The 144,179-nt window shown below is 39.2% G+C and overlaps 7 protein-coding genes and 2 long non-coding RNA genes across 11 annotated transcripts in view; 3 read left to right on the top strand and 6 right to left on the bottom strand.

Annotated features, from left to right (window-relative positions):
• Window positions 1-7,139, bottom strand: part of LOC121991128 (ADP-ribosylation factor GTPase-activating protein AGD2-like) — an 8,506-nt gene extending 1,367 nt beyond the window's left edge. Inside the window, exons 1-4 of the mRNA XM_042545150.1 lie at window positions 6,864-7,139; window positions 4,546-4,622; window positions 4,338-4,438; window positions 2,340-2,410 (exon numbers count right to left, since the gene is read on the bottom strand). Coding sequence (XP_042401084.1) covers window positions 2,340-2,410; window positions 4,338-4,438; window positions 4,546-4,622; window positions 6,864-6,914 — 300 coding nt within the window. The 5' untranslated portion in view covers window positions 6,915-7,139. The remainder of the gene's footprint in view (window positions 1-2,339; window positions 2,411-4,337; window positions 4,439-4,545; window positions 4,623-6,863) is intronic.
• Window positions 7,140-64,218: 57,079 nt separating this feature from the next.
• On the bottom strand, window positions 64,219-65,160 carry LOC121991127 (protein BPS1, chloroplastic-like). The gene has a single exon (XM_042545149.1). The coding sequence runs from the start codon at window positions 65,158-65,160 to the stop codon at window positions 64,219-64,221; it is 942 nt and encodes a 313-aa protein (XP_042401083.1).
• Window positions 65,161-66,785: 1,625 nt separating this feature from the next.
• Window positions 66,786-70,441, top strand: LOC121992750. The gene is made up of 3 exons (XR_006114992.1): window positions 66,786-67,537; window positions 69,748-70,234; window positions 70,317-70,441. It is a non-coding gene; the product is annotated as an uncharacterized LOC121992750 (long non-coding RNA).
• LOC121992749 lies at window positions 70,358-71,999 on the bottom strand. The gene is made up of 2 exons (XM_042547303.1): window positions 71,455-71,999; window positions 70,358-71,078 (listed from the first exon to the last, which is right to left on the bottom strand). Exons 1-2 carry the CDS (start codon window positions 71,683-71,685, stop codon window positions 70,518-70,520), a joined length of 792 nt encoding a protein of 263 aa, XP_042403237.1. The 5' UTR covers window positions 71,686-71,999; the 3' UTR covers window positions 70,358-70,517.
• Window positions 72,000-72,376: 377 nt separating this feature from the next.
• Window positions 72,377-73,999, bottom strand: LOC121990299 (serine carboxypeptidase-like 34). Its single transcript, XM_042544460.1, has 6 exons — window positions 73,864-73,999; window positions 73,673-73,768; window positions 73,409-73,590; window positions 73,018-73,320; window positions 72,804-72,943; window positions 72,377-72,728 (listed from the first exon to the last, which is right to left on the bottom strand). The coding sequence occupies exons 1-6, from the start codon at window positions 73,997-73,999 to the stop codon at window positions 72,377-72,379; spliced, it is 1,209 nt and encodes a 402-aa protein (XP_042400394.1).
• A 3,005-nt stretch (window positions 74,000-77,004) lies between these two features.
• Window positions 77,005-110,652, top strand: LOC121992748 (probable sphingolipid transporter spinster homolog 2). Of its 2 annotated transcripts, XR_006114991.1 has the most exons (17): window positions 77,005-77,252; window positions 80,009-80,137; window positions 80,842-80,943; window positions 81,390-81,494; window positions 81,587-81,662; window positions 91,682-91,756; window positions 92,322-92,424; window positions 92,516-92,587; window positions 92,725-92,800; window positions 93,527-93,624; window positions 94,787-94,863; window positions 95,123-95,236; window positions 95,845-95,964; window positions 106,994-107,122; window positions 107,873-107,951; window positions 108,259-108,476; window positions 110,387-110,652. XR_006114991.1 is itself a non-coding variant. In XM_042547302.1 (16 exons), the coding sequence occupies exons 1-16, from the start codon at window positions 77,059-77,061 to the stop codon at window positions 108,375-108,377; spliced, it is 1,668 nt and encodes a 555-aa protein (XP_042403236.1). In that variant the 5' UTR covers window positions 77,005-77,058; the 3' UTR covers window positions 108,378-108,602. The 2 variants fall into 2 exon arrangements, 1 of the variants encoding a protein (XP_042403236.1); XM_042547302.1 differs by lacking the exon at window positions 110,387-110,652 and having other exon boundaries at window positions 108,259-108,602.
• A 3,718-nt stretch (window positions 110,653-114,370) lies between these two features.
• On the top strand, window positions 114,371-125,152 carry LOC121992747 (myosin-1-like). 2 transcript variants are annotated; one of them, XM_042547301.1, is made up of 24 exons: window positions 114,372-114,534; window positions 114,822-115,406; window positions 116,351-116,449; window positions 116,553-116,696; window positions 116,802-116,952; window positions 117,036-117,063; window positions 117,203-117,368; window positions 117,583-117,646; window positions 117,745-117,758; window positions 117,844-117,928; window positions 119,593-119,696; window positions 119,781-119,919; window positions 120,603-120,721; window positions 120,804-120,956; window positions 121,050-121,139; window positions 121,919-121,996; window positions 122,450-122,608; window positions 122,691-122,894; window positions 123,092-123,297; window positions 123,365-123,500; window positions 123,655-123,784; window positions 123,858-124,004; window positions 124,091-124,170; window positions 124,249-125,152. In XM_042547301.1, exons 2-24 carry the CDS (start codon window positions 114,912-114,914, stop codon window positions 124,921-124,923), a joined length of 3,666 nt encoding a protein of 1,221 aa, XP_042403235.1. In that variant the 5' UTR covers window positions 114,372-114,534; window positions 114,822-114,911; the 3' UTR covers window positions 124,924-125,152. The 2 variants fall into 2 exon arrangements, with proteins under 2 accessions (XP_042403234.1, XP_042403235.1); XM_042547300.1 differs by having other exon boundaries at window positions 114,371-115,406.
• Window positions 125,153-127,290: 2,138 nt separating this feature from the next.
• Window positions 127,291-129,843, bottom strand: LOC121991126. Its single transcript, XM_042545148.1, has one exon. The coding sequence runs from the start codon at window positions 129,841-129,843 to the stop codon at window positions 127,291-127,293; it is 2,553 nt and encodes an 850-aa protein (XP_042401082.1).
• A 1,596-nt stretch (window positions 129,844-131,439) lies between these two features.
• LOC121990298 lies at window positions 131,440-132,553 on the bottom strand. The gene is made up of 4 exons (XR_006114540.1): window positions 132,189-132,553; window positions 132,022-132,084; window positions 131,821-131,925; window positions 131,440-131,500 (listed from the first exon to the last, which is right to left on the bottom strand). It is a non-coding gene; the product is annotated as an uncharacterized LOC121990298 (long non-coding RNA).
• Between the last annotated feature and the right edge of the window lie 11,626 nt (window positions 132,554-144,179).

The following is a 144,179-nucleotide window of genomic DNA, read 5'->3' as shown; positions in this document are numbered from 1 at the left end:
AAAAGGAGTATTCCGGCAGTCAACATTAAAGATATTGATGCTCTTGTTGTTTAAGAAAAATGCACATCATACAACTTGGCATTAAATTAGTTTATATGATTCATAACTTTGCACTTGGAGGGAGTAACTTAAGATAATCAATATGTGAAAGAAAGGTCTAAGTCTAATAGAGAGTTGATAATGGAAATCAAGGCATCGAATCACTTGATGTAATTCACTTACAACACATATTGAGACAAGTTACCTTTGTGTGGATAATGAGAGAATAATTTGATTTCAATGGGTTGATTAAATTGAAATGTGGCAGCTAATGGAGTTCTAAGAGAGAGATGTATCTACACGACAAGAAAGTTACTTGAAGATTTGTATCATTTGGTTACATCCTGGAGCTCATGAGGTGATCATCATGTGTTGCAAAACCAAGCGACAATGCACCTTACGCATCAAAGAAGTATGATGCACGAACTCCCACTAATGCAGGTCCCAAGAAGGGTCTATTGTACATAACCTTATCCTGCTTTGCAAAAGGTTATTTCCAAGACTCGAACTTGTGACCTCTAGGTCATATAGCAGCAATTTGTTACAATTATAGGTGAGTTTGGTGATCTAAATCGAGTAAGATTATCTATCAAATCCATAGTTATTAAAAGCGCTCACCTCGTTGCGCTTAGGCACAAGGCGTAGCCAGGCGAGCCTCTTGCGCCTCGTCGCCCTAAGTGTACGTCTTGTGAGAGGCACAAGGCGCGCTTAAGGCGCTTGGTTTTACAAAACCGATGAAGATTTAGCTACACAAATCTGAAATATCGGATGATGATGATAATGATATGATTGAGAAAGATGATGAAGATTTTGATGATTTAGATATTTGAAGGTTTTTTTAATTTGAATTATGTGTATAACGTATTTTTTTACTAGTGACTTTATATTTCCATTATTGTTCATTATTTTATCCACTATAGTTTTGTTAGTGAAATATTTTCGTAGAAATTCCCTATATATGTTTGAATTGTAAAAATTTCTATTTGAAGTGCATTACTTTGGTAAGGCGTACGCCTCATCTTGTGCATTGTGCCTCAAGCCCCACCGGACTTATGCGCTTTTAGGTGTCTCATGTCTTAAATAACTATGATCATATCAATTACATAAAAAAATAACCAAAATAGAGTTAGAGACATTAAATTAGATGACTTCTCATGTGTCATGATGATGGGAGTTGAGAAGAGCAAAAGTGTTATGGAGCCTCACTTTAAAATTTTCTAATGAGGGGTGAAGCTATATTCAACGTTGAGGATATTTACTGTGTCTACATAGGCAAGCACAAAAGACAAAAAATATCTAAGTGTCTTGCATAGCATACATATGTGAGTGGGCACTCAAATGACCAGGATATGAGGGTCTAGCACCTAGACATTGTAACCTAGTGTTAGGCAGCATAAACTTATCTACGACCTAAAGAAGGGCATATGAGGGGGCATGTCCCAAACATTTCCAATCATTATCATTGCATTTTTAAGGAGGGATCTCTATATAATTTTACAAAACTAAAGTTCTTCCCTTTAGACTTGTAAAAGTTGCAATGAGACCTCAAGATGTGTGTATAAGCAATAGAGACTCGCTGAATTATAGTAGGGAGATTTACATCTGTAGGAGAGATTATGGTGTCCAAGGAGCGTGTGATGTGAGGTTTGGTTTATATTTCTCTGTCAGTGTTAAACTAGAAGTCCAGAGAGGATAGATAATTTTCTTTTGTAATATATTGGCAATGTTTGTTTTTATGCATTTTGAATTCTATGTCATATTCAAGCTTGAATTCTCATTTGAGGCTTAAGCTAAACCACCTCATATCTCTTCTATGTCGCTTAATTTGTGTTATTTATGTTAGTCATTTTATGGTGTTAGAGTTGATTCTTGATTGAACAAATGATGTTAGTCGCGTTATTTAATTCTTTCCACAAGAGATGAAGGTTGCATCTCATGGGTCGTGGCTTCATCAGTAGGGATGATTTCAGCATTCTAGGTACACCACTGTTGGCCTACGGAAGGTGACTCAAGAAGGTGAATTCTGGTATATGTGTCATTAGAACTGATCCTACCAATATTTTCTAGTGTGAATATGAAAAGAAAATGGTGTCAAAATGGCATCAATGTCAGAATGACATCAACCCTAAAAAGTGGTGTTAGAGCGGTCTTATCTACATGGATACTAAAAGTACAAAACAACGCAAATGGAGACAATAAAGCTAAGAATAGCATGATTATAGTATTGAGCTGAATGGAAAAGACTAGAAAATTATTTTGATGATCAAATGAAAGAAGGCAAGAAATAGATGAATATATACCTGAGTACGAAGAAGTTCTTTGTAACTCCCAAGTTCCCTAAATGCAGTTATGAATTTTGACATCACAGGTCCTACCATAAACACATTGTAGCTTGACAAAAATGGTATATATAACAAGGCAAGAAAACTACATTGAAGAACAAAAAGTCCACAAAAGGGTAGCAAGTATAGAACCATTACTTAACAAGCTTTGCTAAAGGTGCACTCAAATTCGTTTCTTAACCAGAAACCTATCCCATATTACTGCTCAAGTTCAATCATCTCATTTACTTTGAATGGGCTCTATGGGCCTTTAGTCAGCAAGACCAGCTCAGCACATTCAATGCAGAGTTCATATATGGGTCAAAGTAAATACTCCAGAAACCTTATCTCAACATACATTACTTCTCTATGGATAAGTTCAATCATCTCATTAACTCTGAATGGGATCTCTGGGCCTTCATACAGTGTCAGCTAGACCAGCTCAGCACATCCAATGCAGTGTTCATATCTGGATTGAATTGAATACTCAGGAGGAGGTTCCTTGCAAAGAAGAGGTGGCTAGACAGATCATTATTGTTTAATTTTTGTTACTATTTGATGTTTGCCTTCAAAGTTTGGAGGATTGCTCTAGGTGAGATTGGGATTCTCATGTTCTCTTTTCCATCATTGCCAAAATTTTGGTGTCCTAGATGCGAAGGAATCAAGACTTCCAATATAACGCATTTTATATGGTTATTGTTGGTTGCTAGGTCTAGATATTTAACACCTCATTCGCTGAAGTTTTGTACACGTAGTCAATGGTTTCGGTGAAAGTTTCAGATGTCCAATAAAGGTATGGCGGAGGTAGATGAAGTATCCTAAATAACTTGGGTTTTCTGTGATTCTTATTAAATCACAACATGCTCCATGAATACAGAGGCTCAAAGGAAGCTTCTTGACTAACGGTGGCAACATTCTTCAGAGAAAGCTCCTAAACATCTGTGTTTGCTTCCTATAGGCCATTATGATCGGCCCATGTTTGTCCTAACTATTTGGCATTGGTTACATGGATCCTATGACTCCATTAAGTTCTTTGGAGGGTTACATACCAGTTATATTCCCTATTTTATGAGTCTTGCTCTAAGAAAAGTTGCTAGGACAAATCTGTAGCAACATTCATCCTTTTATTAATTTGTCTTCCTTCCCTTCTGCAATTATGTTACTCCACTCATCCATTAGGAGTAAACAAGCTAGCCCTAACCAAGAAATTCTCCTAGAAGATAGAACAACGGAGACAAAATAATAACCGCAAGAAATATTATGTAATTTGAATGATCTAGAAGAGAAGAAAAGAAAATTGTTCTTAGGATGGGCTTCATTCAAGCATAGGTTCTTATTTAGGAAAATACCATGTCACTGGTAGAGGATAGGTGCACTGATCCTAAACTCATGCAATTTAGAAGCAATCTCCTATGTAAATTTTGTTGCTACTTCACAGTCATCCCTTTAGGCATAAGAAACATAGAAATGGTCAACAAATACACACAAATGGTAAGAGGCAAAGAAATAGATTATTAACTTAAAATTTTTAAAACCATTATTAACTTCGAATTGATTTGTCACAGCAAAAAGTCAAGACTATTGTTAGCCTAATTCTTTCTTTAAAACTGATGGTGACTTGCGAGTCTAACAGAGAGGAGGCTCTTGTCGTTGCAAATATATTTTAAAAAAAACTTTCAAACTCTGTCTGTTACTAATTGTTGCTATTTTCAATCAAAAGTTGAGCCAGTTGCTAACTAACAAATAAACTTGCTTAGCATCCTAATAGTCCCTAATAGCCCATCCATAAGGTAGTCAAATGATTGTCAAATATCATTTCCAATTTCAGCTGTGCATAATGACAAAAATAACAAAAAAATTAACCAAATTGTAACAGGTTAGGTGGAATGTCTTTATGATCTCTGTGAATTGATGACTACTTATGCACATATAACTCCAGAACAGAAATGTTAAAACGAGAAAGCACAGTCAAACAACCTCCTATAGCGATGCTGGAAGGATCATCATGTCCAGCACCAAATGCTTCCAATGAATCTGCAAATGAAAGATCGCCATGATATGCTTCACCAATTGATGCCCTATCAGATGGAAATTCTTAGTAAAAAATCTTTAAAAGCATAGAGGCTGGATCCAAAAAGACTACACAATAATTCATAGATCACTATATCACTACAAAAATACTCACATAAATTTCTTACATCCTTTGTGAAGTTTTTGACAACGATCTTTCAATTCATCAGTTGTGTGCTCCAATGAATGAATCTGAATTGGGAACAAACTTAAACCTTCAGTCTGTTTAAATAAAACACTTAATTTTATTGCGGAATTCAAATAGAATAGAATGCACTAATCTCTGTATATTATATGCTAATTCAGTTCAACTTCAGTTGAATACCCCAAATTAGGTTTCCGTGGATGTGTATCCAGTCCCATCTTCTCTGAAGAAAACCAGAAATTAACTAAGAGCCAACGTAATGACTTGAAAAATCTTAGGAAGACTATATCATTGGAGGCCTAGGACCTAATATGGACCACAACTTAAAAGATAACTTCCAAGTTTCCATAAGTATTCGTCTTAAATGATCTCAATGCATTAGGGAACAGGCCAAAGTTGATTCAGAAATGTCCTAGTGACAAGGTTCATAACCTTAGGCTGTATTTTTTTTATCTACTTTAACAATTTCAACTTGAGGTTTGACTATATACTTATAGATTCTTACTAAATGCTTAAATCCTCAAAAACATAATTATATTGGTAAAATCAAACAAGTCATGCTTTCACTGCAGAACTGCTATATAACGCAAGCCACTTTATTATAAATTGAGCATTTATCCATCAAAATGGTAGAAAAATCAAAAGTACCAGTGGCAGAGGCAGAGTTTTTTGTATGGTGTGTTTGTTTTAAAGTTTCATGACATGGGATGTGTTTCATAGAATACTTAATCTTGTGATTAATGATTGGTAACACGAGGAATGAGTATTTTAAATAAAAAAGCGCAAATCTTGTCCCTTCTATGTAGATTGCCATAAATACAAAATGGCATTTACATGTGAGCTTTTTGTGGTGGTTGTTTCTTAGAAAAACAAGAGAAAAGAACTCAAACCAATTAGTTAACACTGTAAGACCAAGTGCAAAAGTGATTAGAGCGTGAGTAGAAGAGATTAGATTAGTATAGGTATTCAAGACAAAAGATGGAAAAGGTGAGAACCAAAAGAAATTCACTGTCAGCAACATAATTGGGACACACAATCAACTATAGTTTGGATCTTATGTCAGAACACCTATACTTCTATTTCTCACCAAGCTTTGAAAAAAATGAAGAAAAGGAAAAAAAAATAAGAAGCTTATTCTACATTATCACCTACATCTGCACTTTCTTAGCTAACCTTCAATGAAACAACACATTCATAACTTCTCTTATCATTCCATTCAATAATAAGGCAATTTACTCCTTTGTACATCCCATTCTATTATATTCTACTATATTACCTATTCCATCCATGACATTCATGTTCTGCAGTTTTTTCCTGTAATCTGTCTTTCTCCTCCCATCTCCTTGCAAATATTCCATTACTCATTAATTCCATGTTCCTTATTGGCTATTAAATAGGGATCTTTATAAATTCTCCTTGAGTTGATTCTAAATCAAAAAGGAGAAACTAAAATCATCAAAAAAGAAACAAACAAAAGGAACCATGAAAGAATTGATTCATATAGACCTACACATGTGAATGCCAATAAAACTGGTGAATTCTTTACGATTGTTTGTAAATGGCATAACAAAGACCAACCATATATGGAAGGAAAGCAAAGGAACCAAATTATGATTATGTGTGCATCTCATAATTTACCAATTTGGACACTATGCAACATGCACGAGGCCACTGACAGCAAAAGGAACTTAACAGTAAGGGTTGCTCATTAGCTCACACTCTGTCACATAAGAGCTTGTTGGAAGCATAATACGTATCAAATTTGTATCCATTCATGAAGGGGAAAAAAACTGAAATGCGTTGAGGTAATTGGATCAATATGTTAAACTCTATCGACCATAACTTTTTATTCGACATAACAAAAGTTGTTTTTTTAAACAAAATCTACAAAACACTGCAGATCTAGAGATGCACGAGCACGTGAGGAGAGCAATGGGCCACAAGATATCCATGCATAACATAATGCTCCCTCTTATGATATTAATGCACGCAAGCACCTACGTCTGGACACTAAAATTCATCCCAAAGCTAACTGACCTTTGTCAACAACAGCCAGCAAACAGTGCACAAACGAGCATAAACATTCTCATAAAAATCAAATCAGTAACGTTAAAACCCTAGTTATTGATCATCTATGATATCCACGCGATTCCATGATATTCATACAAGACCAATCCTGTGGTCCCTGGGTCGGATCTTCATGACTCATATTGGCCACGGACCTCGTGCGAAAATAAAAAACAAAAAATGAGGGGGGAAAGGAGGGGAGACAATTGATACATTCCAACCTGTTTTTTGAACATCGGTGAGTCTTCCAACGTCAAGAAGGCCATCGCCATCCCTCCCGCAATTTCGATTTGGAATGCTCGAATCTGTCCTGAGATCGCAGAGATCGCCGGGGGCTGGAATCGGTGACGGTGACACGTTTGCGTGGATCTGCTGCCTTGGTCAGGGTGGTGCCGTGGTGGGATTGATCACTCCGCTGTTCGCTTTATTTTATTTTGCTTCGCCTGGGGAATGACTGGGGCACATTTTCTATATTATTCAATGGCTTTTCGATTTTGCGATCTCGAATCATGGTCGATTTCGATTTAAGTGTCTGCGATGTATCGAATAAATTATTACTTATTTGATTAAACATTAAACGAGTGATACATCCCCTCCAGCTCAGCCAGTGCAGCTCACGTGGTTCCGCCCCAAGGCAACGGACCCAAGCAAGCATCATCCCTTTTATCAGGCTCGTACTAGAGAATAGTTTGTTAGTTTATTTATTTATTTGTTTCTTAATCATTTACGTTTTTCTTATTTTACATTTGAATTGATATTTATATATTGCATAAATTATTAATAAAGATGGTAATATTCGACTTTTAACATGATATCACAGTAAGTTTAATGGTAATTTTTTTCCCTTCTCTCCACAAACCTTAGTCGCGCATCGCACGTCGTCGTAGTCGCGGCCCATAATGGCCACCGACGACGTAATTACCCACCAATCACCTCCCGCGAATGCTTCTGTGACTCTCAACGTCAATGCTCATGTACCATTGAAAATCATTACCTTCAATTATTCTATCTAGTACTTGCAGTTCACGTCTTTTCTATTTGGGTATCACTTATTGAGATTTGTTGATGGATCACATCCCTACTTCCTACACGGATAACGTCTACATATGTCACGCTCCCTCAGGCAAATCCTGATTATATTCTCTGATTTCGCCAGGATCAACTTCTCCTCAATGTTATTGTTGGATCGATGTCTATTGCTCTTGTACAGTTTATTTCTACATCCATTTTATCTAGAAACACGTGTCAAATGCGGGAGAGAATCTATGTTGTTCCCTTATGTGGTAGGTTATGACTCATTATCAAAATATTGTCAGCCCTCACCAGGGTAACAGATCTATCACTGATTATATGCAAAGACATCAAAAGAAACATTGACACTCTTGCACTTGTGAATGTCAAAGTTGACTTTAATGAGTTCTCTATTCGTGTCATGAATTGTCTTAGCCAAGACTACTGTAATATCTCACATGCCCTGCAAGTTCGTGATATCTCTGTCACCCTTGATGAGCTCTTCTAGCAGCTCCTCAGCGATGAAACCCAGTTAAAAATCTTGACATCATTTTCATCTTCGGCGTAGTGACTACTCTTGTGGCTCCAATAGGGAATTCGCGTACTTGGTATTTAAACTCGTGGTGGTCACTAACAGACTTGTAATTCAAACTTTGCGCAGCCACATGGCACAAATTTTGGCGATGTCTTATCAACCGCACCCTCCTACCCCAGTGTTGCTTGCGCAGCTGGCCGTGTCTAATTCCAATCGCTATCTTGGGTGTTGTAAGATCTGTGGTGTCACAGGTCACTCTGCTCGCCAATGCAGTCATATGATTGTCTCGATGCTAGCCTTGCTTTCGCTGGCTCCCTCACATACTCTGTGTCCCACGTACAGTGCACTATTTGCTCACACCGTCGTTCGTTTTGCTCCTCCGTCTGATCTTCGGGAATGGGTGGTTGATTCTTGCGCCTCTCATCATATCACCGCTCATTCGTTGCATGAGCCTTACTCTAGGAATGATAACGTTATTATTGGTGATAATTCTAGACTACCTATTACCCACACTGATTCTTTCTCTTTCTCCCCTCTATATTTACCTTTAGTATTATCCAATATTTTATATGTGTCAATCATGTCAAAAAACTTGATTTTTGTCGTTGCACTTTGTGTTATTAATTTTATTACTTTTCTTGTCTTTAATCCCTATTTTTAGATATTGGATCATCGTATGAGGGCAACACTGGTCAATGAGGCTTGTAAAGATGATGTCTATTACTAGTTGAAATTTGCATCTAAGCTATCCTTTACCTCCGCCCTTTCTATGTTTGTCTTGTCGTTTATGTTCTTATGGCATAGTCATTTAGGTCATCCGTCATTAGGTATTTTGCGACAGTTTTTATTTTCCTTCGGTCTTTTATTTCCTGCGAATATTTTATCTAATTTTTCTTGCAATTTGTGCAGTATAATAAAATTCAAAACTTGTCTTTTCATAAATCTAATATTTTGTCCCGTGCTCCTTTAGATATTATCCTTTTTAATGTATGGAAGTCTTCTATTTTATCATTTGATGAGCTAAAATATTATGTTATCTTCGTTGATCATTTTACAAAGTATATATGGATTTATCATTTACATAAAAAATCATATATATACTCTACTTTTATTGCGTTCAAAACTTTTGTTGATAATCAGTTATCAATAACTATCAAAACAATGAAGGTGAATTCATAACTCTTCACTCCTTTCTTATTGCTCATGGTATCAACACCTTACCACCCCCGTACACTCCTGAATATAATGGTTACTCTGAATGTTATCATTGTCATATAGTCAAAACTGATTTCACTCTGTTGCATAGAGCATCTATTCCACTCCCTTTCTGGCCTTATGTCTTTGTTGCAACAGTCTATTTTATTAACTGTATGTCTAAGGTCAGTCTTTCCCACGTGCCCTCCTTTGAAAAATTGTTCACCACCATCCATGATCTTTTGAAGCATTGTGTCTTCGGGTGTTTGTGCTTTTCATGGTGCGCCCCCTACTCCTACCATAAGCTTGATCCCAAGTCAACCTCCTGTATCTTTCTTAGCTATTCTCTCACTCAAAGTGTCTTCTTGTGCTATAATATCTCTCAAAAAAGTCTTTATATCTCATCATGTTAAGTTTACAAAGCGTGTTTTTCCATTTTTTTTGTCACCTCCTCTCAGTGTTCCACGGCAATAAACATGGACTTTAAGCTCTCTACCACACCAGTCCTCTCGTGGGACCCTCTTACATCGATGTCGCAACCTGCCACTAGTCGTAGCCAACCATAGTTGACTCCTTCACCACCACCTGTTGTCGGGTCGTCCATGTTGTCTGGTGGCGATCGACCTTCTAGTCCATCGTGTCTCTCTTCCCCCTCTCACTTTCCTAAAACAGCAGCTCATGCAAACTAGCTCCAAAGTATCATTTACAAACGCAACCCAAAGTATATTCTTCATACTAGCCTTTCACTACCCTATAAACCATCCTCTGTCACTCAGGCACTCAAAGATTCGAACTAGGTTAAGGTCATGCATGACAAGTATAATGCTCTTCCCATAATTAGACCTGGACTCTTGTCCCGCCTTTGCTAGACCAGAATCTTGTGAGTGACCAGTGAATGTTTCACATAAGCGCAAACATGATGACTCTATTGATCGGTATAAGGCTCGTCTTATTGCCAAAGGTTTTCATTAATATCCTAGTGTTAACTTTCATAATATATTCAACCATGTTATTAACTCGATAACAATTAGCATTGTTCTTAGTCTAGCTATGAATAGGGATGGTGTCTTCACCAACTTAATGTCAACAATATGTTTCAGAATAGTCATCTTACAGAGGAGTTTATATAACATAATCTTCGGGTATGTGTAATGCTGAATTTTCGGATTATGTGTGTTGTCTACATAAGGCACTTTATGGTTTGAAGCAGACTTCGCGCGCCTAGTATTTAAAGCTTCACACCTTCTTGATCTCTCTTGGCTTTATCGCCTCTCAGACTGACATCTCCTTATTTGTTTATCATTAGGATAGTACTATTATCTATTTATTATATATGTTGATGATCTAATCATTACAAGTAGTGATACTGCTTTTGTTGACATCATAGTATTTCAACTTCACATAAAATTTATGACTAAGGGTCTTGGGGTTCTTTCATTCTTCAACGAGGTTGAGGTTTGTGTTGGTTAATCCTAGGAAAACGTACCGGTTCCACTGTACAAAAATTTTTGTACAAGTGTCGAACATTTCCTTAAATAACCTATTGTGTTCTTTAGAAGTTAAATTAGGAATCGCAGAAGGAACTTAACATCATTGATTCCAAATTTAACTTATCTGTTCTTAATGATTTAGATTTGAATCGCAAGTGGAACTTAACACTATTGATTCAAATCTACCTAAGTTATTAATTTCATTAAATATTAATTTTCAAAATTGGCTTTCAGGACTGCATGGCGAGGCACATAGGACCGAAAAGTAGCTAGAGGGGGTGAATAGCTCGGCGCGTGCTCGGTGCTTGACGTTGCTTATTTCTTCGAAGATGTGCAGCGGTAATACAAGAAACAAAAACATACAACGCTAACACTTGGGATTTTACTTGGTATCCACCTCACAAGAGGTGACTAGTCCAAGGATCCACGCACACACACACACACCTCCACTAATAAACACTCCTTTTCGGTAACTACCGAAGGCAGATAAGCCCTACAAGTTCACACTGCAAGAAGAAAGGGAAAGGATACACAAATACAAGCAAAAGCTTACAATGAGTATAGAAACCCTAAACCTAGCTTTCTTCTTCAGCTGTAGATCCGCTTCTTGACTTGGAAAACCTCCAAGAACCCTCAAGAACTGGCGATCTAATCTTTGTGGAGAAGCTGTGGAAGCGCTGAAGTGATCTGAGATGAATCGGTGAAGTTCTACTGAAGGAAACGCTCGCCTGCAGCTAAATACGACGCCAACGGTCGGATCCCGATCGATCCAGAGTGCCTCTGTGCTCTCTAGAATAGCCTGGATCGATCGGCTGATCGATCCAGGGCTTATCGCGCACAAACAGCAGCTCCCAATCGATCCACTGATCGATTGGGACCTCTGGATCGATCCACGGATCGATCCAAAGGGGTTCTGTTCGTGGGGACTCACCCGATCGATCAGCTGATCGATCCAGATCTGCTGGATCGATCGGCTGATCGATCCAGATCTGCTGGATCAATCGGCTGATCGATCCAGATCTTGATTTTTGCTCAAAAGCAAGTCCAAAGCCCCCTAAACCAACATCCAGTCAACCATGACTTGTTGGTACATAAAACCTAGCATCCGGTCACCCTTGACCAGCTAAGACTCTCTCACCAAGTGTTTGGTCAATCCCTTTGACCCACTTGGACTTTTCTCCTCTTGCCAAGTATCCGGTCAATCCCATTAACCTACTTGGACTTTCACCAGATGTCTGGTCAACCTTGACCCATCTGGATTTCCTCGTGCCTGGCTTCACTCACCAGGACTTCCCTTCTGCCTAGCTTCACTCATCAGGATTTCCCTTCTGCCTAGCTTCATTCACTAGGTCTTCTCATCTGCCTGACTTCACTCATCAGGACTTTCACCTAGCTTCACTCACTATGGTTTCCTTCTGCCTGGCTTCACTCACCAGGACTTTCACCTAGCTTCACTCACTAGGATTTTCAGTCAAGTATCCAGTCAACCTTGACCTACTTGACTCTCCTTCACAATCTCCCCACATGAACAATTGCACCTACAATGTTCATGTGTTGTCTACAAGTATTGTCAAACATCGAAACCAAATCATCAAGACTCGAGCTTGACTCACTTCAAGCCCAGTCAAACAAGTCAACCTTGACCTAGGGAATATTGCACCAACAATCTTCCCCTGTTTGATGTTTGACAATACCACATGTTAAGTTAAGAAATTAGGCTAATCTCATAGCCTCAACTCCCTTCATGACAATATTTGAATGATGGTTCCCTCCATTCTTCTCCTTTTCTAGAGGGCCAACTCCCCCTTTAGGTACTGAAGGCTTAACTTAACCATGCATTCTCCCCCTATTGGCACACATCATAAACATGCCCCCATCTTTGGGCACACATTAACCACAACCTCTCCCCCTAAAGAGTTGTTTATCGTTGTTCACAACTTCACTCGTTGTGATCAACACGATAATAAAGATCTCATACCCTTCATTATCATCAATGCTCACCCTTGAGCATTAACCACTTGAATAACCCAAATGAAGGTCTCATACCCTTCATTTTTTATCAAATGCTCATCCATGAGCAAACTCCACTTAAACAATGAGGATATCCACTCCCCATTAATTTCAATGCCCAACCTTGAGCATTTTCTCTAAAAGAAGGTTAACTACCTCCCAAGGTATATGAAAAATAATTTTCATGTCCTTAAAGAGTAACTCCCCCTAAAGACATGGTCGTACCTTTTGTCATTGCACCAACAATGACTTGGAATCCCTAAACCTTTAGGAAACCTAAATTTAGAAGTTTTGAGGTTCAAACATTCAATATTGAAACCAAACCTCAACCTTAACTCCAATTTAGTCTTCCCCAACCAATCCATCCTTGTTTTCATCATGAAAACACCCTTTTTATGTATACAAATGTATTTTGAGGGGTTAGGAATGGTTACCTAGATTAAACTAGGTTCAAAATGCTGAAAATAAGCTTTCCCGGCTGAATTCAGCATCTTCGATCGATTGGAGTTGGGTTCCAATCGATTGAACCATCTTGAATCGATCCACTGATCGATTCAAGTAGTGTGGATCGATCGGCTGATCGATCCAACGAGCTTCTGCACGCGGGATTTGCCTTCCCAATCGATCGCCCAATCGATTGGGCACTCCAATCGATCGGGTGATCGATTGGAGTTCTGATAGTTGCTGAAATTGCATTTCAGTCAACTTCAGAAACCCCTAGAAAATTCTACAAAAATCCAAAAATTATGAAAATTTGTGTAGACATTATTTAGGGTATGCTTTATCATGGAAAAATAGTTTTCTATGAAAATACATCATATTTTCAAAGATTGACATAAACTTGAGAACTTGCAAAAACTTTAGTGTTTTCTTCAAGTTTGTGTCTAACTATTCAATGGTGATTACTATCAAAAGATAGCCTTCACAAAGGTTTTTAAAAGCATTTTAAAATGATTTTCAAAACCAATATCTCACATTATTCCTTGGGCTTAATGCACATGACTTGTACATTAGTTTTTCCAATGATGGGAAAAACACATAACTATATGATTTGACGAACTTAAAACTCAAAAGAATGCACTAAATCAACATCTTGAGTTTTGTTCATCATCCTAACATCTCACTTGTATCTAATGTGCACTAAAACACATACAAGTCACCTTATGGGTTTTTGTGAGATGTAAAGTTTGGTTTTGCCCTAATCTAGGGATCATGCATATCTATCTAGGCATTTTTGAATTATAGACATTCACCAAGGATGTTACTTGTTAATTAATGTCATTAAAAAAATAAGGAATTAAACTGATGCATGATGATTCTATGACATACATCAAAAAGAAATCATTTTCAAAAGAAAATTTCCTATAACTATATGATGTATGTATGACATGACATGGTATTTTTGTATTTTTCATAATAAGTCATGAATGCAAAATATAAAACTAAATATGATGTCATGACATATAATGAGCAAACAATCATGGCAAGGTTTAGCATAAATAAAATACCTAGATTACCTATCTAAGTGTCCTTAAACCTTAGTTAAGTTAAAAATTAACCCTAGATTGCCCTCTAAACGCTCCAAGAAACTGCCAAATCTAAATTGGCATTTCTAGTTCACTTGATTAACTTATGCCATTTGAAATTAAGTTTATTCCTCAAATGTTGGCATATTTCATTTTTTCACAAGAGTAACACTAAGAAATTACCAAAATCCCAACTTGGTATTTCTTTATGTTTTCCCAATATGTGCCATTTTAAAATAAAATCAATAGTTCTCAAATTTGGCACATTTTACTCTTTCAAAGAGTAATCAATTGAGTTAAGGCTTAACTTTGCACTTAACTTCCTAAGAACATATCAAAATCCCAACTTGGTAGTTCTTATGATTTTTCCAATTTGTGTCACTTAGAAATTTCATCCAATTTCTCAAAATATGACACATTTTACTCTTTTTAAGAGTAAATGATAAATCTATTTCATTTTCAAAAGTTAATAATCACCTTGAAAATGCTCCTTGAGTGTCAATTTCTTCAAAGTTGGGTTAACTACCCTTCTTCATAGAGTTGACACTCTCTAACCCATCTATGGGGTAGAGAAAATGCTCCTAGGAACCCAAAACCTATTGGTGCTCCTTGGATGCTCTAGATATTCACTAGGGATAACTTCCCTAGATACCTTCCTAGTGACCTTGTTTGGCTTCTTAGAAGCCTTGATCACTTTTTCTAGGTTAATTTTAGGGATTTCTTCTCTTGTGACCTTCTTAGTGACTTTCTTAGACTTCTTAGAAGTCTTAGTCACATTTGTTGCAAAAATACTCTTAGGGATGACCTCCCTAGTATTTTTAGCTTGCCCACTAGGCCTAGAGTTGATTCCATAGCTATATGGAACCCTATGGTAAGAAATTACATCCTTCTTGGTTTTAGGTTTGTATCCCAAACCCTTATGACCATTGGATGACTTTGATACTTCTAGACCTAGGTTTTGACTCTTGGACCCTTGTGTCACATTTGTGAATTTTCTAAGAGTCCTCTCTAATTTGTCAAGTCTTGACCTCAAGACTTGATTTTCCTTCCATAATTCTTCAACCTTAGGTTTTTCACTAAAACCTTGATTTTTCTTTTTCTTAGGCAAATACCTAGAACCCTTAGGGTTTTTGCTTAAATTCCTATCTACCTTTCTAAACCTAGGCTGAGAGGTTTTAGCATGATAAGCTACATGATTTTCCTTAACGCTATCATGCTTTCTATTTTCATGGTAAATAGCATTAAAATGATACAAATTTGAACTAGCATGCTTTTTACCATAATGTAAAGGGGTAGGCTCAATAAAAGTTACATTTCTTTTTACCTTGGAGGCTCCCCCTTGAATTGAGCTTCCTCCTTGAGCCTTGACCACCTTCTTCCCCTTAGGACATTGACTTCGGTAATGCCCCTTTTGATTGCAAGAGAAACACACAATGTACTCCTTGCTCTTCTTTGTTCTGGGAGTGGTCTCCTTAGGCTTCTCCTTGCCCTTTTGTGCCACTTGGCCCTTCTTCTTGACCAGTTTAGGGCATTTGCTCTTGTAATGTCCATGTTCCCTACATTCAAAGCATATGATATGATTTTTATTATTAAATGAACTATTTTTACCTTCACATATAGGGATGACACTTGGTCCTCCATGTGGTGTGGATGTAGAGACTTCCTCTTGATCCGATAGTGATTTTCCTCCCATTGATTTAGCTTGACTTGTGGAGGTGGAAGCTTCTTCCTCCACTTCTTCTCTTGACCCGGATGTAGAAGCTTCTCCTTCTTCTTGATCCGACGTCACCAAAGATTGCTCCCCCTCAATCCTAGAGGTGGAGACTTCTTCATCTTCATCTTGTATATGGAACAAGGAGTATGCTCCCTCCTTGTCCTTTTCATTGCATTTCTCTGAAGATGAAGCTTCTTGGACTTCCTCTTTGGAAGTTGAGCATCTCTCAACTTCGGAGTCCTCCTCTTGGTCTTGCTCCAATGAGTCACCCTCTTTGGATTCTTCTTGAATTGGTGCATGGAGGGGATCTCATGAATTGATGCCAATTTGCTCCATAGCTCCTTGGCATCCTTGAACTCTCCAATTTGAGCCAAAATGTGGCTAGGCAATAAGTTGACCAAAAGCTTGGTCACTTTATCATTTGTCTCGCTCCTTTGAATATGCTCTTTGCTCCATTTGCTTTTCTTGAGGACTTTTCCCTTGGAGTTCTTTGGAGCTTCGAAACCTTCCATGAGAGCAAACTATTGCTCTATCTCCACCATTAAGAAGTTTTCGATCTTTGATTTCCAAAGATCGAAACTAGTAGATGTGTACGGTGGAGCCACCCTTGTGTCAGATCCAAGTCCATCTTGGAATTGCATCTTGAAGTTGAGCTTCTTGAATTCTTTGATTTTGATGAATTTGCTCCAACTTCTTCACCCTCTAGCTTTGCTTGTTTTGTTTGCCCCTTCCGGCGATGATTCCGGTGAAGAGCGGCCTCGCTCTGATGCCACTTTTTGGGACCGAAAAGTAGCTAGAGGGGGGGGGGTGAATAGCTCGGCGCGTGCTCGGTGCTTGACGTTGCTTGTTTCTTCGAAGATGTGCAGTGGTAATATAAGAAACAAAAACATACAACGCTAACACTTGGGATTTTACTTGGTATCCACCTCACAAGAGGTGACTAGTCCAAGGATCCACGCACACACACACACACCTCCACTAATAAACACTCCTTTTCGGTAACTACCGAAGGCGGAGAAGCCCTACAAGTTCACACTGCAAGAAGATAGGGAAAGGATACACAAATACAAGCAAAAGCTTACAATGAGTATAGAAACCCTAAACCTAGCTTTCTTCTTCAGTTGTAGATCCGCCTCTTGACTTGGAAAACCTCCAAGAACCCTCAAGAACTGGCGATCTGATCTTTGTGGAGAAGCTGTGGAAGCGCTGAAGTGATCTGAGATGAATCGGTGAAGTTCTACTGAAGGAAACGCTCGCCTGCAGCTAAATACGACGCCAACGGTCGGATCCCGATCGATTGGATTGCTCCCAATCTATCGGGGAGACTTTGGATCGATCAACCGATCGATCCAGAGTGCCTCTGTGCTCTCTAGAATAGCCTGGATCGATCGGCTGATCGATCCAGGGCTTATCGCGCACAAACAGCAGCTCCCAATCGATCCACTGATCGATTGGGACCTCTGGATCGATCCACGGATCGATCCAAAGGGGTTCTGTTCGTGGGGACTCACCCGATCGATCAGCTGATCGATCAAGATCTGCTGGATCAATCGGCTGATCAATCCAGATCTGCTGAATCAATCGGCTGATCAATCCAAATCTTGGTTTTTGCCCAAAAGCAAGTCCAAAGCCCCCTAAACCAACATCTAGTCAACCATGACTTGTTGGTACATAAAACCTAGCATCCGGTCACCCTTGACCAGCTAAGACTCTCTCACCAAGTGTTTGGTCAATCCCTTTGACCCACTTGGACTTTTCTCCTCTTGCCAAGTATCCGGTCAATCCCATTAACCTACTTAGACTTTCACCAGATGTCTGGTCAACCTTGACCCATCTGGATTTCCCCGTGTCTGGCTTCACTCACCAGGACTTCTCTTCTGCCTAGTTTCACTCATCAGGATTTTCCTTCTGCCTAGCTTCATTCACTAGGTCTTCTCATCTGCCTGGCTTCACTCACCAGGACTTTCACCTAGCTTCACTCACTATGGTTTCCTTCTGCCTGGCTTCACTCACCAAGACTTTCACCTAGTTTCACTCACTATGATTTTCAGTCAAGTATCCAGTCAACCTTGACCTACTTAACTCTCCTTCACAATCTCCCCACATGAACAATTGCACCTGCAATGTTCATGTGCTGTCTACAAGTATTGTTAAACATCGAAACCAAATCATCAAGACTCGAGCTTGACTCACTTCAAGCCCAGTCAAACAGGTCAACCTTGACCTAGGGAATATTGCACCAACACTTAACACTATTGATTCAAATATACCTAAGTTATTAATTTCATTAAATATTAATTTTCAAAATTGGCTTCCAGGACTGCATGGCGAGGCACATGACCTTCTTGGATATGGGAGCAACCACCACCGCTTAGACAAAGCCTTTTAAGGAAAGTTAATATTTAATTTCCTTAAATAACTCTAGGTTAACCAAAAAGAACAATCGAATCACAAATTCGAAAAAGAAAAAAACACAAACTCAAAAAATAAATTCGATAAACTAGATCTAATTGCCTCTTGTATTTAGAATTCTTACAAAGAAAATAATTAGTATGATGCGGAAGAAAATTACTAATTATATCTTCTCTTTGTAAGCTAATGACCTCGAGATCTTCTGTCGTATTCCTTGCCTCGCCTTGGACGTCATGTGGGCGACGATCCTCCAAGATGAACACCACCCAAAAGAGCTTCTCCTCCTTGTAATATTCGGCCACCACCACCACAATAGAAAAGAGAGCAAAGGGAGAAGAGAGGGAGAGAGGGGTCGACCACCAAGAGAGTCTCCAAGCCAAAGAATAAGAGTTGTGTCTCATGAAGCTCCCTCACCCCTTCTTTTATATTACTTGCCCAAGGCAAATAAGGAAAAACTTTTTACAAAAAATAAAATCATCCAAGAGTTTTTCCTTTTCCCTTTTTATTTTCCTTTTCTTTCCTCTTGATTGAATCAATCACCAATTTTTAATTTTGTGATGATTTTAATTAATTTTAATATGGCCGGCCACTTGCTTAGGCACCAACATAGTTTGTAGAATCGCGATCCTACGCAGGATCGATTTAGGGTCAGGATCGGATCGTAGAATCGTACGATCCTACCAAAAACCCTTAAAATTTTATCATACATGATTAATAATTAGAAAAAATACCTAAAAAACTCATTTACATATAAATAAATAACTAATTTTGTATATATATGCAATTATTTACACTCAACACATCAAATTACATTACTACATGTACAAATTTAAATTAACTTATAATTCAACTATCATTCTCGCATAGTAATAATATTTATATTTTCATATCATAAAATGAAAGAATATAAAATATCTATTAACACAATAATAATAACACATACAATGTCAAAAATATTTCCTTGATTTATAAGATAATTCAATTTAAATGCTAACAAAGCATCTAACGTATATAACAGAAGCTATTGAATCCTTTGATTCAAATATGAATGTCGGAAATAATCTTCTAAAGACTGGTTGATGCCACACAATACTAGACAATAGACATCCAAAAACTTATTATTTTGAGAAAAATAAATGACAGAATATTATTGATAAAAAACTAACTCAAAAATAATTAAACATATATTTAAATAATTTAAAACTCTAATAAGATGAAAAAAAGATAATGGTTAAGGATAAACTTTGAAATTTATTAAAGATCTCTGAACGAGCTTTAATTTGATATATTATAGGCCCCGTGGTTCAATCCGAGTCAAAAGTTATGACCTCTCAAAGTTTCCACCGATCCTACTCCGATTCTGCTCCGATCCTGCTCCGATTCTACCGATTCTGCTCCGATCCTACCAATCCTGATGCGATCCTACTGCAAAAATGATTCTACACGATCCTGGATCGATTTTGGGTTTCCGGATCGTAGGATCGTACGATCCTACGATCCGGATCGCGATTTTGCAAACTATGGGCACCAAGCAAGGTGGCCGGCCACCTCATCAAGGGGAAAAAGGAAATATATTTTTTTATAAAATTTTACAAGAAAACTCTTATAAAATTTTACAAACTCTCTTTCCTAAAGTAGGAGTTAAAAAAGGAAAATTCTAAAAATTAAAACTATGTTTTAAAATTTAAAACTTCTCTTACAAAATTTCCTTTTTTAACATGATGATAGAAAATTTTAATTTAAAAAATTTTCTCCCTTTTTTTCTTAAACCATGAGGATGGTTAAAAAAGGAAAGTTTTAAAACTTTTAAAACTCTTTATTAAAACATGTGGCCAAATTCAAATAAGGAAAGTTTTTAAAATTAAAATCACTCTTTTAAAACTTATAGTTTTCTACAAAGAGAAGATTTTAAAAATTCAAAAACAACCCTCCTTGTTTGAATATTGTGGTCGGCCCCTTCATGCTTGGTCACCAAGCAAAGGGTCGACCCCTATAAAGAGGATGTGGCCGGCCCTCGCTTGGTCACCAAACATTGGACCGGCCCACTTCTTGGACATCAAGAAGAGCCTTACATTTGGATGGACTTGAGGCTATAATGAGGCTACGACAGAGACCTAGAGGAGAAATTGGTTTTGGCCTTCCGATAAGCTTGAGTATCCCGTGCTCGCCCCGAACACACAACTCAAGTTCATCGATAATAACTCATTCCACTAGAGAGTTATTACCGCACTACCGCACCAATCCCAAATTACATTATGGGCTCCTTCTTATTATGAGTGTGTTAGTCTCCCTGTGTTTAAGATTTCGAATGTCCACTAATTAAGTAAGTTACTGACAACTCACTTAATTAATATCTTAGTCCAAAAGTAGTACCACTCAACTTTATTGTCATGTCGGACTAGGTCCACCTACAGGGTTTAACATGACAATCCTTATGAGCTCCTCTTGGGGGCATTCTCAACCTAGATAACTAGGACATAGATTCCTTCTATAATCAATAACACACACTATAAGTAATATCATTTCCCAACTTATCGGGCATATTGATTTATCGAGCTAAACCTCACCCTTTGATAAGTCAAAGAAATAAATATTAAATATATGTGCTTGTTATTATATTAGGATTAAGAGCACACACTTCGATAATAACTAAGGTCTAGTTCTTTTACTAAGTCAGTACAAAAAGAACTTACCTAAATGGTCCTACTCAATACACTTAAAGTGTATCAGTGTAATTTATTAGTCAAGATAAACTAATACTTAATTACAATACGACTATTCTGATGGTTTGTTCCTTTCCATCTTAGTCGTGAGCAACTGTTTATAATTTATAGAGAACCGACAACATGATCTTCTGAGTGTGACACCACACTCCATGTTATCTACTATATAAATTAATTGAACAATTTCATTTAACAAATAAATGCACATATTGACCAATGTGATTCTTTTATTTCAAAAATAAATGTTTACAAAAGCTAGGATTTTAGTTATACACTCCAATAGTTTGCTCAATCTCAAATGGTCTTTTTTTTGTCCTAGTAGAGGTATGCCATTAATCTTCTCTCCATTTACAACATGCTTAACTCCAAGTCAATCTCCACTCCTATTGTTATTGCTCTCATCTTACTCTACACGATGGGTCTCCGTCCTTTAATGTGACTAAGTTCCGACATGTGGTTAGGGGTTTACAACATCTCCGTGTGACCGATCCTGATATTTTCTTTACAGTCAACAAGTTCTCACAATTATGCCCCTTCAAAGATGCATTAGGGCATTGTGGAGCGTCTGCTTCGATATTTCAATGGTACTAGGGATCTTGACATTCATCTTCTTGTAAATACACCTCTCACCATTCATGGCTTCTCTGATGCGGACTGGGCGGGAGATCCAAACAGTCGGTGTTTAACAAGTACATTTGTTATTTTTATGGGTGTTAATCTAATTTTTTAGAAGTCTACCAAACAACACACAATTGCACACTTTTCAACTGAGGTCGAATGTTGCTCCATTACCACTGTGGCATCAGAGTTTCAATGGATTAAGTCACTTCTGACATAATTGCTTTTTCCATTATCACGCATGTTATACTCTTCACCTATAATTTGGGTTTCACTTATCTTTCGGCTAACCTTATTTTTTTACTTTAGATGAAGCATTTGATTATTGATTATTACTTTGTTCATGATCTGGTCTAGTCCTCCGAACTACGAGTTACTCATATTCTTGATACTAATCAGTTGCTCGATACACTCACCAAGTCGCTTTCTTAACTTTGTCTGTTAGTTATTTGCAACAAGTTTGGTATCATCTTTAAGACATCATCTTGAAGGGGTGTATTAGAGAATATTTCCTTAGTTTATTTATTTATTTATTTATTTTATAGTATTTTAAGTGTTTTTCTTATTTTACACTTGTAATTTATATACTACATACATCATTAATAAAGATAGTGTATTCGACTTTTAGTAGCTCGGACCCTTGAGCTAGCCTCCATAATGCTCGGTAGCTTCTATTTTACTTTCACGGGTGATACGATGATAAGGGTGGACCCCCCCCCTCCAAAAAAAGGCAGGTCAGGGACGAGAAGATTGATTGATGAGGCAGTTAAAGTCAATAAGCTGTCAACCTTCAGAGTCACCAACTAGGGCAGAGACACATCTAAATATGCCATTTAGACAATCGACACTCGAACGACCAATTGGACCTTCGATGACTGGTAAGGTGATGTGTGTATATTATATATGTTATTTTGTATTATTTAACGCACATCTTGCTGTATTCATTGCTTATGATCTATGTTTTCGCACCCTTGATCATGTTAATTTCAGCATAATTACTATTTTACATCCAAAGATCTACTCGGTACTTGTTTTCATTTTTAGGAGTAGTTTAGAGCAGCAAAGGATTCAAAAAGACGCAAAAGAAGACTTCCAGAGTCAAATTGGGCCTGGTCATACCTTGAGGCATGACCAGGAGAAGCTACAGAAGGTGGTCGTGCTAAATGGCATGACCAAGGAACCAGCAAAGTCACTGGCCGTGTCAAATGACACAGCTAGGAAGAAGAATCAGTACCAGACAAGACATGGTCGTGTCTCAAAGCACGGACAGGAACCAACCCGTGCAGTTTTCCAAAGCTGAAATGGATTTGGTCGTGCCCAAAGGCACGACCATGTCTCCACAAGATCAGAAAAATACAGTTTTAAAGATTAGGTCGTGCCAAATAGTTCGGCCCAAAAGGTGAAACAGAGTAGACTCTGCTCTGGCCATGCCATTAAGCATGACTAAGAAGCCAGAGGTTGTTATGGTCGTGTTTTATGGCACGACCAAGCTATCTAGCCAGAGCTAATTTGGCTCTCACCTTGCCAAATGGCATGGGCAGATGCCAGAGACAAGTCTAGGCTATGCCAAAAGGTACGACCAACCTGTGCCCTCACCTCTATATAAAAGGCACTTGATCCCCTTTGATGAGGAGGAAGATCCAAGATAGGAGAAGATCCTCTAGGTTAAATCCTTGCATCCGGAGGCATCATTTGGGCGATCTGAGGCCATTATGCTGCTCCATCCACGTCAGCATTCCAAGATCTTCGCCCAAGGGCTTCACTTGACATCAAAGGATAAGTTTCTTCTCCCCTTTCTTAGGGTTATGGAAGTTGCTATGGTTTTGAGCTTTTGGATTGTAGTTCTTCTAATTATAGAGTAGATTTATACTGTTCTATAATGTAGGAAGTAATTGTAATGTGTAGATATCGTAAACTCTATTGAATTGTTAATTTTCTTGTTTGATGAAGCTTGCATGATACTTATTATGTTTGATGAAATGCTTGTAAGTAGACTTTCTCTATGAACATGAATTTATCTATTTATATTGCATTTCTGTATGCATAGATCTAATCTTCGAACTAGATACAGTGTCGTATGTCTATATCTGAGCATGAACCTGAATTTTCATTGGATAGATGTATAGATTGCTACCCTTTTTGAGTGTATGCTCTAATATAACTTGGCATGACTTTAGGATGCATGTTTAAAGTTGAGTATCTAAGATAACTATCCTTCTATATGGAACGTAATCTCCTAAGGGAAAATAATTTTATGTATGGATGAGTATATCACTTGACCTAATGGACTTTTCCTAATCATATGGTACACAAGTGACTTACGTAATCTAGAGACGTACACCCGGGGGAGGCCTTGTGACATGAAGTACTTTACTGAAAACACGGACTCTCTAAGTTACTTCTTTACTTGATGGCATACTTGGTTACTGATAGGGGAAGTACGTCGATACACCATTACGGGGTGATATTCGATAGTAATTTAGATTGTTATGTAACCATATAAGTGGAGAACTCGGAATGGGCGAATTCATAGATAACATTCACCATTACAATGAAACCAACGACCTAAAACATCTTCTAAATTAAGGATTTCCTTAGTTATCTTTCTATTATTTTCACATCTTAGTTGATAACTTCAAATCAAACAATTATCGATTCTGCCTAGTTAAATTCGAAGTGTAAAACTAATTAGAATTTAATCCTCACTCCTCGTGAGATCAACTTATATAAATTTTATTACTTGGCGACACCCGTACGCTTGTGGGATTCGCATCAGAGGGCTTCAGGGTACAATATGTTGGTGCAGGGAGCACCAGTCAATCGAACCTAAGTTTTGATTATGGCAAAGGATCCAAAGTTAAGTTGTCTTGTAATCTAACAAGGTTGATTGAGTTTGCAGGAAAGTCTTAAGTTATCTTAAGCAAAAGTCCTAGTGGATTCTAGGCAGGTGGAAAATCCTAGGGGGAGGTAACCCTAGGTGATGGAAAGTTTTAGTCACGATTAGGTAGGTGGAAAACCCTAGGGGGGATAACCCTAAGTCCTAGGGGGTGGTAACCCCAGCCAGAAAGTCTTGGCGGGTTGAGCGCTTTAGGCAAAATCCTAAAGTCAGGGACTTTAGATGAAAACCCTGATGGTCGCGGACCAAGTGGAAATCTCGATGGGTCGTGGAGCGGGCGTCCAACATGAAGATCTAAAGTCTCGGGCGTTGAACAAATGTCTAGTTGGTCTGGAGGACCGGTCTAGTAACAGGTAACTTCTCCTGAAAGAAGTAGGTCAGGGCATGTTCCCGGTGAGGGAATAGTAGGCGTCGGTTCGACATAGGATTTCTAGAGGAAATCCGAAGTCAGAATCGGACAGTCCGAAGGTTGTCAAGTAATTTATTTACATATTAATTGCTATTTATCTAACTCTGTTTTGCAGCAAAATAACATGTTTTACAGCAAACTAACAAGTTTTGCAGGGTCGGACTTAGCCTTGATCGGTCGACCGAACCCCAGTACAACAGGATCAAATTTTCAGAGATGAGACCGGGTTCGATCGAGGGGTCGACCGTACCTCAGGATCGGTCGACCGTACCTCAGGATCGGTCGACCGAACCAAGGACATACAGAGACTTAGTCGAGCCGGGTTGATCGAATCGGATGACGCGAAGATCATCAGCTAATCGGTCAACCAAATGGAGGGATCGGTCGACCGAACAAAGGGTCATCCAAACAAACTGCATCTGGATGGAAGGCGGAGTGGATTTAACAGGTTCGGTCGATCGAACCTGGAGATCGGTCGACCAATCTGGGTCGAGTTAAAACTTGATCCGAAGATCAAAGGAGCTGGATTAGATTTGAAGAGACTATAAAAAGGGGTCTCGGCCAGCATTTCAAGGACACCGAAAATCAAACTACTTGTGCTCCTGTGTGTTGCTTTGAAATGCTTCAACAACGCTCAACTGCTGCTCTGATAATCGACAACTCTTTTACTCATCCTTATATTGTCGGTATACTTTGTTTAGTTTTGTACTTATATATTTGTAAAGAATTTTGGATCTATAGTGATTGCCCAATGTAGGCGATCAACTATCGCGGGCCTTGGAGTAAGAGTCGTCACAGGCACCAAACCAAGTAAAAGAAACCTGTTAGTGATTGTGTTTGTTTCTTTCTTTATTCTGCTGCACTATTCTGAGTTTTCCGAAATGAACAAATTAGTCACGCGTACCATTCACCCCTCTCTAGCATGTCATCGATCCTACACAATAAGCAGTGATAACCCAGTCGATTGGCCTTCCGATCGATCAATCGGACCTACAAACCGATCGGACATATCGTGTCCTTAATGCGAACAAAAAGGTTGAGTGAAGATCGAATCACTCATTACGTTCTGCAAGGTCGAACGGGCGGTCCTCCTGAGTGATGGTTGGTCAGCTCATTATGGGCCCCATGGCCCAATGGTATCGTACTCTCTTTTAGAAGTTTGTGTCATGAAGGACAAAAGATATATCCCCCTAAACAAATCGTGTTTTTGAAGCTTCCAGACTGTCAAATCATAGAGATTTATGAACTCATTTTAGGAAAGGTGTCAGAATCACTTTATGGTATGCCATTTCATAGGAGTGCTTTGGAATGCATGCATAAATATAACAATGACACTATAAAAGAAAATCTCCATCTATAGACGGAGGTATGCGATACTTTATAATCTTATATGCTCTTTGCTACCGTTTTCTTCCACCATTTTTCTTCTCACAACTCGATCACTAACTTGAGCGTTGGAGGGCCAACGCCGATGATTCTTTTCCTAGCCTAGCACTAATGCTCTCTATGTTACGCAGGATACCATGGAGTATTCTTTTGGTCAACAACAGAGTCACATTCCCAGCCAACCACCTTCACCACTTTCGGATAGGATTATATTTGGCGTCGTCTGTGGGAGTTTCACCTGCCTCCGAGATGTGAAGATGGACGAGACTGGGCGACTCACCACAATATCCTTGATGCAAGAAGAGCTGAAGACGTTGATTAAAGCGCAGATTGCTCGGATGGTGCTGTAGCGATAAGCCGTAGTCGAGTGCCATCTGCCAAATGACCTCGCAGTATTCGCGGTCGGCCAACACGCTGAACATGGAATCTGAGTGGAGGGTCCAACCAATTCCAGCTGACATAGCCTCCTCCGGCTGCCTATCTGCGAGTCACCATTTCGTTGATCAGCTTGCCACCGGTGCCGCCTTCGCTAGTCGCATATCATAGGGCGTTGTGGAGATGGGTGATAAAAATCATATTGTCATGATACGATATTAAAAGAATTAAGTACTGAATCTATCTATACTAGTATAACATAGGGTCAACCTGAGTTGTCTCCCAATGAATGCAACGATAGGATGATAACCATAGGATTCTATGTTATTTATGTTTTTGAATTTTTGATATGAACATAAGGATTTTGGATTTTGATTCTAACCTAACAATTAAAATAGCAAAACAACTATGAAATTTATCCTAATGAAATAAACAACATCATATCTAGTCATTAATAATGATCTCACAATGCATTGTCACTCTACGTTATAATTTCACCATCAATAGAATTAAGCTAAGGAATGAAATAGCAAAGCTTTAAATGAAACATAATTTAGTAAACGAAAGACAATACAAGTAAAGGAAAACTAACCTAACCTAAATTATAATTGCACTAGAATTAAAACAAACATAAAGTGAGCCAATGGAATTAAGCTAAGGAATGAAATAACAAAGATTTAAATGAAACCTAATCTAGTAAATGAAAAACAATGCAAGTAAAGGAAAACTAACCTAACCTAAATTATAATTGCACTAGAATTAAGGAAAACATAAAGTGAGCTAAGCATTAAAGAAATCTAATCTAACAAAGTATTAAACTAACAACTTATGAGCATAAATCAAACTAACCAAAATCCGTGCAATTCAAACATGGAAGATTAACAACTACACTTTATCACAAATCAACAATCAACATGAAAGAAACTATGTAACCAAACCAACATCCACAACCAACTCATGAAAACTTTAAAGGAAAGAAACAACACAACAAATAGAATGAATTGATGAAGAACTGCTATCCAGAATGAAGTGGAATGGGTGTAGACTTCTCCTCTTCTAACCCTCCCTGTTGTCACAGGAAGGCTGAAGAAAGAACCCCCAGCTTTAGTGGTTGTCTATGAAGAACCGGTGAGAACTGGAGTTGACGCTTGATGATGCAAATCCTCCACCCAATAACCCCTCGGATGGAGTCTTTGTTGGAAGAATTAGAGCACTCTCAACAGCAAATGATTTGGAATTCTTCCACATAAACCAAGTCGGTAGGTAGTGGATAATACCGGAGAAGCCTCTCTAGTGAGATGAAGATGAGTCCCACTGCCTTCTTCACCGTTTCTAGCAGGGGTGGAGTTGTGGAGGTTCGGGAGCGGAAGAAAAAAACACACCGAAGAACTCCTTCAGTGAGATTTCCAGATGGTCGGTGGTTCAACGCCAGTTGCTATCAAGATCTTCGCCACCAACTTCGTCGTCTGAGAAGAAGTCCGGGTAGGGAACGGGGATGGCCGACTAGTGCCAGTGAAAGAAAGGAGAATGGCCATTGGTCGATTGTAAAGAGTGGCGACTGTGAAGGAAGTAGGGTGCGCTCCGTGTGATGTGGGTGTTCTCTGTTCATTCACATGAGAGAAGAGATTAGGTTTCTTAGTGGGACGGGTTGAGGAGTTGAGGTTTTTAGGTTAAGGGAAAAAATTTAGATCCAATAAGATTTCAAATTGGTTTGAAATTAAGTTTTAAATTGGGTTGATGAATTGGGCTTTTAAGATTAGGCTTAAGGATTAGGTTTAAGGTTGAAACCATTAGAAGGTGATATCCTTCTTGATTAAGCTAGATGAACCCAACTCTCCATTTGACTTGAACAAAATATTCTCAAATTAAACTGGGTTTAGATATATAGCTTTGAACCAGTCAGTTTAACTTGACTCATGTCCATGGCTCTTCTTGAATTCCCTACAAAATCATGAAATAATGCCAAAATTAGGGAGAGAGTATAAAAGCTTACAATTATATTCTAACTCGTGAATCATAATATTAAGCAAAATTTAAGCGAATGAGAGGATAAAAATGCTAAGTATGAGAGCTAAAATATCACATCAAAATATTAGTTATCAATGGGCTGAGCAGAGAATACGTAGGGATCATCTTCCGAGAACACCCCCTCTCGGAATATCCATAAGGGAAAGGCTCTCATGACGAGTGACTCCCCCGAGCGGATTTTCACTCTGTTCTCTAAAGATATATCAGAGGATAAACTTACAAAGCATTATCAATCCTTATCGATTAGAGAGTACTCAGGAGCTACCAATCCTGAAGACTATTTACTGAAATTTAAAAATGTGGTCATACTCCACCAATACATGGATGGGGTCAACTGCCGCGTGTTCCTTACTACTCTTGCGGGTTTAGCGCAAAGATGGTTCAAGCAACTTCTTGTCAAGTCCATCGGTAGTTTCAAGAATTTTTGAATGACCTTCCTTTACCACTTTGTCAACAGTCTTTGTTACCATAAGACGATGATGAATTTATTCTCACTGAAGCGGGAGCCCATGGATCCACTGAGGGTCTACATTAAGCGATTCAATCAAGTTGACAAGGATGTCCACTCAGCCACCCCATAAATTCTAGTAAGTGTTTTTTCCCAAGGACTTACAGACAATGACTTTTTCAGATCCCGCATCAGGAAGCTTCCGAAGGATTTCAACCAGTTGCTCGGCTGAACAACCAAATACATCAATGTTGAAGATGCTTAATCTACTTAGAAGAAAGAAGTAGTTCCTGAGCAGGGCGCCGCTCTTAAGCGCTGATTGGCCAACAACAATGTGACTCATAAAGGACCCTGATCGGGCCCTTCACCACAGCAACACAAGTCAAGGTCGTATACAGTTCAGTATGTGGAAGTCGACCGACCACGAGTCCCTAAGTCTCGACCGTGGACCCCTATGCTTTGCACCTACCATTGCTCAGGGGCTTATGACACAAAGGACTGCTACCATTTTAACTTGGGCCCATGCCGACTTGCACATCAAGAATTTCGTAAGCAATCTCCTTCTCCCAACCACAAAGGTTATCGCCAATCGAACGGACCCCCAGGTTGAAACAATGTGTCGGCTAATCTGACCCAACATTTGCCCCATCAAAGGAACAACCAAAGACCTGCACGGGCATCCGCCGAATGGCCTCAGTACCAGTCAATTCGGGTGGAAGAAAATTGTGGCAATGCCGCTCAAGGGGACATTGGTATGATAACAGGGAACTCGACCGATGGTGATCCTAATCAGGCCAGAATATCACATGCACAACGACTAAAAATTCATGCAGTCGGGTGTAGTAAAGAGAAAGTACAAGAACCCAAGATTAGTTTCGATCCTAAAGATTTGGAGGGGGTGGAGATACTCAATGATGATGCCCTCATTATTAAAGTTATAATCACTAACTATGATATTCGTTGCATTTTTGTTGACATAGGTAGTTCGGTGAATATCATTTTTAAAAAGACACTAGATGAGCTTCAGATGGATAAGAATGAGCCCCGACCGATGAGAACACCACTATATGGCTTTATGGGAAATGAATTACAGCCGACCGGACAAGTCTGATTGGCTATATCGCTGGTGAAGAGTCGTTCATGAGGACTCACCAGATGAATTTTATTATGGTGATTACACCCTCGACGTATAACATGATACTTGGCTGTCCGACTTTAAATGAATTCCGAACGGTCGTCTCCATATTCTACCAGAAGAACAAGTTTTCAATGGACGACTCACTCAGTGAAGTCAGAGGAGACCAGCTCGTATCGTGCAAGTGCTATGTAGAGACCGTGAAGATTAAGTCTTGAGTCGCTCAGAAAGTTTAGCAGCTCGAAGTTAATGCAATCCAAGAGGTTCCTCCAACTTTAGTCTAGCTACAAAGAAAAAGAGGAAGTATAAATTCATCCTGACCGGTTGGAAGCTACCACCTTTGTTGCAGCTAATTTGAGTCCCAAGAGAAAGGCACAGTTAATTGCCTGTATGAGAAATAATGACATTTTTACATTGGCTACCCATGAACTCTGGGGTATTTCGCCTATGATAATGTAACACGAGTTACATGTCCGACCGGATGCTCAACCGGTGAAGCAAAGGAAAAGAGATTTTGAAGGGAACAGAATCTAATAATCCAAGTGGAAGTAGATAAGCTACTACAAGCAGGACATATTTGGGAAGTACAATTCTCGAGTTGGCTTGCAAATGTATTATTGGTGTCCAAGCCGGGAAATAAGTGGCGGGTCTACTTGGATTTTAGGGGTCTAACTAAGGCGTGCTCAAAAGATTACTATCCTTTATCGTATATTTATCAAATGATGGACTCTACTCCTAATTGTGAATTGATATACATGTTTGATGCATACAAGCAATACCACCAAGTCCCGCTCACTCCGAAAGATAAAAAAAAAGTCAGCTTCATCACTGCAGAGGGAACCTACTACTACAACCAGATTTGACGAGGCTCACATATTTGACTTGGTTACAAACGGGGAGGTTGTTAATCTAAGGAATGGATCGCACTAAGTATCTCCTTCAAGCGAAGAAGCCTCTTACAGCAGTGAAAGCACAGAAATGAGAAGCTTAAACTAAAAGAAGAGCTCATAAGTGTTGTAATGCTAATTGTTTGTTGATTGAAAAGCTTCTAGACCAAGGCAGTATTTATAGCCTTGGTCGGGATGCCTAGAGGGTTCCAGGTGCCTAGAAGGGGATAGAACTTTATCCCCTTCGTAACAGATCACGGTCAAACGTGATCTAGTTAAAATCGGGTTTCGGCCACCCAGAATCGCTCCGGGCGCCCGGACTACTAAAGTCAACATTGTTGACTTTTTTCCAATCCGGGTCTTCTACTCCGGTTCAGCTCACCTCGGTCCGGGTCTTTTGCTCCAGCTCCACTCAGTTCGGTGATTTCAGCCAACTGAAATAAGGCTCACCCAAACCCAATTTCGGCCTTCTCGAGCAACCTTCCGCTCCGGCCAGGGGCGGAACTAGAAATTTTTTTACAGGAGGGTTGAATCCACCTTGTACAGGCCATCCGTCACTGCCACCACCGATCGCATGTGCAGACGTGCTTCAACGTGTCCTTTTGGGTGGGAAGGACGGGGAGGAGACGGAAGGTGGAAGGCATGGAGCTCAGGTTGACTCCATTTCTCCACCAACACCACCTGCTTCATCACCTCCTGCATAAAAGTCCGTCGGAGAAAAAGATTAGGAGGCTGCAAAAGCAGCCCCCACAGTCAGGAACCGCCATACTAGGCGGTTCCGACGAACTCGGGGAGGAGGAGGGGGGGGGGGGGGGGGGCTAAAGCCCCCCTTAGCCCTCTCTTTCGGTTACCCTTGGCTTCGGCTTTTCGTCCCTTGGAAACGTCGCGCGCTTCCTTCTCGTCCTCCCGCGTACTCTTCCGTAGCACCTCGTCCCTAGGACGCACCGAGCCCGTCGGCTCTCTCCCATAACGTTCTTTTTGCTAACTGCGTCTTTTGCTCAACTTCTTATGTTCCTAAGCTCCTGCATACTTAGACACAAGATTAAAATATCACAAGACCTAGATTAACTTGGTTAATCACATCAAAATAACCTTGGGGTTCCAACAATCTTCTCCTTTTTGATGTGAGCAACCCAAGTTAAGTTAGGGTAAAGAGACATAAAGTTAAAATAATAAATTCAGCAATAAAGTGCAAAAAATTTAAAAAAAAATTAAATCTACTCCCTTAGACTTAATCTTTTCCTTCTCCCCCTTTGATCATAAAAAAAAATTGGGTACCAAGAAAAGTCTAAGGGTAGAAATTTTTTGAAATAACTTTATCAAATTTTGAAAACTTTGAAAATTTTTGATAATACTAAAAAAATTGTAAAAAATCTAAGTAAAAAAATTTAAGCAGAAGAATATTTTTGACTAACTATTAAAAACTTTTTTTGAGAAATTTTGCTAAGTTTCTTCATGCAAAAAATATTTTTTAGAATTTTCTAAGAAAAAATTCAAGTCAAAAAATTTTCTAAAAAAAAAAAAACTAAGTTAGACATTTTTGCAAAATATTTTTGAGACATTTTCAAGTAAGAAAAATATTTGAATTTTTTTTTAAGCATTAACTAATCCCAATTTAATTCTTTATCAGTTAGTCAATTAAACATTTTATTTCAATATTTTGGCTTCCAGGCTATGGCGAGGCACTAGGCTTTCTTGGTTATTGAATCATAAACCACTTCTAGACAAAACCTCATACAGAAATTAAACATTTAATTTTTTCGCTGAAAGCGTTAAATCTAAATTAAGGTTCAAGTTAAACAAGACTTCGGAACCCAATATAAGTTCCAACTAACTGGATTAATTAGGTATTTCTTAGGGACATATTTCTTTGAAATATTTCTAATTTGTCATTTGTAATATCTAAAGTACCAATTTAGACTGTTAAATTTTCTATTACTTGTATTAGATAAGCATGCATGATTTTTTAAGTTATTTATTTCTTTTTGCAAAATCTCATTTTCTACTTTTATTTTGTCAAATTCTTCTAATGGACAAGATTTTGCTAGAATTACTTTCTAATTTCTTTTTCCAATTTGTAGCAATCTTTAGTTAATAGTTTAACAAATTTAAATAATTTATTGGGAGGAAGAGATCGTACCTGACTTACCTTATCGATCTCGTTATCTATAGCTCCCCCTTAACTGTTGTCTTCTTCCGACGTAGCTCCCCCTTCATCGATGCTCTCGATGCTCATTTTGGACGAGCTTGAATCGTAGTCCTCGTCTTGATGACTTGTCATTAATGCAAGTCTGGAGAAGACTTCGACTTCTGATTCGGACAATGTATCGTCCCATGTCGCTTTTAGTGCCTTGAACATGTTTGTTTAGATAAGCTTCTTTCCATTGTCCTTGTCCTTATTCCTTAGCTTGGGACAGTTATCTTTGGCATGCCATTCTTCGTTGCAATGGTAGCATCTGATCATCCTTTTCTTTCTACCCTGCGGATGGTTAGTTTTACTTGAATTAAACAACTTTTTAAAGCGTCTTATCATCATTACCATTTCCTCATCGTCGAGAGAAAATTCGGACTCATGCTCGTCTCTCATTGCCTTGAGGGCAATGTTGTGCTTCGGCTCCTTCGTACCTGCACATCTCGATTCATGCACTTCAAACATAGAAAATAATTCTTCTAAGGTAATAGTTTCTGAGTCCTTAGAGATATAAAAAGCATTTACTAGTGAAGTCCATTTCGTATTCCTAGAAAATGCATTTAACGAGCACCTTAGCGAATCTCGATTACTTACCTTTTTTCTAAGATTCCATAGTCCGGTGATGAGCTCCTTAATTCTCGAGTGAAGATGCGCAATTGTTTCATTTTCTTCAAGCCATAAGTTGGTCAGCTGGTTGCGAAGTAAGTCCTATCTCGTGAGCTTGGCTTCGGACGTCCCGTTGTATAGCTCAAGGAACTTCTCCCAAAGCTCCTTCGCTGAGTCATAGTTGCTAATTCGGTTGACTTCTTGTGGCAGAAGGACACTTAGCAGATGAAACTCTGCTTTGCCATTTACCACGTAGTCGGCCTGCTCCTTTTTCATCCACTAGTATTTTTCTTTACCTTCTGGTGCTATAAAACTGAATTCCATTATTAAAAGTAAATCAAAATCAGTTTTAAAAAATACCTGCATTCGCTTTTTCCAGCTAGCGAACTCCCCCTCGAACTTCGACGGGTATATACTGTTGGAGTGTATACTGAAAGCCTAAGCTTTGTAAACATTCATTATGAATAAAGAATCACATTTGGTCTAATTATCTACATTTGTATGTAGTTGTTCATTTAATTTATATTGTAGATAACATAGTATGTGGTGCCACATACAGAAGATGATGTTATCAGTACCTTATAAATTATAAACAGTAACTCACGACTAGAATGGAAAGGAACAAACCATTAGAAGGTCGTAGTGTAATTAGGTATTAGTTTATCTTGACTATATAATTACACTAGTACACTCAGAGTGTATTGAGTAGGACCATTTGAGGTCGTTTCTTTTATACTGACTTTATAAAGGAACAAAGACCTCGGTTATTATGGAAGTGTGTGCTCTTAATCCTAATATAATAACAAGCACATATATTTGATATTTATTTCTTTAATTTATCAATGGGTGAGATTTAGTTCGATGAATCAATATGCCCGATAAATTGGGAAATGATATCACTTATAGTGTGTGTTGTTGATTATAGAAGGAAACTGTGTCCTAGAGATACTAGGTTGATAATGTCCCCAAGAGGAGCTAATAAGGATTGTCATGTTAAACCCTGCAGGTGGACTTAGTCCTACATGACGATAAGGTTGAGTGGTACTACTCTTGGACTTAGACATTAATTAAATGAGTTGTCAGTAACTCACTTAATTAGTGGATATTCGATATCTTAAACACAGGGAGACTAACACACTCATAATAAGAAGGAGCCCAAAAATGTAATTTGGGATTGGTGCGGTAGTTCAATGATAGTTCTCTAGTGGAATGAATTATCATTGATAAAATTAAGTTGTGTGTTCGGGGCGAACACGGGATGCTTAATTTTATCGGGAGACCAAAACCAATTTCTCCTCTCGGTCCCTATCGTAGCCTCTTATTTATAGAGTTCTATACCCACCTATACCCACCTTCTATACCCACCCATAGGGGGCCGCCAAGCTAGCTTGGGATCAAGCTAGGGCCGGCCTAGGTGGTTGGCCCTAGCTTGAACCCAAGCTAGTAGGGCCGGCCAAAATAAATAAAAAAAGAAATTTAATTTTAATTTTTATTATTATGTGGAAGATATAATTTAAAGAGAATTAAAATTAAAATATCTCTCTTGTAATAGATCTACAAAAGATTAAAGAAAAAGATTAGATCTCTTTCCTTATTTGTAGATTGGAGAGATGTTTTATTTTCTCTTTAAATATTATCCACATGTTGATAAAATTAAAATTATAGAAATTTCCTTTTTATCAACCATGAAGGGATTTTGAAGAGAAATTAAATTTACAAGAACAAATAAGGAAATTTTTGTTGATTGAAAATTTTTTCTTCTCTTTAAATTGTGGCCGGCCATATGAATTTAATGGGGAGTTTTTATTTTATTAATTCCTCATTAATTCATATTAAGGAAAGCTATTGATATTATTTTTAATAAGTTTCCTTAATTGTCAAGGCCAAGGATTATAAAAGAGGGGGTTAAGGTGCCTTGAAGAGAGACAATATTTTATTTTTCTCTCCCTCTTTTCTTCTTCTTGTGGCCGGCCCTAGCCTTTCTCCTTTCTTCTCTTTTGGTGGCCGAACCATACATCTCTTGGAGCTCTTGTTGGTGGCCGGACCTAGGAAGGAGAAGAAGAAGAGGAGGAAGCCTCATCTTGAAGATCCTTTGGAGCATTGGTGGTGATCAAGTTCTTCTTCCTTGGAGGTGGTTCTTCTTGTGGCCGAACCTTGCTTGGAGAAGAAGAAGGTGCGTGGTGGTTCTCATCTCGGAAGATCGTCGCCCACACGACGTCCGGGATAAGAAGAGGAATACGGTAGAAGATCAAGAGGTTTTTCTACAAGGTATAACTAGTAATTTCTATTTCCGCATCATGCTAGTTATTTATGGAAATAATACCAAATACAAGAGGCTTACGTTCTAGTGTTTCGAATATGGTTTTTCGAAGTTGTGTTCTTTTGTTTCTTTCTTTTCCTTGTGATTTGATTGTTCTCTTTGGTTAACCTAAAGTTATTTTAGGAAATTAAATATTAGCTTTCTTTTAAAGGTTTTGTCTAGTCGGCGGTGGTTGCTCCCATATCCAAGAAGGTCATGTGCCTCGCCACGTCAGTACTGGGAACCTTTTATGGAAATTAATATTTAATGGAATTAATAACTTAAGGAGACTTGGGTCGAACGTGTTAAGTTTCGCAGGAGATCCAAGTCAAAACCTAAAAGAACAAATAGATTAAGTTTTGGATCAAACGTGTAAAGTTCCGCAGGCGATCCAAAATTTAATTTAAAAGAACACATGGTAGCTAGGAAAAGGTTCAGACCTTTGTACAAAATTTTTGTACAGTGGAACCTATAGGTTTTCCGAGTAGCAACCAACATATACTTGGTCCGGTCATCGTCTTTGCTTCGATCGACAGTTAGTCCTCCTGAAGCAAACTTGACTCTAATACCACTTGTTGGGACCGTTGGTTGCCTACTATCAAAGGGTTGAATGGCCCTACACACTATAAAAAAAATACCCTTCTCAGACTTTTAAAAGAACACTTGTGTAAATTAAATAAGAAATAAACTAAAAAGACGAGGCTCACGGATTTGACCTGGTTACAACCAGGGAGGTTGTTAATCTAAGGAATGGATCGCACTAAGTATTTCCTTCAAGCGGAGAAGCCTCTTACAGCAGTGAAAGCATAGAAATGAGAAGCTTAAACTAAAATAAGAGCTCACTAGTGTTGTAATGCTAATTGCTTGTTGATTGAAAATCTTCTAGACCAAGGTTGTATTTATAGCCTTGGTTGGGGCGCCTGGAGGGTTCCAGGTGCCTGGAAGAGGATAAAATTGTAATACCCCGGTTCTGAGATTCTAGTTAAGTATGACTTAAAAGGTTAGACGGTACTATCTATATCACCAAGGTGCAACTTCATTTTCGGAAGCCCAAACTTAAGAACTCCAAAGTTAAGCGTGCTTGGCTTGGAGAAATCTTAGGATGGGTGACCTCCTGGGAAGTTTTCCAGGGTGTGTGCGAGTGAGGACAAAGCACGCTGAAAGGACCTCCGGTGGTTTGTGGAGCTAGTTGTCAACCCTGATGGGCAATTCTAGCGGCGTTCTCGGTTCTATCAAGGTGGGGCCCACCGGGTCGGGGCGTTACAAATGGTATCAGAGTGACCTTGCGATCGTGAGTGCGCCTATGGCAGGAGCACCTAGGGCACCATCTAGCCAGGGAGATTCTAAGATTTGTCTGTGGTGTGATTCGTGATTACACAATAAGGACGTTGTTGTTGGGACCAAATATGTAGCTAGAGGGGGTGAATAGCTCGGCGCGATCCTCGTGCTCTTCGTTGCTTGTTTCTTCAAAGATATGCAGCGGAAATGCAAGAAATAATACATACAACGCTAACACTAAGGATTTACTTGGTATCCACCTCAAGAAGAGGTGACTAATCCAAGGATCCACACACTCACATACCTTCCACTAATAAAAACATTTCTTTATGGTAACTACCAAAGGCGAAGAAGCCCTACAAGTTCACACTACAAGAAGAAAGGGAAAGGGAACACAATACAAGCAAAATCTTATAAGTTTGCACAAGAAAAACCCTAACCCTAACTTTCTTTTTCGCCTCTTGACTTGGACGTGCCTCCAAGATCCTTCAAGAACTGGCGGTGAGAACTTTGTGGAGATGTTATGGAAGCGCTGAGATAATCTGAGATGAACAGCGCAAGCTATATCGAAGGAATCGCACGCCAACGACTTTATCCAGCACCAACGGTCGGATCCCGATCGATTGGATTGCTCCCAATCGATCGGGGAGGCTTTGGATCGATCGGTCGATCGATCCAGAGTGCCTCTGTGCTCTCTGGAATAGCCTAGATCGATCGGTCGATCGATCCAGGGCTTATCGTGCAGAATCGCACCTCCCAATCGATCGCCCGATCGATTGGGAGCTCTGGATCGATCGGCTGATCGATCCAACGCTGTCTGTGTGATTGCGAGCCTCTCCCAATCGATCCACCGATCTATTGGGAGGAAGTTTGTCACGGGGACTCACCCAATCGATCGACCGATCGATTTGGCATGAGCCAATCGATCGACTAATCGATCCAGCTCCTTGATTTTGCCTAAAATCAAGTCCAAAGTCCCCTAAACCAACATCCGGTCAACCATGACCTGTTGGTACATCATGCCTAGCATCCGGTCACCCTTGACCTGCTAGAACTTGCTCACCAAGTGTCCGGTCAATCCCTTGACCCACTTGGACTTTCCTCCTCGTGCCAAGTATCCGGTCAATCCCTTTGACTTACTTGGACTTTCCAACACCAGATGTCCGATCAACCTTGATCCATCTGGATTTCCACGTGCCTGGCTTCACTCATCAGGACTTCCCATACTGCCTAGCTTCACTCACTAGGACTTTCCCTTTGCCTGGCTTCACTCACCAGGACTTTCCATACTGCCTAGCTTCACTCACTAGGTCTTTCACCTGGCTTCACTCACCAGGATTTTTCATACTGCCTAGCTTCACTCACTAGGTCTTTCACCTAGCTTCACTCACTAGGATTTCCTATCTGCCTAGCTTCACTCACCAAGACTTCCCTTCTGCCTAGCTTCACTCACTAGGTCTTTCCAGTCAAGTATCCAGTCAACCTTGACCTACTTGACTCTCCTTCACAATCTTCCCACATGAACAATCGCACCTGCAATCTCCATGTGTTGTCTACATGTATTGTCAAACATCGAAACCCAAACATCAAGACTCGAGCTTGAATCAACTTAAGCTCAGTCAACTAGGTCAACCTTGACCTAGGGAATATTGCACTAACAATCTCCCCCTTTTTGATGTTTGGCAACACCATTAGTAAGTTAGGCTAATCCCATAGCATCAACTCCCTTCATGTCAATATGAGAATGATGGTTTCCTTCATTCTCCTCCTTTTCTAGAGGGTAAACTCCCTCTTAGGTAATGAAGACCTAACTTAACCACACATTCTCCCCTTATTGGCACACATCAAAAACTCTCCCCCTGAAGAGTTATCCAACGTTGTTGACAACTTCACTCGTTGTTCACAACACAATAACGAAGGTCTCATACCCTTCATTGTTCTAAACGCTCATCCTTGAGCATATACCACTTGGTATATTCACACACGATTCAACTGAAGATCCATACCCTTCGTTGTCATCAATTTGCTCATCCGTGAGCAAACACCACATGAATAATGAAGATATTCATTCTCCATTATAGTCAAATGCCCAACCTTGAGTATTTTCGCTAAAGAAGGTTAACCACCTTCCAAGGTGTATGAAAAATAAATTTTCATGTCCTTAAATAGTAACTCCCCTTAAAGACATGCACATAACTTCTGTCATTGCACCAACAATGACTTGGAATCCCTAAACCTTTAGAAAACCCAAAATTAGAAGTTTTGAGGTTAAAAAATTCAATATTGAAACCAAACCTCAACCTAAACTTCTACTTAGTCTTCCTTAACCAATCTGTCCTTGTTTTCATCATGAAAACTCCCCCTAAATGTATACAAATGTGTTTTGAGGGGTTAGGAGTGACTACCTAGACTAAAGGGGGGGTTTAAATGCTGAAATCAGGCTTTCCCAGCCAAAATCAGCATCCCCAATCGATTGGAGTTGGGTCTCAATCGATTGAACCCTGCTGAATCGATCCACTGATCGATTCAGACTGGGTGGATCGATTGACTGATCGATCCAGCGAGCTTCTACTCGCGAGAAATGCCTTCTCAATCGATCGCCTGATCGATTGAAGCTCTGAAAAAGCTGAAATTCAATTTCAGTCAATTTCAGAAACTCCCAAAAAATTCTAAAAAATTCAAAAAATTATGAAAATTCATGTAGACATTCCTTAGGGCATATACTATCAAGAAAAAATAGTTTTCTAAGAAAATATGTCATATTTTCCAAGATTGACACAAACTAGAAAACTTGTAAAAACTTTAATGTTTTCTTCTAGTTTGTGCTCAACTATTCAATGATGATTACTATCAAAAAATAGTTTTCACCAAGGTTTTCCAAAACATTTTTGAAATCATTTTCAAAACCAATTTCCAACCATATTTTTTGGGCTCAATGCACATGACTTGTACATTAGCTTTCCCAATGATTGGAAAACACATAACTATGTGTTCGATGAACTTAAAACTCACAAAAATGCACTAAATCAACATCTTAAGTTTTGTTCATCATCCTAACATCTCACTTGTTTCTAATGTGTACAAAAACACATACAAGCCACCTTATAGTTCTTTATGAGATGTAAGTCTGGTTTTGCCCTAATCTAGGGATCATGAATATCTATCTGGGCATTTTGAGGTTAGGAACAACCACCAAGGATGTTATTTGTTAATAAATGTCATTTGTCCTTAATTGCGAGGAATTAAACATAATGCATGATATGTTATGGCATATATCAAAAATAAATAATTCTCAAAATAAAATTTCCTATGACTACATGATGTATGTATGACATGACATGGTATTTTTGTGTTTTTCATAATAAGGCATGAGTGCAAGAATAAATATGATGTCATGACATATGATGGGCAAACAAAGCATGACAAATTTTAGCATAAATAAAATATACCTAGGTTACCTTTATAAGTATCCTAAATCCTTAGCTAACTTAAAGTTTAAACCTAGATTGCCCAATATTTCCCAAGAAAATGTCAACACCCAATTTTGACATTTCCTTTGCTTTTCCTATATTGTGCCAATATAAATTAAGCATATTCCTCAAATTTTGGCACAAATTACTCTTTTAAAGAGTAACAAATTAAAATAAGGCTTAGATTTACCTTTAACTTCCCAATAAAATGTCAAAATCCCAACTTGACATTTCTTTATGATTCTCTCACTTATGCCAATTTAATTTAACATCAATTTTCTCAAATCATGGCACATTTTACTCATTCCAAGAGTAAATCAAACTCCACTTCATTTTCAAAGGTTGATAATAACCTTGAAAATGCTCTCCGAGTGTCAACTTCATCAAAGTTGGGTTAACTACCCTCCCAATTTGAGTTGACACTCTCTAACCCATCTAAGAGGTAGAGAAAATGCTCCTAGGAACCCAACATCTATTGGTGCTCCTTGGATGCTCTAGGTCTTAACTAGGAATAGCCTCCCTAGATACCTTTCTAGTGACCTTGTTAGGCTTCTTAGGGGCCTTGGTCACATTTTCTAGGTCAACCCTAGGGATTGCTTCCCTTGTGACCTTCCTAGTGACTTTCTTAGATTTCTTAGAAGTCTTAATCACGTTTGTTGTTGCAAAAATACTTCTAGGGATAACTTCCCTTGTATTTTTGACTTGACCACTAGGCCTAGGGTTAGTTTCATAGCTATATGGAACCCTATGGTAAGAAATTGCATCCTTCTTAGCCTTAGGTTTGTAACCCAAACCTTTACGACCATAGGATGACCCTTGTTTATCTAAACCTAGGTTTTGCCTCTTGAACCCTTGTATATCATTTGTGATCTTTCTAAGGGTCCTTTCCATTTTGTCAAGTCTTGACCTCAAGACTTGATTTTCCTTCCATAATTCCTCAACCTTAGATTTTTCACTAAAATCTTGATTATCCTTTTTCTTAGGCAAATACCTAGAGTCCTTAGAGTTCTTGCCTAAATTTTTACCTACCTTCCTAATCCTAGGTGTGGTAGTTTTAGCATGAAGAGCTACATGTTTTTCCTTAATGCTATCATGCTTCCTATTTTTATGGTAAATAGCATTAAAATGATATAAATTAGAACTAGCATGCTTTTTACTATTATTTAAAGGGGTAGACTCAATAAATGATACCTTTCATTTTACCTTCGAGGCTCCCCCTTGACACATGCTTCCTCCTTGAGCCTTGACCACTTTCTTCCCCTTGGGACATTGACTCCGATAGTGTCCCCTTTGATTGCAAGAGAATCACACAATGTGCTCCTTGCTCTTCTTTGTTCCGAGAGCGGTCTCTTTGGGCTTCTCCTTACCCTTTGGTGCCACTTGGCCCTTCTTCTTGGCCAATTTAGGGCACTTGCTCTTGTAGTACCCATGTTCCCTACACTCAAAATATATAATATGGTTTTCATTTTTAATTGAAATATTTATACCTTCCTGTGTAGGGATGACATCTTCTCCTTTTGATCTAGAGGTAGAAACTTCCTCTTGTTCCGATAATGGTGCTCCTCCAATAGATTTGACTTGACTTGTGGAGGTGGAAGCTTCTTCATCCTCTTCTTCTCTTGACCCGGATGTGGAAGCTTCTCCTTCTTCTTGATCCGGTGTCAAAGAAGATCGCTCCCCCTCAATCCTAGAGGTGGAGGCTTCATCATCTTCATCTTGTACATGGAACAAAGAGTATGCTCCCTCTTTGCCTTTTTCATTGTACTCCTTTGACGATGAGGCTTCTTGGACTTCTTCTTCTTTGGAAGTTGAGCATCTCTCAACTTCGGAGTTCTCTTCCTCTTGGTCTTCTACCAATGAGTTGCCCTCTTTCGATTTATCTTGATTTGGTACAGTGAAGGGTTCTTCATGAAGTTTGGCCAACTTGCTCCATAGCTCTTTGGAATCCTCAAATTCTCCAATTTGAGCCAATATATTGCTTGACAACAAATTGACCAAAACCTTGATCACTTTATCATTTGCCTCGATCCTTTGAATTTGCTCTTGACTCCATTTGCTCTTCTTGAGGATCTTGCCCTTTGAACTTGTTGGAGCTTTGAAGCCTTCCATTAGAGCAAACCATTGCTCTATCTCCATCATAAGAAAATTTTCAATTCTTGATTTCCAAGAATCGAAACTCGTAGATACATATGGTGGAGGCACCCTTGTATCGAATCCGAGTCCATCTCGGAATTCCATCTTGAAGTTGAGCCTTGATGACGAAGTCTTAGACTTGATAGAATTTGCTCCAACTTCTACACCCTCTAGTTCTTTTCCCTTTCCGGCGATGATTCCAGTGAAGAGCAACCTTGCTCTGATACCACTTGTTGGGACCAAATATGTAGCTAGAGGGGGGGTGAATAGCTCGACGCGATCCTCGTGCTCTTCGTTGCTTGTTTCTTCAAAGATATGCAGCGGAAATACAAGAAACAATACATACAACACTAACACTAAGGATTTACTTGGTATCCACCTCAAGAAGAGGTGACTAATCCAAGGATCCACACACTCACACACCCTCCACTAATAAAAACACTCCTTTATGGTAACTATCAAAGGTGGAGAAGCCCTACAAGTTCACACTACAAGAAGAAAGGGAAAGGGAACACAATACAAGCAAAATCTTATAAGTTTGCACAAGAAAAACCCTAACCCTAGCTTTCTTCTTCGCCTCTTGACTTGGACATGCCTCCAAGATCCTTCAAGAACTGGCAGTGAGAACTTTGTGGATATGCTATGGAAGCGCTGAGATAATCTAAGATGAATAGTGCAAGCTATATCGAAGGAATTGCACGCCAACGACTTCATCCAACACCAACGGTCGGATCCCGATCGATTGGATTGCTCCTAATCGATCGGGGAGGCTTTGGATCGATCGGTCGATCGATCCAGAGCGCCTCTGTGCTCTCTGGAATAGCCTAGATCGATCGGTCGATCGATCCAGGGCTTATCGTGCAGAATCGCACCTCCCAATCGATCGCCCGATCGATTGGGAGCTCTGGATCGATCGGCTGATCGATCCAACGCTATTCTGTGCGATTGCGAGCCTCTCCCAATCGATCCACCGATCTATTGGGAGGGAGTTTGTCGTGGGGACTCACCCAATCGATCGATTGATCGATCCAGCTCCTTGATTTTGCCTAAAATCAAGTCCAAAGTCCCCTAAACCAACATCTGGTCAACCATGACCTGTTGGTACATCATGCCTAGCATCCGGTCACCCTTGACCTGCTAGAACTTGCTCACCAAGTGTCCGGTCAATCCCTTGACCCACTTGGACTTTCCTCCTCGTGCCAAGTATCCGGTCAATCCCTTTGACTTACTTGGACTTTCCAACACCAGATGTCCGATCAACCTTGATCCATCTGGATTTCCACGTGCCTGGCTTCACTCACCATGACTTTCCCAATTGCCTAGCTTCACTCACCAGGACTTCCCATACTGCCTAGCTTCACTCACTAGGACTTTCCCTTTGCCTGGCTTCACTCACTAGGACTTTCCATACTGCCTAGCTTCACTCACTAGGTCTTTCACCTGGCTTCACTCACCAGGATTTTTCATACTGCCTAGCTTCACTCACTAGGTCTTTCACCTAGCTTCACTCACTAGAATTTCCCATCTGCCTGGCTTCACTCACCAGGACTTCCCTTCTGCCTAACTTCACTCACTAGGTCTTTCCAGTCAAGTATCCAGTCAACCTTGACCTACTTGACTCTCATTCACAATCTTCCCACATGAACAATCGTACCTGCAATCTCCATGTGTTGTCTACATGTATTGTCAAACATCGAAACCCAAACATCAAGACTCGAGCTTGAATCAACTCAAGCTCAGTCAACTAGGTCAACCTTGACCTAGGGAATATTGCACCAACAGTTGTGTCTTTAAGTGGGGGTGATTGTAATACCCCGGTTCTGAGATTCTAGTTAAATATGACTTAAAAGGTTAAATGGTACTGTCTATATCACCAAGGTGCACCTTCCTTTTCGGAAGCCCAAACTTAAGAACTCCAAAGTTAAGCGTGCTTTGCTTGGAGAAATCTGAGGATGGGTGACCTCCTGAGAAGTTTTCCAGGGTGCGTGCGAGTGAGGACAAAGCACGCTGAAAAGACCTCCGGTGGTTTGTGGAGCTAGTCGTCAACCCGATGGGCAATTCTGGTAGCGTTCCCGGTTCTATCAGGGTGGGGCCCGCCGGGTAGGGGTGTTACAAAAACTTTATCCCTTTTACAACGAATCACAGTCAAACGTGATCTGGTCAAAATCGGATTCTGGGCAACCAGAATCGCTCCGGGCGCCCAGAATCGCTCCGGGCGCCCGGACCACTAAAGCTAACACGATTAACTTTTTTAGATCCGGACCTTCTGCTCTGGTTCAGCTCACCTCGGTCTGGGTCTTCCGCTCCGACTCCGCTCGGTTGGGTGATTTCGGCCAACCGAAATAAGGCTCACCCGAACCCAATTTTTACCTTCTTGAGCAACCTTTCGCTCCAGCTATTCGTCCCTCAGAAATGTCGCGTGCTTCCTTCTCGTCCGCCCGCGTACTCTTCCGCAGCACTTCGTCTCTCGGACGCACCGAGCCCGTCGACTATCTCCCGTGCCATCCTTCTTGCTAGCTGCATCTTTTGTTCGACTTCTTGTGTTCCTAAACTCCTACACACTTAGACACAAGATTAAAATACCACGGGACCTAACCTAACTTGGTTGATCACATCAAAATAATCTTGGGGTTCCAACATGTAGATGAAGATCTTCGACATCTTTTCGGAGCAGTAGCTTGTTTGAAGATGTGTTGAAGAACAGTAGCACGAACAGAACTTTTGCACTAATGTGGACAAAAAACTTGTTGACTTGATTCGTGTTTACTACCTCAGACCTCGAGCTCCTTTTTATAAGAATAGTCAACGATTGGTCGATTGTCCTAAGGTTCGGTTGACCAAACTCATTCTCTTCCTTCTTCGCTGAGATTCGATCTTCGTCATTGATGACATTTAATGGTTTGGTTGACCGATCACCTTGTTCGGTCTATTAAACAGGGAATTTCCCTATTCACCAAGATCCACACTTAATGCTTCATTGATGTAGTGATAGTTTGGTCGACCGATCGCCTCGTTCGGTCAACCAATCAACCTAGCTTCCGTCTTTACTTTGGGTCGAGTCTACCCTCTGCCATGTCATCATGGTTCGATCGATCAATCTGTTGGTTTAGTCGACCAATCAGGTTTTGAACGGATTTTCCTTTGTTCTGCTCTAGTCTGATTTTTTGTCTGAGTCAGCCTGGTTCGGTCGACCGTTCCCTACATTCGATCAATCGATCAGACCGAACCTACAACACAGAGCTAAACAGAATATTCATGCAGAACAAAGGTTAGCATAGTAACATATATGATGCATGAGTAATATAAGACAGTAGAACTGTCTTGATCTCAACTTAGAAACCTTCCCGGTTTCTTCAGTTGAATCAGCGACGTAGAGTTTGTTCCTTTCCGGAACACGACCTCACTGTCACTTCTCGAGTTGCTTACCTCAACCTACCTGCCAAACATTTGTCCTCCAGACTTGTTTGGACTTTCCACTTAGCCTCAAATTGGCTCGCCAGAACTTTCTCTCGATCTTTGGTCCTCCAGACCTCTCGATCTCTTTACCATGTGTTGGGTCCTCTCTACCCACTTAGACTTTCTGCTTGGGTTCCACGATCTGTTAAGTCTTTCATGCCTAATCACACTAGGGTTTTCCTGGTTGAGTAAACAACCTGCACACTTAGTCAACTTGTTAGATCACAACAAGACTTAACTTGAATCTTTGACAACATCAAACTCAGGTTTGATTCTGGTTCACCCTGCACCAACAATCTCCTTCTTTTTGATGTTTAACAATCAAGGTTCATAGTTAAAGTTAATAACATATGTAAACATATAAGTAAACAAGTATTTTTATTTTTTACTATATTCCCCCTAAATTCACTATCTCTCCCCCTTTGATACATATCAAAAATAGGAGAAACACAACTCAAGAGTCTCGAAAATGGGTTTGAAGATAAGGTTTTGATAAAAAAAAATCTAAACATCTAAGAAAAATAGACCTTTAAAAACTTAAAAAGATACATTTTGAATGAGAGATTGAAATTTACCAAAGTAAAAAAAAAAGAATATTAGGTAAAGTTAAACATTAAGGTAAAAATTTATAAAAATTTTAAAATTTTCAATAAGTTAAAATTTCTTAGGGTAGTAGTTTTAAAATTAATTTTGAAAATTTTATAAGTTAAAGTTTAACTTGAAAATAACGAGAAAAAAATCTTGAAAGTGAAAACAATTTAAGTTAAAGATTAAATTGAAAATTAAATGTGAGTTTAGAAAGATTTGAAAATGAATTTTTAAAAGATTTTAAAAAATAAGGTTTGAAAATATGTAAAGGTACTTTTGAAAATAATTTCAAAAATAATTGAGAAAATGTTATTAATACTCCCCCTAAAATTTATAAGTACCTAAAAGTCTAAGTATGGTTTTAAAAATTAAACAAAAATTCTTATAATGAAATATCCAACCTTCATACTTAGCTAACTATCATAAGATAGCAGCTTTTGATTCATGTTGGTCAATTTGAGAGTGTGACTCTAGCTAGGTTATTACTAGCTAGAGTTTTCAAATTAATTAATATGTTTTGTTTAAAACTCAGATTTATAGTAATGCACTGATATAAACATCTAAAATCTTAGGCTAAATCTTAAGCATCCCACACCGTTCTATGTTTTCAAAATACACAAGCAAGGTATCCAACTGTGCTTGTGAGATGTTGTCTGCTAAAATTATAGGAACATGCATTTCTACGGGAAGACCTAGGCTACTCCAAAAAGATAAAATATTTTAAAATCCATTTTGGAAACAAATTTTGAAAGGGGAATTTTGATAAATTAATTTTGAAAAGCTACTAAGTAATAATTTTAAAAAATATATAATAAAGAAAAATACCTATTCTATAAAACACATACCTAATTATCTTCTTAAGTTACTAAATTTAGTTTCAGGTAAAGATTTAGTAAATATATCAACTAGGTTAGATTTAGAGTCAATATAATTAAGTTCAATATTTCCTTTAGTGACATGATCCCTAACGAAGTGATGTTTTACTTCTATATGTTTAGTTCTAGAGTGATGTACTGAATTTTTTGTTAGATTTATAGAATTTATATTATCAATAAATATTTTTACATTTTTATAATCCAAACTAAAATCCTTTAAAAGTGCGGGACACCCATAGCTATTGAGCTACACATTCGCCCATTGTTATGTATTCAGTTTCGGTAGTGGATAAGGCAACACGATGTTGCTTTCTACTAAACCAGCTAACAAAAGACGAACCTAGTAGTTGACATCCTCCACTAGTACTCTTTCTATCTAACTTGCAGCTGGCATAATCTGAATCAGAATAGCCAACTAATTTAAAATTTAATGTTCTTGGGTACCACATTCATACATTAATTGCTCCTTTTATATATTTAATTATTTTTTTAACATAAGATGGGTGGGATTCTTTAACGCACATTTGATAACGAGCACACATACTTACGGCAAAGAATATGTCATGTCTACTTGCAGTTATGTATAGTAAACTACCTATCATACTTCTATAGTATTTTAAGTCAACTGTTTTACCATTTGGGTCACTATCTAGACTAATGTTACTTGCCATAGGTGTTTTTAGTTCTTTAGAGCTTTCCATACCAAATTTTCTAATTAGTTCTTTTGTGTATTTAGTTTGATGGACGTAGTTTCCTTCTTTAGTTTGTTTAATTTACAGTCTTAGAAAGTAGTTTAATTCTCCAACTAGAGTCATTTCAAATTCATTTTCCATTAAAGTTATAAGTTCTTTTAAAAATTTTGAGTTGGTTGATCCAAACACTATGACATCTATATAGACCTGGGCTATGAAAATGTTAGAGTTAAGGGTTTTTATGAAAAGTGTAGGGTCAATTTGACCTTCTTTAAATCCTTTTGAATTTAGAAAGCTAGACAGTCTCTCATACTAAGCTCTAAGTGCTTATTTTAATCTGTAAAGTGCCTTTTTAGCTTAAAGACATGGTTTGGGTATTCTAGATCTTCAAAATCTCGTGGTTGACTTACATAGACTTCTTCTTTAATTTGCCCGTTTAGGAATGCAGATTTAACATCTATTTGATATAATTTGAATTCTTTGTATGCAGCATAGGTTAACAACATCCTAATTGATTCAAGTCTAGCTACTGGAGCATAAGTCTCGTCGTAATCGAGTCTTTGACTTGACTAAATCCTTTGGTAACTAGTCAAGCTTTATTCCTTATGATTTCTCCTTGATCATATAACTTATTCCTAAATACCCACCTGGTGTTAATAACTAACTTACCTTTTGGTAGTGGTACTAGACCCCAAACTTGATTTCTTTCAAATTGACCTAACTCTTTTTGCATTGCAATTACCCCGTCAGGCTCAAATAATGCATCATATATGGTTTTACGTTCAATTTTTGATATTAGTGCTATTTGACTTAAGTTCCTAAAGGTTGATTTGGTTTGAACCCTTAATTCAGGATTACCTATTATTTGTTTAATTGGATGATTAGGGTTTGGTCTTATTATTCGTGGGTTAGTTTTTTCAGTTTGTTTGTTTTGTGTTAATTGTTCTTCTTCTTCTTGATTTATGGTACTATGTTGTTATTAGTTTTTTTAAGATTAATTATGATATTATTAATATTTTCGTCAAAAGTTACATTAGTGGTGTCTTTAATTTTTAAAGTAGATTTATTATAAACTCTATAGACTCTACTTGTAGATGAATATCTAAGAAAAATTTCTTGTTGAGTTTTTGAGATGAATTTTCCTAAGTAATCTTTAAGGTTTAAAATATACACATTACATCCAAATACTTTAAAGTAATTTATGTTTGGAATTTTATTAAAATAAATTTCATAAGATGTTTTATTTAGCAGTCTGTTGATTATAATTTTACTTTAGACATAACAAGCTGTATTAATAGTTTCAACCCAAAAATATTTAGATAAATTATATTCATTTAATATTATTCTTGCAACTTCTTGTAAGGTTATATTTTTACATTCTACTAGACCATTTTGTTGTGCAGTCTTGGGGCATGAAAACTCATGATGATAATCATTTTCTAAACAAAAGTTTCTAAAATTTTGATTCTTAAATTCACTTCTATTATCGCTTCTAATTTTCTTAATTTTTATTTCTTTTTCATTTTCCATTTGTTTGCAGAAATTACTAAATATTTCAAAGGTTTCATATTTATGAGTTAAGAATTTAACCGAAGTGTATTTGGAGTAGTTATCTATTATAACTAAACAATAAAGACTTCTATTTAGTGATTTTACTTCACGAGAGTCGAATAAGTCTAAATGTAATAATTCAAATATTTTATTGGTTCAATTTTGATTAATTAATTAATGAGTTGAGTTAATTTGTTTTCCTTGTTGACAAGGGTTACATATTTTATTCTCGGAGGTTTCTAATTTAGGCAAATCTCTAACTAAAGCAATTTTGTTTAATTTAAGTAAATTTCTAACGTGACTGTGAGCTAATATCCTATGTCACAACCATATTTCTTCATGTTGTGTCAAAAGACAATTGTGTGGAGTTTTTAGTAGATTTATTGAATAAATATTTTTATCTCTAAATCCTTTCAATAATTTACCGATTGAATTTATATTACTTATTTGACATTTACAAGATAAAAATTTTACTTTAAATCCAGAGTCGCCTAATTGACTTATAGTAAGTAAATTATAATGAAAATGTTCAATAAGCAACACCTTTTTAATTGATATACATGATTGTAATTTAATTTCTCATGTATCAATTACCTTTAATTTGTTATTGTTTCTAAAAGCAACTAAACCTAAATTTTTAAACTTGATACTAGTGAACTTATACTGATCCCCAGTCATGTGTGTAGAGCCGCCATTATTCAAAATCTATTTGTCCAGATCTTTGGATTCCTACGAAATGTAGGAATTAGAGCCAAGTTTGGTTTGATGGAAATTTTAAATTATTAGTTAATCTTTAATTTTACTATTTGATTAATAATTGATTATGTTTTAAAATAAAGTTTAATTATTAATTAAATTTTAATTTAAGTTTAATTAAGCTTTTTGAAAATTTAGTTTAATAATTATTAATTAGGTTTTACAATTAATTAATAATTAATTAAGTTTTTTAATTTAAGATTTAATCTTAATTTGTTTATTTGAATAATGTTGATTAATTTTTAATTTAAGTTTGAATTGATAATTTTAACTTTAAATTAAGTTTATTTTAAAAGTTTATTAGTTTAATAGTTAAGTTCATTAAGTAAAGTTTTGACGTTAAATTTCGAGTTTAATTTTATTTTAAATTTAAATTTTAGTTTTAAAATAAATTTTAATTAAGTTTTTAAATAGTTTTGAATTAAATATTAAAATATTTTTAATTGAGTTTTAAAATAATTTAATTAAGTTTTAAAATATTTTTAATTAAGTTTTAAAATAATGTTTAATTAAATTTTTAAAATATTTTTAATTAAATTTTAAAATAAATTTTAATTAAGTTTTTTAAATATTTTTAATTAAGTTTAAGATATTTTTAATTAATTTTTAAAATAATTTTTATTTAAAATATTTTTAATTAAGTTTTAAAATAATTTTTTAATTAAGTTTTAAAAAAATTTTTAGTTAAGTTTTTAAAATAATTTCAATTAAGTTTTAAAATATTTTTAATTAAGTCTAAAAGTAATTTTAATTAAGTTTTAAAATATTTTTAATTAATTTTAAAATAATTTGAATTAAGTTTTCAAATATTTTTAATTAAGTTTTAAAATATTTTTAATTAAGTTTTAAAATAATTTCAATTAAGTTTTAAAATATTTTTAATTAAGTTTTAAAATAATTTTAATTAAGTTTTAAAAATTTTTTAATAATTTTTTAGTTAAATTTTAAAATATTGATTTTAAGGTTAAGTTAGAGATGATTCGATTAGGTTAAATAAGGAGCTTATACAAAAAAAAAAAAAAGAGATTGTTTAACCCATATTATATTCAAACTTAGCTTTAGGTTAATCAAGCAAGCTTCCTAATAATAAGTTTTCAGTTCAGTAGCGAGACATATGACCTTCTTATGTATCAAAGGTGGATCACTTGCTGAATACTTTCCAAAATATTCCTGCTAAATAAAACTTAATATTAAGTTATGGTCTAAATAGCTTATGTTTGACTGGAGTAGCTTCGGTCAGATCGACTAAATCTAGTGTACCAAGTATAATACATAAGATTCAGCCTAGACATATCTTTGGCAAAGCTTCCTTGACGTACTATCATCCCAATCCATTCTGATGCTATATTATTAGAGTTTGGTAAACCTTTTTAACTAACAATTCTAAGCTAAGTAGAAAAGTAAACATAATCCTAAGCATGCATAGTAGATCAAGTTGGTTGAACCAATTTCCGATTTGTTGGTTTTGTTAGGGTTATAACCAAGTCCCAATTTGTTGTGCACGGCTCGTTGCGACCCAAGTACCATATTTAAACACTTGGATCCCAGCTCAAACTTTTCCAATGTTTTCTTGAGTCGCTCGCCTTGACCTTTTAAGTTGGAATTTTCTTCCTCAAGTTTTGCAACTCGAGTTGAAGTTCAACTTAAACTTGGTTAGTCGAGTTACTCAAGTTAACTTACTCCTTAAGGTGGTCAATTTCTTTAAGTAGTAAGTTATTTTATTTTTTGATTTTTATTGATTTTTTAAACAGACATTTAACTACTTTAAGTAAATTTGACTTGGAATAAAAAGTTACAATATCAAGACTTTTGGAAACGAATACGGATCCGTGGCTTCTCTCAGACTCGATGTTAGTCTCGAGCTCGTACTCTTCCTCAGACTCAGAATCTTCGCTTCTTGCCATAATAAGGGCAAGATTACTAGAGTGCTTCGGTTCTTCCGCATAGGACTCCTCGGAGGATGGCTCGTCCCACGTCACTTTGAGGGTCTTCTTTCTTCTTGTTGATTTTGGATTTTCCTCCTTCCAGTTAGGGCATTCCTTTTTGAGATGTCCCTTCTTGTTGCATCCATAACAAATTATTTCTGATTTATTTTGTATCTGGTTGACTAGTGTCTTCTTGCTGCTCCTTTTGAATTTCTTCCTTGTTAGTAGTTTTCGAACCATGTTGACCGGCTCCTCTTCATTGGTTGAGTCTGAGTCAAACTCACTTTCTAGTTCCTTCTTGGCTCTGGTCTTGGTTTCTTTGGTTGACCCTACATACAAAGCAATACCTTTCTCGACATGACTCAGTTAGACTGTTCATGTAATTCTAATTTATAAAAAATTTCATCTAACTTCAGAATGGAAAAATCCCTTGAAACTTTGTATGCATCTACTATTGATGCTCACAAGGAGTTTTTCGGGAAGGCGTTTAGTGTGTACCTTATCGTGTCGCGATTCTCTAAGTTGTGTCCGATTAGATGTAGGTCGTTGAGAATGTCTTTCAGTCGAGCGTGTAGTTACGTGGTCGTCTCTTTAAGAAACATTTTTATATTAAACAAATTATTTAATAACAAATCTCTTTTGTTTACCTTAAATTCTTCAGTTCCTACGTGCAACTTTACTAGATGGTCCCAGAGTTCTTTTACATTTTCGTAGGGCCCAACTTGATTCAATTCTTCCATTGTTAGGTCGCACTAAATGGTGTTGATTGATTTGTAGTTTAGTTGCACCTTCTTGATCGAAGGGGTCCAGTCTTTTGGTTCTGCCGGCTTTACATCAACCATCGGGGGAGTGTATCTTTTGAGTATAGTGAACCAGAGCTTGATGTCAAATTTGAGGTAGCACTCCATTCTATTTTTTCCAATAGCTGAAGTTCTCTCATTTGAACAATGGAGGGCAGACGTTGTTGTACCCTTCTTGGTAGGAGTTTAACATCTTTGCTATCAAAGAAAAAAGGAAAAGAAGATTTCCAAGACTCTCGTCTTGGTATTAGCAATGCGGGATAAAAAAAAATAAGAATGAAAAAAGAAGTCTTTTTAAGAAGAGAAGAAAAAGTTTTTGAAAATTGATTAAGTATTTTCAGAGTTACCAAACTCTGATATCAATTGAAGGATCGATAGAAAGTGATAGAAAGAGGGGGGGTGAATATCACTCTTTAAAAAACTCTTTCTTTTGAAACGTTTAAAACATGAGTAGTGCAGCGGAAAGTAAAAAAACACATTTCGATCGGTTACTTGGTTCGGAGCCTAAGTCGACTCCTACTCCAAGGCCCGCGATCCTTGACTGCACTATTGGGCAATCCATTAAAACTCTTCTTTTCGAACATTCAGAAAGAAGTAATTCGTACAAATGAAAATATAAGATAGTAACAACCTACTATCTTATATGAAATTAAATACAATGCAAGCTAAAATAAAATATATCAAAAAAGTACGCAGATGAAGATCGTCAGCATCTTTTCGGAGCAGTAGTTTGCTTAAAGATGTATTGCAGAACAGTAGCACGAACAAAACTTTTGCACTAATGTGGACAGAAAACTTGTTGACTTGATTCGTGGTTACTATCTCGGATCTCGAGCTCTTTTTTATAAGAATCGTCAAGATCGATCGACCGAACTCGCTCCCTTCCTTCTTCGCTGAGATCCGATCTTCGGGCATTGATGATATTTAATGGTTTGGTCGGCCGGTCACCTTGCTCGGCCTACTGAATAGTGAATTTCCCTATTCGCCGATATTCACACTTAATGCTTCATTGATGTAGCGATCGTTCGGTCGACCGATCAGCCTAGCTTCCTTCTTTGCATTGGGTCGAGTCTTCTCTCTGCCATGTCATCATGGTTCGGTCGATTGATCTATTGGTTCGGTCGACTGATCAAATTTTGATCAGACTTTCCTTTGTTATGTTCTGTTCTGATTTTGGTTTTAGTCAGCCTGGTTCGGTCGACCATTTCCTACATTTGATCGACCGATCAAGCCGAACCTGTAACACAGAGTTAAATAGAATATTCATGCAGAATAAAAGTTAGCACAGTAATATATATAATGCATGAGTAGTATATGACAGTAGAACTATCTTGATCTCAACTTGGAAACCTTCCCGGTTTCTTCAGTTGGATCAGCGACCTAGAGAATTTGTTCCTTTCCGGAACACGACCTCACTGTCGCTCCTCGAGTTGCTTACCTCAATCTACCTGCCAAACATTTTTTTCCAGACTTATTTGGACTTTCCGCTTAGCCTCGGATTGGCTCGCTAGGACTTTCTCTCGATCTTTGATCCTCCAGACCTCTCGATCTCTCTGTCAAGTGTCGGGTCCTCTCTACCCACTTGGACTTTCTGCCTGGGTTCCACAACCTGCTAAGTCTTTCTTGCCTAATCATGACTAGGGCTATCCTGGTTGAATAAACGGTATGCATACTCAGTCAACTTGTTAGATCACAACAAGACTTAACTTGAACCTTTGACAACATCAAAACTCAGGTTTGATTCTGGTGCACTCTGCACCAACAACCTCATAATCTAAAAGAAGCATAGTGTTTGACTGGACATATTACTGCTCTCTCCTGGTTCATCTCAAAATCGTCCGATCGGAGCTTATCATTCTTCAAGATACTTTGCCAAGATACGAAGTTTAATTGGGATGTAAAGTGCAACAAGACATTGGAGGAGCTAAAAAATTATTTATTTTCTTTACCTATACTTACAAAACCCATCGCTGATGAGTTACTCTGGATATACTTGTCTTCCACTGAGCGGGATGTCGGGTTAGCATTAGTGCACCTGGACGACAACGAACAGTAGTCGATGTATTTTCTGTGTCATTTATTGAAAGATGTTGAATGCCGCTACACTGTTCTCGAGAATTTGGTGTACAGGATGGTTTTAGTCGCTCGAAGGTTACGCTCTTATTTTCTTTCTCATACCATAATTGTTCTAACTAACAATATGTTAGGTCAAGTACTTATCAATTTAGAGGCGTCCAGAAGATTGATCAAGTAGACCATGGAATTAAGTGAGCATGACATACAATATTAACCTTCGATCAGATATTAAAGTACAGACCTTAGTCGATTTTGTGATGGAAATAAAAAACCTAAGCCAGATAAAATTTGGAAAATCTATGTGGGTGGATCGTCTACTAGGCAGGATAGTGGATAAAATTATCAGATGGGTCAACCCATGGCTGGGTGGGTCAGCACGTGGCGGACCAACCATTTGGCGGGGCGGGGTGGGTCAACCCGTCAACTTAGCGGGCTGGGAAATTTCTAACCCAACCCAATCCAAGACGGGTTATGGGTTTGATGGGCCAACCCATGGGCCCATCAAAAATTTTTAAAAAAATTTAAAAAATATTTCATATCTTCAATGTTTTACTTCAGAAAGGTTTCATCGATCAAATGTATCTATAAACACGTATTTCAAATATAAATGAACACAAACGAGTACTTATGTTGAATGAAAAGTATTATTTTTATTTCAAAATTATAACAAAGAAAGATAATAAATTGACATAAAACTTAGATTACATGTGTTTTTCAACCTGCGGGCCAACCCAAGCCTGTCACGGGCTGACTTACGCGGGTCACGGGCCTAGGCGGGTCGGTCCGCGACGGGCTTGGGTTGATAAAATTCTAATCCAATCCGCTTAAATTGTTTGGCTGGGCGGGTCAACCCAACGGGTCCAACCCAAATTGACGGTTCTAGTAGTGGAGTGTGAATCCTCATGATATCACCATGTGAGGATAGAATACAGTTGCTCGTTTGGCTATATTACTGAGCTATCAACAATGAAGCAAAGTATGAAGCGTTGATAGTCGGTCTATAGGCAACTAAACACGTGGGATCTACACGGGTTTTCATTTATTTGGATTCCCAACAAGCGGGTCAACAACTCTCTGTTAATTTTGAAATAAATAATTAACTGTTAAAATTGTATGTAGAAGTATTTGGAAAGTTGAAGTCAGGATTTCAAGAAGTAATATTATAAAAGATTCCCCAAACAAATAATCAATATGCGGATGAGTTAGCCAAGTTAGCTAATTCACTGAGCCCTTTATCGTTGAGAAAGACAATCCAGAAAACACTGCTGATGGATCATATTGAATGACCAGTTGAAGTAGAAATGTAGTGTGATTAGTGGAGCCCATTGATAGAGTTCTTCCGAGCAAGAAATTTGCTGGTCGATCGAGAGAAAGCCCGTATGATAAAAAAGAGGGTCGGTTGGTTCACATTGATAGGAGATTATCTATACAAGAGAGCCTTTTTAAGACCACTGCTCAAATGTATCAAATCGGAGAATATTCTATATATTTTACAAGAAATACATCAAGGTTCATGTGGAAGTCATCTGGATGGATGCTTGCTTGCTCGCAAAATCCTATTAGCCAAATATTTTTGGCCCATCTTGCAAGCGAATGCAGCTCGAATGGTCCCCACTTGTCTTCATATCAAAGGCATCAGAATATACCACATTGACCCATAGAAACTTTGAAGACATCAATTGTTTTCTGCCCATTTGACTAATGGGGTATGAATATCATAGGGTCCTATTAGCCAGATAATTTTGGTCCACCGTACAAGCGAATGTAGCTCGGATGGTCGTCACTTATCTATCATGTCAAAGTCATCATAATATACCACACCGAGCTACAGAGACTTTGAAGATATCAATTGTTTCATGCTCATTCGACCAGTGGAGCATGGATATCGTAGGGTCCTATTAGCCAGATGTTTTTGGCCTAACTTGCAAGCGGATGTAGCTTGGATGGTCGTCACTTGTCTATCATGTCAAAGGCATCATAATATACCACACCGACCCACAAAAACTTTGAAGACATCAATTGTTTCTTATTCGTTCGATTAGTGGGGCATGGATATCTTAGGGTATTTCCCAATGGCGTCCAGTCAGAGGAAATTTTTACTTATGACGATGGATTATTTCTCCAAATGGGTAAAGCAGAATCGCTAACTAAGATAACGGAGCAGATGATCATCAAATTTTTATGGCAGAATATAGTGCGTCAGTTCGACATTCCTCACAAGTTAGTTTCTGATAACATAAAGTGATTCCAAGTGCAGGGAATCAGAGAATGGTGTGCGAGTTATGACATACTATAGGTTTTCACGTTTGCGGCTTATCCCCAAACCAATAGCCAGGTAAAAATCTCTAACAGAGGAATTATTAGAGGACTCAGAACCGCCTTGACCATCTTAGAGGAAGTAGGTGGATGAGCTCCGTAGTGTGCTATGGGCTCATCGCACCACACCTCGGGAGTCTACGGACATAACCCTATTCCATCTAGTATATGGAGAAGCGGTTGTACCTGTCAAAGTCAGTGTTGAATCTGATCAGATAAAATTATATGACGAGGAAAATGTCAATTAGTGCCTTATGGAGCTGGACTTAGTGAAGGAAATCAGAGACAAGGCCGCTGCTCAACTAACGACATACCGACAAAGAATGAAGCAGAGTTATAATCGGAGGATTATTCTGAGATCTTTTCAAGTCGGTGACTTAATATGGAAAACAATTAAGCCGGTCAGAGACATTAGCAAGTGGAGCCACCCTAGAATAGGGCCATACAAGGTGATGCATAAGCTTGTAGGATTCAGACGGAAGAAACTTGGATCGACCGTGAAGTGCAAATCATTTACAACCTTACCGGGCTTGATATTTTGTTTAAATTGAATATATGTAATTTACAAAATTTTATATTCAATGAATGAAGGCAGATTCAAGTGGAAAATGAATAAGTCCCAAACTCTCACGTTGTTCGGACGAGTTATAAGTAAGTTTGCTCTCACGCCTAAGTCTCAGACTCTCGCGCCATTCGGGCGAGTTATAAGTGAACTTGCTCTCACGCTAAAGTCCCAAACTCTGACCAGTCGAGCGAGTTATAAGTGAGCTTGCTCTCACGACCAAGTCCAAGACTCTTACACCGAGCGGTCAAGCTATAAGTGAGATTCCTCTCACGCCCAAGTCCCAGACTCTCACGCTGGTCGGGCAAGTTATAAGTGAGCTTACTCTCACGACCAAGTCCCAGACTCTCATGCTGAGCGGCCGAGTTATAAATGAGTATGCTCTCATGCTCAAGTCCCAGACTCTCACGTCGAGTGACCGAGTTATAAGCGAGCTTGCTCTCATGCTCAAGTCCCAAACTCTCGCACCGAGCGGCCGAATTATAAGTGAGCTTGCTTTCACGCCCAAGTCCTAGACTCTCGCGCCAAGTGACCTAGTTATAAGTGAGTTTGCTCTCATGCTAAAGTACCAGACTCTCGTGTCGTTCAAGCGAGTTATAATTGAACATGTCTCAGACTCTCGCGTCATTCGGGCGAGTTAAAAGTAAGCATGTTCTCACGCCCAAGTCCTAGACTCTCGTGTCATTTGGGCGAGTTATAAGTGAGTATGCTCTCATGCCTGATGTACTACTATGTGTCATTCAAGATCGTTCTATAATTAAATAGTTAATTATGGACAACCAAGATAAACTGAGAACCTATTGTGTCACACACATTAACGAGTCTCTAAAAGATGTAAAATAAGTTTAAAATAAGATTCTTAGATCTGGAGATAAATATTTGGTTGGATCATACATAAGATAAATATAAAAATATTTGTCATGATGAAAGCGCGGATGAGCTACATCTCTTATGGTAGAGTTAAATCATATTTGGTTTAATCATAAATTAGTCATGAACCAACTTGGTTTAGTTGTGAACCAAACCAAGAGATTAATAGGCTAATTTTTTGTTAAGGGATAATGGGTTGAATTTAGGTTTTCTAATTCAACTCATTAAAGAGGATTATATATAGATGTAATTGGGACAGAATTAGATATAAGTTTCATTATTTGGTTGATTGACTTTTGAAAATCCAATCTTTCTCTCCCTCCCCTCTCTCTCTCGGCGCCAACAAGAGGGTGATCTCCCTCTTGTTGCCGTGACCACCACAAGGGAGAAAAAACTCTCTCTTGTGCGCTTTTCTTCTTCTTCCTCTTGATCCATTTTATTCACTCATGGCTAGTAACTTTCGAAGGAGATGCTTGTACTCAAGGAGTTGTCTTAAGGAGCTCGGCGTGGATAAAAATAGAGGTGAGGTTCAACAATGCCACTATAGTTGATGCTCTTCTCGTTACAGGTCATCCGTAAGGTATACCTAGCGTAAATCTATTTTTCATAAAATTTTAATTATGCGATCATATTTGACATGTTGTATCCTAGTATACGTGTGGTGTATGTGATGTAATAATTAAGAATTATTATTGTTTTATTTTTCATTGTGCATGTTTATAAAACGTGTTCTAGTACGCACCCATATCGGGTATATCCCAATAATGCCTAAGTTCCAGACTCTCACATCATTCAGGTGAGTTATAAGTGAGCATGCTCTCATGGCCAAGTCTAGACTCTTGCGTCGAGTAGCCAAATTATAAGTGAGCACGCTCTCACACCCAAGTCCCAAACTCTTGCATTGAGCGAATGAGTTATAAGTGGACTTGCTTCCACACCTAAAATCCTACACTCTCATCATATATTTGGGGTAAGTTGCGTAAAGCTAGGACTATCATAAAAAGGTATAAAAGTGTCAAAAGCTTAGAAGCATTATATACACACAGACAAGTCAAAATATTTAGTTTTGTTCTTCTCTACAGTATGCGCCTGCTTGGACCCCAAAAGATGCTCGAATTGGTTCTCCAAGTCCTTTTTTAGCTGAGCCACCTCAGTAGATAGCCACTTGACTGAAGCTCGAATTGCGTAAAGCTAGCACTATCATAAAAAGGTATAAAAGTGTCGAAAGCTTAGAAGCATTATATACACACAGACAAGTCAAAATATTTAGTTTTGTTCTTCTCTACAGTATGCGCCTGCTTGGACCCCAAAAGATGCTCGAATTGGTTCTCCAAGTCCTTTTTCAGCTGAGCCACCTCAGTAGACAGCCACTTGACTGAAGCTCGGGAGGTACCCGTTCCCCAGCCAAATCTTGTGATTGTTTGCACTCGTGGCTTGGCTCAGCTAGCCCATGGCATATGGCCAAACCATCCACCCAGAACTATTAAAATAAAAGGGCAAACAGCTAAAACACAGAGGGAAACATAAATGTTTAAATACTAAGTAGGTTTACCCGGTGTAATTTTGACAAAAGCAGTCGACCAGTTCCTCTGCTGGAATCGTCATCGCTCAGGCTCTGGCGTCCGCCCAGGTTTGGGCTAAGGGGTCTTGAATTCTAATTTTGTGCCGGGGGAGCATGGCTCGTTAGGGTCTAGATGACACTATTCATCTGTAGGCAGTCCGAGGATGATCATGATTCGCCTATGCGTGCTCGAGCCAATGAGTTCTGAGCTAGACTTGCTTTTTGATTTGGACAAAGGGGTTGAATGTATCATGGAGAGAGGGGGTGTTGGTTCTCCCAGTGGGAACATTAGATAAGATATAGGTTGAGCGATGATAGCGCCAATAGGAAATTCAGTCCATGATACTCATTGGAGCAAGACCAAGAGGAGGAGAATTCCGAAGGTGAGAGATGCTCATCTTCCGAAGAAGAAGACCAAGAAGCTTCATCTTCAAAGGAATGCAATGAAGAGGGCAAGGAGAGGGTATACTCCTTGTTCCATATACAAGATGAAGATGAAGAAACCTCCACCTCTAGGATTGAGGGGGAGTGTAGATCATTAACACCGGAGCAAGAAGAAGCCTCTACATCCGGGTCAAGAGAAGAAGATGATGAAGAAGCTTCCACCTCTACAAGTCAAACTAAATCAAATGGAGGATCAAGTGTCATCCCTACACATGAAGGTATAAATGTTCCAATTAATAATAAAAATCATATTATATGTTTTGAGTGTAGGGAATATGGGCATTACAAGAGCAAGTGCCCCAAATTGGCCAAGAAGAAGGAGTATGTCCTCTCCTTGCCCAGTGGGAACACTTGGCACGAGGAGAAAAGACCAAGTGGGTCAAAGGGATTGACCGGACACTTGGTGAGGGAGACCTAGCAAGTCAAGGATGACCAGATGCTAGGCGTGATGTATCAACAGGTCATGGTTGACCGGATGTTGATTTTAGGGACTCTTGGACTTGATTGGGCAAGTCCACATGGGCTGGATCGATCAACCGATTGATTGGCTCATGCCCAATCGATCGGTTGATCGATTGGCTCATGCCCAATCGATCGGTTGATCGATTGGGAGAGTGGCGATCACACAGAACAGCTCTGGATCGATTGGCCGATCGATTCAGAGTCTCCAATCGATCAGTCGATCGATTGGGAGTCGCGATTCTGTGCGATAAGCCCTGGATCGATCAGTCGGTCGATCCAGGCATTTCCCGAGAGCACAGAGGCACTTTGGATCGATCGATCGATCGATCCAAAGCCTCCCCAATCGATTGGGAGCAATCCGATCGATTGAGATTTGACCGTTGGTGCTGATAAAGCCGTTGGCGAGCATTTTTCTGAGTACAGCTTCCTCTCTTCTCCACAGGCGATCACATAAAACCTTCACAGCGATCTTTTCTTCCTCACCGCCAGTTCTTGAAGGTTCTAGGAGGCTCCTCTAAGTCAAGAGACGAGTTGCAACAAGAAGAAGAAGCTAGAGTTTTCATTGTAATCTTGTAAGATTCATTTGTATTTTGCTTCTTTCTTTCTCATTGTTGTATTGTGAGGTTGTAAGGCTTCTCCGCCTTCGGTAGTTACTGAGAAGGAGTGTTTTCATAGTGGAGGGTGCGTGAGTATGTGGATCCTTGGATTAGTCACCTCTTGTTGAGATGGATACCAAGTAAATCCTAGAGTTAGCGTTGTATGTTTGGTTCTTTGTATTTTCCGCTGCATATCTTTGAAGAAACAAGCAACGACGAGTACGAAATTATGCCGAGCTATTCAACTACCCCTCTAGCTCCATTTTCGATCCTAACAAAAGATATGACATTAGTAATTATGAAAAAAAAAATATTTCTCATTCTCTATAATGTTATCTCTCACTAGGTTGTGTTCTTTATCAAACTTCATCTTAAATATCGAAAAAGCTTTGCCATGCATTTTTGACATCCTAAGCATCGAAATCATTAACGATTCTTAAATTTTGACTTTTTGAATTATTAGTCTATTTTATAGACTTTTTGAATTTTCTAGAGAGTGACGTGAAATACTTACGGTAAAAATGGGAGTTTAGATTGGATTAAATTAGTTATTTAAAATTTTTTTAACTCAATTGAAAGATTCTAAATCCAAACTCGAATAATCTAAATAATCCATCCAACTGAAAAAAACCTTTTTCTTATTTCTCTAATTGTTTTTTTATTTTAATATTTCATATTGCTATACTACATTTTTATTATTTATATACATAAAATATTTTAATTCCTAAAATAAAATTAATTTAATAAAAAAATCCTAAATCTCTAAATCAACCTGGAATCCCCAATCTAAATTTGATTTTTTTCAAATGAATCAGAGTTCATTTTTTATGCCCCTAATTTATAATGAATCCATCACTATTATTTTGTTAGACGGTCAATGTCAATAGTTAGTGAATAAAATGAGGAGTTTAAAATTTTTAAGAATATTTGATAGACACAAAATTACTCGAGCAAAAATCATAAAAAAATATCATTACAAGAATACCCGAGGATGCCAAATTTCATTATTCTGAATTTACGACATTTACATTCACCTGTAAATTCACTTATATATTAGTTCTGGATTAAAAATATTATCATGAGTAATAACTTTTAAAAAACTATTTTATTTTATCTGATTATGTTTTTCAATTTGTTATTCATATATTTGTAAAAAAATATGATAAAAAAATATCAATTTAGTATATAGTATATATTCAAGAAAGTATCCATTAACTGTCCAAACCAATACACCCATAAACACAGTTTAATGCATAATCACGATTACCTAATCTAGCTCCAATTACGAGCCCGCAGGCCGTTCAATAACGCATTCCTGGTTCCTGTCGCTGCCTGAAACGCTCCGTTCACGCTCTCCCTCAGCTTCTCCAATGCCGACGTCAATTCCTCCGCCGCTCTCCCCACTGTCGCGACCACTCCGTCTCCGACGTCCTCCCGTTCGATCCCTCTCGCCAGTGTCCCCACCTCCGCCTCCACCGCTGCCAACTCCAACGGTAATGACGCTCCTAGTCGGTCCGAAACGGCCGCCGCGACCTGGTTGAACGCCTCCGCCCACGGACAATCGCAGGAAACCCGCATCTCGCCTATTTGCGATTTACCCTCTCTTCCGCCGAGAGCCACGAGCGCCGCCGCCATCACCAGGCGCGAAACCTCCTCTGCCGCGTACGTCACGCGGCGGCGAGCAGCAGACTCCGCGCACCGCGGGGCCATTCGATGGATCAGCTCGCCGGCAGAACGCCCGATCTCGCAGCTCGGGATGCTCTCCCACTCCGCGACCGCCTTTCGTGCGCAGTGGAGCTTGCCCTTTGGACGATCGTCGTCGTGGCCGTCCTCATCGGGGGTCAGGCAGCGGAGGGCGAGTCTGAGATAGAGCAGGCGGCGCTCCACTCGCGCGATCTCAGCGGAGACGGCGTTACAGGCGTCAAGCAACGCGACGCTGGAGTCGAGATAATCGACATCGGAGTCGAGGGAGTCGGAGGCAACGAAGGCGGCGGCGGCGTCGGATAGGGTGAGGGAAAGCACGCGGAGGGCGCTTGCGAGCCAGAGTATAGGCGTACCCGGGGATTCGCAGGGAACCGGGAGGAGGGAGCGGAGGCGGAGAGCTAGGGTTTCCTCGAAGAGGCGAGACGAAGGGGAGGAAGAGGGCGACTCGAGCAGGGAACTCGGATGGGAGAAGAGCGAATCGAACCACTTGATTAAACCAGAAGAAGCCATGAGTAATCAATTTTCCGGTTCGGGTCTAAGATCCATCTATTTAAATAGACAACGCAAAGGCTCAAAACTATGGGTACAAAAATGAAAGATAACAATAAGGCTAAATAATATTAAGACTCTTAATTTTTTTATCCAGTAAGCTTATCCTTATATTTAAAAAATAATATTTAATCTTTTTTATCTGAAGTTAAAAAAATAATAAATAAATAACTTATTACTTTACTGAACTAAATCCTAATTCTAAATATTAAAAAACCCTACAAGTAATCTCAGACTTTTAGGAAAAAAACGAAAAAAAAAATACATAACCTTAACTTAAACTTTTTAGAAGCTGAAGCTTGAAGTCTTGTGTTTTTTTTTTCTATTACATCCATCCATAAGAAGAATCCATATCTATCATTTTTGCACGTAATTAGTAGTTGATATTTATTATATGTTAGTGATTTCGGATTTATGTGGTATATTAAGATGTTTGAGTGCTAATTTTACAACAACTCATAATTTTTTTTCTTAGATTTTGTAATATCTTAGATGTGCATATTAATATAATTTTGCCACATCAATACTTCATTTTTACTTCATTGTATGACACATTTGATGATGAGGAGGAATTTTTTAATAATAAATTTTATTCTATCTTCATTTGATTTTAGTTCACTAATTCAAAATTCTGATCCTTTGATAGTTTGGTGAGAGTGATGAAATGAGTTTTTTTTTTATAGTTATCTCTTTTTAAAGTTATTATTTTTCTGTGTTTATACTGGTACATGTATAAATTTTACGAAGATTTTTTTCTAGTAACGAGTGAGATTTTTAACCTATATATAGATTAAATTTGATTAAGATTAAGTTTTTAATATTCTTATAGGATTTTTTTATTTTTTGTTTTTCTTTTTTTCTAGAATTTTGAGGTTAATTTTCAGTAAAAATGTTTTAATCAGAATAATTTCAACCTTTAGAATTAGAGTTTAAGTCAATAAAATAATAAATTATTTTAACTATTTGCTATTTTTTATTTAAAAGAGATTAAATATTATTTTTTAGATATAAGAATAAATTGTTACTTGACAGAAAATAACTTAGCCTAACAATAATGGCGATTCGTTATTGTTGTCGAAATTCAAAGACTATATGGTAAATTTTTTGATGGTCTGTAAAACCGCGGCGAGGTGAGTCTTCATAAATGGATAAGATTGGGGTCAAACTCTTCGGGTTTTGGATTTTGACTTTGACGTTGACTTAGATATGGGTAAGGTGCAAAAATTGGTGAAAGTACACGTAAAGGATAAGGCTGAAGACCGCTGACCTGACAGAGTTTTAAATTGCTATGCATGGAGGAATACGTTTGCTTGCAAGGCTTCTCGAGCAATAAAAAAATATTTATCAGGCTCGATAACATGACGTCGGAATTATCGATTTAATTATATAATTTTTTTTTATCGACTATTAAAATAAATTTAAAAAATTTATAATGAACGGTCTAAAAATTTAATACCTCTTAATTCTAAAATTTATTTGAAATTTTTTTTTATAAATATATTGTAATTAGAAAAGACAACTAAAAATTTAATTAAATCCCGCTTGATTTGGTTATGGCCCAGCCCATTTAACCCTGTGGACCCGAACCAATTCGGACGATTTCAGAACCCTAAGCCCACAGGTTCGCCTCGCACCATCGCCGTCGTATCGGCCGCCAGCCGCTACTTCTCCGTCTCTTCTACCACCTTCGCCGCCCGGCTCTCCACCACCCACCGAGAATCCATCAATTCGCACTGGGAATCGCTTCCCTCTTACAAAGTCTTTCCTGCTCAAGGAATTCGATCCTAACCGTTCTGTTTCTCTTTTGTCATCCTTCGCTAAATCCTCTTTGATCACCTCCATCGGCTACGCCTTCGACCTCATCGCCCTCTGCTCGCTCTATACAACTGATTCTCCGATATTGAATGCCTCATCAAATACCGCAAGTCAGCGGCCTCCGTTTCGGAGCCTTAATATCCTGTCGCTTATTATTTCCTATGGTGCCGCCGGAATCTTCCAGCAAGCTCTTATATAGAGCGGAGTACCTGGATGTGGTATTCAATGAGAAGCTGATCAGGGAGATGCAGACCGCAGGGATTGAGCCTGGTTTGTATCATCTATGCTTATCCCACTACTAGCCAGTTCAACGTCGGCTAATGCGGTGTGCACTGGAAACTACAAATATGTACCAGATTTTCTGGCTGATTTGTTTCAGAATGAGGATATCTGCATGCGGCTGGCTGTGTTCAATGATAACTGGAGGTTGAACAAAGTCTCAAATTTTGAGACGGCGAAGCAATCTGAATACAGCTGAATTTGAAGTAACGTGCCATCGCTTTTGAAGCTCAATAAGTCTAAGGTACAATGCTATACGACCATGTTGCTATATTTGACTAAGGATTTAGCCACCTCAATGAGCACTATTTTATTTTTTAATCGCTGCTGAAGTATCAGTTTGTTACATTTCTATGTATTATTTAAACCCAATAGTTACGTGTCGCACAGCAATGGTAGTTTATTGATTGTTTGCTAGATTTGATAAGGCATTATTTTTCTTTAGGATGTCTTAACATGTTAATGTAGTTTATCAATGGATATGATGCGTCCTTTGCTTTAATTTAAGGTCAATAATTTGGAGGAGTGCTTTGAATGTCTTGGTCCTTTTGAGATAGCAGTAAAAATATATTTTGGACCAAAAAAGATAGCTATGTTGAGAAGGAGATGGGCTTTTGAGATGATTGACAATTTTTTACATGTTTATTAGATGCAAGTTGAACTATAGAGAACATCGATACATGGATCAGAAGAAATGTATTTGTATCGACCTCTATGTTTCTCCATTTTGGGGTTGCTACATGAATCTTTTTTGCATGAACGCAAGAGTATAGTATATTTCAAAAAAGAAAAAATGTATATCTCCCTTCTCATCATCCCAATACAAATCCAAGCAAGGACTCTCTTTCGAGCACCATCTAAGATATACAAGTATCAGAAGAGAAGATGCAAAAAGGAAATGTCTATAGTGCTTAGCAGCAACAACAAAAGCTCTATCACATCTCACTATATGAGCATCGTTCACACAGGTCATGCCACCTGCTTTCAGAAACCAGTAAGTAGATATCTACTTCAAACACAGTCCGTATCAGAAGCCTGGCGCAGAGGATTCCAGCCCATCCAGCAGCACAACTCAGTCCAGCCATTTCAATCAGGAGGCAGTGATCTTCAATTTGATTCTCATCCTCCAGCAGCAGCATGACAGGCAACAAAACCAGCATAGCAACACAACCATTTTTCTTAAGTATCAGCTAACAACATCAAGAAACAGTTTTTTAAAACAATCTAGCTTACAGAAATCTCCATCCTCGATCCATGTCTTTGATAAAGAAGTCCAGTTTTAAAGGTTCCACAACATCAGCATAAATAACAACCATCCTGTTCAACTAATCCAAGCAAACTTGACCAATTAGCATTAAGACAGCATCAACTTACTACTCTAAGCCTAGACAATGGCAGAAAAATCAATCTTTAGGAGTCTCCGCATCCATTGCAGAAAAACTTCTATTTAGGAATTCCAGCTAAGTCTTCACCTATGTGTGGCAAATGTATTCCTTAAAAGAGAGCTTGTTCCGACATCCTTTCAATTTAAAACATAGGCATGCTTTGAGGGGAAAGCTGCTTCTAGGATTCATCATAAGCTTCAAACACCCCCACACATGCACCATCAATAAAAAGTTTCATTCATGGTGGCAAAAGGTGATTCACTCACTTCATCGCCTCCATCAGCTCGTCCCCAGGCCAACACAGAAGAGATAAATCACGGGTGACTATTAGCCTTGGGCAATTGAATAATGTACGGGGGAGGACATACACCCGGCTACTAGCCGGGATGAAAAGCTTCATTCATAACTTTGTACTTCAAGTGAGGATATATCACTAGTAATATTGAAGCTATGTATAAAATTATTGTTGAAAGATTTTCATCCTGATCATTGAAAAAAAGTGCCTAGATCTTCCTATTCTTGTTCTTTGTGGTTAGTTTTCTATATTTTTTGTTTGAACTCGGTCATGATGGACAATGAACTGACATTTAGGTCTCAGTGCCTAGAATTCATTATGGATAGTAAAAAAAAAAGGGTCAATGCTGATTAGCACATAGTTGCTGAGAAGAGTTTTATGCTAGTGGATTTTCTCTTTGGCTTGCTCATACTTTGGCGAACTACTCCAATTTATGCAGTCCTGTTTACTGGGTGAGTTCACCTACTGGGTAAAACCGAAGCACAACTTATGCACACTTTGAAGTCAACATCCAAGATATTCATAAGTATTTGATATCTTGATAGGATCAGAACTTGCTAGCTACTTATCAGAATCTCTACTTTTTCTCTGTTCATTTTTTTATCATAAAGGTTGGCTCTTTATTTTGTTTAGTCATGCTCATTTTCCTAATAAAATAGCTGTATTTTCTTCAGATGAAAAATTCGTGTTAAGTTAATAAATTGGTGTTCATGCGTGTTAAACCATATCACACAATAATTTCTTTAATGTAATGATTCAGTGCCTTCTCTACAGGCACAGGATTTATCCATTTGGCAGGCGAAGCAATGGCATGACATGAGCAGAGCTGAGCCAAATGGAGAGGGAAAATAAGGAGCAGGTGAGCAATGAGTGCCACTGACAAATTTATTAGCCATCTTTATGGAAAGCTCTTCTCAAGTTTCTCAAATGTCCATGTTTCAACTCTCAACTAGCCATCTAGATGTGGATAGTTTCTTCCTCCACTGGATATATATCTGCACTTTACAATGGGTTGTTCAACTGCCCGGCTTTATCCTAGTGGTCTTTCTGTTCTTTTCTAAACAGCGATTCCTTCTTCCACCTGATCCTCACTATTAATTTTCTTTCTAGTGATGAGTTCATCTTGTCTGTATCCTGGTATACTTTTCATCTTTCAGGATTAGTCTTTGTATTCTGTATCTGGATTCTGTGGGCCAGAAATAGAAGTACAGGATAAGCTCATGCAACTTGTTTCATGTGTGTGAGCCTGTGAAGTATTGAGGTAATCACGGGCAACTTGTGACCTTGCTATTATTCATTTTTTCATGGAAATGACTTTTATTCTCACAAGTCGTTTTATACAGGTTCCTTTTTCTTTGTTGTTGCAAACATCAAGAAGTTCAAGGATAAAAGTGTTGAGGTCCCCTCATTTATGAGAGTTTGCCACATTTCTATTGATGATTATTTGCAACATTTTATTCTCAAAAGGACCCTCAAAAAATTTAAAAACAAGGAGCGCATCAATCTGAGCTACATTTGTAACCTCTAGCTAAGCACATTAATAATCATTGTGCACCAGCTGTTTTCATTGGTGATAATCTTCGGGCACGGTCTCTTTCAAGCAAGCCTTTGAGCACGACCATCTTCTTGTACTCCTTCGAGTTCAAGTCTATCTCTTCATTTCCTCTTTTGTCATTACCAGTGGCATTTTCCTTTTGTATTGTAGCACGAAGCCGAGGAAAGAGGTAGAGCCAAGTGCATAAACAAATGATCACAGTGATCCAACTAACCACCAACAACAACGTCAACACCATCACAATGATCGTCAATAGCCTGGACAAGGGTTCATGTTCGTATTTGATTACACCTTTGCAGATCTCTTGACACTCGGATGCCTGTAGTTCAAGCGAGCTAGGATGGACTACTCGGGTGCCGACTTTGGTCCTGTCACGAATCCGATAAACCTGTGTGGGTTCAGCCTGCATCTTGTACTTGGAAGCCACTCGGTGTACTTGTGAATTCTGAACTCTTGGTTTGGTTTGGCTTCCGATGGGTGCTTGTCTGAAACCGTAATGGTTCCGCCTTCTCCTCGAGCCTTCTTCCCCTTTTCTTTCCTTGTCATAACGCTACGGCAAAACAAGAAAGTTCACACACACAATTAAAATCCATAAAGCAAAATAACAAGCACATTCCACAAACTATGCCAAACTTGTTTTTAGTATCAAATTATCACACCACATAAACGGGGGAAATGGCACAAAATATGTACGCCCGCCTTTCTTTTGGTTGCATCCAGTTACAGCGGACCAAACACGGCGTTTACTTGTCTAATTCCATTGAACGCGACAAATGCAAATCCAAAGCGAAAAACCATTCTCTCTTTCTTTTGTTTTTTCCTCTCTCAATATTTTTCACAAAGTGAAATTTAATTCATCAGTTTGGAAAAATTAATATATATAATGTAGCATATCTGCATGTAGCAAGATCGAAGTCAGTCTTTACCTTGAGGAACCAACGGAGGAAACTGCTGTTGACAGGCTTGGCCTTCTTCTCCTTTGGCTGGATGCCGGCGGCTGCAACGGGGGCAGCAACAACGGCGCTCTCCGGCATCGTCTTATTCTTCGGCACAAACTTATGCGACTTGGCAGTCTCCGGCAAGGGGGTTAAGCCAAAGCAGGAGAGGAAATTGCAGAGAGAACGGCTTCTCTTCTTCCCGGCATCAATAACTGCCATTGATGCACAAATAGGAAGAAGGAAATATGTTATCGATGCATGATGGATCTCTCCATGAGGATCGAAGGGTGGTTGTGAAGAAAAGAAACAAGGAAGAACAAAAAGGATTAAATTTGCTTCAATTGAAGAAAATTGTCTGGAGAGGAAGAGGGAGAGGAAGAGGAACAGGGAAACAACTGCCAATAACAGGCGCAGTTTGGGGTCTTCGCCGGCACGTCTCTCTTTATCCTTGAAGACTCTTTATTTTTAATAAGGGGACTATGGCTTTGATTAGCAGATATTTTTCACTTTCCCCCTTCTCAAAGTTTGTCAACATTACATAAAAGTGCACCAAGTGGTTACGCGTCAGCAATACATTAATAGAAAAAACAATTTAGGCGGAGATGCTGAAGCCTGGATGACGTTTACGAAACTTAGGGGGCCCAAAAACAAAATTATAAAATATAGGGGTATTTTGAAAATCATGCCACGAAATGGAAAATCGGAACGAATCCTCCGGTCAAACTGGAAATTGTTTTTTATCGTGATTTCTACGCAGTTGGTTAATTTAAGTGGTATCAAATGTGGAAATCAATTTGGGAATTAAATAATTGCCGACGAAAATGAATTCTAAATATATTGAAATATAATTACAATTATTATTATTATTATTATTAAATAAAATCGTTCCTACGACAAGCAAACCGTAAAACTAAAAGGGGGAAGAAGGCAACTGTTTGTTAGCCAAGAAGGCGCGAACGAGCTGCCGTGCCTGCCTCGGCGCAAACGTCGGAACCTCGTGGCCGGCGCCCCGGATGGTGACGAAGGTGAGCCCTTGATCGTACACGATCCTCCATCCGCCGACCTCTTGTCGATCGTACCACGGCGTCCACTCTTGCACCGTTTTGAGGCCGAGCTTTCTGAGCGTGTACCGCGTGGCCGTCACCGGAATCCTGCCATCGGCGTCGCCGCTGTAAACCCAAACCCTGACGCCTCCGTCCACGAGCTTGCGGATGACCGGAAGAATGGATGCAGGAGAATCGTTCCAATAGTTGATCACGTCACTGAAGCACGCACGTAATTAAACTTAGTCGCCGGATCAAATTAAAATCGATGAACAGAGGAGAATTCGTCGTCACCTGCAGTGAGTCCAATTGTAAGGGATGCTCCCAGATACATTGGCATGCAAAGCTTCCTGCACGTCTCCCCTGTTGAAGTACGCTTCGGTGTAATAATACGCGCAAGGATCGTACCCTGTCGGCTTCTGATGCCATTGGCTCTGCAATCCAAACAGAATTCAAAGTTACATAGATCAATCAACTATACTCGATGTTAATTTCTGATGATCTTTACGTGTCTGGAGGCGAGTTTAGGGGCGACTCCGCTGATGAAATGGCCATTCTTGGTGGAGATCCCCGAGGCGCTGGCGGCGGAGTCGAGGCAGACCGGCGCATACAGACTGTACATGTCGATGATGTCGTAAACGGCATAGTACGCGTCGAGGGCCGCATTGCAGGCGTCCGTCGAGTTCTCGTCGCTGAAGTTGCAGTTGCTCTTCACGTCGTGGTACACTTGGTCGGAGATGACTGCGTGGTCCCAGGCGTAGTCGATCATGCCGGTTTGATCCGTGTCGTCGTCCAGCAAGGCGTTCCCGATCTGAAGAAGAGCAAACGGTTAGTGATTATCTGTAGCCGAGCTTCTTGGAGATTTTTCAGACGAGGGGGACTGAGCAGGAGAGTCCGACCATGAAGCCCTTGAAGTTGATGAAATCCTCCGGCGAAGCACGTTTGTTTTCGTCGAAGATTTTCTCGGAGAGTTGCGGTACGTAGTGCCCCGCGTAGCTTTCTCCGGCGATGAAAAAGTCGTGAGATTTGAACTGGGGGAATCTCTTGAACCAGTTGAGGAGGAAGATGTAAGAGTCTTCAGCTGTGGTCGAGAATGAAACGTAAATTAGTCGTCGAAATCTATTAGAATGATTGGAATTAAGATTGTCGTTGTGTGATTTTACCAGTGAACTTATCTCCGATATTGTTCAAGTCGGAGCTTGTGTTCGTGTAAGAAAATCCTACTCCGACAGGGGCCTCGATGAAGAGCAAGTTGGCCTCTGAAATTGTGAAAGAAAAAACAGTTTTTTGATTTTTTTTTTTGTTTGATTCATATATCTTCTTCTTCCAAAAATAAATAAATAATAATAATTGCCTTTGTTCCAGGATTGTTGGTTGAGCATCAGCTCTGACACATCCTTCTGCGTGAGAAAGGGCCCTAATTCCTCTGCCTCTCCGTAGCCAATGGAAGAACAACCAGGTCCTGCGAATAAAAGAGTACTTTTAGCCATTTTGTTTATATTTACGATTGATCTAAACAAAGGTAAATGACAGAGAATTAAAAGAGGAATATGAAGAATGTAGTAGAAGTACCTCCATTGAGCCAGAGGAGGAGTGGCCTGTGGGTGGCGTTGTCGGCGGCCTCGAAGAACCAGTAGAAGATCGCCCGTCCGTGGCTCTCGTTCACTGTCACGTAGCCGGCGAACTGGCGGAAGCCCACCGGCGGTTGGCCGGGGAGCCGCCTCACCTGGTCGGCCTGTTGCTGACTCGACGCCGCCGCCGCCGCCGCCTCCGCTCTCAACTCTCTCGCAAAATTACAAGTAAAAGAGCACGACAATAACAGGAAGAAGACAAGTAATGGAGAAGAAGAAGAGAATTCCATGGTGCAAACAATATAATTGAACCACTGCAAGAGGATACGAAGAACACAGTGATTGCCAGTATTTATAGCGTCTGGGAGAATTTAAATATTGTTTTAATTTTATAGATTAATCATTGTAAACATTAATTGGAAGGATAAGAGAGTGAGCACGATTTATGGATCTTGAATTTTGATTTATGAAAAACGTAAGAAAAAAATTGGAAACTGGATAAAAAAATTGCATTCCATGGTTATCACTTTCGATTTTACTTTCTAAAAAAATAATACAGATAATTGCCACTTTAGTTTTTAATTTAATCATATTTTACTACATACGTATTGCATAAACTATAATTTTTTAAATATTATTTCGTGGCAAGAAAACTTGAACGCTACGCGTATTGCCAGTTTATTTGAATTAAATATTACGTTGGATCTTCTATTCGACCATATATTTTTATACTATTTATTTTAATATTTAATAGGCATTATATCCACCATTATATTCAATTGTTAAGGATTCTAATCCAATTTAATTGGGAAAAAGAAAAAAGATTTTTTTTTTATCAAATCATTGGTGTTCTATGTTGATTTTTCTATCTTAAACGGGTGGGGTACATTATATTATGAAACTGTAACTATTACACAATTGTAACTATTATAATTGAACTACCATAGAGTAATAGTAGTTATGATTTCGTAGCTGTTATAATATGAAAAAAAATTAAAATTAAAATTATTTAAAGTCCTTGAAAAAAATTCAAATGATATTTTTTTGCCTGAACCTAACAGTTATGGATTACACCTCATAACCAGTTATAGATCTCTTAATGATATCTGATTTGATATATTGTGTATTTCGTGATTTAACTTGAGCTAAAAGTTATGACCTTTCAAAGTTTAAAATTTAATATTTATATTATGACCTCTTAAAGTTATTAGATCTTAAATTGTATCTACTATAACGTAAATGTTAAATTCTAAATTTCGAAAGATATAACTTTTGACTTAGGAACAGACACACAATGTGAATGCTAAACTCTAAATTTTAAAAGATAATAACTTTTTACTTGTGTTAAACCACGAGATCTTAAATATATTAAATTAAAGCTCATTTAGAGATTTACAATTGATTTAGGGTGGAACTCGTAATAACCAGACTTTTGATTCAAAAAATATCGTTTAAATCCTTTTCAGAGGATTAAAACAATTTTAGTCTTAATTTTTTTAATATTGTAATAGTTACGAAATTATATCGGCTATAACTATACGAAAGCTCACTTATAGCAGTTATAAAAAATATAGTTATTACAATTATATAGCAGTTATGAATTTGTACCTACAATAACGTCGAATAAGGTAGAAACAAAAATATAAAAAAGATAATAAGAATAAGAATAAGTTGTCACTATAGTGGAAAAGGATGGTTGAATAATTATATGAGTGAGTCCTTTTGATAAAAAAAATGAAAAAACAAGAGGGTCGTATAATTCTAAAACAAAGGGGTCCTGGGGACTTTTACTCGATTTAATTTTGGCATTACCATCTGCCCTTCCGAGATTGTTGGGAAAGTTGACAATAATTAATTGAGAAGGTGGTTTTACCAAAATAATATATATTGGTGTAAATACGGATATATCGAGGGACATGCACGTAAAGTGCCACGGTTCGTTCTCCAGATTTAATTTCCACTGTTAGCCTACCAAGAGTTGACTTGGTCTACTCTCGCTGTCCAGAAATCAATTGATTTGGTTGGAGCGAAAAGGAAAATAGGTAGGAATTAAAAATATCAAACAGAACGATATTTTAATTTTGGTCAAAACTAAATCTAATTAAAAAAAGTTTATTCACTTGAGTCCATTTTTTAAATTTAAATTGCACTATGAACGCATCTAATTTAATTTCCTAAATTATTAAATTGTCACTTTGTTAGTTCATATAATGGAATAATGACATACAGACAGCGGTAACACGGTAAATGAATTTTTATGAATAAATTTGATGTTGATTTAGTAAAAATTATATATTTTAATAAAATTAATTAAATAAATAAGATTAAATAATTCGTTAAATTAAATGAATGAGTGAAAATATATATGTTTAGTTTATTAATATTCGTAAATAATATTTATGACATCAATAATATTTTTATTAATATGTTAAATAAATAAATAAAATTAAAAATTAAAAAAATAAATTTATATTATCAAAGGACTAATTAAGTTTAAAATGTAAAAAATTTTAAATAAAAATTTAAATTTAGAGGTCGATATTATTCAAATGAATAAAGTTTAAGTTAAATTTAAATCAAATTTAAGCTTATACTCTAGCCACTTGATGATTAATTATAAGTTAAAATTTATATTCTTTTATATAATTTATGAATAGTAAAAATATCAAGGACGAGTATAAACATCTTTATTATAATTAAATAAAATTTAAAATCATAAAAAAGAAACTAAGATAAATTTGAATAATTATTTTAACTCTCAAATTTATTTTAGGTTTCTCAGTTTGATTTGATTATTTTATCAAATAAGGTTGGCAATAGACTGAGGGGCAATTTGATAACGGAGCTAAATTATGGGGTGAAATGACTTTTTTACATTAAATAAAAGTTAAAACGAGAAAAAGGCAAAACTTAAAAAGGACCGTTATTTCTTTCCGAGGGGAGTGTTCCCGAATCGGAGGAACGGCCTAGGGCGATCGATGGGGGAGGCGGCCATGGAGGTAGAGGTCGAGGGAACGGACTCCGACCTACGCCGGGAATCGTCTGTTCCTCATTCGTCATCATCTTCGGAGCCAGAGAAGGCGGAGATGACGATCTCTTTGCCTGAAGAAGCCGATGGAAACCCCGACCTCCCCCCGCCCGACCAAAATCCTTCTTGGTTCACTCCCAAGAGGTACGGTACTGGCCCAGATTCATCCCGTATCTAGTTCCTGTGAATTTCTTGCCTCTGCCTCGTTGTTCCTAGGGTTTCGTTTCGATTCTTTTTCTTCAGTTTGAAAGATAGGAACCGCGTTATCTAGAGTTTCTGGTCTCTTACTTCTACGGAATACGATAGGTTGGTGCCACTGAATGGTTTCTGTATTTTTGGTCATCGAAACTTCTCGAATCTGTATTATTTCAACCAGATTACATATGAGATATTTCATTTTGCTCTGTTCGTGTTGGCCATGGGCAACAGCAGAGTAAATATACATTGTAGGTGCAGATACGCCATCAATCCTGCCCAGCCAAACTGTTGGCGAAGGGGAATGTACTATGACTATCTGACTCAAACAAACAGCTATTCTCCCTGGACAGTATCCCTCTTAGCTCATTTACCCTGCATATGCTGGAAGATGTTCTCCATTTCACTCTTCTTAAGGTTTGAGAAGAACAAGATAGGATCAGTGCCACAATATGAGTGCAACTGTGGTATTGGACTAATTACCAGTGAGTTAGAATAGTAATGGTGAAGGGGCATGTGTATCTTTATTGTCCATCCCCACACCCTAGGTGACAATGGTGTGGGATAGGGTGGAATAGAAAGATGAAAATATTATTGAAACATATTAACAATGTTAATTCTACACCAATCTTTGAGGATGCCAACCATCTCTTAGTCGGTGTGGGCTGTAACAGATATTGCCTAGGTATTGGGTTCAAAACCTGCCTTCTGAAAAAAAGTGGGGGCGTGGGAGGATGGAAGACAAACATTGAATCCTTTGAAGAAGGAAAAACATAGAGATTCTTTATGTAAATGAATCGTCAATACAGATGCAAGTTCCTGGTTGTTAAGAGTTATTATCTACTAGGAGTTATTCAATGCTTTCGCAGCGTCGCCCTGGTGGGTGGGGGAACCCACTTCCTCCTCTCTTTTTGCATTAGCTTTTGATGTCTCCTTGATATTTCCACCCCCTTTGACTTCAAGCTCGACAGGAAAGTTGTCGTCCATTGTAACATGATATCCAATTCTATCATCAAGTAATCCAATGGAGACCATCTATTCACCGAGCTATCAACATCTTCACTCTAGTCCAAGAAGCCCCCATTCATTGTGAACCCAAATTCTAGATCATGCTTGATGGGGTTACCATCACCCTTCTCTTAGTCGTTCAACAACTCTAGACATTTTATATGCCATGGCTAGCAGGGCAGGGCTCAGTTCGTATAAACCCAAAAAAATTAAGAAAAATGAGAAAGGGAAGCATTAGTTGAAAAATATTGGTTCAAGAAATACAGAAAAAGTACAAAAAGAGGGCAGATGAGAAAATATTTATGAAAAAAAATTATGGACCTTGAAAAAAGAGATATATCCGAGCAACTTATTTTTCACAATTTGCAAGTTTCTCTCTATTTTAATCACTGCTAGATTCTACCCCATCATTTTTCACTTAGCTTGTTTGCATAATTTAAGATGAGATAAATCAATTTTTGTTTCTTCAAACATCTTTCTTCTCTCATAAATTGGTGTTAGTTATTTCCTTTGTCTCTCTTAAGTCTTGATATGTCATCGCTCTTTTGGACTAACATGACTGGAAACTAAATCATCGCTCACTATTTCTCATCTCTTACAATTAGACATTGAAACCCTAATTTTGTTTTTGTTTGGAATACTTTTATCGCTAAAACCATAATCTATCACTTTCACTATGCAATCTTTCATAAGTTGTCTTGTTGGCCTTGTAAACTTCAGAATTGTACAATGTCTTAAAAATATGCCCAATTTCAGCTTTTGAAGAAATCTCTCCTGAAGATTATTATCATCTATGATCCATTTGTCAATTTGATTGAAGATCATCTTTGTCATATTTGTTTAGTGTTTTTTCATTCCATTTTATTTTTCTATGTATGTTGTTTTATATATTTGTAACATGTTGGCATATATACAATATTTATGGTCAATCTTAAAGGAGTGTTATAGTTATTAAGATTTAGTAGTGTTTTATATGTTATGGGTTTTGTTCCATGTTAAATATATAGGTTTTTATGTTCGAGTCTTCTCTCTCTGTTTGTCTTATGTGTGTGTGTATAGTGACATGAGGATTTCAATTCTTCTCCTCTCGTCTACCAACTGAGTTATTCCAACCATTTCCCATGCATCATCCTAGTCTAGTTCTTGTGCCTAAGGTTAGTCAAAGTTTTTAACTGCTACCAGCATTCTACAAAAATGTGCACCATGAATGGGAGCTGGTGTGCAGATCCACTATCCCATAGCAAGACATCATATCCTCTTGCGGGAAAACATTGGAATAGGTGGTTCCTTCCCTTAGAATCATATTTGAAAGTTTTCTACCTCATATGGCTCAATAATCTACTCTTTTTGCTTACATCATGCCTTAATCTTCCCTATGTTAATTGTATTAGATTTGTATAAAAGTTTCTCATTTTTGTGTATTGATTGGTTGTTCCTCTTTTATGAATAATAAAATTCAACGAAATTTGGCCTTGCAACTTGAAAATACCCCTACAAATGGAGTATGGTGTTCCGAGCCCTAAAGTTTGGATCGTGTAGCAAAATGGTTACTACGAAATTGTTCTTGAACATTTTAAAAATATCTTGTTTGTGCTCATAATGGAATTCTTGCTTTAGCTAGTTATATTTGACATGCAAATATGTGCTTGGTCTTTTCCTTTATCTTATGATAAGTTGATTTTTGTTTTGTTTTGCAGGTTACTTGTGATTTTTTGTATTATCAACATGTTAAATTATGTTGATAGGGGTGTAATAGCAAGTAACGGTGTAAATGGTAGCCACAAGTCCTGCATAAATGGTACATGCAGTTCGGGCACTGGAATTCAGTAAGATTCATGCTACAATCTTTAACCGATATTCTTATAATATATTTTATATTTTTAATTATTACTTTTTGTTTGAGTTTTAGCAAAAGGATGCTTGTTTTGTCCTTTACTAAATTTTGACATGGTTCCTAAAATAAAAAATAATTATTGAAGTACTTGGGCCTTCTTAAAATTAATTGACATCTTCACCAATGGAACACATCTTGTGACAGTTGGGGCTTTGATTTTCCAAACAATATTAATATACTGAATGGGAATATTTATTCAGCAAAATAATGTGGTTGTATATAATTTTGTTAGAAACAAAAAATTTCTTAATGTTTATGGAGTTAGTATGATTGACACACACTATTGTTTCTGACATAAAATTGTATTAGCATGCTGACCAACATGATGCTAGAATGTAAAGGTTTGTGCATAACTACAATATTATGCTCATTTCTGAGGTCAAAATAATATACTGAAAGTTGCTGAAACTGCATTGTTGGGACGAGTTTCCACTTTCTTGGTCCAGAGAAAACTTAATGCACAATAGTTTCTTATATATGTATTTCTAGATGCTAGATGAATTAAAGTAGATATTTAAGAACTTAAATTGAACAAGCAAGCATGATTGTGTCTCAACTTCTGTTCTTAGATTAAAACTCAATTTGCTTCCTCTCTGGTTATGTTCTGACTATCAAAAAAAAAAAAAAATCATGCAGAGGATATTTTAACCTGAACTATTTTGAAGATGGTGTACTTTCATCAGCGTTCATGGTCGGGCTTTTAGTGGCATCTCCCATTTTTGCATCATTAGCAAAGAGGTCAGTGTGTTAGTCAATTAATTTCATTATATCTTCTGTTATTTTGTAAAGGAAATTTCATTATAATAATTGCTGAAGTACGTTATTGTTATTTAGCTTTTTGTTTATCGAACCAAAGGATGTGGTTATGTAGCCCTGATTAGAAAGGAAACAAATACAAACTAAGGACTCAATATTAAATGCTTTACCACTCCAAAGTGCACATGGTTTTCTTTGTTGGACCATGCCTGAAAGTTTGAATCTAGTTCTTAAATAGCTTAGTTCCCTGAACATGAATGATGAATTTCTTCATTACTTGCATAATGATGTAGATACAAGTGCTTTATTTCCTTACATTTTTCATGGCTGATAGAGTTTTGGTGCATTTTATTTTGTTTAGTATTTTTTCCTTGTTCTTTGACAAAATCTTGTGTTGGATTATGATATTCTTTTGATCTGTTTTGCAGCCATAATCCTTTTAGATTAATTGGAGTGGGTCTGTCAGTTTGGACTATTGCTACAGCTGGTTGTGGTGGCTCATTTAACTTTTGGTCTATAGCAATATGCCGAATGTGAGTGCTTATTTGGTGTTCCTTGTATTCTTATGGTTTTTATATAATTTTGATTCACAATGTTTAACATCTAACTCATTAATATTTCTTAGGTTGGTTGGTGTTGGTGAAGCTTCTTTCATAAGTCTTGCAGCTCCATTTATAGATGACAATGCTCCTGTTACTCAGGTTTGTTTCTGTGATAACTTAGATGTGGTTGTTCCCTATGAGATGTGTCTTTAATTGACATATGCGAGGGTTGGGAAGGAAATACCAGAACATGTACATGAGTGAACCTTGACCCAAGTTTGTGTTCCTTTCACTCCCCTCCTAGTTATCCACCAAGAAGAACAAGCTTCAACCTTTGATCAACTAACCCTTGTAATTAAAATCTTTGGTCAACTAACCTTTGTAATTGTTAGAATAAGTAAAAGGGTATTTGAGTCTTTTGGTGTATATCTTCTTTTCTATATAAAGGCCTAACTCGTGGGGTTCCTATAACACGAGATTTTAGGTTTTACTTTGAACATGGTATCAGAGCCAAAACCCTAATTTCTTTTTCTCTTCCCCGCGCCGAATTCCTGTTCTCTCGCGCCGCCTCCTTTATCGCGCCGCCTCCTTCCTCGCGCGCCGTCTCTTTTTCTGCCGCGCGAGTTCTCCAGCGGCGACGACCTTTCTGCCGTGCGCCTTTCTCTGTCGCAAATTCTCCAGCAGCGACAGCCCTCCAGCGACGGACCTCTCTCCAGTAGCGAGCGCCGTCTCTTTCTGCCCGCGAGTTCTCCAGCGGCGCTGTCTCTTTCTGCCGCGGCCTTTCTCCAGCGGCGTCTCTGTCATCAACAGCCAAGAACCTTGCCGAGCGCCGTCTCTTTCTGCCGCGCGAGTTCTCCAGCGGCGCCGTCTCTTTCTGCACAGAACCTTCTGCTCTGCTCTGTCATCAGCAGTCAAGAACCTTCACCTCTGCCTCATCAGCAGCCAACAAGCCTGACGCCAGAAGAAGCACTTCTGACAGAAGCAAGTGCAGTCCGGTTCACAGTTCTATTCATGGCTACATCTGGCGCTCCAAAGCCAGATACCTCAATCTTTACCAACCATATTACTGTACCATTCTCTTTCGAGCAATTGGATGGTAAAAATTAGATCTCCTGGGCATCTCACATTGAACTTTGGCTTGTTGGACAGGGGTATGAGACACATCTCACTCAAACTGAAGAAGATGTTCAAGACGCCGATCGTCCTCTGTGGAAGAAGGTTGACGCTCAGTTGTGTTGTATTATCCGAGCCACCATCCATTCATCTCTTAGGAATGTCTTCCGTATTCACAAAACCTGCAAAGCTGTTTGGACACAAGCTCAACAACTCTTTACAAACACCTCTCGGCGACTCTATCAAGTTTGTGAAGATCTCATGACTATCCTCAACGCCAATCAGATTAAGGATTCAATGTCAACTTATCTGGGTTCAGTTTCTAGCCTTCTTTGTGACTTCAATGAACTGCTCCCACCTGCGACCGATCCTGTTGAAGAGCTTGAAAATCGGAAGAAATTTTTTATGTCTTTGTCTTTATATGGTCTGCCCACATATTATTCTCATGTCCGTGACCAGATCCTGGGCAGCCCCACAGAAGCTACCATGGAAAATACCTGGGCGACTCTTCTCCGTGTCCCGGCCAAAGTCTTGACGGTGCCTTCTTCTGTTCCTGTCGACTCGTCAGCTTTGGTCTCTCGACACAAAGGACCTCCACCTCGCAAGGGTGGCAAAGGACGCCCTTGGTGTGATCATTGCCACCGACCGGGACACACGATTGATAAATGCCGGAGTCTACATGGTCGTCCTCCTCGTGCTGCTCAGATTGTTCAGAGTTCTGTTGCTCCTTCAGCTTCCACTTCACAGTTAACACCTGATTCGACTTCAATACCTTCTTATACTGACTTTCTGAAATGGTTTGAGGATTGACAGGCTTCGGGTTCCACTGCTACCATTGCAGACGCTGGTACTTCCTTTGCTGGCATATCTCGTTCTTCGGGTCCTTGGGTTCTTGATTCGGGGGCCACCGATCATATCACTGGTAATAAATCCCTTTTTTCCTCTTTCACTACTTCTGATAATTTACCAATGGTCACCATGGCCAATGGTTCCCAAACTCAATCCCAGGGTATTGGTATTGTTCATCCTTCTTCATCTCTTTCAATTCATAATGTTCTTTATGTTCCCGGCGCTCCTTTTAATTTATTGTCGATAAGTCAACTTACTCGATCTCTTGATTGTGTCATTTCTTTTACTAAGACGTCTGTTTCCTTACAGGACCGGAGTACGGGGAGGATGATTGGCTTCGGATGTGAATCTCATGGCCTATATCGGCTTCAACAACCCTCTTTTGTTGGTTCGGCGGCGGCATCTCCACTTCTTATTCATGCTCAGTTGGGACATCCAGGTCTTAATAAGTTGAAACAATTACATCCTAGTCTTTCTCACTTAGAGTCTTTATCTTGTGCGTCGTGTCAATTAGGTAAGCATGTTCGTAGTTCTTTTTCTCCTCGTATTGAGAGTCGGGCTATGTCTCCTTTTGCTTTGGTTCATTTTGATGTTTGGGGTCCGAGTCATGTTTCTTCTACAATGGGGTCAAGGTATTTTGTTACTTTTATAGACGATTTTTCCCGTTGTACATGGCTATATCTAATGAAGGATCGTTCAGAATTGTTTTCTATTTTTGAATCCTTTTTCCTTGAAATAAAAACTCAATTTGGTACTTCCCTTCGAACTTTACAAAGTGATAATGCACGCGAGTATTTGTCTACTCAGTTTCGTACCTTCTTGACATCTCATGGTGTGCTGCATCGCACGTCTTGCTCTCATACCCCTCAACAGAATGGGGTTGCAGAACGCAAGAATCGTCATCTCCTTGAAACCACTCGGACCCTTCTTCTTCATTCTCATGTCCCTCATCAGTTTTGGGGTGATGTCGTACTTACTGCGTGTTATCTCATCAATCACATGCCTTCATCCACTCTCCAGGGTAAAATACCTCATCAGGTACTTTATCCACATCAGTCCCTTCATCCTCTACCACCTCGAGTCTTTGGTTCTATTTGTTTTGTTCATGCTCTTGATCCCGACATTGACAAACTATCTCCTCGGTCTCATAAGTGTGTCTTCCTTGGGTACCCGCGGTCTCAGAAAGGGTACAAGTGTTATTCCCCTACTCTTCGTCGATACTTCATCTCTGCTGATGTCACATTCTTTGAGTCGGTTTCTTTTTTTGGTCCTTCCGCTTCACAGGCCGAGGTTTCTCCCTCTCCACCTGCACCAGTGACTATCTTTTATCCTCCGGAGGCGCCTCTATCACCTCCAGCCTCGTCTCCTCCTTTGCAGGTTTATCAGCGTCGTCCTCGTTCTGCTTTGCCGCCGACCAACACTGACACTGTTGTGGGCACATCTTTGGAGCCAAGTCCTTCGTCGTTTCCTCCGGTCCCATCTCCTGACTCTGATGTTCCTATTGCACTTCTAAAGGGTATGCGTTTCACTCGTAATCCTTCTCCTTACTATGTTTCTTTAAGCCATCATCGTCTTTCCCCATCCTATTATTATTGTCTGTCTTCCTTGTCATCTGTTTCTGTTCTAAAGACTGCAGGTGATGCCTTTGCCCATCCAGGATGGAAACAGACTATGCTTGATGAAATGGGTGCCCTACAAAGCAGTGGGACTTGGGACCTCGTTCCTCTACCTCCTAGGAAGTCAGTGGTTGGTTGTCGATGGGTGTTTACGGTGAAAGTTGGTGTAGACGGCACGGTTGATCGGCTTAAGGCTCGTCTTGTCGCTAAAGGCTATACTCAGGTATTTGGATTGGATTATGGCGACACCTTTTCTCCTGTTGCCAAGATGTCTTCTGTGCGTCTTTTTCTGTCTATTGCTGCAATTCGACATTGACCTCTTCATCAGTTGGACATCAAAAATGCATTCTTACATGGTGACCTGCTCGAGGAAGTCTACATGGAACAACCTCCGTGTTTTGTTGCTCAGGGGGAGTCTTCTGGTCTTGTATGTCGCTTGCGGAAATCTTTATATGGTCTCAAGCAGTCACCTAGACGGTAGATTTAGTTCGTGCCGCTTGGCACGGAACGGAATTTCCACCCTTGGTTGCATCTATGTAGTGGTTTATGTTGATGATATTGTCATCACAGGTAATGATCATCTTGGAATTTCACAAGTAAAACAACATCTTTTCAAACATTTCCAGACAAAAGATCTCGGCAAACTCAAATATTTTATAGGGATAGAAGTAGCACAGTCTAAAGATGGGATCATTATATCCCAAAGGAAGTATGCAATGGATATTCTGGAAGAAACATGAATGTTAAACTCAAAGACAGTCGACAATCCCATGGATTCTAATGTCAAGCTCCTACCAAATCAGGGGGAGCCTCTTTCAGATCCTGAACGGTATAGGCAATTGGTAGGGAAACTAAGCTACCTTACTGTCACTCGTCCGGATATCTCATTTGCAGTGAGTGTAGTAAGTCAGTTTCTTAGCTCTCCATGCAAAGAACATTGGGATGCAGTAACTCGCATTGTTCGATATATCAGAGGTGCACCAGGAAAGGGTCTTTTATATGAAGACAAAGGACATACTCAAGTCGTAGGGTATTCTGATGCAGATTGGGCAGGATCTCCCTCTGATAGAAGGTCCACTTCTGGATTTTGTATATTTGTCGGAGGTAACCTTATTTCTTGGAAAAGCAAAAAACAAAATGTTGTGACAAGATCCAGTATAGAGACATAATATCGAGCTATGGCTATTGCTAGTCAAGAACTTATATGGTTAAAATAGTTGCTTTAGGAACTAAGGTTTGGAGAGGTTACACAAATGATACTCATATGTGACAACCAAGCCGCTATGCATATTGCCTCAAATCCAGTCTTTCATGAGAGAACAAAGCATATTGAAGTTGACTGTCACTTTGTCAGAGAGAAAGTCATATCTGGAGAAATATCTACTAGCTTTGTCAACTCAAATGATCAGCTAGCAGATATATTCACTAAATCACTTAGAGGTCCTCGGATTGACTACATATGTAACAAGCTTGGTGTATATAATCTATATTCTCAAGCTTGAGGGGGAGTGTTAGAATAAGTAAAAGGGTATTTGAGTCTTTTGGTGTATATCTTCTTTTCTATATAAAGGCCTAACTCGTGGGGTTCCTATAACACGAGATTTTAGGTTTTACTTTGAACAGTAATTAAAAAATCTGTATGATTAGTGCCTTTGCAATTTTTTTTCTTGGCTTGTATTGTAATTTAGCACAACAATTTTGCAGATACGTTTGAAATTATGGTTTCTGTTGATTGTTGGTTGACTGGAACTTATGATCCTTCAGAGGATGTAGTAATATATACAAATGTCATTCTATGGGTGTGAACTGAGAAGAATCATGCTGATTCCAAGTTTCAATATGTTAGTTTCTGTACACAGTCATGTTAACATCCATCCTGAGATTTAATGAGACTTTGATCAATTGTGCTGAAGCTGACTGATTGTGTGCTGCTAGGAAAGGACTGATGTGCATATCTATATTGTTAGTGCTCTCAATCCGTGTGAGTGAGCACATTGGGCTGAATTGAGCCTAGCCTAACAAGTAAACTGGCTTGATTTTACTGAGGATGTAGGACTGGGACATAGAAACTAATGCAGGAGTATCCAGGGACACAATCATCTCATTGCTGGGTGCTACTTGGAATACCGTTCTGTTCCCTGTACAAAAAAATTTGTACAAGCACAAAACTTTTCCTATCAATCCTGCTCTTCAGAAGTTAAACTTGGATTGGAAACGAAACTTGACATTTTTACTCCAAGTTCGTTCTTTAAAGTTAAATCTGGATTGGAAACGAAACTTAACATTTTTACTCCAAGTTCAACCCTTGTGTTCTTCTGAAGTTAAACCATATTACAGAAGTTGATTAAATATTTATTTTAAGATCGGCTTTCAGGTCGTAGGCGAGACACTAGGCTTTCTTGGTTATCGGATCATTCACCACTTCCTAGACAAAACCTTTCAAAGAAATTGAATCTTTAAACTTCTCACAATAACCTTAGGTTTAACTACAGATATCTCAATCAAAGCACAAGATCGAAACACAAACCGAAGCACAAAAACGAAAACACGAAATCGCTAGCCTCTTGTGTTGGTATTTCAGGATCCATACAAAGAAAACAAAACTAGTTGTACTACGGAATAAATAACTAGTTGTACCTTTCTTCGTAGACAAAGACCTCTTGATCTTCTGTCGTATTTTTCTCTTCTTCTTGGACGTCGTGTGGGCGACGATCTATTAAGACAAAAACATCCGAATCCTTTTTGTTTCCAAGCCGCCTATCACCAAAGGATGCAAAGAAAAGAACGCCTCCTTCTTCTTCTTCTCCTCCAAACCGTCGGCCACCAATGTGCTTCGTCTCTTCGTTTTCTTTTCCTCCAAGCTCCTGCCACCAAGAGAAGATGGGGCGCCGACCCTAGAGGGAAGAAAAGGGAAGAAGAAAAGAAGTGGGGCGCCGACCCTAGAGGAAAGAAAAGAAAGAATGGGGCGCCGGCCTTAAGGGAAAGGAGAGGGTTTTTAGTTGTGGAGAGAAACTTATTAATTCTTAATTGAATTGTTGATTGTTGTGGCACAACCTCCTCTCCTTTTATAACCCTTTGCCTCAGATAAAAAAGGAGAAAAAGTAATAGATTTTTGTTTAGAAAATTTCTAAGAAAGAATCAACATAATTCTTTTTAGAAAAATCTCTAGGAAAGAATTAACATAATTCTTTTTAGAAAAATTTCTTAAGAAAGAATTAATATAATTCTTTTTAGAAAATTTTTAAGAAAGAATCAACGTAATTCTTTCTAAAAAAATCTCTAATTTTGTTGAGAAAAAATCTCCCCCTTTTTTTTTTCTTTTCTTATCCTTTTGGTTTGGCCGACCCCTTGCTTGGGCACTAAGCAAGGTTTGGCCGATCCTTTTTTTGGGTAGGAAGCCAGACTTGGCCGACCCCTTGCTTGGGCACCAAGTAAGGATGTGGCCGATCCCTTTCTTAGATAGGAAGCAAAACCAAAACGGGTGAATGTGAGGCTTTATAGAGGCTACAACATAGAGGAGGAATTGGTTTTGGCCTCCTGATGGACTTGAGCTTCCTGTGTTCGACACGAACACTCAACTCAAGTTCATCTATAATAACTTATACCACCAAAGAGTTATTATTGAACTACCGCACCAATCCCATATTACATTATGAGCTCCTTCTTATCATGAGTGCATTAGTTTCTCTGTGTTTAAGATATCGAATGCCCATTAATTAAATGAGATACTGACAACTTACTTAATTAATATCTAGCTCCAAGAGTAGTACCACTCAACTTCATTGTCATGTCAGAACTAAGTCCACCTGCAGGGTTTACATGACAATCCTTATGAGCTCCTCAAGGGGACATCATCAACCTAGATAATTAGGATACAGTTTCCTTCTATAATCAACAACACACCATATAAATAATATTATTTCCCAACTTATCGAGCCTATTGATTTAACGAATAAATCTCACCCATTGATAAATTAAAGAAATAAATATTAAGTATATGTGCTTGTTATTATATCGGGATTAAGAGTACGCACATCCATAATAACAGATGTTATGTTCTTTTATGTAGTCAGTATAAATCGAACAACCTCAAATGACCCTACTCAATACACACATAGTGTACTAGTGTAATTTTATAGTCAAGATAAACTAATACAAAATCACACTACAACCATTCCAATGGTTTGTCCCAATCTATCTTGGTTGTGAGCTACTATTTATAATTTATAAGGAACTGATAACATTATCTTCTGTGTGACACCACACACCATGTTATCTACAATATAAATTAAATGGACAACTGCATTTTACTAAATGCAGACATTTGACCAATGTGATTCTCATTTCAAAATAAATGTTCATACAAAAAGTTAGGCTTTTAGTATACATCCTAACACTCATATTATCCAACACGACCATGTTCCCTTCCAAGTTATATTATCCAACACGACCATGTTCCCTTCCAAGTTGTGACGAGAAGAAAACAAGATTACTATGCTCCCTTTTGGGCTTTGAAGAAGGACGATCAAGACTATCGACAAGGAAGATAATTTGCTTGTGGCCTCCTGATGTGGTTGTTCTTTATTTGGAGTCCGAACGAGACAGAATCGGCTTTTCAGTGGCTGACACGACCAAGCCATGCGCAAGGGAACGACTGTGTTGCGGCTTCATGGTTCATGTGAACCGAGTCACAAAAACTCTAGATTTGGTCTTTTGACTTTTCTTTTATTTGTTTCGAATATTTAGAATTAGTTTTCTTTTCTAAAAAATTAATTTAGATTTTATCTTTTTTTTAGGATTAATTTTCTTTTCTTAAAGTTAGTTTAGATTTTATCTTTTTTTTTAGATTAATTCTTTTTACTTTTACTTTTTTTTTTTTGTTGCGATTTTTCTTATTTCTTAGGTTATTTAAACAAGAGTTAGACCTCTTGTAAAAATAGGTACGTTAATGTGGTAGATGTTAAGTTTGGTTTTGATTTGAATAAAATTTATTTTCGTTTAAACCTAGAACGGCTACTCTTTGTTTACGAATTATCTTCCTATGCCTTTCTCTGCAAACTTCTAATTCAAACATCGCACTCGAAGGTTCCTTCCCCCGCGTCAGAAACTGACCACTTATCCAGAAGCTTGAGTTGTTTGGAAAGAGACCATTGTATACATTTATATTTTATTGTGCTACCAAATTGTTTGACTGAATAGAAGAATGTAATTTCTTTGCCGTGAGTTAAATAATGAGCGCATAGTGGTTTCCTAGAGGAACAAAATCCAACCCATTGAGGTGATTGAACTGTTCCGTCGTCTTTAAAGGAATAGATTCCAATAATTATCACATGGAAAAGTGATAAAAGTACAAACCTTTGCTTAAACTTAGAATTTATATGATTCTTATAAATTACGAATAGAGAATTGAGTGTTGTACATGAATACATGATTTTTTTTTTCTGCAATTCCTGTGGAGTAGTTCTGACTTATTATATGCTTGTGAACTTAAAGCAGTCATGGTCAATAATTATGGAGTAAAGATATCAGTTTGGCAGATTAGTTTCTATCAGTTAGTGACAGTGTGAAGGGACACCTATTCATGTTGTTCACTAGGCTACTTTTTTTTTACTTAAATAAAGTGGCTTTATGTCCATGTTGATTCTATTTCCTCTTCTGGACCTCTTTAGAAGTTGTAACTTGGATAAATATTGAAAACATTATACTTCAGAAAAGAGTAGGATTTCTGTTAAGCACACCTAGAGGTAACAAGTTTAATAGCTTCTTTAATTTTAATATTACACTTCAAATTACAAGATATGCTATTGTCAATAGCCAACACAATAGAAAAAGATTGAATACCTATTTATGTTTGAGAAATGCCTTCATTTAGTTCTTAGAAGGTAACATGCAATGTCTAGGGGAACTAAGAACTTTTAAATGCTCATATTTGATGTGTGATCTTCTAAGCATTGCAATAAATTCAACTTGTGATGAGAGAACGTTTGTTATATCAAAGGTGCATTTAAGGTGTGAATGACTCAGATTATGGTCCACGTTCAGATGGCCCTTGAGCTTCACCGAGGCATAAATCAATCATAATCCTAATGAACACTTTGAAAATTGCCGAGTAGGTGCATTTGTATCCTGTGAACTGATCCTATTAGTTTCATTTAGGAAAAAGGGTAAAGTTATCAGCTCTTTGAAAAAAACATGTTTCTAAGAAGGCTTAACTTCACTGGGATGACACTCCAATGAACAATTGGATTTTGACATATCCATTGGAGTCTTCCTCCATGAATTTCTTCCAATGAACCCCTTGCTTCATTTAGATGTGTGGCTCTTCTTAATACTTGCTCATATAGATTCAGGACCTTGAGGGGCCACTATGGTCTGGCTTTCCTTAGCAACTTGAATGCGATAAACAATCAGCCAGTATAATCTGTGTTTGATATGTTTTTATTATTTCCTCAAGGAGGATCTTATAATAGTGATGCCACTTGAAATATTTCAATCTTATGAGTTTGATGTGTGTAACTCGGTTTATGTTTGCCTTTGCTCACTTATCAGTCTTTTCTCCATGATGGTTAATTTGTTGCTTTATTTTGTACACGGCATCAGAAAACAGCATGGCTTGCAATCTTCTACATGTGTATACCTACAGGAATTGCAATTGGCTATGTATATGGCGGGCTGGTTAGTCTTTTATATATTATTGTACTTATTGATCAATTAATTTTTATTGCCACTCTTCAAATATTTTATTTAGTTGTGTTAAAGGGAACATGGTCTGTTACCATTACAGGATTATGCTAGATTCTTATTTGTTTTTCTTTTTTTATGATAGTTTGTTCTGCTAACAATTTTTTCTAAATGTTTTGTGATAAGTGTATAATAACTGATATAATAGATTCACTTAGCGCTCAGATTTGTTCATACGGCATCTTTGCTTTGACAAGGATGGATTTGAGACTGTAATTTCTGAAAATCAAGCAGTAAAAATTAATATACACCCAATGGCACACTGTGCCAGTCTGACAAGTTGTCAAATAGGTGTGGAATTTGTATTTAAAAGACATTGATCTTTTGTTTCTTTAGCAGATCTTGCTGTATGATATCTCAATTATTCCTCAGATTGCCTTCTGAATTTGAAACTAGTAGAAACTTTTGTTTTTAGAAGGGTTCCTATAAGAAATGAAGTTTCAATTGGTTCATCAAATAGGATATATATAATTTTGGTTTTTTCCTTCAATTTTACCAGGTTGGGAACCATCTACATTGGCGAGCTGCATTCTGGGGAGAGTCAATTTTGATGCTTCCATTTGCCATTTTAGGTTTCATCATAAAACCTTTGCAGCTCAAAGGTGCATAATTTTAGTTGTCACTAGCTAGTCTATATGGTTGGCCACATATAATTCTGGAAGGTGTTATATTCTAAAATTTTTAATCATATAGGTTTTACCTCATCTAAAACAAAACAAGCAAAGATTAGTGGTGAATCAATGGACCAAGATATGCAACATAGTGGTATGTTTCATGCATCTATCTTCTAGTGATATACCTGGCTAACCTCTATGTTTTAACATTCTCATAGACATAACTTGTTGGGCTTTGGTCATTAGATTCTTTGATTTCTTGAAGCAATAGTAATACTTTTATTTCAGATCACCAGAATGCTGGAACTGAGATACGAGGCAATGATGGTAGTTTATTTGCAAAAGCACCACAAAAATTCTCATCGTATGTTCTTTGGCGTATTTTTTTACCACTGTCAAAAGAATAGAATGTAGAAACATGATTATGTCATTTTTAAAAGTTTCTTTAACCAATGAGGATCCATAAGATTAGCTGTTTGAACTTACTATGATGCACACTTCACCTGTTTGCTAGGTAGCTGATTGTTGCTAAGTTTTGGAGCAATTCGATACACCATGCTTCAAGTACTTCTACTTATATTGGTTACTTTAAAAGTGAAGCCACATATTGATTCATAAAAAAGGAAAAGAAGAGAGACCAAGTTATTTTATAGAGATTTTGCTTTTGCTTTTGCTGCTTGTGGAATTCTTTGATTGTCAATTTTTAAATGGGAAATTTTAACTTCTGCACAATTGTAATGCTTTCTATGGATAGAAATGCCTTTAAGATTCCTTGTTTTATAAAAGTGGGATTTTCTTATGCTATAACATTTTTGGTCCTGCACTAAGGTCCTCACAAAGAGATAAACACTCAACTAGCATACTTGACTTGGGATATTAATTAGTAGAATTACAATGTTCTAAGTGGAAAATAACATATACAATAATTACAACAACAAGCTAAGCACACATAGTCCTCACAAGAGAATGAGATACTGTTAGCTTTAGGAAGCAACTTTATAATCAAAGAATTTGTTTTTTTTTTGGCTATTTTATATTTTAAAAATATTCTTTATTCTAATTGTTATGTTTCTTTATGACTCCAATATAGGTGTAGTGGAGTTGATAGGATTGTGAATCAAGTTTCAAGGTTTTGGGAAGATATGAAGATGCTTCTATCAGAGAAAGTCTATCTAGTAAATGTTCTGGGTAATGGCCTTAACAGATACTGAGCTGAGTTTTTTTATTTACTTTATCCGTTCTATGCAAAGTTCTGTCAATCTACTATCTCTGTCTCCTTAACAATGTTATGCGAATTTGATTTCAATCTTAGGTCGTTGGATAGCTCATAATGTACTAGGCCAATCCAACAAATATCTGTCAAAAATTGTTTCTTTTCATAAAACATAAATGTTACTAACAGAAAAGTCTTCAGCTATAACCTTCTTGTTACTTTTACTCTGTTGGCATAATCATTAATCATTGCACATTCTCCTGGTCAACTCTAAATCTAGTACTTACATTGATTTAACTTTATTAAAGTTGTAAAGAAAGTAAAGCATCTTAGTAGAAAAACCTTGGCACAAAGATAAAGTTGCTTCCCTGTCACCTCATTAATGTTGGTTCAGGTTATGGAAGCTGCTTTCCTTGTTCTCGGATAAGGTTGTATATCGTTCATCCTTCTGGACACCAGACTAACTTGTGCTTTGGACATGGTCTTACATGCAAAGTTATCCTTTAGGAAAGCTAGTGTGTTTATTCATTGTTATTGTTTATGTTGTAGTAAATTTAAGTTTTGGTTATTGTATTATGTGAAGAACTTGTGTTATCGGCATGCTAATCAAGCTTATGACCCTTTATAGACTTCTTACATTTTTTTGATGAAGGGGGTTGCCTTGTGGCTCAACTAGCAAAGAGCTATTACATTTTTTAGTTGGCGGTAGGCCTATATCATCCATGTAATCCGAAATATCCTATAGAGAGAAGTGGTTGCCATTCTGCATTCCATGCACGTTGACTACAGGCATTGCACTGTGTCCTCTGGCCACCTTCCTCTTCATGCACTTATTTATCTATTTTCTATTCCTCTAATTACCTCCCTTCTATTATGTTGCATTGCACACGAAGAATATACGCAAACCTGTAGTATAATAGTTCCATTATGATTGTTTGCAGAATCTGGTGGTGATATTGTGGAACATAGCGATGACAATTTTATTGTTGATATCAATAGAATGAACATTCAGTTAGTATCTATAGGAAAAACATAGAAAGGAGTCAACTAATTGATGCCCTTTTGGCTGTTACACTTCAACTATTAATTACTCTGATTTACAATTTTCTGATACCTTAGCAACCTTGCAATCTGCAGGGTATATTGCTTACAATTTTGTTATAGGGGCTTATTCATACTGGGGGCCCAAAGCTGGTCATGATATCTACAATATGGTAATCTGAATCCTGATTAATTTTTCTGTGTAAATGTTTTTCTGGTTTTGAAGATCTCTGTCAAACAAATATCATTGATTGTTTTGCCTGACCAACTAGTGCTTCTCTGCTACACTTTTATTTTTGTTCGTTATCTTCTAGTTCTTGACTTGGAACCATGGGCCTACGCTTACAACTTCATTCCAATTTCTCTTCTATTCATCTATATAGTTGTTATACAAGTGTTCATGTTATGAATTGTTTGTTAAATTATCCTCAGAGCAATGCTGATTTGATGTTTGGAGGGATTACTATAGTTTGTGGGATTGTTGGAACTCTAGCTGGTGGATTCATTCTTGATCTCATCAACTCTACTATCTCCAATGCTTTTAAGGTATCCTTATATTTGTTAGCACAGTGTTTTCATCTGTATTTGCATGGAGTGCAACCTTTGGCCGACTTGACTAATTGTTGATGAATCTTATTTCTTTGTTTATCACTCCTGAACCTCTGTTTGTTTTCCTTGCCACCACTGAGCCTTGGTTAGTTCCATCATTTTACTTGTTAATTCTGACAAAGTTCTGCATCAAATGAAATAGGCCGGTTTACCTAAATATGCTCTATAATTTGTTTTCACCAAAAGACAACTCAATACCAACATTGTTTTTTTATTAAACACACCCCCTTTTTATTTCTCCCCTTATTTTTATTGTTAATCTGAGATTCGCACGGCGGAAAGTAATTGCAAATCAATAACTAATTGAAGATGCATATGAAGGAATATGCTAGTTCTTTAATCATATATTATAGTCGCATCCGAATAACTAATTGGTGGCCAGGAAATAACCTGTGTTTCTGACATCATTTATTTTATTATCATTCAACATCTTATGTTTCTTGTATTTTCGGCTATTTTGAATCAGCGTATGTACTATTAATGTTTATATTTTTCGCCCTTTATGTCTTGTGCATAAATTTGATAGATATATATGTACCTTGCAGCTTCTATCTGGAGCAACATTTTTGGGGGCTATTTTTTGTTTCAGTGCTTTTTGCTTCAGAAGCCTCTATGGTTTTATAGCCTTCTTTGCGGTTGGAGAAATTCTTGTCTTTGCCACGCAGGTACAAGCTTCTCTCCTTCAAAATCTTTTATTCCCTTTTTCCTGTCAGCATTGTTGTGTTCCTTGACAGATCGTCGGAGACAAGCATGCAGTGATAATTATCCTTTTTGTATATTACATGTTGAGAGAAAAAATAAGGGAAACATAAATGTAATATCATGTCCTTTGAGTGGAAACTATCATGTGGTCATTTATTTAGTAAGGTATTTTGGAGATAGAAATGGTGGAATGGAACAGAGAATGGTTAGATGCATGGTTTATGATCTTGTCCGAAAGCGGTGAAGGTGGTGAGCTGGGGACGTGGCTCATTGACCAAATGAAGACTCCGCGCTATCCTGCAACGCAGAGAGCCTTAGTGTCGGGCCAGGGGAGGGATTTCGACGTCGGCCCTCCAACGCTCAAGTCAGTGATCGGTTTGTGGAGAGAAAATAGTGAAGACGAACAGTAGCAAATGAGCGTGTAAAATTATAGAGCATCACATACCTTCACTAGTGAATGGAGACTCTTTTTATAGTGTCACTGTTGTATTTATGCACGCATCTCAAAGCATTTGTATGATTCTTAAAGCCTTCCTAAGAAAGGACATGCCATAAAGTGCTTCTAACATCTTTTGTTAAACGAGTGTACAAATCTCTTTGATTTGACAGGTGAAAGCTTCTAAAGTACGATTTGCCTACAGTATATTCTCTGTCCTTCACAGCACAAACTTCCAAAAGAGTAAGATATAGCGGGAACATGAGACCTGCGCTAGGTCGATCGACCATCTCTTAGGGAGAAAGCCGACTCGGCTCTATGGGCCACCACTGATGACCTGGTCTTCACTCGGCCCCTTCCTTGCCTGTAAAGGAATGGAGTGTCCGATCGACTCACATCCTTGATCGGCTGAGGCAGTCGATCGGGTTACTCAATACTTCGTAATGAGGTTGGCCAACCTGAACCGAGTTGAGACACAAAGTTCAGCCGAGCGGGAGGCTCGGTCGGACATTCGCATTCGACCGACTACGTGGCTAGCTCGGGCACGTTGCTTCAATCACTTCTTGACTTTGACCTCCACGCCTGCCGATCTTTTATATTTTGACTCGTTTTTTGGGGTCCACCTTTATTGTCGTATTATAAGCCTTCCCTTCAAGTCAAGTCGAAAGAGACTGTAAGTTCGACTAACTCGACCTTTAGTATTATAGACATTCCTTTCCGACCGGGCATTTTGCTTTCTTAGCTGTCGCTCGGTTGAAGCAACCACGACCTTGCTCTAAAGTTTCTCCACGAATTCTTTACTCCCCGACCGGAGGCATTGTGGTATGACGTCGCTCGGCTTGAATGTCGACTCCCCTTGGTTGTTTGTTATCTTTTGTCTCAACTTTTTCCCAAGCGGCCCCTAATTTTGCATAGTATTTTTCTTATCCCGGCTGACATCATCTTAATTTCTCGAAAATTGATCAAATCCTCCGCCATTAATAAAAAGCATGCCGAGCATGCTTTTTCATCATGCGCCTGCTAATCATCTCCATTCCTCATTAATGCATCCTATGATTGACGGCCATGCTCCACATTCTTATGCCGTCGAATGTTTGATTTGATGGGCGACTGTTAGGATTCAATGTGACAACTACCTTTTCAAATTTGACGGCCCTGATCAAGTCTTGTTTTTCTAAACCCTTGTTCGGACGACCTCGAACAATAGGTGATAAGGTTTTTAGAGCCTTTGTTTTTCTTTACATTGTATCGCCTTTGTTTCAGCCTTCGTCTTCCTCCTTTGCATTTTCTTCTTTTTTTCGTTCTTTGTTTGCTGCCGCCGGCGATCCGCGTTCTAGTAAGTTTCATCCTTCTCTCGATTTTTGATCTTCATCCTCTCCTCCTCATGGCTCCTTCACCTACTCCTCCTCCTGCTCTTCTCAATTTGTGGTATACTTCCACTTCGTATGATTTCAATGGTGACTAAGTGGATCAAATGAAACTTACATACCACATTCCCTCTAATCATTAGCTTGCCATCCCCTCTGCATACGTTCTCCCCCACACGCCTCCTGATGGTTTTCTTATTTTCTTTAAGGATCAACTTTATGCTGGTCTTCACTTTCCGATATATCCTTTTTTCTCCGAGGTTTGTAGATATTTCTATATTCCTCTGTAGCAACTAGTACCAAACTCCTTTAGGTTTAAGGTTACTGTATGGAGTTGTAGTGTTCTTCAGTTTGTACAAAATCCCTCTTAACCCTCGTATTTTTCATTACTTTTATTACCTAAAGCTATTTGAACTAGGCGTCTTTCTTTTCCAAGCTCGAGTGGGCACCGTGTACTTTGATAAAATGCCCTCTTGCAACAAGGGCCGGAAGTCCCATTCTACCTTCGACTTCTCGATCAGGCAGCTTTCCTGACCGGCTGGCAAAGGAGTTGCCCAACCCTCCCGCGCTGGGCAAATATAGGTGGGAGTTGACCTACCTTCAAGCCATTGCGCAACTGATCGACTTGAAATACCACATCTATAGGCTGCTGATAGAGGGCATTTTGTACATGTTCGGGCTAAGACCCATTCGTGCGTAGCTACCCGACCCTTTTGGTGAGCAATTTTTCCTTCTATCGTTTTTGGATCTAACTGATTTTTGCAACTAAAGTAATGTTAAGGCTTTGCTCAGCGAATCCACGAAGTTAGCTGATGAAGAGGTCGAAGCCAGGGAGTTGCTGAACTGGAGAGCCTTGGGCTCTTGTCAATCAGAATCTGTGAAGGGTCGACTGACGATGAAGAAGAGCGGGGAGCAACATCGCTGCTAACACTGAAGAGCTACCTCTTGAGCGCCCTTTATTGGTGCCCATAGTAGTTCCTTCAGAGTTTACAACATTCGCTGAGCCGTTACTCTAGCGCCAACGTCGTAAAAGGCTTAGAACGGAAACTTCTACCTGATCGGCGACCTCCGCTCAGCCGAGCTCTATTGCTGCATTGGCCGTTCGACCACCTTCCTAGAAGGGGGAAAGTTCAACCTCCATTGTTCCCGAGAGAGCAGTCGGTCGATCGATTCCCCTCTCATCTAATCGAACGCCTTCCGCTCGACCTATAGCTTATATGATGCTTCCACCAGCCGACCTAGTGGCCCTCCTCTCCACCATTCGTTCAATTCCCATGTCAAAATCCAAAAGCAAGGTCAGCTTAGAACCAATTGGCTCCATAGATATATCACGACCATCCTCAGATTGCCCATCAATGAGTGGCGTTATCCCGACCCGAATGAGTTACGTGCCCTCGAGCATAAAATTAAGATCCAAGGTCCCTTGGCCTAGAATTGGGCGAAAGCCAAAGCCAGAGCCAGAGCGGGGACCAGTCCACTCGATGAGTTGGCTGACGGTTTCAGCCAAAATTCCACGGCGTGAGTTTGTTTAATATTTTAAATAATTAAATTCCTCGATAAGCTTCTCTTGATCGTTTTTTTTTCTTTTAACGATTCTGGGTAGAGGGCCTGACAATGTGCCAAAGGCTGGCTCAACTAAACCACGAATTTAAACAAGTGCTAGTCTCGATCGGAGGAGTCGGCACCGCCCAAGTCTAACTGAGGTGACCCAACTGAAAGAGGATTTGCAGTAGCAATCCGAGCAGCTCTTAGGGTTCGAGCGGACGTTGACAGTGGAAAAAGACAAAAACCACGATCAAGCCGTCGAGCTCGAGAAGCTGTGGAATCAGGCCCACAACCTTGAATCAAAGATCAGCTCGGCGAACGCCAGGAAGCTCAGGGCCATTGAAGACTTGGATGTCAAGAATAAGGAGGCTCGGTCGCTCTCCTCACTGAGCAAGTTGGCCGGACGACCGAACAAACAAGCCACGGGTTGCAACTCGGGGTTTATCAATAAACGATTGCAGAGCAGAACGCTGAGCTGCAAGCCTTTAAGGGCGAGCTGGAGGCTTCTAAGGCCAATCTTGCTTAAGTTCAAGGAGGAAGAACCCGGTCGGTTGTAAGTTCACAGGGTGGAGTATCTTCGCTCGAGAGACTCCAACCAGTTGTTGATCGATCGGACCATTAAACTGTTCGGATATGGCATTGAAGGGACCCTTAAACAACTGAAGGAGGGTGGTTATCTTTCTGCCGAGGTTCCCCCGACCTTCATCAAATGGCAGAAAATCTTAGAGGTGATCCCAGGCGATGTCATCGCCGACTTGGCCTAATATTTTTCTCAAGTTTGTTAGTAAAAAAAAAAAACTGTTTTTTTTAATGCCATGTACATTTGCTCTGTGTCTTGGAATTTTCATCTTTCAAATGCTTTAGCCTTTAGCTGTACTTCTTTCGTCATTTAGACTTCGCGCTCTTAGTTTACTTAGGCAACATTATAAAGAATCTTGCTCGCTGTGATTTCCTGGGGTTCAGGGAGAGTTTCACCACTTAGCGGTGAAATTAAGCTCGCTTGTGACTCAGCCGCTAGGCTTGACGGCTTGAGACTCAGCCGAGCGGCTCTAGAATCTAGATAATTGGTCGTGAGAGCAAGTTCACTTATAATTAGGCCGAATGACGCGAAAATCTAGGTATTTGGCATGAGAGCATACTCACTTATAACTCGATCGAATGATGTGAGAGTTTGAGACTTGGCGTGAGAGCATGCTCACTTATAACTTGGCCGAGAGTTTGAATACTTAGGCGTGAGAGCATGCTCACTTATAACTTGGTCGAATGACGCAAGAGTCTGGGACATGGCATGAGAGCATGTTTACTTATAAATTGGCCGAGCAACACGAAAGTTTGGATACTTAGGCGTGAGAGCAAACTCACTTATAACTCAGCTGAATGACGCGAGAGTCTGGATATTTAGGCATAAGAGTATGCTCACTTATAACTCGGTCAATTGGCACGAGAGTCTGGATACTTAGCGTGAGAGCATGTTCACTTATAACTCGGTCGATCGACACAAGAGTCTGGGACTTGGTGTGAGACATGCTCACTTATAACTCGACCGAGACGCGTGAGAGTCTGAGACTTGGCATAAGAGTATGCTCACTTATAATTCGGCCGAGCGGCGTGGAAGTCTGGATACTTAGGCATGAGAGCAAACTCACTTATAACTCGGCCGAACGACGCGAGAGTCTGGATACTTAGGTGTAAGAGCATGCTCACTTATAACTTGGCCGAACGATGCGAGAGTCTGAGATTTGTCATGAGAGTATGTTCATTTATAACTCGATCGATCAACATGAGAGTTTGGATACTTAGGCGTGAGAGTATGCCTACGTATAACTCGGTCGAGTGGTGCGAGAGTCTGGATACTTAGGCGTGAAAGCATGCTCACTTATAACTCGGTCGAACAACGCGAGAGTTTGGATACTTAGGTGTGAGAGCATGCTTACTCATAATTCGGCTGAACGACGCGAGATTCTGGGACTTGGCGTGAGAGCATGTTTACTTATAACTCGGTCGATCGACACGAAAGTCTAGATACTTAGGCGTGAGAGCATGCTCACTTATAACTTGGCTGAACAGTGCGAGTCTGCATGCTCACTTATAACTCAACCGATCGGCACGAGAGTCTGGATACTAAATTATTTTTCGCTTAATCTTTTTTGCATTCATAGAACAATACTTTTTACAATTTACATAAATTTAGCGCAAACTTACTACACGTCTTGATAGTGATGATTTGCGCTTCACGGTCGATCCAGGTTTTTTCCATTTCATCCTGCAGGTAATAAGATCCCGCGCTGAGCTTTTGTATCACTCTATACGATCCGCCCGGGGCTCCAACTTGCTGACATCGTCGACCGATTTGATTCTCTTCCATACTAAGTCGCCGACTTAGAAAGATCTCGGAATAACCCTTCTGTTGTAGTTCTACTTCATTCTTTGTCTGTATGCCATCAGCTAAACAACTGCTTTATCTCTGATTTCCTCTACTAAGTCCAACTGCATAAGACGTCGATCGGAGTTTTCCTCATCATATAGCTGTCTCTGATCAGATTCAAAGCCTATTTCCACTAGTACTATTGCTTCTCCTCCATACATCAAGTGGAAAGAGGTTACGCCGGTGGCTTCTCGGGGTGTGGTGCAGTATGTCCATAACACACTTAGAAGCTCATCGACACAACTTCCTCTAAGGTGGTCGAGCCAGGTTCTAAGTCCTCTGATAATTTCTCTGTTGGTGACATCCGTCTGATCGTTGCTCTAGGGATAAGCCACGGGAGTGAAGGCCTGCAAAATGCCATAGCTTGCACACTACTCTTTAATCAACCGTCCTTGAAATGCCTTCCATTATTAGAAACGAGTTTGTGAGGAACGTTGAACCGACACAATATTCTGCCATAAAAACTTGATAATCATTTGCTCTATTATCTCAGCGAGTGGCTCGACTTCCACCCACTTGGAAAAATAATCTACGGCTACGAGGATGAATTTCCTCTTATTGGTCTCCATGGGAAAAGGTCTAACAATATTCATGCCCCACTGGTCAAACTAGCACGAGACAATTGATGTCTTTACTTCTTCAGTAGGATAGTGCGGTATGTTTTGATGTCTCTGACGTGATAGACAAGTGGCCACTGTCCGAGCTACGCTTGCTTGCAGGGTGGGTGAAAAATATCCGGCGAATAAGATCTTCCGGGCTGCGAACAACCGCCTGGATGATTGCCATAAGAGCCTTGGTTTACTTCCTGCAAAATGTATTGGACGTTCTCCAATCTGACGTGTTTAAGCAATGGCTGGAAAAGGCTCTCTTGTATAAATGATCCTCTATCAGCGTGAACCGACCGATTCTTTTTTTTTTTTATCAACTAAGCTTGTTTTCGGTTTGCCGGTGCATTTCTCGATCGGAGGAATTCTGTCAAGGATGTCCTTCAATCACTTTGTACTTCTATTTCAGCTGTTCTTTCGACATGAACCACCAACAATCACTTTGTGTCTTCTCCTTGCTGCACCCGATTGCATGGATCTCCAATCAACGTGCGTGTGATTTTCTGGCCCGGTTGGAGTCATCGTTGATCGGGCCACCTACTATCATGTCGATGTCGCCCCAAGTGGCATTACCATGATTTTCTTCCTCCCGACTCGATCGGCGTGTTGGCCACTCGGCCGATGTCCGAGTGGGCCTTTGATTGTCTCTTTGCTAGGGTCGTTGCTGGTTCCGCTCGGCCGATATGTTGCTTTAACCTTGGGGCATGCCCGGTCGACGATGATGTTAGTGGGTTGGAGAGGGAGATTGCCGGTGGAATCCTTGAGATGCCGGTTGCGAGACCCTGGATTAAAGTGGTAGTAGTCCTTCGTGTTGTGAGTCGTTGAGCGATGGTAAGAGCATAACATCGGGGTCCATTGTCTTCGCTTAGCTTCAACATGCTGGACTGTATGCGGTCAAAACTCCTGATGTTGTTGTTGAGGGCCCGCTCGGGGCCCTTTTGGTGGCACATTACTGCTGGCCAATTGGCGCTCGTGAACACTAGGAGGCTCGGGGATCACTTCTTTCTTTCGAGTTGATTAGACTTCCTCAACGTTGATATATTTTGCAGCCCGTTCGAACAGATGATTGAAATCATTCGGAGGCTCCTGACGAGGGATCGGAAGAAATCATTACTTGTAAGTGCTAGTGAAAAGACACTTACCAAATTTCCTTAGTGGTCGACGGGATGTCTATGGCCACTTGGATGAATCTCTTGATATAAGTCCTTAATACTTCCTTGATTTCTTGCTTGAGGGAAAGCAAATTCACCTTCGTTTTTTGATAATGGCAGCGCTTGGCCAAGTGTTGAAGGAAAGCCGCTCGGAAGTCCTTGAAGCTGCTGATGGACTCGGCAGGCAATCGTTTGAACCATCTTTGTACCGAGCCTGATAGGGTAGTGAGAAACACTTGACATTATTGGTGGAGTATGCCTATATTCTCAAACTTAAGTAGATGGTCCTCGGGATCGCTCGAGCCTCCATTTTCTCCAATCGACAAAGGTCAAAAATGAGCTGGCAGCTGGTCATCAAGTATCTCCCCGGAAAATGGCATGTTTACCCGCTCGGGGGAATTGTCGGTTCGGGGTGCTTTGCCCTTACAAACATCCTAGGTGGGCTCGTTCTCGGAGGACGATCCTTGTGTCCTTTCTGCCCGAACATGCACTTCTGAAGGCGTTCTGAATAATGCTATGTGGTATGAGATTAGTGCATTGGGCACTAGCGTCATGGGTGCTTGATGGAATGCGCCCGTCGGCAGGTGGTTCAATTGACGCCTGGTGAGACCCTCCACTCGGGTCCCATGTTCAGCGCGTTGGCCCGTAGCGGATACAGACGCGTCGTTCAGCATTCGACACTCGACTGCTTGTTGTTGTTGTTGTTGCACCATCTTCGTAGCTCAAATAGCTCTTCCTGGGTTAAAGTCACTATGGTGGGCCATTCAACATTCTCCATCTTCACGTCTCGGAAGTAGGTGAAATTTTCACAAATGGTGCCAAATATGATCCTGTCCGAAAGCGATGAAGGCAGTGAGTTGGGGACGTGATTTTGCTGTTGACCAAATGAAGACTCCGCGTTGTCCTGCAACATAGAGAGCGTTAGTGTCGGGTCAGGGAGGGGTCTCCGACGCTCAAGTCAGTGATCAGTTTGTGGAGAGGAAATAGTGAAGATGAACAATATCAAATGAGCGTGTAAAATTATAGAGCATTGCATACCTTCACCAGTGAATGGAGACCCCCTTTTTTAGTATCATTGTTGTATTTATGCACGCATTGCAAAGTAGTTGCATGCTTCCCAAAGCATTCATAAGAAAGGATAGACCATAAAGTGCTTCTGACACCTTTCTTTAAATGAGTGCGTAAATCTCTATAATTTGACAGGCTTGAAGCTTCTAAAGTACGATTTTCTTGCAGTATATTCTCTGTTTTTCACAGCACAAACTTCCAAAAGAGTAAGATATGGCGGGAACATAGGACCCGCGTTAGGTCGATCAGCCATCTGAGGGAGATCACTGACTCGACCCTATGGGTCACCGCGGATAACTTGGTCTTCACTCGACCCCTTCCTTGGCCGTAAAAGAATAGAGTGTCCGATTGGCTCACATCCTCGATCGGCTGAGGCTGTCGGTCGGGTTACTCAATGTTCCGCAATGAGGCTGGCCTGCCTGATCCAAGTTGAGACACAAAGTCCTGTCGAGCAGGAGGCCAGGTCGGACATTCACGTCTGACCGGCTACGTGGCCAGCTTGGGCACATTGCTTCAATCAGTTCTTGACTTTGACCTCCACGCTAGTCGGTCTTTCATATTTTGACCCATTTTTGGGGGTCCATCTTTATTGTTGTATCAGTTTATATCTCAGTTCTGGTATTACTTTAAATCGTAGCCTGGAGTGAAATTTTATCAGTGCCGAATCATGATAAACCCAATTAGCCTCATTGACTGGCCTTGGGGTGAACGGCCCTGTCCCACAAAATTTTTCCACCGGCCACTAGGATAAATCGAGAAGCGCGCATGGCGGGCATCTCAGAAGTCCAACATCCTTTGGTTGCATGTCTTATTTGGAGAAAAAAATTCCTGTAAATATGCCATATCTGGGGATCGAACCGTGAGTATCTGAGTGACAACCTGGATGTTCTACTGCAGCACCATAGCCCCAGGGACTTATCAGTGTTGAATCATGTTAACACAATAGGGGGTCAACATCATGTTTTTACATGCGCATCTATGTTTGTTCCGAGGAAAAAATAAAAAGGGGGGGGTGGAGGCGGGGGCGGTGGTATAAATGTAATATCATATCCTTTGTTAACCGAAAACTCTCATGAGGTCATTTAGGATGTATTATGGAGGTAGAAATCGTGGCATGGAACATAGAGTAGTTGGAGGCATGGTTTTATATCTCAGTTTGGAATCGCTCTCAATCCTAAGCTGGACTGAAACTTGATCGGTGCTGACTCATGTCAACATGATAGGGACTAGCATCAGGTTTTTGTGCCAATCTACATGTTAGCACGAATACTGATGTAATTTTTATTTTTTAATAAACTATACTCTGGATTCATATTCTCAATTCTTTAAAGACTTACCCCTATATTCTTCAGTTTGGTATGGTCAGTGCTGACTCATGCCAACAGCAAGAAAAATGATGTAATATTTACTTGTGAATAAACTGTATTCTGGATTCATACTCTCATTTCCTTAAAGATATTTATCCCTATATTCTTGATTATACTATCAAATAGTCACAATTGTTTTGACTATTTTTTATGTTTGACAATCTGATCAGATTTCTCCATAAAAAGTCCTAGACAATAAAAATCATAACTTATTTTGTTGAAGTTGCATACAGACATATGAAGATAATGACAACTTACATTTATTGCCAATAAACTTATATGCACATTTTCTTTGTAGTTGGATGATATTAGATATTCATTTTCCTCAAATATTAGTCTAAATAATATTTGATAATTTTTATCATGAAAATGAAAATACTAGAATTTGAAAGTTAATAATGCGAGTAATGTTTTTTTTTTGTGGGTATTAGTTTGGTTCTGTGAATTTTCTATTGTAAATCTATATCACCTTTGTCAAGTTCAGTGTCATGAATCAAATTGTGTATTGCTCCTATCAAGCTTCATAACACTTATTATATCATGGGCACATGCAGAAAAGTTAAGTATCGCTTATGTGACCCTTTGTCCAATTTTGACATTATCAGAATGCTACATGGTTGAGTAATGGCGCAAGAGGAAGTTTCCTTGGATTGGAGGAAAGAACGTAGCGATTTTAAAATTGATATGGTGTGGTAGTTTATATTTGGAATGCAAACAGGAAAAGCAGTGTGGTCAAAACCATGTGATGGACTACATATATAACCTGTTGCTCAACTAATAGATATGATAACGGGAGAATCTTGTTAATTTGTTTGGAGGCTATGGGTTGCTTCATCTATTGATATAACTGAATCTGCAAAACATCCATATTCTTTGCCTTACCTGCTTGCACTCTACCTATGTGTATTGTTTCATGCTATTGGAACTATGAATTCAACGAAAATATGGATTTTATTTTCCTTGAGTTTCTCGCTGCAATATAATAACATGTTGTTGACCTGAACAAATATTTTCACTTGGTCTTGCAGGGTCCAGTAAATTATGTATGCCTTCATAGTGTCAATCCTAGCTTAAGGCCACTGTCAATGGCTATTTCAACCGTCTGTATCCACATATTTGGAGATGTTCCATCCTCGCCACTGGTTGGGGTCCTGCAGGTTTTGTCTTTCACCTTTGTTTGTATTTACGTTTTCTGTTTCCTTCTCCTTTACAATGTCCACTGAGGGAATGGAAACTTTACAAACCTAATAAGTTTGCACATTCCTTTTATCTATTGTCCAATATATTTATTATCTAATATCTTATGCCGAAAGATGACCGGTTACTATTTTTCTTGAATTAGTTAAACCTTCTTTTGGTTAAAATTGAACCATAGATATTAGCTCTCTGCTGAGATAAATATGATGTCAAATGTTTTAACTATTAAAGAAAAGAATGTAAACTGGTTTTCATAGTTACCATTAAATTCATAATTGCTAGAAATGTTTTATTCAAGATCTACAGAGTTATCTAACATGAGTATGGAGAGGATAAATGAAGTGTAATCATTATAAGATTCATACAAGAAGTTATGATAATAGATAGACAAATTAAGTCTGCTCAGAGAACAGTCATCAGCATAAAAGCCAGTTCAGGAATTTATCTGTGTTCCTTTGTCTGGTCCTCAAAATAATATGAGGCCCATATGGTGGTGGCCCCACAAAATATCAATCTTTGCATTGTGTTGTGGCTATGGTGTAATGCATTCCAAGGATTATGAATTCATTTCGGGCCTTAATAGATAAAAACACAGCCACAGTTCTATGAACTAGCTAAAAAGGTTGCTTCCAGTATCTGTGTTTTCTTGTGCTGGACACTTCAAAAATTCTCCTGCACCAGTTTGTTTAATTTTCACTTATTTTTTGCAGGACTATGTTAACAACTGGAGAGAAACTTCTCTCATACTGACATCGATTCTGTTTGTTGCTTCTGGAATTTGGTTCATAGGTAGGACATTCAATTGCCAAATAGATGTCAAATCTTTTGGACCTGTGTTTCATTGGATATATTGCAATCTAATCACATAGCATATGCTTTTGCACTTTTTAAGACATTCTGAACATGAATGCTTGGCATTGTCGTTAATCCATATGTACTGTACTTGTTCTTGGCCCCCCTTTTACCCTCACTTTTACACTAACTCTGATTTATTATCCCCTGATCATATCCCAAACCTTTGCCCACTATATTTGAATTCTTGGTTCCAGTCATTGTCCGACTAATAACACACTGTCTTGTATTCTTTTGTGAGTAGGCATCTTTCTTAAAAGCGTAGACCGGTTCAACGAAGATAATGAACATGTTCCTTCCGCCAAGGCATCAAATACAAAGCCATCGCTTGATGCTAATAAGGTTTCAGAAGAATGCAGCTAAAAGATTTCCAAGAGTTAATGCAAAAAATTCTCAACTATCTACTGCTCTTCACAGGGGATGTATATAGTCTAAGGGAAGCATCTTTGAACTATCTTGATTGTAAGTGTTTTCATTCTTATTTTCTTTTGCATTTATATATAAGCTTTGAAAGACCTATTTATACAGGTTAAATTGATAAGTACGACCAAAAATACATTTTGGTCCACAATTAATTTCTTTGGTTAATTTGCTGTTTAAATTGCAACTCATAACTCCTATGTGGAAGGTACAGACCCCCACACAAGCACACACAACACTTTCAAGCTTCTGTAATAATACTCAACACACACCCTTTAGATTGAATCCTAATTGTTCAAAGCACTAAACTCTTCTATGAAAGCATGTATTATATCAAAATATTACAAGTTGAAATTTAACTAAACTACAGCAATTTTTGTCGATCATTACCTTGATCTAATGATATTAAGTCGAGAGGTAAAATTGTTGCATATTTCAAAAGGGGGTAAGTGGATAACAAAAGAGAACTCAATCATGAAAACACAAGTCACCTTTAATTGAATATAATTGAATTGACTGCTCCAAAACATGTCCTATAGCAATCATCTTGTTATCACATCCTCTCTTAGATTCTAATAATTATATCATGGGCAAGCTCAACACATGTGGGAGCCACATAAGTTATACATCCATTTTCACATAAGCTCATTATATGTATAAAAAAATATTCAAATTGTTCTATCAAATTAATTTAGCAATTAATCAAAACGTTGTAGGATTTAATTTATAGGTGTATAAAAAAAATTGATAGCCTCCACCACAACAAAATATGCAACACCTATCTATTTGAAAATATAAAAAATACCATAACAGAAAAAATAAATTGAAACACTATATAATCAAAAAGTGATACTTATAAAATTTATAACAACTACTAAAACTAAATACTAATATCTATTATAGCTAAATGGTAACTTCTATCATTTGCCACTATCAATCTATTGACTTGAGTTACATTGATTCTTCTACTTTAACATGATTTTTCTTTAAAAAATAATAATAATAACTAGCTTTGGATCGGACAGGATAACCACATCAAATATTTAACGTGTGGTATGCTAGAAGCAAAGCTCCACTAAATCAATTTCTTACATTTTGCACATATTTCCAATGTATCTCAAGCCCATATCTAATCTTAAAAAAAAAAAAAAAAAAAAAAAAGTCAAAAAGGTGTAGTAGCATGTGATCTAACAAAAAAGGTGAATAATTTGCCTAAAATCATGAACCTTGAACTTGACATGCCAACCTCAATTGGGTCTAACACAAAGCGTTGCATCAAAATTGGTTCAACACTTGCCTTCTAAGAATGTTCTTGCGTGAGAGAGATGGATGGCAAACCACATGTTGCCTTCACAATAATTTGACAAGGGATTCATTACTCTTCTTTCAATCAAAGGTTTCTTTGTACATGAAAAGTATAAATAAAAAAACAATATAAAAGAAAATATCTTCGAAATTCTATAGTTGTTAGCGCATATAAGAAATCAATATTTTTATTTGAGGTGAAGGTGTTGTTTTTGTCACCCTTGACAACACACACTTTGCATTATTGACTCGAGGTATCATCTCTTTTTTAATTTCACTTTCCTCATTTGCCAACTCATATTTATCCAACCTTCTTCGTTAAAAAAAAATCAATGTGCAATTTTCCATATCAAAATTTAAAGAAATATATATATAAAGACAAATAAATAGTTAAAGAAAAATTATTTAAGTAAATAAACCCGTAAACCTAATATTTTCAGCCCAAGTGAATCAATAACATCCACTGCATTTAATTATGCACACTTAACTTAATACTCTTTTTTTTTTGTCAAAACAAAAACTCATTTGAATATAATACAATTTTTAATGTTTCATTTAAGTTCTCTTATTGCCCTTTTTATTTGAGAGGGACATGGGAAAACCCTTTTCTAAACCCAATTGATGTGTTCCATCATGTGGCCATGCAGCTCCTACAATTCACAAGCGTTGCTTCTGACAAGGCAATTGGATAAAAAAAGTAGTCTCTGCCACTGCCAATTAAAATTTTAAATTAGTATCTTTTCACAATTCTCTCATTATTTTTTTTAAAAAAGAAAGTTGCAATGTTTTTCAAAGATGTCATGTTTAAATTTTGTGAGTGGATATCATTTATGATTCATGTAAGTATATTATTGGTGGTTCTTGTTTATATGAAACTATTTATGTTAAATGCTCATTCAAGTTAGTGAAACCATTTAAGTTCTTGTTTATAATCTAAATTTTTTTAAATATTAGATTATAAATCTGGGAAATAATGTTTATATTTAAAGTTATTTTTTTTCTTTTTTACTAACCTTGTATATATATATATATATTTCCGAAATGATCATGATTAATATAGTTCTATAAAATTTATATTTATCATAGGGTATTTTTATTATATATTTAATTTGATAAAAAAATACTTTTAAATTAGTAGTTATTTCAAACATCTATAACCTATTTGTGTTAAATTGATTGCCTAACCTTTAAAATAGGAGACTAATTCATTGAAGCAATGCCAAACATAATTAATTGTTACTGGCTATCATGTTACGTGTATAATATACGTGTATAATATAATATATGAATATACATAAATTATATAAAATAAATATTTGTTGTCAAGTAATTAAATAATATTATTCAATTCTAGTATGATTTATTCTATAAAAATTTAATTTGAAAATAAAGTAGAAATTGTTAGTATAGATTGTATTGATAATTAGGTTTTGATATATGATAAATAGGTTAAAATTAGATGTGTTGTTTGTCTAATCTTTTTACCAAGTGTATAGGATTTGGTGGGTCTAATGGACCAAAACATCAGGCTGAAGTCCAACTAGCTTAATAGCTGACATGAAGTTCAGATTGGTTGAGATCCGATACATGGAAGTCCAGCTAAGTTGATAGCTGACATGAAGTCCAGATCAGTTGAGATCTGGCAGGAGGAAGTCCAGATTGGTTGAGATCTGCCATGAAGTCTTGGTGGGTCAAGAGATCTGACATCAAGGAAGTCTACAATTGGTAAGTAAGGTAAGTTACTGAAGGAGAGAGATCCAGTGAGGACGTGATCCCAATTGAGAGAACAGTAAACGTCGGTCCAACTTAGGTTTATTTGGGAAATCTAAGTTGAGACTGTGACTAGATTTTGGTCTCGGGGAGACATTAACTTTGTTTTGCTTGGACTAACTCTTTTTTACAAGAAAGTAAACACTAAAAGAGAGTTGCCCTGGTGCTTGGAAGGGATGCGGGCGCCTGGACTAGTTTCGAGGCCGAGCGAGTGCCTGGCCAGACACCTGGGCGGTCCTGGCGCTCAAAGCTAGTCCATGCGCTTGGACTAACAAAAATCATCCGGAAGCTGAGTTGAAGCGCGACGATTGGCCGAACCCACGTCAATGGTCCAGGCGCCTAGAGGGGGTCCGGGCATCCGAAGGTGGATAAACTTCGGGATGAAATTTCGACGAGAGTTCACCACATCAACACAGTCCAAGCACCCGGGAGGGGATCCAGGCGGCTGAACGGAGCTATAAAAGGAGGCTTCGACCAGTAGCTTAAGGAGATCATCTGCTACAACTTTTGTTTCTGTGCGTTGCTATGAAAAAAATTCTTACGACGCTGTAACGCTTCTCCGACAACTAGTAGTCAAGTTCTACTTATTTTCGCTGTTGTCGGTAACTTTTTTTTATAGTTCTTATACTTCATTTTTGTAATATTTCGAACTATTAGTTAATTGCCCAACGAAAGCACTTAACGAGTGTAAGTCTTGGAGTACGAGTCGTCAAAGGGTTCGAACCAACTAAAAAACTACTTGTGTTAACGCATGTCTTTTTCTTTCTTGCTTCCTTCTCTTTAATCTTATTTTCGCCGTGTCTTCTCAATTTCTGAAAAAGAGATGAATGCTATTCACCCCCCTCTAGCATCTGATCCAATAGAAATTAGGTTATTAATCATAGCTTAAGTTATGCAGCGAAAATATCTTATATCACCTGAAGAACTGATGAGATATAGAGATAGATAAATGTAGCTGTGATTTTTTTCTGAAGAATTGATGAGATACAGATGGATTGATGCAGCTGTATCCATATATAGAAGAGTCAAAACAAATAGATTGATGCGTTGTGATATAAAAAAGATAAGAAGGAGAAAGTTATAGTAAAAATTGGAGAGGGAGAGGAGAGTAGAGAATGGTGAAGAGCCGATACGGATTGAGGCGGTGAGAAGAATCGATGTAGATAGTATATAGTAGAAATTAGGTTATGCATATGTGATTTAAGAAGGATAAGAAATTAAAATTACTAATAAATTTTGAAATTATTTTTTGATGTGAAATGAAAAAAAATTAATATTAACATCATTTAATTTTGAGCTTCACAAAATCAATTAAGTTAAATAGTAAGATAATAGAGCTCAAATATGGACTTTGTTTGTCATTCGGCAATAATACTTATCTAGTACATAATTCACCATCCGTAAGGAATGATATGGAGCAATAATTTGATTTGAGGATTTAGAATTGGTCGGATGAAAATACGCTAAAATAGTTAAATGTATAAAGAAATTTGGACTTCCTCCCTAAATTCTTCAATGACCCTCCGGGCAAAAGTCCAAGTAGATTAGCACATGGCTCTGTCCTTGTTCATAAGTCCAATAATCAATTAGAATTTCACAATTGAGTTTCCTAACTAATTCTTATCGTCTTCTATCTTCTATCGTCTCTATTGTTTTCAAATATTCATGATGATTTAGATATCAATAGGGGTGTCAAAAATAAATTGATTAGCCAACTCGATCCGAATCAATTTAAAAATTATCAAATTTGGATTAGGGATTTTCGGGTTCGAATTGAATTCGGATTGAGATTTTTTAGGTTGTGTTATGATCAGGTTGGATTCAGGTTGACCTGGATTGATTCAGATTGATCTGAATTTAGGGTTTAGGATTTTTTTAGAATTAAATTAAATTTTATTTTAAAAATTAAGATATTTTATATAAATAATAGTAGAAGGTTAGTATAATAATGATACAATATTGATAAAAATAAAGAATTATAAGAAAAATAATAATTTTTTTAAATCAATCCGGTCAAGTTATTTGGATTTGAACAACCTTGTGTATGAAAAATGTCAAATTTCTAACAAATTATTTTACACTCATTAAAAATTAATTTTAAAATTCATCGAAGACCATCTGTATAAATATTAACCATACTAACCATCGGACCAACATAGTCCAACATGACTCGATTATGTTGAGTCAGGTTTCATCATGGGCACATTCGCCCCGTTTGTAACTGACTAAATTTGAAAACTAAAATTTAATTTAAGTCTAAAAATTCTGTTATTATGATTTGGTTTGGCCTCATCGTTGACAAGACGAACAAATGACATTTATTAACGTGTAATCGAGGGGATCATAAACCTTAATTAATCAATTATATTACGATAGCGATTTTTTAATTTTATTCGCAATAAATACGAGCAAATGATGGAGGACGGTGAACTCACCGCCGTGACGGATTCCGTCACATCTAACGGCGACTCAGACATTCCAACGGTGGCAGCCTTCCGCAGACTTTTTTTCGCCGGATTTCCACCGGAAAGGGCGACATCGAAGTCCCTCTGTCGACCGTCCGATGAAGATCCAGCGTACAAGATTCAAGGATGGCCAAATGACGTCACCTTTCCCTTGCGTGCCATCGCAGTGAAAGATACGCGTGTACTTGAAATTACCATTCGAGACACGACATTTTTGCAATTGACGGGTTTTGACTCATTTCGTTGCGTTGGATAATGTTATTACTTAGGGGTAAAATAGTCAATTGAGTCAACCGTTAACTCCGTCACGCACCGTCTCTGCTATTTTCTCTGCTATTTTAGTGGTTGACGTTATTCGGCCGTTACTTTTTTATGGGCTTACTTCCAAAAGAGTTCGTATTGGAAACAATTTGAACACAAATATTATAATCCGCCGAAGCAACTTGTTAAAGCTGGAGAAAGGTAGCAGGCGACAGCCACGGGAAATTTATAGGGTGGTTAAAAATATTGGATCAATCAAGCAAGCGATTACTGGTTTCAAAGTCAAGAAGAAGAAATCGGTTGTTGCTCTCCTTTTCCTTCTAATTTCCTTCCTTTCGATCCTTTCGATCCTTTTTTTCCTTCTCTTTCTCCGATCCTTTATTTTTTGAAGTGTAAGACTATCAGATCGTTCAGTTTGTCCTTTTTCCTACGGCTTTGGGCCGATTCCTCTTTATTTAAACAAAAAAAAAATTCAATTTTTTGGACTCCTGTTGCCGGACGAAGTTTTTGACCAATAGATCGTTCGGATTTATTTAGTTTGGATCTCTGTATTCTTTCCCTGCTTATGTTTTCGTGATTATTTTAGGGTTTTAGAAGTGGCTGTGGTGGAAATTAGTGTTTTTGGGGGTTGGTTTTTTGAGAAATTGTTTTGGGAGGCGACTAGATCAGGTTGCGGATGGCGTCTGTGAGAATGTCGTCGCCTAGAACTCGGGAGCCGAAGAAGCTGACCCGATTGGAGCGGACCAAGGTGAAGGCTCGCCCGCAGGCCCTGCTTCAGTCTTTGAAATCGCTGCCGATTGATCACAGGTTCACCGGCGGATCGCCTTCGTCTTCTGAGAGCAGAAGAGCCGAATATGGACTTGGTAATCTGAATGAAAAGGAGAAGAAAGAGAAGGTTACGGGTGAAACCAAGGTGGAGGATGATTCACCGTGCAGTTCCAAATCCAGTTCGGGAGAGGATCGTCCGTCAGGAGTAGCCAAGGATTTCGACGATGCTGAGGAGAATGAGGAATCACCATACAGCTCAAAGACAACTTCTCGCGAAGAGAGAGCTGCGGAAGGAGATGAAGATGTTAGGACATCGAGTTCAGCAACTTCTAAAATCTCGGCGATCTCTTTATCGAGGTCTGATTCTAACTGGGGAGACACTCGTTCGTATATTGCAAAAAAGGTAAGTCCTTATCCATTTTTTCTCTTAATTACTGCAGGCACTATACCTGAGTGCAGATTAACTACAACGGCTAACAGATATTTGTTTGTGCCTAATTAGCTTAATGTTGAGCCGATCAGCATATTATACCATTGACATGATAAAATATTACTAGTCTTCACACTCGAAGATTCTCTTCCTCCTCTGGTGGTTTGTGGTATTTTATCTTGAAATTAGGTTCGAGTGTTTCTCAACTCTCAGGACCATCTTCGCCATATTAACCTTACTAATTTCTACGTCACATTTTGGTGCTGTGACCATGTTTCCTATATAAGTGCTTCTGTAACTTTATCATTTGAAAAATGTATCTCTATTTTTCATATAGTCTAATAGATTTGTTGGGTTAGGTTGTGCAATTCATATGCATTTGCTGCTCCTTTAGTTTCAGTGACAGTGACTTGAAGTGTTCAGGAAATTCACGAGCCAACAATCCAATGTGTTGTGGATTAAACATATTTAGAGTTTTAGTTCCATTGATTTGTCATATACTTAGTCCGGCATTAAGTTAGTGCATATTATACATGTTTGGAACTTGGAAGTTAATGCCATTCAACCTCTATTCTATTGAGCAAGTGCTTCTTTATTACTATCGTGATGCACTCAATTATTTGATTGTTTCAGCAAATATACAATGCATAACCTTTACATCATTCTATTGTAAAGTGATATATTAATTTCTCATAATTTCGGTTGTTCATTGAGTTTATTATAACACTCATGCTCATGCTTGAAAATTTTCTTTAGAGAAGTTATGCATTCCATTTACTATTTAATTATCCCCTATAAATTGTTGCAGATTAAGATTCTTGTTATATACAGTGATGTTGCCGCCCTAATTTGCACATTTTTGTCAATTAATTTTTTCAATATACCATCTTTTGAGTGTGAGAATGTTTGTTTCTCAGAAACTTCAAGCATGGTGTCAACATTCAAATGGTGATTGGGTATTAGCCACAATAATATCTTCTGGACCAGAGTCTGTTATATCTCTTCCTAATGGTGACGTAAGTTTTTCAAGTTCTCATCCGGACATATAGAGCCCCTAAGTTTAAGTTGAATATCTAAGTACTTGTTCTATTAATTGGGAAACTTATTCTTCGTCTTCAGGTTTTAAGGCTCAACACTGAAAGCTTGCTGCCTTCAAATCCCGAAATTCTTGATGGTGTTGATGATCTCATGCAACTTAGTTATCTACATGAACCATCAGTGCTGTACAATCTACACTTTAGGTACTCCAGAGATATGATATATGTGAGTTCATGCACCCATTTCTAGACACCCTCCCAAGTAATAAAATCTTCAATACCTTTTTACTTGTCCTGACCTCTTCAATTTCTTTACATGTTTGCAAGATAGACTAGAGCAGGACCAGTTTTGGTTGCTATTAATCCCTTCAAAAAGGTTCATCTTTATGGAAATGAGTTCATTGAAGCATACAGGAATAAATCTATGAACAGCCCTCATGTTTATGCAATAGCTGATACTGCCATCCGCGAAATGATTCGAGGTATGGGTATAGTTTCATTTAAGAATGCAGTCGTTATTATCTCTCCTATTTTCTGATTGATAATTTTCTTTCTTTAATTGCAGATGAAGTCAATCAATCAATTATTATCAGGTTAGCATATTGTTTGATGATTTGGAACCTTGAAATCATGATCCCTGTTATTGATGAAAAGACACTGGTGTCTTTTATTTGCTTAGTTAGATTATGATTTTGTACATATGAGAATGACTAATTTTAATTGGTTTGGTAGTGGTGAAAGTGGAGCAGGGAAAACTGAAACTGCAAAAATAGCAATGCAATATTTGGCTGCTCTTGGTGGAGGTAGTGGTATTGAATATGAAATTCTACAGACAAGTCCGATACTTGAAGCCTTTGGAAATGCAAGAACATTACGAAATGACAATTCCAGTCGCTTTGTAAGATAATTTATTTATTCTTGGCCTTTGTCTTATGTTTAGCAGATGCCTTCTCTAACATTCCCTGGTAAATTTTTTACTGCAACATATGCTAGATATTCTATTGATTTTAAAAATGCAAGTTAGACTTGCTAATTCTTGCTGTAGTTCTAGAATTGCTACCATTTTTTCCAAATCCATTGTCATTTTACAAAATCTTGGTTTCTTGCCACAGGGCAAACTGATTGAAATTCATTTCAGTGTGACTGGAAAAATTTCCGGTGCCTCAATTCAAACATGTAAGTTTACTATATTTTTGTTGATTTGATTCTCATTCCTCCATTTGAATAACTTTATTATCTTTGTTTTTTGTGATCGACTTTGTTTGCATGGGCAGTTTTACTTGAGAAGGTACTCTATCTACCTCATTCTCTTTTTTTTCCTTACTTTTGCTTAACCTTTGTTACTGATATAGAATCCTTTCTCCCTTATGCAGTCAAGAGTGGTACAATGTGCAGTTGGTGAACGTTCATACCATATTTTTTATTATCTATGTGCCGGAGCTACCAAATCTCTAAAAGGTACATCTTCCTTTTTTTTTTTTGCCTCATCATGGTAGTAAACTTCTATTTCTGCACTGTGTCCTAGCTGTGTGCATGACAAATTGTTTTATTAAATGCATAATATCAGAGCTAAAGTGTTAATTGTTTCTGAAAAGAGTGTTTGTAGCAACAGATATATTTAGCATGGTCTCGAAATGAGATTCATCACTGAGCAATATAATCAAAGATTAGCAGAGGATTTAATTGTTGGATAATTTAGTCTCTGATTTTAACAATTTATGAAGTATTAACAATTTAGTACTCCTGAATTAGCAAGAAATTGGATGAGTTTGAGCATCTTGGGTGCAAGGATGAGGCTCCTTTTGTACATTTCTTATTTTCCTCGTTCATTTGGGTTGCGATGAAGGATGTTAGTGATTGCCAATATGACAATTGTGAGATTTCGAGTAGTCATTGACTCATTGTTGTCATATTCATTTATCATGACTCACTTTATTTAATCCATTTGATCCTTTGAGCCCTTTGGAACCATAATCCAGGTCATATAAGTGATGTACTGATGCTAGAGCATACGCTAGTCATTGTTGGCCCTGGTGGGACAGCTGAAACCTAATCGGATTGTTAGGCAGTTTGCTTGGACCAAAAATTTGGTTTACTCACCTTATCAATATGATGTGGGTTGGTTTGTAGCTGTACAGCCTATACTCTGTTATTGTGTTAATAGACTAATAGTATATAATATTTACAGATTATTTATCAATATGTATTAGATTATTTATTTGAAGGAGAGCCTTGGCGCAATTGTAAAGTTGCTCCCATGTCAGCTTGTAAAATGCAAGATAAGATTGCGTACAATAGGCCCAATGTGGTCAGCCCCTTCCTTGGAACAGAGCTTAGTGCACTGTGCTGTCCTTTATGTATTAGATTATTTATCTATATAATATGTACAGATTATTTATTGTAGCTAGTGATTGAATGAAGTTACTCAATTTCATTGTACATATCACAAAGCTGTGCAAATTGTCAAAGAACAAGCAATATCTGAAGCACGAACAATATCTGCATTTGGTGACACTTTCCCGTGGAGCTGCATCTAATTCTCCAGGAATTTGCATGGGAATGCCTTTCACTTTAGTTTACTCAATGCATTCATTTGCGATACCATACTCCATTTCTCCTCAATGTTCAACTTTGGATTAGTTAACTTAATTGTTAAGCTGCTACTGATTTTTGTTTACATCTCTGCATTCTACTTCATTCGACTCTAGAATTTCATGTTATTTTAAAGGGTATTGTAACCATAGAAGCTTTGCACAATGATGGTAATTGCATGCTATGAAGACATCTAAAAGAATCTATACTGATGCTATATCTCTGAATAGAATACTTTGCTTGTTCCCATAATAATTAACTGTCCAATGATACATTTTGATGATTCCTAGATCATATATAATACTAATTATGGTTATTTGTTTTGTGAGACCAATTGCTTCTTGCATAGCTTAATTGTAAATATCAGTCTATTTTAAATTTATATATAAATAGATGGCCTATCTTGTTTGTATTCTTTCTGTTTTGCCCTTGTTGATGTTACACATTGTATTATTCATGCAGATTGAAAGATCTTATGTAGTTACCTCGTGCTGTCATTATCTTGTTAACTAGCTCTTTGTTTTACTCAGCAAAACTGAATTTGAGGAAAGCAGATGAGTATAAATATTTGAAGCAGAGCAATTGCTATACTATTGCTGGGGTTGATGATGCTGAAATGTTTCATCATGTTATGGTATGTCATCTAACAACACAATTCACCACTTTGCCATTCCCAAGGAAGAGAACTTCTTGGTTAATACATCATAGATTGTTGCAGAAAGCTATGGAGGTTGTCCATATCAGCAAAGAAGATCAAGAGACTGTATTTGCCATGCTGGCTGCAGTGTTGTGGTTTGGTAATATCTCTTTTACAGTGATTGATAATGAAAATCATGTTGACGTTGTTGCAGATGAAGGTATAGTATTCAGACTCGAATTATATTGAATTTATCCAAGTGTGTTTTTGCATGTTATTAGTAGATCATGCCACTTTTTATATGTTAATAAAGAACTGCAATCTCATTATTTTTCACCAATGTTCTAGTCTGTTACTATTGGTACAAATGAATGAATGAGAATTAAGTGCAATTTCTCCCTTTCACTTTGCATATCAATAACAGAGAACTGATTTGTGAACCACAACAAGTTTTGTCATAATTGGTGCTGCCTTCGAAACTACAAATGAGCTTTTCCAAGTTTCCATTTGGGCATTTCTCCAGTTTGCATTCTCGCTCAGTGGATAGTCTGATACATGTAACCTTTTTATTTCTGTGCTGATTGGTTGGAGTAATTATTTTAGGCCGATAAATCTGGATAAATAGTTTCTAAGTTATCTGTTTGAGATAAAAGGTTATTTGAACTTACTCTACTGTTTGCTTTCTTCCATTCTAGCTTGCATTCTTTCATACAGTTATCTGAACTTGCAAATTAGCCCTATCTGAGATACATTAGCTGCAACAGTGATACAATAATCTTGTCTACACCTTGGTTATTTTTGGATCATTTGTTAGGTTCTAGTTAGTAATTTGTTTCTTTAAAATTCTGTTGTAAGATTGATTTATTTCTCTTGTTCCATTTCTTGATATCGAATACAATTCAGCTGCACAAACTGTTGCTAAGCTTATCGGGTGCACTATCTCTGCACTTAAGTTATCCCTGTCAACACGCAAGATGAAGGTTGGCAATGATAACATTGTACAGAAGCTTACCCTTTCTCAGGTTTGTTGTCTTCTGCCCATTAAGGCCTAATGAACGAATTATGATAGGCATCTCATTTATACTTTTCTTATGTGTTTGATAGGCAATTGATACAAGAGATGCCTTGGCAAAATCCATATATGCGAGTTTGTTTGAGTGGCTTGTCGAACAGATTAACAAATCACTTGGAATAAGCAAACGTCGCACTGGTAGATCAATCAGCATTCTCGATATCTATGGATTTGAATCTTTCGATGTAATAGGCTTCTAAATCACTTGCATCTTCTGCTTACCATTTTGGTAAAATCCACTCTGACTCATGGCTGATTTATTTTCCTTGTTCTCACAGAAAAATAGTTTTGAACAATTTTGCATCAATTATGCTAATGAAAGGCTGCAGCAACATTTTAATCGCCACTTGTTCAAGCTGGAACAAGAGGTACTTTTTTTTAATCAGATTGACAACTTGTCTCTCGTTGTGAAGCACTTACTTGATATTCTCCAATAAACAAATGTTGTGTTGTTGGTACAACAGGTTTCTATCAGATTGATAACTCATCTTTTGTTGAGAAACTTACCTGATTGATATATAACCATTAAACTAGTTTGTTCAATGTGTCAGGTGTTGAGTTTCATGGTCTCTATTTCCCTAATGTACGTTTACGAATCACCACAACAATGTCTCATGCTAATATTTGAGTGCATTCGATAAACACTATATAAAGCGAGAGGTGCTTTGTGGCTAGTTCTTCCTTGGACGTGTATGTGGGCATCTAACTTGATATATAGCCCTTGTTGTCACCTCCTGTATTCTGACACTTCTCAGTTATAGGTGTTCAATATGTGGAGTGGCTTAGTTTGCTAAGAGTTATATACACTTTTTTAATTACTAAACTTGCAGTGCATTCATTCATAAGATTTGCTCTTAATACATTATCAGATTTGATTACCTGACTATTTAACCCAAAATATCAATTCTTAGGGCTATGTTTCTTCTGTATTCTTTACACACGCCACTGATTTGTATTTGCATTTCTGGTACTATTTTCTTTAGTTTTTTTTATCAACACTCTTGTTGAATTGTAGTTCCACAATTCTTATATATTTGGCATTCTGGAAAACATGCTTGGTAATTTATGAACAGATTGTTTTCTCATAATATAAGGTGCTTAATCTGTTTTTTTTTTTTACATATATTCACATTGTTACATTTCCCAGGAATACGTTCAAGACGGCATAGACTGGGCAAAAGTTGACTTTGAGGATAATCAAGATTGTCTAAATCTTTTTGAGAAAGTATGTGATGTCCTTCACTATATTTTTGGCTTAATTTACTTTTTTAACTTGGGTGTTTATGGTTTCCTGCTCCTGTATGTTTTGTTTTTGCCATTTCTTTGTCGTTCTGTTTCTTTAGCATCTGTTAACTGTATAATCTGAAGATAAAATGATCATCATCATGTGTTAGTCCCAATTGTTTGCGGTTAGCTTCAAAGATGTGAACAAGCCATCCAACTCTATGTAAATAAAACAAGTGGAACTTGTTATACTTTTTCGGGGAATTTCTGTGGCTGATAAACTTTCATATTTTATTTAATATGGTTTCTTTAACTATGATGATAACATTATACCATTTTTCAATTTTTTTTAATAGAGCTTGGATAGTTCATTGTTACCAGATTGTCACTTGAACTGTGAGTTTCCTTTTCAAATACTTGTAAAGGGATTCATTTAAAGATGCTTTTGGTGCAGAAACCATTGGGGTTGCTGTCTCTCTTGGATGAGGAATCCACTTTTCCAAATGGAACTGATCTTACATTTGCGAATAAACTGAAGCAGCATCTGAATTCTCGTCATTGCTTCCGAGGAGAAAGAGGCAAAGCTTTCACAGTACAGCACTATGCAGGGGAGGTTGCTATTTAACCCCAATTTTTTTTCCTAGTCAACATTCCCGTGTAATTGTTCAAGCTTTTGATCCTAAATATTCTATTAGGTTATATACGACACAACTGGGTTTTTGGAGAAGAACAGAGATTTACTTCACATAGATTCCATTCATCTCCTTGCTTCTTGCACATGCCATCTTCCTCAAGATTTTGCATCAAAAATGCTGTCTCAATCTGAAAACGTAGCAACTAATCCATATCGATCGGGTGTTGCTGATTCGCAGAAGTTGAGTGTTGCTTCTAAGTTTAAGGTAAAAACCACAATAAACAACTATGAGCTTTGCGGATTGCATTATTAGATTGTTTATTCGATGTTTTCTTATGCTCGGTTACATCTCTGTAACTACTACTTTAAATTTGTTAGCTAACTTCTCTAGCAACTCAGTTCCTTTTTGTCATGTATGGTTTTATTAATCTCGCGCTCCATGTTTTCTTTTGCACTCTTCAGGGGCAACTATTTCAACTGATGCAAAGACTTGGGAATACAACACCTCATTTCATACGCTGCATTAAACCAAACAACTCACAAAATCCAGAAAAATTTGAGCAAGGGCTTGTTCTTCAGCAGCTTAGGTGCTGTGGCGTTCTAGAAGTCGTTCGTATCTCTAGATCTGGCTATCCTACTAGAATGTCTCACCAAAAGTTTGCCAAAAGGTAAATCACTATTCCTACTGTAATTTCAGTGCTGGATGCCGTTCCTTAAAGCGTTGGTATATTTCAGGTATGGTTTTCTTCTTCTTGAGAGTGTTGCATCTCAAGATCCTTTAAGTGTCTCTGTGGCAATACTTAAACAGTTCAACATTCATCCTGAAATGTATCAAGTTGGTTATACTAAGTTGTTTTTCCGAACTGGACAGGTGAGCGAGAAATTAAATATTGATCGTGGTTAACTTTTAACATATTACATTTGTTAGTATAAGAACAATTGTGTTGCATCATCCCAATTATAAAAAATGTTTTATCTAGAGAAATCTCATGTGACTTCTTATGCATGTTTCATTCTTTCAATAGATTGGTGTTCTTGAAGACACAAGAAACCGAACTCTACATGGGATTTTAAGAGTGCAAAGCTGTTTCAGAGGCCATCAAGCTCGGTGCTACGCGAGAAAACTCAGAAGGGGAATTCTTACATTGCAATCATGTAATTTCCTACATTGAATTGAGTACTAATTTCAGAGTCATTGGAAGACCTGACCTTTTGAATTGACATACAGTTATTCAAGGCGAGAAGACAAGGCGAATATACTCTGGTTTGCTTGCAAGGCACAGAGCTGCAATAGTGTTGCAGAGGAATGTTAAATCTCGAGCTGCTCGGAAGAACTTTGTCACTGCCCGTAGTGCTTCTATAGTGATCCAATCTGGTAGCACGTTTACTACTGGAGTTCAGTTAGTTTTACTCATCTTCTTTGATAATTTATCTCTAAGCGATCATCAATGGATCGAGCAGGAATCCGAGGATGGCTTGTTAGGAGATGTTCTGGCGATATCACATTACTGAATGCAAACAGGTCTTTTGCAGATAAAAAGGTGAATACTCCTTTCTCTGTGCTACAAATCGACAATATCTTCTCTGTTCAGCATGCTTCCTCGCATGATCTTTTTCAGGGAGGAGAAGCAGAGCAGGTCATTCTGAAGGCGTCTGTTCTGGCAGAATTGCAAAGAAGGATCCTTAAATCGGAGGCCGCGCTGAGAGATAAAGAAGAAGAAAACGACATACTCCACCAGAGGCTGCAGCAGTACGAGAACCGATGGTCGGAGTATGAGCAGAAGATGAAAGCCATGGAAGAAGTGTGGCAGCGGCAAATGGTATCCTTGCAGTCCAGCCTCTCGGTTGCAAAGAGAAGCCTCGCCGTCGATGATGCAGAGCGAAATTCCGACGCTTCAGTGGAGCAAAGCTGGGGCAGCGCGGACTATGCCCGGTCCAAGGGAAAGGAGGAGAACGGCACGCCTCGATTGGTCTCCCGACTGCTCGACAGGGACATGAGTGCGAGCCTGAGCGTCATCAACCGCCTGGCGGAGGAATTCGATCAACGGACGCAGGTGTTCGCCGACGACACGAAGTTCTTGGTGGAGGTCAAGTCCGGCCAGGCGGAGGCAAGCCTGAATCCCGACAAAGAGTTGAGGCGGCTGAAGCAGGACTTCGAACTGTGGAAAAAAGACTTCAGCACACGCTTGCGCGAGACGAAGGTGATCATAAACAAGCTTGGGAGCGATGACACTGGTTCTGACAAGGGGAAGAGGAAATGGTGGGTGAGGTTGAATAGTTCTAGGATACTATGAATTGAAAATACGTCCGTTTGATTTTATTTCAGTTTCCTGTGGATTTGGATTCATGTTCCAAAAGAAAGATAGCTCTGCTGTTGCGTGTTGTTGCAGAGTTGCAGAGAGTGAAACAAGATGCTATTAGAAAAACTTGTATTGTATAGGGACACAAAGCACCGTGTTTATGAGCATGTACGCATGCATGTATGCGCCTTTTAGATTTAATCAATCCACCTTTGTTTGTTGAGCTTCTTCTCTTCTGGCTAGTTTTCTAGTTGAAATCAAGATGCAATACCAGGCAGAATTTATTGCGAAGTAATATTATTTTGTAGTTTGTTATTATGATGATGATATTATGAGTTATCTTTCGTAACTATCTTAATTATTACTATGATAGTATATGTTTTATTTAATGATATATATTTATTTATTAATTTAGGTATTTAATTATTTGAACTGAAAGATATGTCTCTAAATTTAGTTTTTCACTAAATATTAAGATAATTTTTTTAAAAAAATTTGGGTCTAACATCACATCATTAGTAGGTCGAATATTATGTCCCCTCGGATGGGTCTAGTGGCTAGCACATGAGGTGTTGCCACCAATGAGGTCTGGGGTTCGAATTTTAGTAAAATTGAGGTAAATGCCTCCCTTATGTGCTAGTCATTATTCCAAAGGCTAGTAGCCGCCCGTGATTTATCTCCTTCGTGTTGGCCCTGGGACGAATTAGTAGGGGTACTGAGGACGAACGTATTTACCTTTTGCTACTAATGAGTAGGTCGAATATTACGGATAAGAACATAGCTAGAAATTTGATATTAAGAGATGAAAGATATGCCATTACGTTGAGATGAAAAAAAAAAAACAAAAATAACGCCCAAGATCAGCAATACCACAAAATCAACTACCCATAAATCACAAAAGCCGCAAAAACTATAACACCACGAGAATCAACCTCTCTTCCCCATAGCTAATGATCCGGCAGCAATGACGAGGGACCCCCTTTGAGGGGAGTCAATGACACGTAGAGGTCAAAAGTCAAAAGGGTCAGCAGGAGGCCCGATCGATCAGAGAAGGGTTGGGTCGACCGGCCCAATGGGTCCAGGCGGAATCAAAGACAAACCCGACGGGGAGTCGAGTTTCCGACGCTCATGGTGAACAGGGTCGCCGGGCCGAGCGGGTAGCCCGCTCGGCCGAGGCGTAAAGCATCAATGCTGTGAAAGAACGTTCTCAGCCGAGCAAGCGATGGGATGAAGTCTTCCCGGTCGGACTGACATCTACGCCCGGTCGGACCTATGCTTGCTGAGCGGATGGACGCTCGGCTCGGGGAAAAAGAAGACAAGGACAAAAGGATATTGGGGAACATCTTCTGACAACAGGCATGTTTGACGACCAAGCCATACGCAGAATCCTACGACGGAAGGTTCTGCTGTCACATCATAGAGGTGCTCGGACTGTAGCAGTATGGTGTCAGACATGCTCCTCTGGTAAGCCCATACTGAGGTATGGTAAAGGACACGTGTACGCCTCGATAGGTGTGCATAAGCCTCCCCACAGCTCTATATAAGAGCCCTTAGACTTCGCCAGAGGTACGAGATCTCTCATCTCTGGAGCCACTTCATCGTTTTCCTCTTGCCTGACTTGAGCGTCGGAGGGTCGTCGCCGGGAACCCCTTCCCGGCCCGACTTCCTTGCAGGTTCGCCGGAGATTCGTTCAGCCAGTCGAAGACAACGGAGAGCGCCACGTCCCCAGCGTCCATCGACTCAGCGTTCAGACATGATCAAATTGGCGTCGTCTGTGGGAACGCACCTGCATCCGAGCGGACGCAATGGACGAAGCTGGACGACATCACACCGTGATGCTCTCCCAAGAGGAGCTCGACGCTCTAATCGAGGCAAGAGAAGCTAAGCTCGTGGAGCAACAGAAATAGAAGGCGCAAGCCGAGCGAATGGAGCAATAAGCGACGTCAGCGTCAGGAGGCCGAGCGGAAGCACCGCCCTCCCCGGTTCCATTTCATCGGGCACTATTCCGTACGCCTCCTGAAGCCGCACCAGCTAACCTTGATCGAGGATCTTCATCCGACGAGGCGCCCAGGCGAGACTACAGAAAAGGCAAGGCTCCCCGAACGGACGCCTCCCCCGAGCGGATCAACCTGCAGTTTTCAGAGGTCATTCTGAGGGACCCTCTGCTCAAGCATTATGTGCCCCCGGCGATCGGGGAATACAACGGAACCACCGACCCGGACGACCATCTAGGAAAGTTCGACAACACCGCTACACTACATCAATACACAGATGGAGTGAAATGCCGGGTGTTCCTTACCACCCTCTCGGGATCGGCGCAACGGTGGTTCCGGAGGCTGCCGGACGGATCCATCACCAGTTTTAAAGAGTTCTGCATCGCTTTTCTCCTTCATTTTGCGAGCAGTCGGCGTTAACGAGTGCTGGGGCATTGGTAAGCCCAAATGGCATTACCAAGAACTCGTAATGACCATAACGAGTGCGAAATGCTGTCTTCGGAATATCCGCATCTCCAACCCTGAGCTGATGATAGCCTGAGCGCAAGTCAATCTTTGAATATACACAGGTATCCTTCAGCTGATCAAATAAATCTTCTATACGTGGCAGCGGATATTTGTTCTTGATAGTGACCGCATTCAATTGTCGGTAATCAATACATAGTCTCAGTGATCCGTCTTTCTTCTTAACGAAGAGTACTGGTGCTCCCCACGGAGAAACACTGGGACGGATAAATCCTCTGTCCAACAGCTCCTGTAACTGAACCTTCAGCTCCTCTAACTCCTTTGGTGCCATGCGATAAGGGGTCTTGGATACCGGAGCGGTTCCCGGAACCAACTCAATTGTAAACTCGACTTGCCTTTTAGGAGGCAAACCGGGGAGTTCGTCAGGGAATACATCTGAAAATTCTCGAACAATAGGAACGTCCGAGAGTCGTGGTAATGCATCTGTATCAGCTTTAACCATAGATAGCAAATATCCCTGACAACCCTGCGACAGCAATCTTCTCGCTTGCATTGCCGATATGACTGATATCCCATCACCCCCGGTTCCGATGAATGACCACGATGGTAAACCGGGAGGTCGGAATGTGACTACTCTTGCTCTGCAGTCAACTGTGGCATGGTTCATGGCCAGCCAATCCATGCCCAAAATAATGTCAAATTCCACCATCTCCAATACCTGCAGATCCACCATAATAGTCTGACCATTGAAGTCTAAAGGACATCCTTTGACTTCCAGACTAATACTTAGTACCTCGCCAGATGGTAGAGATACTGTCAGCCCGTGTGTCCGACGACTAGGCAATCTCCCGATTTTACCCAGAAATACTCGAGATATGAATGAATGGGAACTACCAGTATCTATCAATAAATCTGCCGTAAATGTATAAACTGAAATAGTACCTCGGAAAACCGATCCCTCAGCTCGCTGCGCCTCCTCCCGTGTAACGGCATAAACACGACCCACCTCTGAGCTCGACTGTGGTATCCCTGAAGTGGCCTGCGCTGGCATCTTAGGTGTGGGAACCGGCTGCTGATACTGAGACTGAGGCTGCTGCTGATATGCTGAGTAAGGCTGATGTGGATGAAAATCCTGCTGTGCTGGAAATGCCTGATGAGAAAACGCTGCGGCAGAATACTGTGTATTCGCTGGCTCCTGTCCCTGCACATGGTATATCTGTCCCTGAGAAGGCTGTGGTCGTTGCTGACGTGGGGCACTCTGGGTCTTCTGCGATCTCCTCTGTGAACGTGACTGAGAGGATGATTCCCCCTGAGATGTAGCTTTAGGAGCCTCCAACTGTGCTTTCAGAGTACAATCCCGACTCTCATGCCCCGGAAGTTTACAGTAGAAACATATAGCATGATCTAACGGGCAACTATTCCTGGTGTGACTCTTGGACCCACATTGAAAACACCTGGTCCCACCAAAGTTCTTCTGATCATGATGAGGGGGACGAGAACCTCCATCCGATGTTCGCCCAGTCTTCTGAGGCCGAGAAGATCCTCCGGAAGGAGCCCGAGAACTCTGACCTCTATTCCCTCTCTTTTGCGACGACTGCTTTTCATGTCCTTTCTCCTGATTTACCTGCTGCTGAGTCATCTCTATGAATAGTGCTCGATCTAGAACCTCCCGATAGGAACTACCTGGAAATCCTGACATCCGAATCCGAATGTATGCTGCAAGACCCTGAGTGAACTGCTGCATACGATCATAATCTTGTGCCACTAAGTGAGGACAAAATTCTGCCAACCTACAGAATTCAGCATTGTACTCCATCACTGACCGGTCGCCCTGCTTGAGATTCAGAAATTCCTGGCGTCGAGCTAGACAGAAGGTCGCTGGGAAATATTGCCGCTCAAACGCGTCTCGGAACATCGCCCATGTGATGCGCTGCTCTCCAAAGATCGTCTTCTGCATGTCCCACCATGTGACTGCTTGATCTCGGAGATGATACGCTGCCAATTCCACTTTCTCCTCATCCGTGCAACTCAGGTACTCAAAGGTGCTCTCTACATTCTTCAACCAACTTCGAGCAGCCCAAGGATCTGCTCCGCCCAAATATAAGGTAAATCTGTCCTTGACGGACCTCGCCAGCAACGGTATCCGAGCTCTGTCCCTCATCCAATCAGTAGTAGCAGGAGTAGGAAATGCTGATGGTATCCCGGAGGGAATACCCTGAGGCTGAAATTCCCGATTCCTACCAGATGGTATGACTGAAGGGATCTCCTGAGGCTGACGTCCCTGATCTCTAGGAGTCTGATGGGTCTGTCCCCGACTAGCCGTCTCAACATCCGTTGGATCCCTAGAAGAATCCGCCTCCTGAGTCACTGGTTCTGGTTCCTCAGCCTCAATGGGTTGTTTCCGTGGTCGTCCCGGACCACGACGATAACCGGCTCCCGCTCGACCACGCCTCATACCTGATGTAAACCACTAATAAGTATTACACACAGTATAAGTTCGTACTTATAAAACTTACAGCCAATTACTTGGAGGTGTTCCGCCGCCGCCTGGTCCCAAATTCCAAAAGTCACTTCGAGGAATAAAATCACGAAAAATCCAAAACGTATGAATCTGACATCGTAAACCTGTAGCTCTGATACCAATAAATTGTCACGCCCCGAGAGTAAGGTTGTCCGACGAAAATCGGACAGCACCTCCCCTGTAGCAGTGACAAATAGAACCGGTATACAACACCACAGATAATACATATACAAATATATATCACAACCACGCAGATAATATACAGCCCACACGGCTGTAAAGTCAAACACAGCGGAAAACAAGAATAACAAAGATAAAATAACAAAAACTCACCGCGGGCCGGCCCGGCTTGACTCATCGGCAAAACAACCAAATACAAATAACAAGTCCACAGCTCAATTATTACAATGCTAAATTCAAAGGGTTAACTCATAATAAAATGAAAACCAAAATCGTAAAACCATCCTCAGAAGTGACATGGGACCGGCAGTCGGGATCCTCCTCCAAGCGTACTAGCATCGCTATCAGCTACCTGGTGAAATTACCAATGCGGGTGGTGAGTATAAAACTCAGCGGGTAATAGGATAGACAGTGCATGAGTATCATAAAGAACAGGAATACGAAAGATAAATAGCAGATACTACAGGGTAAACAAAGTATATATATATCCATACCTGAAACCATATCCTAGGCTAACAGTGTAAGGTCTGAGATAAAGTATACTGCTACAGTACTGCTCATAACTACCAGAATCACATATAAAGTATACTGCAATAGTAATCAGTGTCCAAGCATATATAACAGGTATATGATAACAGTTCTGCATAAGTAAGCATAAACAACATAAACAGGTATATCGAAAATAGCGTATGCACGGATGGTCACTCCCGCCCACCCCTCAAGTCCATGACCCCAGTATGGACGAGAGGCCGGGACAATGACAAACTGTACACACTCCAGCTACCACTACTCTCGAGTGGCCGAGAGGACAGTTGCATAGTAGCTGAATAGCTACGTCTGCGACGGGGGTCCCTGCTGCCCGCGACTCCAGCAGACACTACCCATGAGTGAGCGAGTGGGGGGCACGACAGGACATGCGGCACGCTCCAAGCTACCACTACCCATGAGTGGCCGAGCGTGCGGCCCAGGCCAACGACCGTCTCAACCACAAGGGAGCCAAAGTCGTCGGCTATGCATGCAATGACATGATGCGAATAATGCAACAGTCATCATATATATATAACAGGAAATCAGGTATGCTACATGAATCCGCATGCTCAATACTAAGCATAAATAAACAGTAATCAAACAGGTAAGCATAAACAGGTAAGCATGGCATCTAGTATCTGCTAAGTATCAGGAATAACAACGGGAGACTGTATAGATGAAAAAATGATCATCTCGAAGATTGAGTGGATAAAGTATCAAGCACAAGAAATAAAATGAGTGGAGTCAAGATGAATACTGCATATACTAAACTAACTCATGCACTTAAACCGATATCTAAAGAAGCAAGTTAAGAAGTACCCGCCTCTAAATGTAGGTTGAATTCAACGCCAACTTCGTCACGACACCCGCCTCGATCAAAGTCCTGTGTCAACTTATAAATTTTAACTAATTACATATGAAACCGAATAACTATACTAATGTACATGACCAGCGAATTTAATCCGAGTTCCATTTATTACCTAAACAAATCCACACTGAAATACTCAAAACTAGTCTCAAGCCTTAATCTATCTGTTCCCGCGAATCACACAATTCCAACCTAATCTGATCGACATAAGGATTCTAAACATGCATTGATTCCATATACACTGGTACAGTACGAAATTATCCCATTCCTTAACAAAATCTACATCTATCAATTATCTAATCAACAAGCTTCCAATTCTAACAAAATCAACATACCTTACCTAACTCCCCGCTGTTGACTCACTGCCGGTAGGTGGAATCGTCGGCACAAGCACAATGGTGCTGCTCACTACCTCAGATGCAACCGATGTTTCTACAAGGCTACAAATCATTGCAATCACACAATTCAGCACACATCCTACTTGAATTCAACACCTAGGTCTGCAGATTTAACATCTAAAGTGATAGAGACCTTACCCAATGAATCCCGAATGAAGAACAGCAGCAGGAAGTTGGGGTCGATCTCCTCACCGCTAGCCACTGCCAGAACCGAACCAAAATCAGTCCAACCTCTCGTCCTGGTCGCAAACCGCAATCCCACAGCTACCAAAACCCTAATGGAATCAATCCTCACCTCAACTTACCTCAATGGCGCAAACCCTCACCGTCGGCGAAGGAACACCCGACGAAGAAGAAGTATCCGATGAACACGACTCAGCTCTATGCCTCAAGAAGATGAAATAGCTGTCTGGAGTACCATTACTCGCCACAATCTAGCTCTGGAGCGAACAACCCGACTCCGGTGTCACCGGAGCATAGATCTCCTCACCCGGCCGCAGATCCTTGCGCGAGTCTACTCTTCAGTGAAGACTCTACCGTCGTGACCTTCGTTAAGGAGTAGAGAAGGTGGAAGAATTGATCTGTGACAAAGCGCCGGCGCGATCGAGCCCTGAACGACCGTCGAGCTCCCGGTGTGGTCGGCGATTTCGGGAGACAGCGCAAGAGTGAAGAGGAATGGCGTTTTTAGGGCTTGCACTGTAGCTTCTCACTTATATAGGTAGGGTTTAATTACTCTACCTAATTAACTCCCTAATAAGCCTCTCAAATGGTGATTTCCATTATCCCTTTAAACACTGTCATAAATCCTCCAAATAAATCCAGAAAAATATCCACAAATTCCCTTAAATCATTTTAGGTTATTTTCTTTTGCCGTATCTCACAGAAGGAGCCCAAAAATGTAATTTGGGATTGGTGCGGTAGTTCAATGATAGTTCTCTAGTGGAATGAATTATCATTGATAAAATTAAGTTGTGTGTTCGGGGCGAACATGGGATGCTTAATTTTATCGGGAGACCAAAACCAATTCCTCCTCTCGGTCCCTATCGTAGCCTCTTATTTATAGAGTACTATACCCACATATACCCACCTTCTATACCCACCTAAAGGGGGCCGGCCAAGCTAGCTTGGGAACCAAGCTAGGGCCGGCCTAAGCTTGGGTTTAAGGTGGCCGGCCCTAGCTTGAACCCAAGCTAGTAGGGCCGGCCATAATTAAATTAAAAGAAATTTAATTTTAATTTTTATTATTATGTAGAAGATATAATTTAAAGAGAATTAAAATTAAAATATCTCTCTTGTAAAAGATTTACAAAAGATTAAAGAAAGAGATTAGATCTCTTTCCTTATTTGTAGATTGGAGAGATTTTTTATTTTCTCTTTAAAATTATTCACATGTTAATAAAATTAAAATTATAGATATTTCCTTTTATTAACCATGAAGAGATTTTAAAGAGAAATTTTATTTTTTAAAATTTCCGGAAACAAATAAGGAAAGTTTTAATTGTTGATTGAAACTTGTCCAATTTGCTTCCTCTTGATGTGGCCGGCCATTAGAGTTTATTTGGGAAATTTTATTTTATTTTTCTCAAATAAATCATGTCAAGGAAATTAAGGAAATTTTATTGTAAATAAATTTTCTAATTTGCGTAGGCCAAGGAATATAAAAGAAGGGGTAGGGGTGCCTTCATGAGACACAACATCTATTATTCCTCTCCCTCTTTTGTTCCTTGGTGTGGCCGGCCATCATCTCCTTCTCTTCCTCTTGTGGTGGCCGAACCTCTCCCTCTCCCTTGGAGTTCTTGTGGTGGCCGGATACTACTCGGAGAAGAAGAAGAAGAAGGAGAAAGCTAGCATCTCTTGGAGCTTGGTTAGTATTTTGGTTTTTCTCCTTGGTAAAGCTTTTCTTTTGTGGCCGAACCTTGCTTGGAGGAGAAGAAGGTGGTTGGTGGTTTCTCATCTTGGAAGATCGTTGCCCACACAACGTCCGAGGTTAGAAGAGGAATACGGTAGAAGATCAAGAGGTTTTTCTACAAGGTATAACTAGTAATTTCTATTCCGCATCATGCTAGTTATTTATGGAAATAATACCAAATACAAGAGGCTTACGTTCTAGTATTTGAATATGTTTTTCCAAGTTGTGTTCTTTTGTTTCTTTCTTTTCCTTGTGATTTGATTGTTCTCTTTGGTTAACCTAAAGTTATTTTAGGAAATTAAATATTAGCTTTCTATTAAAGGTTTTGTCTAGTCGGTGGTGGTTGCTCCCATATCCAAGAAGGCCATGTGCCTCGCCACGTCAGTACTGGGAACTTTTTATGGAAATTAATATTTAATGGAATTAATAACTTAAGGAGACTTGGGTCGAACGTGTTAAGTTCCGCAAGAGATCCAAGTCAAAACCTAAAAGAACAAATAGATTAAGTTTTGGATCAAACGTGTTAAGTTCCGCAGGAGATCCAAAATTTAATTTAAAAGAACACATGGTAGCTAGGAAAAGGTTCAGATCTTTGTACAAAATTTTTGTACAGTGGAACCTATAGGCTTTCCGAGTAGCAACCAACAACATCATCACTGGCGGACCGACCGGAGATGACTCCAACAGAGCAAGGAAGGCAGGTGTCAGGCAGCTCGAGATCCATGCGGTCGGCTGCAGTCAAGAACGGGTGAGCGGGCCCGAAATCAGCTTCGGGCCCAGGGACCTTGAGGGAGTCGAAGTGCCACATGACGACGCCCTCATCATCAAAGCGGTAATAGCTAACTATACTATTCACCGCATTTTCATCGATACAGGCAGCTCGGTCAACATTATATTTAAAAAGGCTTTCGACCAACTGTAATTGATCGAGCCGAGTTGCTGCCCATGACAACCCCCTCTACGGGTTTACGGGCAATGAAGTTCTACCGGTCGGACAAGTCCGACTGGCTATTTCGCTGGGAGAAGAGCCACTCAGAAGGACGCGGACTGCCAACTTCGTCGTGGTCGACTCTCCCTCAACATACAATGTTATCCTGGGGCGACCGGCGCTCAGTGAGTTTCGAGCGACCGTCTCTACTTTCTACCAGAAAATTAAGTTCCTGGTTGAAGATAAAGTTGGAGAAGTGCGAGGAGACTAGCTGGCGGCTCAGCGATGCTACGTCGAAATGGTCCGAGCCGAAGCTAATGTCGCGCGGAAGATGTCGCGGATAGAGGTGAACGGCATAACCGAAAAACCACCCTCTTTGGTTTATGAAGAAAAAGAAGAGGTGCAGATCCACCCGACCCGATCGGAGGCCACCACATTTATTGCGGCTGATCTGGAGGCAAGCCAGAAAAAGGAGGTGATCAAATATCTCCAGAGAAATTGCGACTTCTTCGTTTGGTCGACGCACGAGTTGCCGGGAATTTCGCCAAGTATAGTACAACATGAGCTTCACGTCCGACCGGACGCTCGGCCGGTGAAGCAAAGGAAGAGGGACTTCAGCGCCGAACAAAACGCCATCATCCGAGCGGAGGTCGAGAAGCTCCTGGAGGCCGGCCATATAAGGGAGGTTCAGTTCCCGAGCTGGCTCGCAAATGTAGTGCTAGTCTCCAAGCCGGGCAACAAGTGGAGGGTTTGCATTGATTTCCGGGATCTCAACAAAGCATGCCCGAAGGATTTTTACCATCTGCCCCGGATTGATCAACTGGTGGACTCCATAGCCGGGTGCGAGCTGATATGCATGCTAGACGCCTATCAGGGATACCATCAGGTGCCGCTCACCCGAGAAGATCAAGAGAAGGTCAGCTTCGTCACAGCCGACGACACTTATTGTTACAATGTAATGCCGTTCGGACTGAAGAACGCGGGAGCAACCTACCAACGCTTGATGAACAAAGTATTCAAGGAGCAGATCGGATGCAATCTAGAAGTGTACGTGGATGATATTCAAATCAAGTCCGTCCGAGCGGCTGATCTTTTTACGGACATGGAGGAGACCTTCCGAACGCTGAGGAAGTATGGAGTCAAGCTAAACCCTCAGAAATGTTTGTTCGGAGCAAAAGGCGGGCGTTTCTTGGGCTATATAGTGACCGAGCGGGGCATAGAGGCAAATCCCAGCAAGGTAAAAACGTTGCAAGATATGCCGCCCCCAAGAAATCTGAGGGAAGTACAGCGCCTGACCGGGCGGATAACTGCATTGTCAAGGTTCATCTCTAAGACTGCCGACCGGAGTCTCCCTTTTTTCAAGATCTTATGCAAACCTACTAAGTTTCATTGAGACGAGGAATGCGATCGGGCGTTTGAAGAGCTGAAGACATATTTGAACTCCTTGCCCGTGCTAGCCAAGCTAACTGTAGGTGAGCCGCTCTGTATTTATTTATCTTCAACCGAGCAGGCAGTAGGCTAGGCATTAGTAAGGACGAGCGGTGAAGAACAACCCGTGTACTTCTTGAGCCATATTCTAAAAGATGCTGAATCTCGCTACACTGGGCTCGAGAAGCTGGCTTTTGCTTTGGTCTTCGCCGCCCAGAGACTTCGTCCTTATTTCCTAGCACATACAATCATCGTCCGGACAAATAGCCCATTTGGAAGAGTACTGCTGAACCCAGAAGCGTTCGGACGGCTCATCAAATGGACAACGGAGTTAAGCCAATTTGGCATTCAGTATCAACCCCGTTCGGCCATAAAGGCGCAGTCCTTAGCAGATTTTGTTATCGAAGTGCAAAATCCCGATCCCGAAGCTATGTGGAAAATATTTGTGGATGGATCGTCCACTCGACTCGGGAGCGGGATTGGTGTGCTATTACTTTCTCCCCAAGAAGAACGGATGCACCTATCCGTCCGGCTGAACTACAGAGCCACAAATAAAGAAGTAGAGTATGAGGCCCTCATAGCCGGCTTGCAGGCAGCTCGGCATGTAGGAGCCGGTCGGGTGACAATCCATTCAGACTCTCAGCTGGCCGCTCAGTAGCTCTCGGGCACTTTTGAGATTAACAACGCTCGGCTTAAGCTCTACGCTGAGGCCTTCGAAAAGCTCAAGACTCACTTCAAAGAAGTCATTATCCAGAAGATACCCCGAGCAGAGAACCAGGCGGCAGATGAGTTAGCCAAGCTCGTAAGTTCAATATCACCGGTCGTCATCCAGCAGCCAATTGAGCAAGTATCCTTGGTGGCGCACATTGACCGGATGGACGGCCTCGCATTCCCGAGCGATTGGAGGACAGCCATTATGGAGTTTCTGCGCTTAGGTGCGACCCCGTCCGATCGGGAGGAAGCCTAGCTATTGAGAAGGAGAGCCGGTCGGTTCATGCTCGTTGGAGACCAACTCCACAAGAAGGTTTTCTCCCGCCCACTTTTGAAATGTGTAAGCCCGGAGAAAGCGGAGTACATCCTCCAGGAGGTGCACCAAGGATCTTGCGGAGGCCATCCGGGCGGATGATCGCTGGCCAAGAAGATCCCGCTGGCCGGGTACTTCTGGCCAACCCTGCAAGCAGACGTCGCTCGGACCGTCGCGACGTGCCTCTCCTGCCAGAAGTACCACAATGTCTCCCACCAACCGACGGAGGAGATGAAAGCATCTGCAGTATCCTGTGCGTTCGATCAGTGGGGAATGGATATCGTAGGTCCGTTCTGTTGGGATCTTAGATGGCTAGAGGGGGGGGGGTGAATAGCCTCTTTGAAAACTTAAACAAAATCTTTCTTAAAGAAAAACTTGTTAGCACAGCGGAAGTTGAAAACTAAAACGAAAACGAAGGAAGAAAAGCACACACAGCAGACACAAGGATATACGAGGTTCGGGGATAACTTGCCCCTACTCCTCGGCGTGTCCGTAAGGAGGACGACTCCTTGATCTTTCGGTAGATCACACCCCGGACAAAATCCGGCTAAAGATGTCTCCTTCTCGGTGGAGCAACCTCTCAACAGAGTCTCAGTTGATTATAGAATTAAGCACAAGACTTACAGTGGCTGAGAAGAATAATCAGATGAGCTTACAGCCACGCGGAGAAGAAACAGAGCAGAGAGCGCACAACAACCTTCTTAGCAAGGAGCTCACAGCTTCACCAACTTGCTTTCTCAAGGATTGATCGCAAAGAAACAGAGAATCGGTTAACTTTTCTGAACCTCTATTCTTCCTTCTTATGTCTCTCTGCTTCACTGGCTCGAATCACCGCCGCCTGCAGAATCACTGCTGTAGCCAATCACCTCTCCTCCTCATCTGGTTCTCTGAACCCATGCCAATGGAAATCACTGGCATCTCTGGATACGAACCAATGAGTAGAGGTCAAACTGAGCGCAGCCCAATCGCAATCAGAAACCCAGTGAACGTTGATGCCTCAAATGCATCTGTTGCAGCAAATCACAGTGTAAAGAGCACTTGTCTTCTTCTCTTAATGAAGCTTAATTTGAATTCAACCATGAGAGTGTGACCTGCAACCTGCAAGCTAAAAAGACTCACAGCAGATGGTTAAAAACAGATGGGTGAAAACAAATACGGCAATCAGAAAAAGTGCATGCAAAACAAACAATACCGTGGGTCGGTCTGCAGACCGATCCATGCTGATCATCGCCGATCGGTCTCCGGACCGATCAGATGTCATGCCCTGCTCGATCGGTCTGCGGACCGATCGAGCACTAATCTGATCGGTCCCGAGACCGATCAGATGTCGCTCTTCCCAAGCGCTTACGACTTCGATCGGTCTCGGGCCGATCGATGGAAACTCCTGATGAGCTGCTGATCGATTTCTGATCGTCTGCAGGACCCGATCGATGTCCTTCAAGAGCCCAATCGATTCTGATCGGTCGGCGGACCGATCGGTGTCCAGATTTCCGGATCGGTGCGTCGACCGATCCAGCCTCTGACTCACCCGGGTGAGCCCTCTCGACCTAGTCCGGGAAAGAGCTCCCGGCCCTCTCCGACTTCATCTGGTCCTAGAGAACGAGCTACCGAGCCCTCTCTGACTTCGCATGCCAAGCTTCCTTCTTGGACTTTTCAACACCAGATGTCCGATCACCCTTGATTCATCTGGATTTTCCCTTGCCTGACTTTACTCACCAGGACTTCCAATCTGCCTGGCTTCACTCACCAGGACTTTCCAACTGCCTAACATCCCAGTTAGGACTTTCTCAATCAGGTCAACCAAGTCAACCTAGATTAGTAATCAATCTGAGTTAAATATCTGATACAAACTTAAATCAGTGTCAACAGCAAAACAACATCCAGGTCAGACTGTATCAACAATCTCCCCCTTTTTGTTGTTTGACAACATGATTTAAGTTTAGATCAGAAATGCTCATATACCCATAATTTTAGGGAAATCATGATCCTCCCCCTAAGACGGATATACCTTAGTTATCTTCTCCCCCTTTTTCATATTGACTCGATGAAGTCAATTCATCGCTTAACTTAACTTAGTCAAATAGGTGCGAATTATGTAAGAGGATTCAAAACGACTCAAAGTCATCCTCACCCCTAAAATCAACCTTTCATTCATTTCTAAACTTAGTTATCTTCTCCCCCTTTGTCAAACACCGAAAAGGAGCGAACAAGGTAAGATAACTTAAAGAGCTCCCCCTTAATCCATACTGTCTTCTGCTTAATCCCCCTAGAATTCCTTCTAAGTGTATTTTAGGACAGTAAATGAATAAAGAAATAAAAGACATATGAAGAGTATAGTAACAACCAAGAAAAGAACAGCAAATATATAAGGAAGAATGAGTAGCATAACAGTAAGTAGCATACAACCAGGTCAGACAAAAGTATCTAGCAACCATCATCCAAAACATACAATCAATATGATCATCAAAAAGTATCAGTCATCTTCCTCAAGACGAGGAACATCTCCAGTGTCGGCTGGAGGAATATCTTCCGGAGGCGGGATGCTGCTGCTCGAAAGTGTATGGTCCGGGTGGTGCTGCGGAGGTGGGTATTTGGCCATCCACCCTCGAAGCAGTTGCTGAGTCACCAACTGCTGGCTGCGCAGATCGTCGTAGCGTTGGTCAATCCGTATGCGTAGTCCATCGAACTCAGCAGCCATCATCTCCTCGTGGCGATCAAAGCGACTCTCCAGCTCGGCGATCTGCCAGCGCAGATCAGGATCGTCCTCGCCAAATGCAGCAGCAGCCGCAACCTGTCGTCGAGGCAACTCACCTAGTGCCCTCCCATCCTTCCACCTAACTGCCCCATCCTGTCCTAAGATTCCAGACTTGGAAAATGCACGTTTCCCAAGTCGACAATCCTGCCTAACCATCTTGACCATCCTCCCCCTAGAGACGTCAACACCCAGGGTCTCAAGCCAATCAGTAATTACATGCCCATAAGGCATATAGATGGTGTAACCGCTCGGCTCGCTATGGGATATGATAGAAGTATAGACACTCGACATGACATCAAAGTCAAGACGCCTACGCAACCCGTAAAGCATCAGACAATGATACGGTCGAATCTCTGCCAATGGTTTAGAAGTAATAGGTAAAAGACAGTTTGTGACAATTTTGAAGAGAATGTAATCAGGAGCAGAAAGGCCAAGGGCTGCAAATGTAGGAAAGTCGACATCTAACTCATCTAATCCATCTGGTCTCGGATGTCCAAAGAAGTACTCATAAATCGAGTCAGATGAGACATCAAGAGGATGAGGCACGGGTTCAGGCAAAGAAGGATAGAATGAGAACACCGTCCCCGAACACATACGACAGCCTAAATAAGCAAAGAAGGCAATTAAGCTAAAATCAACGGTTTGCTTAGCCACTCTTGATCTATAACTACCATCAATAGTCTGATGAAGGTTGTTATAGAATTCAGAAACTAGGTCAAGGTTGATATCCCTCTCTAAATATACCAAGGAATCAAGTTTATAGTAGGCTATGATCTCCGAAATCGCTGGACAAAACTCATTCATGCATTTTTTATCGACTGATCTACATGGGAGCAACTTGAAGGTCCTTTCCTTAAAGGATTGTTCAAACTGTTGGTTGGGGAATCTTCCCGAACTGGATGGTTGAGGTCGGGAAGGAGCAGCAGGAGCTTTGGATTTGGATTTCTTGGTTGGTTCCTTAGAGGTTCCCTCACCACCAGTGGGTTTCTTCCTAACAATTAGGACAATGGGAACAAGGAAAGAGCACCGGTCATGGGCAAACCACCGAGCACAAACCGAGCACCACCCCAAATCACTGAATCAGTGAGAAATGAAACAAATGAAGTACTAACGAGAAATAGAGCTGATGAAGTTACCTTGGAGCCATTTCTCTGGTTTTCGGAGAAAGAAGGAAATGCTGAGGCAGGAGGGAGTCGTCTAGGGTTCGGCGATCAAGGGGAAGAAGAAACGGGGGAAAAGAGAGTCGGCTAGGGCTTCGTAGGTAATGGGAAAGGAGGGAGTCGGGAGGAGTTAAAGCCAGGGATCGATCTATTCCCTGATCGGACGGCTGTTCGATCAGGAGAAATCCTGAACGATCAGATTCACCCGAGTGAATCGACGACACCTGATCGGTCAGTGGACCGATCAGGGATCATCCTGATCGGTGCCCGGACCGATCAGTGGGATTTCTTCGTGCGCTGATCGGTCACTGGACCGATCAGATACCAAACAGAGAGTTTGGCTTCGTTCTGGATCGGTCGACAGACCGATCCAGACTTTCCTGATCGGTCTGTGGACCGATCAGTGTCTGATAACCCGATTTCAGTAATTTCAGTAACTGAAATACTGAGCCATGAAGTCTGAAGAATCCGGAACCCAAGAATTCAGAACTTCCCTAAGACATACCTTAGACCTTAGGAATCACCAAACACTAACATATTCGAAATATGATTTCTTATGGCCTGAAATTGTTCATAATCCAAAAGTTTCAACTCTTATCAAACAAAACCTCACACTAACTCCAACCATATGGAGTTCTGTCTTCTTGGTCCTTAGAAGTTCAAAACATATTTTTGCTAAACTCATCTCTATGATCAGGTTCAAATTTGTCAAAATATAAACAACTTGTCCTAATTTTTTCAATCAAGGCATGAAAGCTGAAATTTTTGATCCTTGTTATGTTTAGTTTCAAGTTTGTCAAAATATATCCAAGTTGCTATTATTTCCTTTAACAACCTATCGTTTTATCAATCAAAGTCATGAAATGAACCAATCAACAATACCAATCAACACATCAACCATCAACCATAATTAGATAATTTCTAGGCAAAAGTCCAACCAAGATTCCTTGGTTGGAATATATGAGTAAGATCTAGGAGCCAAATACACATGAATTATGTAATGACCTTCCCCATACTCAATTTATGTCTCTTCAACCTAATTATTCAAGGGATGCATGATACATTTTGAATAATTTGGTTGATCCTAGCATCTCACCCCATATTTAGCAAACAAAAACAATTTGTTAAACCTTATAGTTTGTGTGAGAAGTCCCCAAGTTGCCCAAATTAATTTCCCAATTTCTCTTGTCATTTTAACGGTCCTTATTGATCATGATGTGGTCAAAATGACTTATTGAGCCAAACACATTCCCAATTCCCTCCTTAAATGACTAAATTCATTTTCCGGAAGGGGTTTTGTGAAAATGTCGGCTAAGTTTGACTTTGACTCAACATATGTGAGTGCAATGTCTCCCCTAGCTACGTGATCTCTAATGAAGTGATGACGCACTTCAATGTGTTTGGTCCTTGAATGATGGACTGGATTTTTCGTTAGGTTTATTGTGCTAATGTTGTCACACAACACTTGCACTCCCTTATACGAAAGTCCATAATCTTCTAGAGTGTGAATCATCCACAACAATTGTGATACACTCTCTCCCATGGCAATGTATTCAGCCTCGGTCGTGGAGAGAGCAACACAATGTTACTTCCGACTTGACCAACTAACTAATGATGAACCTAAGAATTGGCAACCCCCACTAGTGCTTTTCCGATCCAATTTGCACCCAGCATAATCGGAATCGGTATAGCCTATCAAGTCAAAAGACTCTGTACGAGGGTACCATAGACCTACTCGAATTGTGCCCTTAAGGTATCTCAATATTCTCTTAACTGCAATTAAATGAGATTCCTTGGCACAGACTTGATATCTAGCGCACATGCCCACAGCAAAAAGTATGTCTGGTCGACTAGCTGTGAGATATAGAAGACTACCAATCATGCTTCTATATTGCGTTAGATCAGTTTTTCCACTCTCATCATTGTCAAGGCGAGTGTTTGTAGCCATTGGAGTGGATACTTCCTTAGAGTCACTCATATTAAATTTTCTAAGCATCTCTTGAGTGTATTTTGTCTGATGGACATAAATTCCATCTCGAGTTTGTTTGATTTCAAGTCCGAGGAAGAATGTCAACTCTCCTACTAGACTCATCTCAAACTCACTTTCCATGTGAGAAATGAATTCATTCAAATAGCCCTTGTTATTTGAGCCACAAATTATGTCATCGACATACACTTAGGCTACAAAAATGTTTTCACCATCTCTACGCAGAAATAGTGTTGGGTCTATTTGGCCTCTTACAAAGCCATTTTCTAATAGGTAAGTTGACAACCTTTCGTACCATGCTCGAGGTGCTTGTTTAAGCCCATAAAGAGCTTTCTTGAGCTTGTACACGTGGTTTGGAACTTCGGTATTCACAAACCCCGGTGGTTGTTCAACATAGACCTCTTCTTTGATGAATCCGTTTAAGAAGGCCGATTTAACGTCCATTTGATAGAGCTTGAAACCTCTATGTGCAGCAAAAGCTAGCATTAAATGAATGGACTCTAATCGGGCCACGGGAGCATAAGTCCCATCATAATCGAGACCTTCGACTTGACTATAGCCCTTGGCTACAAGTCTTGCCTTGTTTCTTACAACTTCTCCCTTTTGATTTAACTTATTTTTGAAGACCCATTTAGTTCCAATAATGGTGGTCTTCTTAGGTCTAGGAACTAAGTCCCACACTTGGCTCCTTTCAAATTGACCTAACTCATCTTGCATAGCTAAGATCCAATCAGGATCGTGCAATGCCTCATCAACTATTTTTGGTTCAATCTCTGAAATCAATGCGACTTCATTAGACTCATTTCTAAAGAATGACCTAGTCCTAACCCCTTGTTGGATGTCTCCCACAATTTGGTCTTGGGGATGACTAGTGGCTAACCTAGACTGCCTTGGTGTTGGCGGTGCCTCATGAGTGGTCTCACTCAGCACAGGCCAATATCGGGCAAAGAATCAGATTGAGTTCTTTGTTGCCTTTGCTCATCAACATCAGAGTCAACTTCGACTCGTTCTTCATTTTGATCATTCAAACTTAGATTTCTAAGTTCAAATTGAATTTCTCCTACATCCCTTGGTTGATCATTTAAGTTAGGATTTCTTCAAAAGC

This window comes from Zingiber officinale, chromosome 6B (genome assembly GCF_018446385.1).
Source record: "Zingiber officinale cultivar Zhangliang chromosome 6B, Zo_v1.1, whole genome shotgun sequence".
NCBI classification, from domain to species: Eukaryota; Viridiplantae; Streptophyta; class Magnoliopsida; order Zingiberales; family Zingiberaceae; genus Zingiber; species Zingiber officinale.
Note: the sequence above shows the minus strand (reverse complement) of the source record. Positions and strands in the feature narration are given on the sequence as shown.

What these genes read in the sequence shown, in the direction of transcription:
- LOC121990299 (XM_042544460.1), bottom strand. Translation starts at nt 73,999, where the DNA reads ATGGCTAAAAGTACTCTTTTATTCGCAGGACCTGGTTGTTCTTCCATT. An exon ending in TCAACTTCAAGGGCTTCATG is followed by an intron (nt 73,321 to 73,408) that starts GTCGGACTCTCC and finishes GCTCTTCTTCAG; the next exon opens with ATCGGGAACGCCTTGCTGGA. An exon ending in TACAATTGGACTCACTGCAG is followed by an intron (nt 72,729 to 72,803) that starts GTGACGACGAAT and finishes TGCGTGCTTCAG; the next exon opens with TGACGTGATCAACTATTGGA.
- LOC121992749 (XM_042547303.1), bottom strand. Translation starts at nt 71,685, where the DNA reads ATGGCAGTTATTGATGCCGGGAAGAAGAGAAGCCGTTCTCTCTGCAAT. An exon ending in TCCTCCGTTGGTTCCTCAAG is followed by an intron (nt 71,079 to 71,454) that starts GTAAAGACTGAC and finishes GTTTTGCCGTAG; the next exon opens with CGTTATGACAAGGAAAGAAA.
- LOC121991126 (XM_042545148.1), bottom strand. Translation starts at nt 129,843, where the DNA reads ATGAGGCGTGGTCGAGCGGGAGCCGGTTATCGTCGTGGTCCGGGACGA.
- LOC121991127 (XM_042545149.1), bottom strand. Translation starts at nt 65,160, where the DNA reads ATGGCTTCTTCTGGTTTAATCAAGTGGTTCGATTCGCTCTTCTCCCAT.
- LOC121992747 (XM_042547300.1), top strand. Translation starts at nt 114,912, where the DNA reads ATGGCGTCTGTGAGAATGTCGTCGCCTAGAACTCGGGAGCCGAAGAAG. An exon ending in AATCAATCAATTATTATCAG is followed by an intron (nt 117,064 to 117,202) that starts GTTAGCATATTG and finishes TTGGTTTGGTAG; the next exon opens with TGGTGAAAGTGGAGCAGGGA. An exon ending in GTCTAAATCTTTTTGAGAAA is followed by an intron (nt 121,997 to 122,449) that starts GTATGTGATGTC and finishes CTTTTGGTGCAG; the next exon opens with AAACCATTGGGGTTGCTGTC.
- LOC121992748 (XM_042547302.1), top strand. Translation starts at nt 77,059, where the DNA reads ATGGGGGAGGCGGCCATGGAGGTAGAGGTCGAGGGAACGGACTCCGAC. An exon ending in AGTTCGGGCACTGGAATTCA is followed by an intron (nt 80,138 to 80,841) that starts GTAAGATTCATG and finishes AAAATCATGCAG; the next exon opens with AGGATATTTTAACCTGAACT. An exon ending in CTATCTCCAATGCTTTTAAG is followed by an intron (nt 95,237 to 95,844) that starts GTATCCTTATAT and finishes TGTACCTTGCAG; the next exon opens with CTTCTATCTGGAGCAACATT.